This window comes from Stomoxys calcitrans, chromosome 1, assembly GCF_963082655.1.
Source record: "Stomoxys calcitrans chromosome 1, idStoCalc2.1, whole genome shotgun sequence".
Classification (NCBI taxonomy): domain Eukaryota; kingdom Metazoa; phylum Arthropoda; class Insecta; order Diptera; family Muscidae; genus Stomoxys; species Stomoxys calcitrans.
Genome location: NC_081552.1, coordinates 38,771,464 through 38,915,642, shown reverse-complemented (window position 1 = coordinate 38,915,642; position 144,179 = coordinate 38,771,464). Strand labels below are relative to the sequence as shown.

Genomic DNA, 144,179 nt, shown 5'->3' with positions numbered 1-144,179 from the left:
GTTATATATGGGAGCTATATCTAAATCTGGAATCTGGACTTTGACAAAATTTTGCACACATATGGGGACGTTAAATAAAACACCCCTGCCATATTTTGTAAAGGTCGGACAAAAATTGTGGATGCTACAGCCTTAAAACTCCAAATCGAATTAAAAAAACAAGTAAAAAGGCGTTAAGTTCGGCCGGGCCGAACTTTGGATACCCACCACCTCGGGTATATATGTAAACCACCTTTCATCAAAATTTGGTGAAAATTTCATACCTTATGTCCCATATCAGTTATATCAAAATTGGTTCCGATTTGGATCAAATTCTAATAAGTACACCTTTTATGGGGCCAAGACTTTAAATCGAGATATCGGTCTATATGGCAGCTACATCCAAATCTGGACCGATCTGTGCGATATTGCAGAAGTATGTCAAGGCCCTTAACCTAACTCACTGTCCCAAATTTCGGCGACATCGGACAATAAATGAGCATTTTAAGGGCCCAAAACCATAAATAAAGAAATCTGAACCGATCTGAGCCAAATTGAAGAAAGTTGCCGAAGGGGCTAACACAACTCATTGTCCCAAATTACTGCAAAATCGGAGGATCGGTCTATATGGCAGCTATATCCAAATCTGAACCGATCTGAGCCAAATTGACGGAGGATGTTAATGGACCTTACACAACTTACTGTCCCAAATTTCAGCAAAATCGGTTAATAAATGTGGCTTTTATGGGCCTTAGGCCCTTAATCGGAGGATCGGTCTATATAGCAGCTATATTCAAATATGGACCGATCTGAGCCAAATTGACGAAGGATGTCGAAGGGCCCAAAGCAACTCACTGTCTCAAATTTCAGCAAAATTGGATAATAAATGTGGCTTTTGTGGGCCTAAGACCATAAATCGGAGGATCGGTCTATATGGCAGCTATATCCAAATCTGAACCGATCTGAGCCATATTGAGGAGAATGTCGAAGGGCCTAAGACAACTCACTGCCCCAAATTTCAGCAAAATCGGATAAGAAATGTGGCTTTTATGCGCCTAAGACCCTATATTGGAGGATCGGCCTATATGACAGCTATATCCAAATCTGAACCGATCTGAGCCATATTGACGGAAGATGTCGAAGGGTCTAAGGCAACTCACTGTCTTAAATTTCAGCAAAATCGGATAATAAATGTGGCTTTTATGGGCCCAAGACCTTAAATCGGTGGATCGGTCTATATGGGGGCTATATCAAGATATAGTCCGATTTAGCCCATCTTCGAACTTAACCTGCTTATGGACAAAAAAAGAATCTGTGCAAAACTTCAGCTCAATATCTCTATTTTTAAAGACTGTAGCGTGATTTCAACAGACAGACGGACAGACGGACGGACATGTCTAGATCGTCTTAGATTTTTACGCTGATTAAGAATATATATACTTTGTAGGGTCGGAAATGGATTATTCGATGTGTTGCAAACGGAATGACAAAATGAATATACCCCCATCCTTCGGTGGTGGGTATAAAAAAAAAATAAAAATATATATATATGTATATATATATATATATATATATATATATGTATATATATATATATATATATATATATATATATACAGGGTGGCTGATGAAAGCCGCTACCAAAAAAAATGTAATAACTTTTTTTCTATTTAATAATAATAATTTAATAATTAATTTAATTAATTAATTAATTAATTTAATTAATAATAATTTAATAATTAATTTAATAATTTAATTTAACATGAATAAAAGAAAAATGTATTCCATACACCGAAAAAAAAATGTAGCAATATTCATCATTGTAGCAATATTCATCAGCCACCCTGTATATATAAAAGGTGTACTTATTAGAATTTGATCCAAATCGGAACCAATTTTGATATAACTGATATGGGACATAAGGTATGAAATTTTCACCAAATTTTGATGAAAGGTGGTTTACATATATACCCGAGGTGGTGGGTATCCAAAGTTCGGCCCGGCCGAACTTAACGCCTTTTTACTTGTTTTTTTAATTCGATTTGGAGTTTTAAGGCTGTAGCATCCACAATTTTTGTCCGACCTTTACAAAATATGGCAGGGGTGTTTTATTTAACGTCCCCATATGTGTGCAAAATTTTGTCAAAGTCCAGATTCCAGATTTAGATATAGCTCCCATATATAACTTTCATCCGATATGAAATTTTATTGCTAAAGCAGCCACAATTGTTGTCCGATCTTTACAAAATTTTGCACGAAGTGTTTTCTTTAAAGACTCAATACGACAGCAAAATTTCATGAAAATCGATTCAGATTTAGATATAGCACCCACATATTTTTTTTATCCGATATGGTATTTTAAGGCAGTAGAAGCCACTAGTCACGAGGTGTTTTATTTGACGTCTTGATACGTGTGAAAAATTTCATAAAATTCAGATTAGTTTTAGATATAGGTCACCTATATATCTTTCATCCGAAGCAGACTTTAGCATGTAGAAACCACTATTTGTCCGATTTTGCATGGGACGCTTTTTTATTAAACGCAAAATTTTATTAAAATCGGTCCTGATTTAGATATAGCTCCAATGTATGTATTTCATCCGATATGGACTTTTAAGGTAGTAAAAACCACAATTTTGGTCACATTTCTACAATTTAGGGTGTGAGATGTCCCAGTATGTGTCATCAAAATGATCACAGGTTACGATATAACTCCCATATAATCTCTTATTATCTTTATTCTAAGGACGCAAGAAGTCAAATCGGGAGATCGGTTTATATGGGAGTTATATCAGGTTATAGACTGATTTGGACCGTACTTGACACAGTTGTTGGAATTCATACCAGAGTTGTTGGAAGTCAGCCAAATCAGACAAAATTTGCTGCTTGTAAGGGCTCAATAAGCCAAATCGGGAGATCATTCTATAGACCAGTTTTACCCGTACGTGGCACAATTTTTGGAAGTCGTAACAGAACACCGAATGCAAGATTTCGGTTAAATCGGATAAAAAAATTGTGGCTTTTAAGGGCTCAGGAAGTCAAATCGGGAGATCGGTTTAAATGGGAGCTATATCTAAATCTGAACCGATATGACCCATTTGCAATCCTATTTTTATTTTTTTTTTTATACCCACCACCGAAGGATGGGAGCTATTTCTAAATCTGAACCGATTTTTATGAAATTTTGCACGCATATGAAGACGTCAAATAAGCACCCATTGCTAAATTTTGTACAGATGGGAACAACTTTGTGACTTCTACAGCTTCAAAAGCCCATATCGGATGAAAGATATATATGGGTGCTATATCTAAATCTGAACCGATTTTGTTCAAAATCAATAGCGTTCGTCCTTGAACCATAATTTGCAAAATTTCATAAAAATCGGACAATAAAAGCGACCTGTAACTTGATCACAATAAAATTACAATATTATAATACCCTGTACCACAGTGGTGGTGTAGAGTATAAAATTGAAAATTCGGAACAAATTTTAAATCGAATCTTCTGTGTATATAAAAATAAATTTGTGTTTGTTTGTTTGTATTATTTGGTATCATAATCTGAAGTGGGGTGCCTAGAAGGTCCGCCCACCCCCAAAACCCGCCAAACGGATTTATAGACCAATCACTACAATATGGGTATCAAATTAAAAGTATTTGAGAGTAGAAAGCGAATCTGATATCCAATTGTGGGACTAAGTGTTTCGTGGGTCACTTCAACCCCAAAAAAGCCCTTCAAATTGGACATATTTACCGACCATGGCAGTATGGATCTTAAATGAAAGGTCTTTGACAGTAAAGCACGAAATTGACTTCCACTTTTGAGACCAAGTCTCTGAGGATCCACCATACCCTTAAACAGGACTTTTACTTATTGCGGTTTAAATAATCGGGCGCAGCAGAGCAGGCGGGGCTCAGCTAGTGTATGTATAGATAAAACGGCTGAACCGATTTTTTTCAAATTTTCACAGATTGTGGGGAGTGGTCTGCAAGGAATAATAGGCTATATAATTTTTATACCCACCACCATAGGATGTGGTATACTTATTTAGTCATTCCGTTAGCAACACTTCGAAATATTGATCTGGGACCCCATAAAGTATATCTATTCTGGATCCTCTCGATATTCTGATTCGATCTAGCCACGTCCGTCCGTCTGTCGAAATCTCGATAGCGGTCGCACGCGTAAAGCTAGCCGCTTGAAATTTTGCACAGATATTTAATATTGATGTAGATCGTTGGGGATTGCAAATGGGCCATATCGGTTCAGATTTAAATATAGCTCCCATATAAACCGATCTCCCGATTTGACTTCTTGAGCCCCTTGAAGCAGCAATTTTTGTTCGATTTGGCTGACATTTTGCATGCAGTGTTCTGTTATGACTTCCAACAATTGTGCTATGTACGGTCCACATCAGTCTATAACCTGATGTAGCTCCCATATAAACCGATCTACTTATTTGACTTATTGAGCCCCTGGAAGCCGTAATTTTTGTCCGATTGAGCTGACATTTTGCACGTAGTGTTCTGTTATGACTTCCAACAACTGTTCAAAGTACGGTTCAAATCGGTCTATAACCTGATAAAGCTCCCACATAAACAAATCTCCCGATTTGACTTCTTGAACCCCTACAAGCCGTAATTTGTGTCTGATTTGGCTGAAATTTTGCATGTGTTGTTATGTAATGACCGCCAATAACTTTTCCAAGTACGGTATAAATCAGTCCATAAACTGATATAGTTTCCATGTAAACCGGTCTCTCGATCATCCTTGATCGGTTCCTAGTGGTATGTAAAATAAAATAAAATTATGTCCTTCAACTAAATTAATTTTGTATAAATTTATAGCAGAAACTATTCCCTAGATTCGGCCCGGCAGAACTAAGGACGCTTTTACTTATTTTATATTAGAGAGGGCAAACCCTCCCCCTTAAGCCAAGGTTAGGTTCGATTAGGTCGCCCACCAAAGGTGAGTTCACCGGGAGGCCAGTTAGACCAATAGTGGTACCCTAGAGTGAGAAAGAGAAGAAAAAGGAAAATATGAGACCTCATACTAGAAATTATACACGAATAAAAAGAAAAAAGACAACAGACAGGAAGAGTGGAGAAACCCGAGTGGAAGGTGGAGAACCGCCGGAGCCTGTGTCAACCCCCTTCGGAACCATCCTGTTCCCTCAAGAAACCTCGGGAGAGATACCAGAGGTACGTTCGCAAGTTCACCCAGATCACAGAAGAAACTGCTCCCCAGAAAGGAGAGCCTACGTCTCTGCAGACCCGAACAGGAACAAAGCAATAATAATAGTCTGCTCCTCGTCCTCATCGAGGGAACTCCTACAGAAGTCGTTGTGCGGTATCACCATGCGCGAAGCCATGCGGCCTATGGCACATTGTCCGGTTATGACCCCTGTCAAAGTACTTATCGACCTCTTATCGAACGCCAGCAATTCCCTCGACCTACTCCGATCGATGACCGGCCATAATAGCTTCGCAGTAAGGCGCACTCGTCCACCCTCTCATTGCCTGGAATCGCCTCATGCCCAGGAACCCATGTCAGCGTCACATCGTGGGTCCGGAGCCTATCCAGGGATTCCAAACAATCCGCCACGCATCTCGACCTCACCATTCTCGACCCCAAGGCCTTGAGCGCCGCCATACTGTCCACATAAATTCTGAGTTTCGAGGGCAGTAGGCCCCTTGCCAGAATTTCTCTTGCGGCTACTGCAATGGCGCAGACCTCTGTCTGAAAGACCGTAATCTGTCCTGCGGTCTCAGAGACATACTGATATCGAGTGCACCGCAATCCAGTCCCTGACTCCATCTTGGAGCCATCTGTGTAGTTCGAGGTCTTATCCTCCTCAAGTACACCATCCGCCCTCCATTCGTCCCTCTCAGGAAAACGATTCGCGAATGCCCTCACTCCAGTCGAAACTGATGCCAAGTAGCCGGAGATCCTCCTCAGTCCACCATCCGTATCCATAAGAACCAGAATCGAACTGTGGCCGCAACCATCCTCCTTCATCATGCCGAGCTCTCTCAGCCTAAGCGCGACCCTGGCGGCGCAGTTTCAAATATAGGCCCCAATGGGCTGCATTTTCAGCATCGCCTCCAGGCCTGCCTGCGGTGCGGATCTCAGCGCGCCTCTGATTCCGACGCAGGCCAGCTTCTGGACCTTCTCGAACTCCATCGTTCGCGTCCTCTTCCCTACGGCGTCACACCATACCAGTGCTCCATAGGCCAGTACTGATCTCATAATGGCCGTATACATCCAAAAAATCGAGAGCACTTTGCGCAACCTAGATGCCTCACTAGTGCTTTTCAATTCCCCAATTCGCCACAAGCGTTATATCTATAACCTGTTCCCTGATCCGGTTGTAGAAAGTACGGTAATTCTCCTTTTGCATACAACTAGGCCAGTACAAAAATTTAATCAAAAAGTGACTCACTTCTTTCATTGGTTTCTGTGCTTCCCCAGAGACTGTGGTCAGCATTGGTGTCACCCCCTAGCACAAGGTCATGCCCCTTCTCCTCGCACCAACAGACTTGGGCGCGGACTGTGTATATAGGGGGTTGCCCACATCGGGGTCTCTCCAAGGCCACTACCGTAAGGTCTTCACTGCTGAAATGAGAAATCGGAGTAAGGTTCAAATCCCATCTCGCAGCGTCGTCCAGTCGGGGATCTGATCAATCGGTACCAGCTCTATCTTCATACCAGGCCAAAGGCCACCAATGCAGGTCGAAAGAAAATCCAGAGCTTTCTTATTACCGCTTCCTATGACTTTGACGCCCTTCTGCCACTTAGCACAATCAAAAGCCACGAAGGACTCATCCTCGCCTTTTCCGATGGCTTCCGATAAAGCTCGGAGAATCTTCTATTCGACTAGTAACCATCTCTCAGTGGATAGATGATCTCCTTTTGCCATCAGGCGTCTGTGCATCGCCAGATCGCTGCCGTTTGTTTCCTGGATTGGGCTTGTTATTTGAGTGACATACTCTTGTCGAGAGGACACTCTTCTGACCACCCTTCCTGGCTCTAGCGGCAGGATCAACGAAAGGCCTCGACTTAACAGTTTTGCCTTTTTCTGGGCCCGGTATTTTGCACGCGGCGCTTCCGCCGGCGGTCTCGGTATAGTTTGTAGTGTATGACATACTCTTGTCGAGAGGACACTCTCCTGACCACCCTTCCTGGCTCTAGCGGCAGGATCAACGAAAGGCCTCGGCTCAACAGTTTTGCCTTTTTCTGGGCCTGGTATTTTGCGCGCGGCGCTTCCGCCGGCGGTGTCGGTATAGTTTGTAGCGTATATCGTCCGATGTAGCAGAGGGCAGCATACGTTCCACGACAGTAGTATTCATCATAGACTCGTACTTCCTGACGTGGAACCTATGCTTGCGCATCAAGCGCTTGTCACGGATTGTCAGAGTGGATGGCTCTAGACCCTCCATCTTCCTCAGATACCGTATCGAGCGCTTGTAGCCGTCTTCCCGTTTCTGCTCGTCCGTCTCCTGTACTTTCCACCTGGCCCCCTGCGAGGTTACCGCCACTCCACCAGGCTTCTGTCGATTCTGAGGAGATCATCTGGACGTCCTCTTCATCCGATTCATAAAGCTGGATCGCTCCAACTCCCGAGATTCCATCGCAGGAATCCTCGCAAGGGGGCAAGCCAATGTTGTCTTGCTGAGTCAGTATATTGTGCGTAGAGTTGCGGTATAGTGTTTGTTGTGTGCCTGTTTGCTGTGTATAACATGAGGTTGGGACCTGCAGATATTGCGTCCCTACCGAACCTGTTGGTTCAGGTGGATTCACGGTGCTGGACCGCAGACCACCTGCAGAGTTACTTGTTGTAATAGTGTCACTCATGTTTGTATTTTAATACCCTCACCATAAGATGGGGGGTATACTAATTTCGTCATTCTGATTGTAACTACTCGAAATATTCGTCTGAGACCCCATAAAGTATATATATTCTTGATCGTCGTGAAATTTTATGTCGATCTAGCCATGTCCGTCCGTCTGTCCGTCCGTCCGTCTGTCGAAAGCACGCAAACTTCCGAAGGAGTAAAGCTAGCCGCTTGAAATTTTGCACAAATACTTCTTATTAGTGTAGGTCGGTTGGTATTGTAAATGGGCCATATCGGTCCATGTTTTGATATAGCTGCCATATAAACCGATCTTGGGTAATGACTTCTTGACCCTCTAGAGTGCGCAATCCTTATCCGATTGGAATGAAATTTTGCAAGATGTGTTCTGTTATGATATCCAACAACTGTACCAAGTATTGTTCAAATCGGTCCATAACCTGATATAGCTGCCATATAAACCGATCTGGGGTCTTGACTTCTTGAGCCTCTATAGTGCGCAGTTCTTATCCGATTGGAATGAAATTTTGCACGACGTGTTTTGTTATTATATCCAACAACTGTGCCAAGTATGGTTCAAATCGGTCCATAACCTTATATAGCTGTTATATAAACCGATCTTGGGTCTTGACTTCTTGAGCCTCTAGAGTGTGCAATTCTTATCCAATTTGAATGAATTTTGGCACGTAGTATTTTGTTATGATATCCAACAACTGTGCCAAATAGTGTTCAAATCCGTTCATTACCTGATATAGCTGTCATATAAACAGATGTGGGGACTTGATTTCTTGAGCCTCTAGAGGGCGCAATTCCTATCCGATTTGGCTGAAATTTCACTAGACGTTTTTTATTGTTACTTTCAACAACTATGTCAAATAAAGTACAAGTCGGTTCATAACCTGATATAGCTGCCATATAAACCGATCTGGGATCTTGACTTCTTGAGCCTCTAGAGGTGGCAATTATTATCCGATTTGCCTGAAATTTTGTACGACAGATCCTCGCATGGCTATCAACATACGTGTTTATTATGGTCTGAATCTGTATATAGCCCGATACAGCTCCCATATAAATCGATCTCTCTATTTTACTTCTTGAGCCCACAAAGGGCTCAATTCATATTCGAATTGGCTAACATTTTACACAGGTCTCCAACATATAATTTAATTGTGGTCCAAACCGGACCATATCTTGATATCGCTCTAATAGCAGAGCAAATCTTTTCTTATATCCTTTTTTTGCCTAAGAAGAGATGCCGGGAAAAGAACTCGACAAATGCGATCCATGGTGGAGGGTATATAAGATTCGGCCCGGCCGAACTTAGCACGCTTTTACTTGTTATACCCTCCACCATAAGATGGGGGGTATACTAATTTCGTCATTCTGTTTGTAACTACTCGAAATATTCGTCTGAGACCCCATAAAGTATATATATTCTTGATCGTCATGAATTTTTATGTCGATCTAGCCATGTCCGTCCGTCTGTCCGTCCGTCCGTCCGTCCGTCCGTCCGTCCGTCTGTCTGTCGAAAGCACGCTAACTTCCGAAGGAGTAAAGCTAGCCGCTTGAAATTTTGCACAAATACTTCTTATTAGTGTAGGTCGGTTGGTATTGTAAATGGGCCATATCGGTCTATGTTTTGATATAGCTGCCATATAAACCGATCTTGGGTCTTGACTTCTTGAGCCTCTAGAGTGCGCAATTCTTATCCGATTGGGATGAAATTTTGCACGACGTGTTTTGTTATGATATCCAACAACTGTGCCAAGTATGGTTCAAATCGGTTCATAACCTGATATAGCTGCCATATAAACCGATCTGGGGTCTTGACTTCTTGAGCCTCTAGAGTGCGCAGTTCTTATCCGATTGGAATGAAATTTAGCACGACGTGTTCTGTTATGATATCCAACAACTGTACCAAGTATTGTTCAAATCGGTCCATAACCTGATATAGCTGCCATATAAACCGATCTTGGGTCTTGACTTCTTAACCCTCTAGAGTGCGCAATTCTTATCCGATTGGAATGAAATTTTGCACGACGTGTTTTGTTATGACATCCAACAACTGTGCCAAGTATGGTTTAAATCGGTCCATAAACTGATATAGCTGCTATATAAACCGATCTTGGGTCTTGACTTCTTGAGCCTCTAGAGGGCGCAATTCTTATCCAATTTGAATGAATTTTGGCACGTAGTATTTTGTTATGATATCCAACAACTGTGCCAAATATGGTTCAAATCGGTTCATAACCTGATATAGCTGTCATATTAACAGATCTGGGGACTTGACTTCTTGAGCTTCTAGAGGGCGCAATTCTTATCCGATTTGGCTGAAATTTCGCAAGACGTTTTTTATTATTACTTTCAACAACTGTGTCAAATAAAGTACAAGTCGGTTCATAACCTGATATAGCTGCCATATAAACCGATCTGGGATCTTGACTTCTTGAGCCTCTAGAGGTGGCAATTATTATCCGATTTGCCTGAAATTTTGTACGACAGATCCTCGCATGACTATCAACATACGTGTTTATTATGGTCTGAATCTGTATATAGCCCGATACAGCTCCCATATAAATCGATCTCTCTATTTTACTTCTTGAGCCCACAAAGGGCTCAATTCATATTCGAATTGGCTGAAATTTTACACAGGTCTCCAACATATAATTTAATTGTGGTCCAAACCGGACCATATCTTGATATCGCTCTAATAGCAGAGCAAATCTTTTCTTATATCCTTTTTATGCCTAAGAAGAGATGCCGGGAAAAGAACTCGACAAATGCGATCCATGGTGGAGGGTATATAAGATTCGGCCCGGCCGAACTTAGCACGCTTTTACTTGTTTTAAATAACTTTTAGTTCAGGTTGAAGTCATCGTATTCACCTGGGAAATCATGGCGCCGTTGGGCATTATGATTTCCCAGCTGAATGCACCGATCCTAGATTCAACCCTTAAGCCCCCGCTTCGCGACATGGTGGTTCCCCGCGCGGGGGCCCTTGCCCCAAAAATTCCATCCAAAGGTCAAGAAGGAGGTATAGGCTTTATAATTTTTTGATGTTGGAGAGGGGCGGATCCTGTTACCCAAAAATCAAAAGTGGACCTTTAGGGACAATATGGGTATCAAATGAAAGGTAGGAGTAGAATACGAATATGGTGTTAAAAATTGGGTTCAAGTATCCAATTGGGCACATAAATCAATGTAGGCCCCCATACCCCCAATGTTATAACGTTCAGTGTGATAGAAGGAGTTGCAAACCCTAACGTCAAGGTGGCTGCCATTTTTACCTTCTTTTCATAGACAAGTCCATACAACATGCAGCTGGGCAACACTTTTTTGTTTAAAAGTTTTACATGGTTTAATTACTAAGAACTGACGCCACCGCACCAAATATATAGACCGGCAAATTAGTTCTTTACCATAGAGAATTGTTTTATATGGCAATTTGATTTGATTTAAAAAAGACTAAATGATGACTATTTAATAGGTAATAATAGTTATAGAAAACTACTACATAATGATAAATGTTATAGACGCTAAGCCACTCCAAGCGAGAAGCACCATAAACAAAGGAAATCTTTAGACTCATAACGATATGTTCAAAAAAACTCTAATAGATGAGAGTAATGTAAAATTTTCAGTCGGTTTTATGAGATTGCGCAAGGATGCGAGGCGACATGGAACAGGGAACTTTTAAGTTATTTTATTAACTTTTTGAATTTTGAAGTCTATACCTTTCCTTTGTCGATGGCACCACTAACATTTAAATTAATGCCATCTATTTGCTGTTTTGAATTGGATCAAGTGAACAGCGAGAGGGCAGATTGGTCAAAATTGATCATACAGCATTTATCTTTATTACTAGCTGAACAGGGCCCGCTCCGCTGTGCCTTCTTTCACTCTCTTATTTTATCTGAGCCCTATACTGACATGGGTAGGAAATAAGTCCTGTTTTGGGGGTCGGCCTTTCAGATATTTCGCCCCAGTGTGGATATCATTTTCGTGCTCTGCTCCCAAATACCTTATATTGCTGTGGTCGGTAAATATATCCGCCATAGGGGTATTTTTGGGGGTGAAGTGGACGCCCATTTATCAGATTCGTGATCTAGTCTGAAATACCTTTCATTTGAGCCCCATATTGTCATTATTGGTTTATATTTCCATTTAGCAAGTTTTGGAGGTGGCGCGGCATCCTAAATATCCCAACCTAAATAAGGATACCAAATTTCTGGTTTTCGAGTTATTATAAACAAATTAAATTTCGCTTAAATCGCCCCACCCATCTCCGAGATCTGACGTTTTTGAAAATAAGGTACAGGGATGGTCCGCCCATTACAGTTTGGATAGATCTACTTCGTTCTCTTGGTTATGGTGGTGGATTAGAATTGCCAAACCCTTTGCCCCGAAAGTGGATATCAGATTTATACTCCACTCCCAAAAACCACATTTGAGCTACATATTGCCGTGGTCGGTATATATGTTTGGTTGGGGGGAAGTTTATGAGATGAGACGGCCCTGAAATACTTGGCCATAAAACAGATACCAGATTTGAGCCCTTTTTGCCATAATCCACAAATATGTCTAGTTTTATGTATGTAGGGTGGGGCGGCCAACCACGCACTTAGCCCTGAAAAAATATCAGCATAGTGCTCTACTCTCAAATTTCTTTTATTTGAACCCCAATTGCCATTGGTTTAGGGGGAGTTTATGGGATAAGACGATCCCCAAAAACTTGTCCTCAAAATTGGATATCAAATTCGTTTTCTACTTTCAAATACCTATTATTTATTGCCAAAGTAGGCAAATATGGCCGGCTTTAAGGGAGTTAAGAGGTCGGACGCTGAAATTATATCAGAATCGTGCTAGAGCAAATTTTGTTTGGCCCAATACTGTCAAACATTTTGAAGGCGATTATCAAGATATTCATGGCAACTCGTTCAGAAACACACTAATTAATTTTTATACCCACCACCAAATTAATTTATTTAGTCATTCTAATATTTATTTATTTAGTCATTCCGTTTGCAACACATCGAAATATCAATATCCGACCCTACAAAGTATATACATTTCGGATCGTCATAAAATTCTAAGACGATTTAACGATGTTCGTGTGTCTGTCCGTCCGTTTGTTGTAATCACTCTACAGCCTTCCAAACTTGAGATATTGAGCTGAAATTTGGCACAGATACGTCTTTTTACTGATGCAGGTTAAGTGCTTGAACGGGCTAAATCGGATAATATTTGGATATAGCTGCCATATAGACCGATCTGCCGATAAAGGGTCTGAAGCCCATAAAAGTTTTACTTTTCATCTGATTTCGCTGAAATTTGAATTAGAGAGTTGTTTTAAGCCTCCTGACATCCGACCTTAGTATAGTTCAGATCGGACTATATTTAGAAATAACTGCCCTAGATACTGATCTGCCGATAAAGGGTCTAAAGCCCATTAAAGCTTTTTTTATTACCCGATTTCTCTGAAATTTGAAATAGTGGATTGTTTCAAGCCTCCCGACATCCGAGCTTACTATGAATCAATTCAGACTATACAGATATTGCTATCATATAGACCGATCTTCTTATAAAGGTTCTTAATCCCATAAAAGGCGTTTTTCTTGCCAGATTTGCTGAAACTGTTACTTGTATATGAGTTCTCGGGACCTGAATAAAATATGATCAGACACCTACTTCTTCAATCTACTTTTAAATACCTTTCATTTGGTACCCATTTTGCCCAAAGTGGTGCAAGAGTCCTGTTGGGGTTTTGGAGTGTGATGGACGTCCCGAACACTTTGGGCCAAAATTGTATACCAAGTTCATACTTTTCTCTTCAATATCTTTCTTTTGATGCCCATATTGTCCCAATCGGTAAACATGTATATTCGGGTGGGTTTTAAGATGGGGCGTCCCAAGGTTATTTGGCCCCAAAATTTTATACAAATTTCGAGTTTTTGGGGCAAATTTCGAGTTTTTGCATATCACCAAATATATGCAAAATTTCGCTTAAATCGGTGCACCCATCTCCGACACCCATCCCCTTCGAATATCAACAAATTTAGTACCCAATTTTCACCGAGAACTCAAACTCTACCATTGTTGAAAATTTTGTGAGAATCGGTTCAGCCGTTTTTGAGTCTATACGGAACTGACAAACCATACTGCCATGGCCTGTAAATATTTCCGATTTGAGGGTGGGGTGACCCACGGAAAGTTAGTCCCACAATTGGATTCCAGGTTCGCTTTCTACTCTCAAATACCTTTAATTTGATACCCATATTGTAGTGATGGTCTACAAATCCGTTTGGCGGATTTTGGGGGTGGGCGGCTTTCTTAAGCACCCTACCTCAGATTCTGATACCAAATTTATGATTTTAGGTAAATGTAAGTGTGTCAACAAAATTTCGCTTAAACCACCCTATACATCTCCGAGATCTGGTATTTTTAAATTTTATTGTTAAGGCCCGCCTTAGAGGGGAAAAGTTAAAACATAATACCGCAAACAACCGCAACGATTTTGACCACTCTGCCCTCTTTCGGTTCATGTTGGTTTCTCAAAATTAGATCCATTTACTGTCTGTTTTCAAATGAATCAACTTAATCCATTTGAAAACAGCCAGTAGATGGTGCTAATTTGAAGAAACCAAAATGAACAGAAAGAGGGCAGAGGGGTCATGAACAGAAAGAGGGCAGAGTAGTCTATATCACAGTTAGATAGATAGATAGTCATCATTTAGCCTTTCTTAAATCAAATCAAATTGCCATATTAAACGATTCTTGTGATAAATAACTAATTTGCCAGTCTATATACTTGGTGCATTGGCGATAGTTCTTACTATTAAATCACGAAGAACTTTTGAACAAAAAAGTGTTGTCCAGCAGCACGTCGTTTGGTCTTGACTATCGATGAGCTAAAAATGGTTGCAATCGTAACGTTAAGATTTGCAATTCCTCCTATCACGCTGAACGTCATAATATTTGGGGTTTGGTTATTTGGTTATGCGCCACACACCATCTGCCACTTGAGCACATATATGAATGACGCACTCTGCTCAAAAATATCTATCATTTGATCCTCCATTGTTATAATTGGTCAAATAATCTCTTGGAGGCGATTTTTGGAGGTAAAGCGCCACCTTCTTGCATACAATGTTTCATGTCGTACTCGTAATCATCTCCCGAAAAACCTTTCATTTGAGTCTTATATAGCTATGGTCGAGTAAAATTCCTAATTGGAGGGCCTTTTAGGGGTGGAAATACTAAGATATAATTTTTTATGTCATACTAGCTGACCCGGGCTCGCTCCCCTGCGCCTTCTTTTACTTTTTATGCAACAAAAGTTTCCTTGAAATATTTTTTTTTCGACAATTAAAGAGCTGTTAGTGAAATACCATGCTACGAAAATAGTATATCGCTTGACTGACAGTTTAAAAATATCAGAGCCTTTATCTGAATCCCATATGATTTTTATTGGTCTTCCAATTTAAGTCTGGATGTAAGGTGTACTCCATTCTTAAAATACTTTATTTCAGCCCGATATTCTCATGATATCTGATTTAGGGGTGTCTTCGGGGGTGAGGTGGTCCCCCAGATACTTGGCCCTAAAGAATATCAGCATCCTGCTCTTCTCTCAAATACCATTTATTTAAACCCCATATTGCTATCGGTTTAAGGGGAGTATACAGGATGGGGCATCCCCCAAACAAATGGCCCCAATTGTAGCCACATTTTGGCCTGGTCGAAAAATTTTTTCCCTTTGGGGGTGTTTTGGGAAAGGGGTGATGCCCTTAAAACATGGTCCTACATTTGGATATCAAATTCGTATTCTACGCCCAAATACCTTTATTTCATATTGCAATGGTCAGTAAAAAATTGATGTTTGTGGGGTATTTTGGGAGAGGGGTAAACACCTAAAACAAGTAAAAAGGCGTGAAGTTCGGCCGGGCCGAACTTTGGATACCCACCACCTCGGATATATATGTGAACCACCTTTCCTCAAAATCCGGTCGAAAATTCATAATCGGTTTTTATGGCAGCTATATGCAAATCTTGATCGATCTAGACCAAATTGCAGAAATATGTGGAGGGGCTTAACTTAACTCTTTGTCCCAAATTTCGGCAGCATCGGACAATAAATGCGCTTTTTATGGCCCCAAAACCTAAAACCGAGAGATCGGTCTATATGCAGCTATATCCAAATCTGAACCGATCTGGGCGAAATTAACGAAGGATGTCGAAAGTCCTAACACAACTCACTGTCCCGAGTTTCAGCAAAATCGGATAATAAATGTGACTTTTATGGGCCTAAGACCCTAAATCGGAGGATCGGTCTATATGGCAGCTATATCCAAATCTAAAACGATCTGAGCCATATTGACGGAAGATGTCGAAGGGCCTAACACAGCCTACTGTCCCAAATTTCAGCAAAATCGGATAATAAATGTGGCTTTTATGGGCCTAAGACCCTAAATCGGCGGATCGGTCTATATGGGGGCTATATGAAGATATTGTCCGATATAGCCCATCTTCGAACTTAACCTGCTTATGGACAAAAAAAGACTCTGTGCAGCTAAATATCTCCATTTTTAAAGACTGTAGCGTGATTTCAACAGACAGACGGACAGACGGACGGACATGTCTAGATCGTCTTAGATTTTTACGCTGATCAAGAATATATATACTTTATAGGGTCGGAAATGGATATTTCGATGTGTTGCAAACGGAATGACAAAATGAATATAGCCCCATCCGTCGGTGGTGGGTATAAAAATGGCCCCGAAATTGGGTATCAATTTTTGCTCTACCACCCCAATACCTTTCATTTAAGCCCAACATTGACGTGGATATCAAATTCGTTTTCTAATCTCAAATACCATTTATTTAAACCCCTTATGTGAAAAGCCAGCAAATATGTCCGGTTTAGAGTATGGGCCCTAAAAACTATGAATATCGAGCTCCACTGTTTTGAAGACCCAAATTGTCTTGGTGAGCCAATACGTCCTATTTGCGGGTTGTTATGGTGGTGGGACGTGCCCTAGACAGTTGGTGATATATTGATTTGGTGATTTAGTGATATCATATATATTAATATATATATCATATATATATTGATATTTTTGGTCTACTCCCAATAACCTTTCATTTGAGCCCCATTTTTCTATAGTGGGCAAACATGACTAGTTTGTGGGGGTTTTTGGGGGATGGGGCGGCCACTCAGTGACGTGGATTTGCAAAAATATATTAGATTCGTGTTCTTTCCAAAAAACCTCTTATTTAAGCCTCATATTCGATTTTGGGGTGTTTTGGGGGTTGGGGTGGTCCCCCAAACACTTGGTCCGACAATAGGATATCAAATTCGTTTTGTAATCTTAAATACCGTTAATTGGAGTCCCATATTGCCATGGTCGGTAAATAAGTCCTATTTGGGGGTGTTTTAGGGGAGGGGGTGGACCCCCAGAAACTTGGTTCCACATTTGCATATGAGATTCATATTTTAGAAGCAAATACCTCTCATTTCAGTCCCATATTGCATGGTTGGTAAACATGTCCGATTTTGGGGTGTTTTGGAGTGGTCCCTCAAATTCGTTTCCTAATCTTAAATACCCTTTATTTGACTCCCATATTGTCGTGATTGGTGTATATATATATATATATATATATATATATATATATATATATATATATATATATATATATATATATATATTTGTAGGTTTTGGGGGTGGGGCGCCACCTTAGGTACCCCATCCGATATCAAACAAATAAAAAGGCATTAAGTTCGGCCGTGCCTAACTTTGGATACCCACTACCTCAGGTATATAGGTTAACCACCTTTCGCCAAAATCCGGTGAAAATGCATACCTTAAGCCCCATAGCAGCTATATCGAAATATGTTCCGATTTGGACCAATTGTTCAATTGTGTATAACAAAAAAATATTTATCTTTTTAGTAGCTAAATATATTTAACAAGTAAGAGCGTGCTAAGTTCGGCCGGGCCGAATCTTTTATACCCTCCACCATTGATCGCATTTGTCGAGTTCTATGCGCGGTATCTCTTTTTAGACAAACATAGAAAATTTAATAAGAACTGTTATCCTATTGGAGCTATATCAAGTTATAGTCCGATTCGGACCATAAATGAATGCTGATTGACATTGTAGAAGTCATTGTGTAATATTTCAGTTCATTTGGATAAGAATTGCGCCTTGTAGGGGCTCAAGAAGCAAAATCGGGAGATAGGTTTATAAAAGAGCTGTATCAAGCTATTGATCGATTCAGACCATACTAGACACGTATGTTGAAGGTCATGAGAGAAGCCCTTGTACAAAATTTTAGCCAAATCGGATGAGAATTGCGCCCTCTAGAGGTTCAAGAAGTCAAGATCCCAGATCGGTTTATATGGCAGCTATATTAGGTTCCATATCGATTTACGTCATACTTAGCACAGTTATTGGAAGTCATAACAAAACACCTCATGCAAAATTTCAGCCAAATCGGATGAGAATTGCAGGCTCAATTGGCTCAAGAAGTCAAAATCCAAGATCGGTTTATATGACAACTATACCAGATTATGAACCGATTTGAATCATACTGAGCACAGTTATTGAAAGTAATACCAAAACACTACGTGCAAAATTTCAGTTAAATCGGACGATAATTGCGCCCTCTAGAGGCTCAAGAAATCAAGACCCCAGATCGGTTTATATGACAGCTATATCAGGTTATGAACCGATTTGAACCAAACTTGACACAATTGTTGGATATCATAACAAAATACGTCGTGTAAAATTTCATTCCAATCAGATAAGAATTGCGCACTCTAGACGCTCAAGAAGTCAAGACCCAAGATCGGTTTATATGGCAGCTATATCAGGTTATGGACCGATTTGAACCATACTTGGCACAATTGTTTGATATCATACCAAAACACGTCGTGCAAAATTTCATTCAAATCGGATAAGAATTGCGCACACTAGAGGCTCAAGAAGTCAAGACCCAAGATCGGTTTATATGGCAGCTATATCAGGTTATGAACCGATTTGAACCATACTTGGCACAATTGTTGGATATCATACCAAAACACGTCGTGCAAAATTTCATTCAAATCGGATAAGAATTGCGCACTCTAGAGGCTCAAGAAGTCAAGACCCAAGATCGGTTTATATGGCAGCTATATCAGGTTATGAACCGATTTGAACCATACTGGGCACACTTGTTGGATATCATAACAAAATACGTCATGCAAAATTTCATTCGAATCGGATAAGAATTGCGCACTCTAGAGGCTCAAGAAGTCAAGACCCAAGATCGGTTTATATGGCAGCTATATCAAAACATGGACCGATATGGCCCATTTACAACGAAAACCGACCTACACTTATAAGAAGTATTTGTGCAAAATTTCAAGCGGCTAGCTTTACTCCTTCGGAAGTTATCGTGCTTTCAACAGACGGACGGACAGACGGACAGACATGTCTAGATCGACATAAAATTTCGCGACGATCAAGAATATATATACTTTATGGAGTCTCAGACGAATATTTCGAGTAGTTACAAACAGAATGACGAAATTAGTATACCCCCCATCCTATGGTGGAGGGTATAAAAATAAAGTGATCTGAACCATATACGACACGGATGTCGAAAAGCCTAACATAAGTCACTGTGTCAAATTTCAGTGAAATCGGATTATAAATGCCCCTTTTATGTGGCCAAGACTTTAAATCGAGATATCGGTCTATAATGCAGCTATATCCAAATCTGGACCGATCTGTGTCATATTACAGAAGTATTTCTAGGGGCTTTAACTCACTGTCCCAAATTTCGACGAAATCGGACAATAAATGCGTCTTTTATAAGCCCAAAGCCTTTAATCGAGAGATCGGTCTATATGGCAGCTCTATCCAAATCTTGACCGATCTGAACCAAATTGAAGGATGATGTCGGGTTACCTAACATAACTAACTCTCCCAAATTTCACCGAAATCGGATAATAAATGGGGCTTTTATGGGCCTAAGACTCTCAATCGGCGGATCGGTCTATATGGGGGCTATATGAAGATACAGTCCGATATAGCCCATCTTTGAACCTGCTTATTGACAAAAAAAATCTGTGCAAAATTTCAGCTCAATATCTTTATTTTTAAATACTGTAGCGTGATTTCAACAGACAGACGGACAGACGGACGGACATGACTAGATCGTCTTATATTTTTACGCTGATCAAAAAAATTTATATACATTATAGGGTCGGAAATGGATATTTCAATGTGTTGCAAATGACGGAATGACAAAATTAATATACCCCCATCCTTCGGTGGTGGGTATAAAAATGTAGTACCCTATTTTCACCACGGGATCATTATGCACCATTAGAAAATCGGTTCAGCCGTTTCTAAGTCTGTAAGTTTCTGAGTTTATAAGGAACACAGCGCTTTATTTTATCTGAGCCTTATACTGGCACGGTCAGGAAAAAAGTTCTGTTTGGTGGTGCTGGTACGGCCTTTCAGACATTTCGCCCCAAAGTGGATATCATATTGGTGCTATACTCCCAAATTTCTTAGATTTGAACCTTATATTGCTATGGTCGGTGAATATGTCCGGTATAAGGGTGTTTTTGTGGGGGTGAGGTGGACCTCCTGTATCTGATTCTTACTCTAGTCTCAAATACCTTTCATTTGTGCCTACTTTTGTCATTATTAGCCTAAATTTCCATTTGTATACCAAATTTCAGTTTTCGAGTTATTATAAGCAAACTAAAATTCGCTTAAATCGCCTCACCCATCTCCGCCATCAGGCGTTTTTGAAAATAGAGTGAGGGGAGGGTCCGCCCATTAAAGTTGGAATGTTAAATGTACTTCATTATTTTGCTTTTGGTGGTGGATTGGAGTAACAACTGTTAAATTCCTTTTATTCGAGCAACAATTGGTTTAGGGGAAGTTTATGCGGTGACACTACCATCAAATACTTGGCCGCAAAATTGCATATCAAATATATTTTCTACTGTCAAATACCTATCATTTGAGCCCCTTATTGCCATAGTAGGCAAACATGGGGCTCAATTTGTGTTTGTAGGTTTGTTTGTTTGTTTGTATGTTTGTGTGTTCCTTATAGACTCAGAAACGGCTGAACCGATTTTCTTGAAATTTTCACAAATGATCCCGTGGTGAAAATAGGGTACTAAATTTTTTGATATCTGAAGGGGGGCGGACCCTCCCCCTTACCCTAATTTTAAGAAATGCCAGATCTCGGATATGGGTGGTGCGATTTAAGCGAAATTTTGTGTGCTCTCATATAGTACCCTAAAATTAAAAATTTGATATCCAAATTTCGGATGGGGTACCTAGGGGGGCCGCCCCACCCTTAAACCTTCCAAATATATATTAAGACCAATCACGATAATATGGAATTTAAATGAAAGGTATTTAGGATAAGAAAACGTTTCTGATATCCATTTGTCGAACCAAGTGCTCGGGGGACCACCCCAACCCCAAAAAAAACCTAAATCGGACATATTTACCGACCATGGCAATATGGGACTCAAATGAAAGGTATTTGCGAGTAGAATATTCAAATGTGGGACCACGTTTCTGGGGGTCCACCCCTTTCCCAAAAACACCCCCCAAACAGAACTTATCTACTAACCATGGCAATGTGGGGCTTAAATAAAAGGTATTTGAGTGGAGAATTAGAATCTGATGTCCAAATATGGGACCAAGTGTTTGGGGGCCGCCTCTCCCCAAAAACATCCCCCAAAGGGGAAAAATTTACGACCATAGCCATATGGAGCTCAAATGAAAGGTCTTTGGGAGTAAAGCACGAATCTGATATCAATATTTGGGAAAGTGTCTATGGGGCCACCCCACCCCCACAACAATACCCAAATAGTAAGTATTTGCTATATTTTGTTTTTAGAGTGGAACACGAATCCGATATATATTTCCAAGGCTAACTCACTGAGTGGCCGTCCATCCCTCAAAACACCCTCCAAGCCGGTCAGGTTTGCCGACTATGGAAATATGGGGCTCAAATTAAAGGTATTTGGGAGTAGACCACGTAACTGATATCAAAATTAGGGACCAACTGTCTAGGGGACGTCCCACCACCATAACAACCCCCACATAGGACGAATTTGCCCACCAAGACTATTTGGGTCATAAAGAGAGTGGAACTAAATATTCATAGTTTTTAGGGCCAATACCCCAAACTGGACATATTTGCTGACTTTTGCAATAAGGAGTTTAAATGAGATTAGAAAACGAATTTGATATTCAATTTTGAGGGCAATGGCAATATGGGGTTCAAATAAATGATATGTAGATATATGAGAATAGAATACGTTGCTGATAAATTTCGGGCTTAGTGTTTGGGGGACCATCCCAATCGCCAAAACACCCCTAAATCGGGCATATTTACCCACCATGTCAATGTGGAGCTTAAATGAAAAGTATTGGGGGGTAGAGCAAGAATTGATACCCATTTTCGCAAGAATTGATACCCAAAATACCTCACAAACAGCAATTTTTTAGTAATCATCGCAATATGGGGCTCAAATAAAGGTATTTGGAAGTATAATACGAGTTTGATATCCAAATGTAGGACCATGTATTTAGGGCATCACCACTTTCCCAAAGCACCCCCAAAGGGAAAAAAATTTTCAAACATGCCAATATGTGGCTCAAATGAAAGGTATTTGAGATTAGAAAACGAATTTGATAACCTATTTTGGGGCCATGTGTTTGGAGGACGCCTCATTCTGTAAACTCCTCTTAAGCCAATGCCAATTGGCTTGGGGTTTAAATAAATGGTATTTGAGGGAAGAGAAAACACCACTAAATCAGACAACATGAGAATATCGGGCTGAAATTAAGTATTTTATAAATGGAGTACACTTTACATCCAAACTTAAATTCGTAGACCAAAAAAGATCATATGGGATTCAGATATAGGCACTTATATTGTTAAACTGTTAGTCAAGCGATATACTATTTTCGTAGCATGGGACTTTACTAAAAGATCTTCAATTGTCGAAAATAAATATTCCAAGAAAACTTTTGTTCCATATAAAGTAAAAGAAGGCGCAGCGGAGCGGGCCCGGGTCAGCTAGTAGCTCCCATATAATCCGATCCCCCGATTTGACTTCTTGAGCCCCTTGAAGCCGCAAAATTTGTCCGATTTGACAAAAATTTTGTAGATAATGTTCTTTTATGACTTCCAACAACTGCGCCAAGAACGGTTCAAATCGATCTATAACCTGATATAGCTCCCATATAAACCGATCTCCCGATTTGATTTATTGAGCTCATGAAAGCCACAATTCTTGTCCGATTTGGCTAATGCATATGATGTTCTGATATGACTTCCAAAAACTGTGCCAAGTACGGTCCCAATCGGTCTATTACCTGATATAGCTCCCATATAAACCGATTTGCTGATTTGACTTGAATCCTTACAAGCCTCAATTTTTGTCCGATTTTGCTGAAATTTCTATTTCAATTGGGGTCTTAGATGAATATTTCAAGGTGTTACAAACGAAGTGACTAGATTAGTATACCTTCATGCTATGGTAGTGGGTATAAAAAGAAAGTAATTGCATTCTGGCATATTTCTCTTTTATATATTAATCATGCATAAATCTAGACAGTTGTAAAAACTTCATAATCAGCAATGGTGAAATTATAATCGCCAAATAAGGTCTCATACGATGCATTTGGTCCATCGTATGAGTGAGGTAAATTGGAATATGATTCCTTATTCGTATTACAGTTATTGGCAATCATCAAATCAGCGCCAGCACCAAAAATAGGACCACAACTGAAAGGAAAATTCAGACAATCACTAATCAGAAATTCTGGTTCAGATATTTTGAGCAAAACCTACTCAGGATGATAGCATATGGCATAAGGTTTCTTGACAATATCAAATTTTAATGACTGCTCAGAGCCAACAGGATTCAAGGCAAACAAAAAGGCTCTATCCGAGGGTATATAGACACCTTTACGAGAGGTCTTGGCCCAGGCAACATCTGTAAACCCACCACTGATTTCACCATGGGAGCCCTAAAGTGAGAAAAAGAAGACATTTTTACTTAAATATGAATTAGATTATTCCCACATCAAAAAGCATACCAAACATATGACCATACAGGGAGCAGCACCATCACAATAATGATGGAAAGCATTAGAATTGTAGCCATGAGTGGAAGCCCGGTATAATAAACGCCAGGATTGTTTAGGAACACCATACCTTGAAAGATGGAAAAAATTATAAAATAATAATTGCGTAAATATTATTCTCCATATGGAGTCAAGCTTAATGACCATGAGAAATATGTTAGGATAAAGGACTAATGTCCATATTCACATAACTTAAAGCGTTTGACAGATTTCCTTTATAGAACTGCCAAATAAGCCTACTACAAAACTGTTTAAGTTTGAGAGTACAGTTGTTAATTTTTGGTATGATACTGAAAAGAAACTGTCATTTCAACAAATCCTTGGGCATGACACAAAAGCCCTAGGTAGACGTTTCGAAAGATGGCTAAGCTTCCTTATCAATACCAGTGATTATCTATGCCCACTAGTCGTGACTCCTAGCTTTGAAGCTAATTTTTGTTGCACACGTATCTACATAACAGGAAAATTTGCATATGTCTTAGAGTTTTCCATCCCATGACAATATTTTCATTTTATTATACCCACCACCGAAGGATGGGGGTATATTCATTTTGTCATTCCGTTTGCAACACATCGAAATATCCATTTCCGACCCTAGACATGTCCGTCCGTCTGTCTGTTGAAATCACGCTAGAGTCTTTGAAAATAGAGATATTGAGCTGAAATTTTGCACAGATTCTTTTTTTGTCCATAAGCAGGTTAAGTTCGAAGATGGGCTATATCGGACTATATCTTGATATAGCCCCCATATAGATCGATCCGCCGATTTAGGGTCTTAGGCCCATAAAAGCCACATTTATTATCCGATTTTGTTGAAATTTGGGGCAGTGAGTTGTGTTAGGCCATTTGACATTCTTCGTTAATTTGGCTCAGATCGGTCCAGATTTCGATATAGCTGCCATATAGACCGATCCTCCGATTTAAGGTCTAAGGTCCATAAAAGCCACATTTATTATCCGATTTCGCTGAAATTTGGGACAGTGAGTTGTGTTAGGCCCTTCGACATTCTTTGTCAATTTGGCCCAGATCGGTGCAGATTTGGATATAGCTGCCATATAGACCGATCCTCCGGTTAAGGGTCTTAGGCCCACAAAAGCCACATTTATTATCCGATTTTGATGAAATTCGGGACAGTGAATTATGTAAGGCCCATCGACATCCTTCGTTAATTTGGCTCAGATCGGTCCAGATTTGGATATAGCTGCCATATAGACCGATCGTCCGATTTAGGGTCTAAGGCCCATAAAAGCAACATTTATTATCCGATTTCGCTGAAATTTGGGACAGTGAGTTGTGTTAGGCCTTTCGACATTCTTTGTCAATTTGGCTCAGATCGGTCCAGATTTGGATATAGCTGCCATATAGATCGATCCGCCGATTTAGGGTCTTAGGCCCACAAAAGCCACATTTATTATCCGATTTTGATGAAATTCGGGACAGTGAATTATGTAAGGCCCATCAACATCCTTCGTCAATTTGGCTCAGATCGGTCCAGATTTGGATATAGCTGCCATATAGACCGATCCTCCGATTTATGGTGTAAGGCACATAAAAGCCACATTCATTGTCCGATTTTGCTGAAATTCGGGACAGTGAGTTATGTTAGGCCCTTTGACATATTTCTTCAATTTGGTCCAGATCGGTTCAGATTTGGATATAGCTGCCATATAGACCGATATCTAGGTTTTAGGTTTTGTGGCCATAAAAGACGCATTTATTGTCCGATGTCGCTGAAATTTGACACAGTGAGTTTGGTTAGGCTCTTTGACGTCCTTCTTCAATTTTGCCCAGATCGGTATAGATTTGCATTTAGCTGCCATATAGACCGATCCCTCGATTTAAGTTTTAGGGCCCATAAAAGAGGCATTTGGGACAGTGCTTTGTGTTAGGCTTTTCGACATTTTTATGCAACTTGGCCCAAATCGGTTCAGATTTGGATATAGATGCCATGTAGACCGATATCTCGATTTAAAGTCCTGGCCCCATAAAAGGCGCATTTATAATCCGATTTCACTGAAATTTGACACAGTGACTTATGTTCGGCTTTTCGATATCCGTGTCGTATATAGTTCAGATCGGTATGAGGTATATGAGTATAAGGTATGAAATTTTCACCGAATTTTGATGAAAGGTGGTTTACATATATACCCGAGGTGGTGGGTATCCAAAGTTCGGCCCGGCCGAACTTAATGCCTTTTTACTTGTTTTTTTATTTTTATAAAATTTTTATTTTTTTATAGCCACCAACCAGCGTAGGATATTCATTTATTTAGTCATTCCGTTTGCAACACATCGAAATATCACTTTCCGACCCTAAAAAGTATATATATTGGGTTGCCCAAAAATTAATTGCGGATTTTTTAAAAGAAAGTAAATGCATTTTTAATAAAACTTAGAATGAACTTTAATCAAATATACTTTTTTTACACTTTTTTCTAAAGCAAGCTAAATGTAACAGCTGATAACTGACAGAAGAAAGAATGCAATTACAGAGTCACAAGCTGTGAAAAAATTTATCAACGCCGACTATATGAAAAATCCCCAATTACTTTTTGGGCAACCCAATATTTCGGATCAGCGTAAAATCCTAAGACGATTCAACGTTGTCCGTGTGTAATCACTCAACAGCCTACAAAAGTTGCGATATTGAGCTGAAATTTGGTACAGATACGTCTTTTTGATGTACGCTGGTTAAGTTCTTGAACGGGCCAAATCGGACTATATTTGGATATAGCTGCTATATAGCATCCAATTTCATCCGATTTTGCTGAAATTTGAAAAAGTGAGTTGTTAAAGGCTTCCCAAATATGGTTCAGATCGGACTATATTTAGATATAGCTGTCATATAGACCGATCTGCCAATAAAGGGTCTGAGGAACATAAAAGCTTTATTTATTACCCGATTTCGCTGAAATTTGAAACAGTGCATTATTTTAAGCCTTCCGACATCTGACTTAAATATGAATTAGGGTCTGAAGTCCATTTAAGCTTTAATTTTTATCCGATTTCTCTGAAATTTGGAACAGTGAGTGCTTCTAGGCCTCCCAACATCTAACCCAAATATGGTTCAGATTGAACATTATTTAGATATAGCTGTCATATAGACCGATCTGTCGATAAAGGGCCTTAAGCCCCCTAAAAGCTTTATTTATTTCCAGATTTCGCTGAAATTTGAAACGGTGCGTTATTTTAAGCCTCCCGACATCCGACTTAAATATGGATCAAATCGGACTATATTTGGATACTAGCTGACTCGGGCCCGCTCCGCTGCGCCTTCTTTTACTTTATATGGAACAAAAGTTTCCTTGGAATATTTATTTTCGACAATTGAAGATCTTTTAGTGAAGTACCATGCTACAAAAATAGTATACCGCCTGACTAACAGTTTAACAATATTAGTGCCTTTATCTGAATCCCATATGATCTTTATTGGTCTACGAATTTATGTTTGGATGTAAGGTGTACTCCATTCCTAAAATACTTCATTTCAGCCCGATATTCTCATGATGTCTGATTTAGTGATGTTTTAGGGGGAGAGGTGGTCCTCCAGATACTTGGCCCTGAGAAAATATCAGCATAGTGCTCTTCTCTCAAATACCATTTATTTAAACCCCATATTGCCATTGGCTTAAGAGGAGTTTACAGGATGAGGCGGCCCCCAAACACATGAGGCGGCCCCAAATTCGTTTTCTAATCTCCAATACCTTTCATTTGAGCCACATATTGGCATGTTTGATAATTTTTTTCCCTTTGGGGGTGTTTTGGGAAAGGGGTGATGCCCTAAATACATGGTCCTACATTTGGATATCAAATTCTTATTCTACTCCCAAATACCTTTATTTGAGCCCCATGTTGCGATGGTTACTAAAAAATTGCTGTTTGTGAGGTATTTTGGGTATCTATTCTTGCGAGAATGGGTATCAATTCTTGCTCTACCCCCAATACCTTTCATTTAAGCTCCACATTGACATGGTGGGTAAATATGCCCGATTTAGGGGTGTTTTGGCGATTGGGATGGTCCCATATATCTATATATCATTTATTTGAACCCCATATTGCCATTGCCCTCAAAATTTAATACCAAATTCGTTTTCTAATCTCATTTAAACTCCTTATTGCATAAGTCAGCAAATATGTCCGGTTTAGAGTATTGGCCCTAAAAACTATGAATATTTAGTTCCACTCTCTTTAAGACCCAAATTGTCTTGGTGAGCAAATACGTCCTATTTGGGGGTTGTTATGGTGGTGGGACGTCCGCTAGACAGTTGGTCCCTAATGTTGATATCAGATACGTGGTCTACTCCCACATACCGTTAATTTGAGCCCCATATTTCCATAGTCGGCAAACATAACCGATTTGGGGGATGTTTTGGGGGATGGGCGGCCACTCAGTGAGTGAAATACTTACTATTTGGGTGGTGTTGTGGGGGTGAGGTAACCCCATAGACATTTTTCCCGAATATTGATATCAAATTCGTGCTTTACTTCCAAAGACGTTTCATTTAAGCTCCACATTGCTATGGTCGTAAATTTGTCCTCTTTGGCCCTTTGGGGAATATTTTTGGGGAGAGGTGGCCCCCCCCAAACACTTGGTCCCATATTTGGATATCAGATTCGTTTTCTACATTCAAATACCTTTAATTTAAGTCCCATATTGCCATGGTTAAAAGATAATTTCTGTTTGGGGTGGGTTTTGGAAAAGGGGTGGACCCCCAGAAACGTCCCACATTTGGATATCAGATTCGTATTCTACAGATATCAAAAAATGTAGTACCCTTTTTTCACCACGCGATCATTATGCACCATCTGTGAAAATTTCAAAAAAATCGGTTCAGCCGTTTCTGAGTCTATAAGGAATAAAACAAACATACAAACAAACACAAATTGATTTTTATACCCACCACCGAAGGATGGGGGTATATTCATTTTGTCATTCCGTTTGCAACACATCGAAATATCCATTCTCCACCCAATAAAGTATATATATTCTTGATCAGCTTAAAAATCTAAGACGATCTATCCATGTCCGTCCGTCTGTCGGTTGAAATCACGCTACAGTCTTCAAAAATTGAGTTATTGAGCTGGAATTTTGCACAGATTCTTTTTTTGTCCATAAGCAGGTTAACTTCGAAGATGGGCTAGCTGCTATGGGGTCATAAATTATGCATTTTTCACCGGATTCTGACGAAAGGTGGTTAAAATATATACCCAAGGTGGTGGGTATCCAAAGTTCGGTCCGGCCGAACTTAACGCCTTTTTACTTGTTTTTTATTATTATTCTTCTTCTTACCAATTATTTAAAACACTTTGCAAATGGAGTTTCTCATTTCTCAATATCTGCGAACCCGGAAACATATTCATCATTAACCTGGGCTGCAATCTTTTATCCGTTTCAGTTTTATTCGACGTCGAACCCGAAAAACTCATGCCATTTCCTCCTAGGCTATTAAAACCACTTCCAACATTGGAATTTGAATTCAACCCTGCACCAACACCACCTCCTCCGCTTACGCCACCGCCACCGGTAGCATAAGTGCCACTTTTGTTGTTGGAATTTTGTAAAGCAGCATAACGATATCTTTCCAGTGATAATTCCATGGGTACAGCACCTGTTGGTTCAACTTCCTCAGCAAAAACTTGACTATCTATAAGCAAAAGTCGTACATGGCACATGACACCCTGTAAATGTTGACACACACGTGCTCGTTCCTCTTCAGTCCAGTGAGCGGTAGGCTGCGTAACACCAGCATGATTTTTAGCCCAAGCCAACACGCAACGCCAGACATCCTCTTCTTCCAAACAAAACTGGCAATAAAAGGGGATATTAAAAACTACCCAGTGTATTAATATACTGTGTTTACTTACATAATCTGAGGATATTAGCTTAATTAAGGCTTCCTTTTTTAAATTCAAAAACGCATTTGTTTTCACACACTCCCTGGCATTTTCCCCTATGTAGATAATGCAACGTTCCATAAATGAGGCAGCACATTTTGCACCTGAAAACACAGAAGAAATTATGTCAATGGAAACAAACATCATTAAAGCTCACCAACATTTTACATAACATAATTTTAGGCGAATTGTATATCGTTTTTATTTTAATGGAAAAGTATTGTTTTGAGCGACTTTCAAACCAGCAACATTGTTAGCCGAATTCATGTAGCATAGCTTTAGGCGAATATCTTTTTATTCCTGCACACAGAAAAAAAACAATTAAATTAAAAATTTAATTGAAAACGATATTGTTATCAATTAAACAATTAATTGATTGAATCATTTTTTTAATTTAATATAATTTTTGTTTTCAATTACAGTCGTGATTGAAATTTTTGTCATTTTTAATTAAAAATATAGTTGCTTCAATTAATTTTTTAATTGAACCTAAAAATCACAATCGAGAGTGAAAATATTGTATTTTTCAATTAGAAAATTGATTGATTTAAGGACTTTTTAATCGAATCTTACAATGAGCGTGTGTCGAATGATAGCAATCTCTTATGGTGAGATGTAAAAATGACGTAGGGGGTTGTTTTTTACACTGGTGAGAAAAAAAGTCATTTTGCTATACTAACCGACCATTTTTCTAACACTGACAAATTTTGATGTTTGTCAAAAATCAATTCAAAATTCAAGATATGCGCGCAACATAATAATACAGGAAAAAATAAGTTATGCCGCACGCAAGTGGGTTACCAAAACGCAAATGAATTTACAATTACTAACATGGGACTTTAATCAATGGAACGCATGACATAATTATCAGGTAGTGTACCGTAAACAGCTGAGTACAGTTTTTTCTCGCGAAGTGCACTATCTTTCAACGAGTTTTGGCTGTGTGTGTGTGTGTATTATAATTAACAACGAAAAATGACGCGAACTAGTAATATACCAAAAATCAGAGTTGCACTAAATACTGGTTTTCACAGCTAGTGCACTCAATATTTTGTTGTTGGGCAAATACCACTACCTGTAAAAAAATATGTCTTGAATGAAACTTAAAAATTTGCTATGCTGTCAAAAATCTTGCTAGCCCCTGGGCTACTCAAAAATTATTCACCACTCTTAACGCCATGTATTTACTACCCCTACAACTTTGCTACCATTCTACACACAGCCTATATTTTCAAATGTGGTGTAAGTAAATTCAATTAAATTTTCCCCTACACATGAAAAAATAAAAATCGTTTTCAATCACAAAATTAATTGAATCAATTAATTTTTTAATTGAAACTGCTTCAATCACGAAAATGACAATATCCATCACAGATTTTAAAAGGGTTGATTGAAAAAAATTTCAACTAAAAAATTGCATATTCAATTAAAAAAATTATTGACATTTCCAATTAATTGTTTAATTGATTCAATTAAATAATGATTGAATATTGAATCGAAAACAATGGTGCGCCCTATACAGCGCGTTTTAATTCTATATTTCGAAAATTTCAAAGATTTTTTAATTGGTTCATTTAAAAAATTAATTGAACCAATTAAAAAATCTTTGAAATTTTCGAAATATAGAATTAAAACGCGCTGTATAGGGCGCACCATTGTTTTCGATTCAATATGGTTCACATATGTAAAACTTCTGGGACACGAAGTTGAGATTTATGTTTGGAGCCATGATCACTCCTTAGAAACAATAGACCCCCAGGCGTTTTTCCAAAAATGCAACGGAAAATATTGTTTCCTGAATTTAAAAAAAAAAGAGAAAGAGTAGTGGGTTTGGTTTAGGTCTTGCTACCGACATAGGCTAACAGTATTTAATTTTCTTCATAACAGTAACTTTATGAATTACATGCATTGGGGAAAAAGCCCGTTAATAACCGTACATATAATGAAAGTCGAAACAAAACTCTATGAGCAAAATGTTTGCCAAATCGGATAATAATTACGCCTTCTAGAGGATCAATAAGTCAAATCGGGTGATCGGTTTATATGGGAGCTAATCAGGAGCAGGATCAGTATATCGATGGAGGCCGCCGTAGCGCAGACGTTAGCATGTCTGTCTATGACACTGATCGCCTGCGTTTGAATCCTGGCGAGGACAACAGAAAACAAGTAAAAGCGTGCTAAGTTTGGGCCGAATCTTGCAAACCCACCATCATAGATTCTGCTAAAATCTTATACAAAATAAATTTAGTTGAAGGGCAACATTTTAGGGTTTTTTGGACCGTACTTGGCACATTTGTTGGAAGTTAAAACAACGAATGTGCCCTGCATGAAAATTTTCAGCCAAATCGGACAAACATTTCGGCTTTAAAGGACTCAAGAAGTCAAATCAAGAGATCGGTTTATATGGGAGCTTTATAAGGTTACAGACCGATTTAGACTGCACACACAGTTGTTGGAAGTTTTGATAGAACACCGCATGCAAAATTTCAGAAGTCAAATCGGGAGATCGGTTTGTATATCAGCTTATCGACCGATTCGAACCGTACTTGACACAGTGGTTTGAAGTCATAATAGAACACTACATGCTAAATTTCAGCCATATCGGATAAAAATTGCGGCTTGTAAGCGCTGAAGAAGTCAAATCGGGAGATCGGTTTATGTGGGAGCTATTACGACTTGTAAGGGCTCAAGAAATCAAATCGGGAGATCGGTTTATGTGAGAGCTATATCAGGTTATAGACCGATTCGAACCGTACTTGACACAGTTGTTTGAAGTTATAACAGGAAACTACATGCAAAATTTCAGCCAAATCAGACAAAAATTGCTGCTTCCGGTTTATATAGGACATATATATCAGGATTTGGACCGATTCGAACGGTACTTAGCATATTTATTGGACGTCTTAACAGAACACCACATGCAAAATTTCAGCCAGATTGAAAATTGCGGTTTCCAGGAGCCAAAGAAGTCAAATCGGGAGATCGGTTTATATGGGAGCCAGGGACGTAGCCAGGATTTTATATTGGGGGGGCCCACCCCACACTTTTTCAAAATCGAAAATTGCCAATATTCTTGTTATTTTGAAATTGGTAAAGATATCTCAATTTTTTTATACCCTCCACCATAGGATGGGGGTATACTAATTTCGTCATTCTGTTTGAAACTACTCGAAATATTCGTCTGAGACCCCATAAAGTATATATATTCTTGATCGTCGCGACATTTTATGTCGATCTAGCCATGTCCGTCCGTCCGTCTGTCGAAAGCACGCTAACTTCCGAAGGAGTAAAGCTAGCCGCTTGAAATTTTGCCCAAATACTTCTTTTTAGTGTATGTCGGTTGGTATTAAATGGGCCATATCGGTCCATATTTTGATATAGCTGCCATATAAACCGATCTGGGATCTTGACTTCTTGAGCCCTAGAGCCGATTTGCCTGAAATTTTGTACGACGGATTCTCTCATGACCATCAACATACGTTTTTATTATGGTCTGAATCGGTCTATAGCCCGATAGAACTCCCATATATATCGATGTCTCTATTTTACTTCTTGAGCCCCCAAAGGGTGGAATTCTTATTCGAATTAACTGACATTTTACACAGGTCTCCAACATATAATTTAATTGTGGTCCAAACCGGACCATATCTTGACATCGCTCTAATAACAGAGCAAATCTTTTCTTATATCCTTTTTTTGCCTAAGAAGAGATGCCGGGAAAAGAACTCGACAAGTGCGATCCATGGTGGAGAGTATATAAGATTCGACCTGGCCGAACTTAGCACGCTTTTACTTGTTTTTTTATACCCACCACCGACGGACGGGGGTATATTCATTTTGTCATTTCGTTTGCAGCACCTCGAAATATCCATTTCCGACCCTATAAAGCATATAAATTCTTGATCAGCGTAAAAATTTAAGACGATCTAGACATGTCCGTCCGTCTGTCTGTTGAAATCACGCTACAGTCTTCAAAAATAGAGATATTGAGCTGAAACTTTGCACAGATTCTTTTTTTGTCCATAAGCAGGTTAAGTTCGAAGATGGGCTATATTGGACTATATCTTGATATAGCCCCCATATAGACCGATCCGCCGATTTAGGGTCTTAGGCCCATAAAAGCCACATTTATTATCCGATTTTGCTGAAATTTGGGACAGGGGGTTGTGTTAGGCCCTTTAACATTCTCCGTCAATTTGGCTCAGATTGGTCCAGATTTGGATATAGCTGCCATATAGACCGATCCTCCGATTTAGGGTCTTAGGCCCATAAAAGCCACATTTATTGTCCAATTTCGCTGAAATTTGGGACAAAGAGTTGTGTTAGGCCCTCCGACATCCTCCGTCAATATGGTTTAGATCGGTTCAGATTTGGATATAGCTGCCATATAGACCGATCCTCCGATTTAGGGTCACAGGCCCATAAAAGCTGCATTTATTATCCGATTTTGCTGAAATTTGGGACAGTGCGCTGTCTTAGGACCTCCGACATCCTCCGTCAGTATGGCTTAGATCGGTCCAGATTTGGATATAGCTGCCATATACACCGATCTTCCGATTTGGGGTCTTAGGCCCATAAAACACGCATTTATTGTCCGATGTCGCCGAAATTTGGGACAGTGAGTTAAGTTAAGCCCCTTGACATACTTCTGCCCCTGGACATAAGTTATGAGTTTTGCACCAGATTTTGACGAAAGGTGGTTTACATATATACCCGAGGTGGTGGGTATCCAAAGTGCGGCCCGGCCGAACTTAACGCCTTTTTACTTGTTTTTAATTGTGGTAGATAGTGGGAGCAGGAACTGATATCGGCGGTGACATTTGGACATAAAGTTAGAACTGAATTTTGCACTGATTGCCAACACAGTGCAAATATCTTTGGCTTCGAGCGCTAGACAACGGCAACGGCTCCTGCTGTTGCTCCGTGTGCCCAGGTTCGTATTAACGACGAAAAATACCTCAGAATAGAGCTGCCTTAGAAAAATTATAGCTCGAGTTAGGAAGGTGGTATGGTAATGAAGTTTGGATTGGTGTAAAGTAGACGACTCAAACCAGTTACAACAATTTTTCCCGTAATGATTAGGGTGATAATTGGCTTATCAAAAGACGGCAATTTTTTATATCCCAAAAATCAAACGAAAAAATTTCTCAAAACTCTTAGAAATGAGATTTCTAGAATCCGTTTTAATGTCTTGTTGCATTTGATGGTTTAAAAAAAAATTATGGCAATAATCCTACTTCTTTTGATAGCAGTTTCTATTTTATGCCAAAATCATTATATGCAGCTTTTTCGTTAAATGGTTATAAATTATTAAGACAATGATTTTTAGTTGTACGTCAATGTAAATTATCTAAATCATGAATATACTAGCATATGCCGGGTCGCTTCGCTGTCCTCGATGGTACACCCAATATCAAGGCGTAACTGTATTGCAATTTTAATATCTCTAGCCTTATCCGTAAAGAAAGAACATTTTGAAAGTTTTTGTGCCTAAATGTACGAATTAAAAAAAAGCTCTAGTAGTCCGATAATTGCTGTCAAGGTATAACTGTATCACAATTTTGAAATCTTTAACTCAATCCGTAAAAAAAGTACCATCGTTTACGTTTTAGTACCTAAATGTACAAATTTCAAAACAATCTTCTTGTCGTCCGGTACATACCGGTACGATATCGTACCAATTACAGGACTTAAGTTATTTTTATTCCACTTCTGGTACGATTTCAACATTTCATATTTGGTACAACTTATCGTATATTTGTCAAGACATCGATAATTTTTATGAAATGGTTTCCATTATTATTTTTCATATTTTTTCTATCTATCCCCTTTATTTCGCAACAACAATCATTTACGCCATATTTAGAAGTTCTAGCTCTACCTGTTCGCCCTATGCAAAGTTCACCTATTCCGTACCTTTTTTATACCCACCTCCGACGGATGGGGATATATTCATTTTGTCATTCCGTTTGCAACACATCGAAATATCCATTTCCGACCCTATAAAGTATATATATTCTTGATCAGCGTAAAAATCTAAAACGATCTAGACATGTCCGTCCGTCTGTCTGTTGAAATCACGCTACAGTCTTCAAAAATAGAGATATTGAGCTGAAATTTTGCACAGATTCTTTTTTTATCCATAAGCAGGTTAAGTTCGAGGATGGGCTATATCGGACTATATCTTGATATAGCCCCCATATAGACCGATCCTCCGATTAAGGGTCTTAGGCCCATAAAAGCCACATTTATTATCCGATTTTGCTGAAATTTAGAAAAGTAAGTTGTCTTAGGCCCTTCAACATCCTTCGTCTATATGGCTCAGATCGGTTCAGATTTGGATATAGCTGTCATATAGACCGATCCTCCGATTAAGGGTCTTAGGCCCATAAAAGCCACATTTATTATCCGATTTTGCTGAAATTTAGAAAAGTAAGTTGTCTAAGGCCCTTCGACATCCTCTGTCCATATGGCTTAGATCGGTTCAGATTTGGATATAGCTGCCATATAGACAGATCCGCCGATTTAGGGTCTTCGGCCAATAAAAGCCACATTTATTATCCGATTTTGCTGAAATTTGGAAAAGTAAGTTGTCTTAGGCCCTTCGACATCCTCCGTCCATATGGCTCAGATCGGTTCAGATTTGGATATAGCTGCCATATAGACCGATCCTCCGATTTAGGGTCATAGGCCCATAAAAGCCACATTTATTATCTGATTTTGCTGAAATTTGGGACAGTATGTTGTCTTAGGCCTCTCTACATCCTCCGTCAATACGGCTCAGATCGCTTCAGATTTGGATATAGCTGCCATTTAGACCGATCCTCCGATTTAGGGTCATAGGCCCATAAAAAGCTACATTTATTTTCCGATTTTGCTGAAATTTGGGGCAGTACGTTGTCTTAAGCCCCTCGACATTCTCCGTCAATATGGCTTAGATCGGTTCAGATTGGAGTATAGCTGCCATATAGAGCGATCCTCCAATTTAGGGTCTTAGGCCCATAACAGCCACATTTATTACCCAATTTTACGGAAATTTGGGACAGTGAGTTGTGTTATCCCCTTCAACATCCTCCGTCAATTTGGCTCAGATCAGCACTGAAATTTGACACACTGACTTATGTTATGCTTTTCGACATCCGTGTCGTATATAGTTCAAATCGGTTTATTATTAGATATAGCTACTAAAAAGACCAATATTTTGTTATATACAATTGAACAATGACTTTTACTTATTAGTATTTGGTCCAAATCGGAGCATATATTGATATAGCTATATATATATATATATATATAGGTATGAGTTTTGCACCGGATTTTGACGAAAGATGGTTTCCATATATATCCGAGGTGGTGGGTATCCAAAGTTCGGCCCAGCCGAACTTAACGCCTTTTTACTTGTTTGTTTTTAAATCCCCAAAAACTCTTTTGGCACCCCTACCCGACTCTCGAAATTATTTGGAAAACCCCCACGGAGGAGTTTTTTATATACGTGTGCAATCGGACCTTTGCCCAATCAACGCACCTCAAGTTCCAGGATGTAAATATCTGTGTACCTAACATAGAAATTAATTGGAATTTTCAAAAAATTTCAATTATTTTTTAACTGGGTCGACTAAAAAATTAATTGAAGATATCCAAAATTATAATTATATTTAAAATTGAATCAATTAAATCATTAATTTATATTTTTAAAAATTTCAATCATTTTTATACCCATCACCATCGGATGGGGGTAAACGAATCTAGTCATTTCGTTTGTAACACCTCGAAATATTGATCTGCAGCCCCATAAAGTAGATATATTCTGGATCCTCTCGAAATTCTGATTCGATCAAGCCATGTCCGTCCGTCTGTCGAAATCACGATAGCGGTCGAACGCGTGAAGCAAGCCGCTCGAAATTTTGCACAGATACTAAATATTGATGTAATTCGTTGTAGATTGCAAATGGGCCATTTTGGTTCAGATTTGGATATAGCTCCCACATAAACCGATCTCCTGATTTGTCTTCTTGAGCCCCTGGAAGCCACAATTTTCATCCGATTTGGCTTAAGTTTTGTACACAGCATTCTGTTATGACCTCCAACAACTGTGACAAGTATGGTTCAAATCGGTAAATATCCTGGTATAACTCCCATATAAACCGATCTCCCGATTTGACTTCTTGAGCAGCTGCAAGCCACAATTTTCATCCGATTTGGCCTAAATTTTGCCCATGGTGTTGTCTTATGATTTTCAACAGCTGTGTTAAGTGCGGTTCAAATCGGTCCATAACCTGATATAACTCCCATATAAACCGATCTCCCGATTAGACTTCTTGAGCCCCTGGAAGCCACAATTTTCATCCGATTTGTTGTCCAATCGTCACGAAATTTTGTACATGTCACTTTTTTGGTCCAAGGACGAACGCTTTTGATTTTGGTAAAAATCGGTTCAGATTTAGATATAGCTCCCATTTATATGTATCGCCGGATTTGCACTCAAATGGCCGTAGTAACTGCAATTTTCAACCGATCTGGCGTTCAGATTTGGATATAGCCCTCATACGGCCGTAGTAACAACATTTTTCGACTAATCTGCTTAAAATTTGGCACGCATTGTTTTGTTACTTATCTAAACATATATTCGAAACTTCGCTAAATTCGCTCAGATTTGGATATAGCTCCTATATATATTTACACTTATAAACACAATTTTTAACCGATCTGCACAAAATTTGGATTGTTTTGTTACTGATTTTAACAAATCTGCAAGATTTCTTCAAAATCGGGTCAAATTTGGATGTAGCATCCATACATATTTATCGGTCAGTATCGCTCAACCACTACTCAGTAGCGATATCATTCTGCCCATCTTCCAGACTTCTGGTACTATACACTGTTCAAAGACTGGTTGAGGACAGTCGTGAAGTACTAAACTCCAGGTTGATCCAGATTCTCCAGCATCAATGTCGAGATTCCGTCGGGGCCCCACGCCTTGGATGACTTGGTGCCAATGATGATATTTTCATTTCGTCTACGGCAAATTGTGAGGCTCGGGGACCAGGGATACGTCGAATGGCTCTCCTCTTAGACTTCTCACTCTCGAGATGCTCAATAAATTGACCTGGCGCATCCCTTCGGTACAGTAACAGGTACGTCGCCAAAAGTGATTTAGGTCTTGTCATCCCTTCTATCGGGGTTCGAGAGTGACATAGGAGTGTGTACACTATATTGCTACAAGTGTTCCAGCCGCCACTTATGTTAGTTGACTACCCTGTTTACTTCCAGATTCAGCTCGCTCGACAATTGTACAGGCCTGCACTTTGATGTGTTAGGACGAATATCCACCTTGTCGAGGGACTTGCCTGTTATTTCGATGAATGGAACCCAAAGTTTTTCGGTACCAAATCTCAACCACATTGTTGAATTAGTACCCCAGCAGTTCAATGTAAAGTCGACAAGCATGACCATTATGATAAACAATAGACCCTCTTCACCACCTATTACAATTTGTGATGGTCATGTTGTATTTTGGGATGGATCTTCAAAATCTAGAGAGGCTATGGGAAAACACACACCAACTATGACAAATTCTTGTCTAATCCTCTGGGCATACAAATTATGTAACTGTATGAGTGGGCCATCACTGCTGGGCGTGTTCTTCGTTATCGCTAGAAACTTAGCTGGGTGCTACCAGACTGCAACAAAGAGGTTCGATCTGTGTGGTGTTCAGTGATGCCACGAGAAGCTTAGCCGCGTGCTACCGAGCGCGTCCACAGGTTGCGGATAGTGGAATGCTCCATACGAAGTAGCTGCAACTTCAGTCGCGGACAATCGGCGGTATCGAGTGGAGAGTCTTAATGAGAGTCCGGGTGGCCCATGATGCTCGATATTATAAGGCGGTTTATGTGCGCCTTTAAATAACCAATGGCCAACCTGTTCCCGTGCCGATCGGGCCTTTGTACCTGAATCTCTACACTGATGCTGAAGAATCTGGATTTACCTGGAGTTGAATACATTACTACTATCCTCAACCTGTCTTTGAACACACTTATAGTTCCCGATGTCTGGAAAATAGGCAGAGTGATCCGGCTACTGAAGCCTGGAAAGGACCCGAGTTTGGGGGAGTCGTACAGACAGACCGATCTCCCTTCTCTCACCAGTAGCAAAAATGCTTGAGGCATTACTCCTCCTGAGTCTCGTAGGAGACTCAGTCAAATCCGAAGACTACATAGCACAAGAACTGCTTTGCATGCCATCAACGCACACATTTGCCGTGGCTTCAATCAGTCCAGGCCATGGACTTATCGAAAGCATTCGACACGGTCGGCCATGCCAAACTATTTGAGGACTTCGCCAACACGTCCCTCCAGCCAGGCCTGAAACGCTGGGTCACGAATTATCTGTGTGGTCGCCAGGCATTTGTGGAATTAAAGGATAAGAAGTCAACGCACCGTAGAGTGAAACAGGGAGTACCCCAAGGCGGGGTGATATCTCCGGCACTATTTAACCTCTACCTATCCTCTATTCCACCCCCTCCAGACGGCATAGAGATCGTATCATACTTGCCTCATATTTCGCTGCAAAAAATCTGAAGATATCTGCCACCAAATCTTCAGCCACATTGTTCACTATAAATGCCGAGCTGACTGTGATGGTCGATGGAGAAATGATTCCAGCCACCAAGTGTCCCAAAATACTTTTCGTCACATTTGACAGCTCTTACACATTCTTCCCACATGCCACAGCAATTTGCTATAGTCAAAAGTAGAAATAAGGTCCTCAAATCACTTGCCGGCAGCACTTGGGGTGCAGACAAAGAAACCTTGTTAACCACGTACAAAGCAATTGGCCGGTCAGTGGTAAGTTATGCAGCGCCAGGGTGATCTCGTCAGCTCTGTGACACGCAGTGGAATAATTTTCAGATCTGTCAGAATGCCGCCCTCCGACCTGTGACAGGCTATCCCCTAAGTTATCATGTGGACCACATCCATCAGGAGACAACTAGCTGTCTAAGCAATACCTTTTGGACTGTTATCGCAGAGACCATCCAAATCATCATCTTGTGGATAGATATCCACCGCCCAGAAGCCTTAAGGTAGATCTACATGAACCAGAGCGTGTTCAGCGATCAGAGAGAGGGTTCAGCGCTACAAGAGAGAACCTCTAGATCAAGCGGGTCTAGACAACATTCATGCAGACACGATGGAGGTGCGGTAAATAGATACTAGGTGAATGTAGTCCTCGGAGAACGATCGCCTCCCATTGCTCCTGAAGAAATTGACCTCCCCCGGCAAACCAGAGTAGTTCTGGCTCAATTACGTTCCGGCAGATGCAGCCGCCTCAATTCCTACAGAGCAAGGATTGATGCAGACGTGTGACCATACGATACACGGCACCTGTTTAACTGCCCAGCCACACCCACTCGACTCAGACTCAGATCCCTCTGGACGCACCCATCTTAGTCGCAGAGTTTTTGGATCTTGACACTCAACAGAATCAAGCAGAAAGATAGAACACAACAAACTGCTACAAAAACAACATAAATGCACCTTTTTATGGACCTAAAACCTTAAAACGAGAAATCGGTCTATATGGCAGCTACATTTAAATCTGAACCGATCTGGGTCAAATTTAACAAGAATATCGAGGGGCCTAACATAACTCCCTGTCGCAAATTTCATCGAAATCGGACAATAAATCGCCTTTTATGGGCCCAAGACCTTAAATCGGGAGATCGGTATATATGGCATCTTTATCCAAATCTGGACCGATCCGGGCCAAATTTACCAAGGATGTCGAGCGGCGTAACATAACTCACTGTCCCGAATTTCAGCAAAATCGGGCAATAAATGTGGCTTCTATGGGCCCAAGGACTCCATATAGCAGCTATATCTAAATCTAGACCGATCTGGGCCGTTTTGAACAAGGATGTCGGGAGGTCTTACACAACTCACTGTCCTAAATTTCAGTGAAATCGAATAATAAAAGTAGATTTAATTGGCCTTAAAAAGAAAATTTTAAGTTAGGTATTCCGCGCTATTTACAAAACCCTTGTTTTCCATGCCACTCCCCTTAGTTGGTTCATGTCTGGTATAGTGTCCCCACCTAAATGCCGGCATCTGTTAGACGCGAAAGCCGGGCAATGACAAAGGGATTGCTCCAACGAATCATCATCTTCCCCGCATACCCTACACATGCTATCACTTGCCACACCGATTTTACATAAGTGAGCTCATAGTCAAACAAACTATAAATGTCCCACAAATGTTGGACATAATGTAGGCGGGCCGTAGGATTGAAATGGGATCTGACGGCGGCGCTGTCTTCGTTGTTGTTGTAGCCACATTTTCATGTGGAGGTGGCGATCCTCGTCAAGCTCCTGTACGTGAGCAAGCTCGTTCCGGTCCAAAGGACCAATCGCCGCAGGAACAGTGTGGCCATTGGTTATTTAAAGGCGCCAATAACTCCCTCGTTCCGGTCCAAAGGACCAATCGCCGCAGGAACAGTGTGGCCATTGGTTATTTAAAGGCGCCAATAACTCGCCTTGTCATATCGAGCATCATATGCCTTATGTACTTAGTATTAGTCTTCAAGCAAAACCAAAGAATCCAAGCACCAGGCAACCCGGCACGGGTTAGCTGTGAGCACCACACAGGCAGAGGTCCGATCTGTGTGGTGCTCATCACTGTCACGAAAAGCTTAGCTGAGAGCTACCGGGCGCGTTCATAGATTGCGGATGGTGGAATGCGCCATACGCAGTAGCTGCAACGGCAGCTGCGGACAATCAGGAGTATTGAGCGGAGAGTCAGTGAAAGGCCTGGCGGCTCTTGCATAAATACTGAGTGCCTAAGACGCTCGATATGACAAGGCAAGTTATTGGCGCCTTTAAATTAATAACTAATAGCCAACCTGTTTCAGCGGCGATCGGTCCTTTGGACCGGAACGAACTTGCACACCTACATGAGCTTGACGAGGATTGCCACCTCCACATGCAAATGTGGCTACGACAACAAATCCGTATCTTTGTTTGCAGTACATAAGGCTACTAAAAAACAAAAAATATCAGTTCCAGTTGTAATATATAACTATACAATCTCCATATACCTTGATACACTTTTATGTCGACGACTCCCTAAAGAGTTTGAATTTTTTTAGGACAAATATGAAAATCACTGCCAAATCTACCAGCTCAAATTCGGTTAAGACTTCGTAAACTTAGACTTACATTAATAGGTACATTCTTTTAAAAACGACACGAACATCTTCCTTCAGGCGACAGAAACTAAGGCAGATTTCTAAAAACTTTTCCTATATTTGTTGTAGATTTCATTGCCACAGCAACTGAAATTGAAGCCTCCTTTATGGTCCATAGAATTCATTTCGCTTTATTGTTTTGTTTCTATATAATAAAATTTGAGGTATAAATGCATGTTCTTCCTTCACTTTTTGTAGAAAGTCAATGCAGCATCTAAATAGAAGTCTTGGGGATTATCATTAAATTGAAGTAAATGGAAATAAAAGGACACAATTTCAGTTATAAAATTTCATACGTATAAATTATAAAACTTAAACTACAAGGGTTCAACAACGAAACCCTTCGGCACAGCTAGCTCTTAATGGACAACTGGTTAGAGTGAATGCGTGTGTGTGCTATTGTTGAGCTATCCACTGCCGCCTTTGCTGCTGATTACTGCTCTCCACAGACTTAACCTCAATCTTTTGAGGGGCTAACGTTTTGTATGAGGGTAATATTATCTCCTTTCAACATAATGCGTCCCAAGTTTTTACGCGTTCTGGTCTTCACCCAAACCTCCTCGGCATCATCCAGCACAAGATTCATGTACTCATCAAAGCCAACGATATGACCCTCTATGCGCAGATTGACATTTTCATACAGCCACACTTGGACGCGGGAACGATTTTGCAGATAACGAAAAATCAAGTTGATGGGCTGCACCATCACCTTCTGTACTTTGGTGTTGCCTTTGAAGGACATTTTGGCAGCAGTTTTAGCAAGCTTTTATGGAAAAGCAAATTAATTTCAATGAAATTTCCACACCTTTATGTGGAAACGATTATGCCCGGCGTTTTGTTGTCTTGTGAGCTGTCAAACGTGTTTGATGATGCCAGAGGGTTGCCAACGGTTTAGTGATGCCACAGGGTTTGTACACATTTTACTAAGGTTAACAAAAAAATCCCCCTATGAGCGTGTGTCGAATGATAGCAATCTCCTATGGTGAGATGTAAAAATTATTTGTACACTGGTGAGAAAAAAATTTCATTTTGTTCTGCCAATCGACCATTTTTTCTAACACTGACAAATTTTAACGTTTGTCAAAAATCAAAAGTAAACAATATGTGCGCGCCACATAATAATACAGGAAAAAGCCAGAAAATAATTATTTGCGTAATGAATATATTTCGAAAATATTTTCCATTACTGCTAGCAGTTATATTGCAAATTCGAACGTTCCAATATAGAGATGTTTACATGAGAATGATGAACGAAACTCATGCCTGGTAAACAAACTATTGACGCCGTTATGGAAAAATCACTAAACAGCGGCGCCATCATTTTAATAAACTACAAACACAAAACTGTACTTTTATCCACTATTCTTAAATAACAACTTTTTAGTTGCCAATGATATATTAAAACAATAATTTTACTTATTTTATGCCAAATAAGTCGTTTAAATTTAGTGACGTCTGCCCACAATGTAGACGGCTAAGTTATGCCTCACGCAAGTCAACGCTCATTTTAACGATAGCTGTATGTGTGTGTGTTATCTATTCAGTTGCGATCCATGTGAGCCTTGTGAGTATTGCCCCAAATGTAAAATACGACCAGCAATCATGTTATGCTCATTAGCAAAAACACTTATGGTGATTTCGATTGTGATTTTTGTGATTTTTTCGACATGTTGCACTGAGATCGAAATTTTGTGTTCGATTCTCCAAAAAAGTGTAACCCCACCACCGGGTAAATGTTCGTTTGTAATGGTGTTGCCCACTGAAAGTGAAAAAATGCTGCATTTTCTACACCGTGGCTAGGCTAGGATGGAGAATGCCGCACTTTAAATCAGCTGCTATCATCTCATGTGCATGCCACCGTTCAAGCAAATTTTGGTTGAAAAGAAGAAGAAGAAAACAATTTGTAGAATGTTTGGCAAAATATTAAAAAGAAATACATAAAAAAAGGAAAAAGTAATCGCGTTTTATTTAGCTAACGGCATATTAGATGCATTGCTACATTTTACAGCATTATTTGGTTGAAATTACAATATACGGGCATATTAACATGTTCGATTGAAAATGTAAAAAGTGTAAAACTATGAGAGGGATAAGGCAGCATTCCCAAAATGTTCTCCCGTATAAGTGCAACATTAGTGTAACATTTTTTTTCAGAATCGAAATCACCATTAGTTGCTCAACGAATCATAAAATGGCATTTCATGTTTTGGTGGTTGAGAATCGTGAGCGTCATCGGTAGTTGAGAAGCGTCAACAACGATTGTTGGTATAATATGTGAGTGTCATTCACTTCATGTCTATCGTGTAAACTCATATAGCAGCAAACCACTTTAAGGTTTGCTGCTATTCCCTGGTATAGATGCTCGTAAGCAGCCATATTAATATACCCTATTTGGGTATATATATTGGGATGCCAAAAAAGTAATTGCGGATTTTTTAAAAGAAAGTAAATGCATTTTTAATAAAACTTAGAATTAACTTTAACCAAATATACTTTTTTTACACTTTTTTTCTAAAGCAAGCTAAAAGTAACAGCTGATAACTGACAGAAGAAAGAATGCAATTACCGAGTCACAAGCTGTGAAAAAATTTGTCAACGCCGCCTATATGAAAAATCCGCAATTACTTTTTGGGCAACCCATTAGCTGTAATATATACCGATTTATGGGTTTAAACCCATTTATTACCCGATTTCGTTCCAAGTCCGGTCGGTGTGCAATGAAACACCTCTTTGGGGAGAAGTTTTTACATGGTTGTCATGCCATTTGTTGTTCAAGTGGCATAGTTCCTAACAAATGTCGCCACCATTAGGAGGGGATAACTACCGCAGAAAATTTTTTCTGATGTTCATGTTAGGATTCGAACCATGGCGTTCAAAATCATTGGCGAACATGCTAACCTCTGCGTTACGGTGGCCTCCATCGCTTTTCTAAGGCTTCTTAAACGTTGTATTTCTGTATTAAAAAGCTCCTTCCAAGAGTAAAGGGAACTATTATATCTTGTAAAATCATCAACATTTAATTCTATTGCATGTCAATACGGATTTAATAATGTGGTGTCACACGAACAACTGTTAGCAGCAGGCCAGGTTTGACGGTATTAAGACGTCAGATTTTTGTTTCCATTCTCTTTGTTGTTATCTGCTTTCTCGCATATTCTCTGCTCATTTTGGCACACGTATACACACATGCCTACAAATTTCTTCGTGTGTATTGGCAAAACGTCGATCAGCTTGATGACAAGATGACGGATTGCTCCATATGATTTGTGGTTGTTGTAATTGTCTCGCCATGATTACACGTGAGTTTTTGTTACTATCACATATTTTGCCCGCCATACTTTATAATACAATATTTTCACATCTGGCATTACTGCTGTTTGACGGGTGTTTGTGACTTAACATTTCTTTGTTAGATGTCGCCAGGGTGTCATAGAGTAAAAAAGGAAATTTTGTGCAATGTGGGAAATTTTCTTCAAATTACCCTCATTCACATTTATTTGTTGTGAATGTATCCATATATTGTGAATGACTAAGTAGGCTATGATATGCGGTGATTGTCTTGACTAACAACAATTGTGCTGTTTTGTTAAGCACAGACAAAAATGCGTAGTTTTGTTTTTTTAATAAAATATAGTAATATTTACTAATAACAGATGGCGATACATAAGATTGAATTAGGAAATAATTAAAGTAAACTAGCTGAACAGCGCCCGCTTCGCTGCGCCTTCTCTTACTTTATATGGAACAGAATTATTCTTTGAATATTTATTTTCGACAATTAAAGAGCTTTTAGTCCAATACCTTGCTACGAAAATAGTATGTGTATATCGCTTGACTAACAGTATAACAATATAAATGCCTTTATCTGAATCCCTTATGATCTTTATTGGCCTCTGAATTCGCTCGACAGTTTTAGGGTCATCTAAGTTTCGATGTTAGATGTACTCCATTCTTAAAAGACTTTTTTTTAACACAATATTCTCATGGGGAATTTGGAAGTGGGAAGGCCCCCAGGGTGGTGGCTGGAGGGATTAGGGTGTGGTCGTGAAAGGGGTTATGAATTTCGTGCTCTACCCCCAAATGCCTTTCATTTGAGTCCTATATAGCCACGATCGGTAAATACGTATCTCCGATTTAGCGGTTTTTTATACCCCCCACCGAAGGATCGGACTATATATTGATATAGCCCCCATATAGACCGGTCCGCCGGTGTAGGGTCTTAGGCCCATAGAAGCCACATTTATTATCCGATTTTGCTGAAATTTGGGACAGTAAGTTGTGTAAGGCCCTTCGACATCCTTCGTTCATTTGGCCCGGATCGGTCCAGATTTGGTTATAGCTGCCATATGGACCGATCCTCCGATTTAGAGTCTTAAGCCCATAAAAGCCACATTTATTATCCGATTTTGCTAAAATTTGGGATAGTTAGTTGTCTTAGGCCCTTCAACATCTTTCTCCAATTTAGCCTTAATCGGACCTGGTTTGGATATAGCTGCCATATAGACCGACTTGATTTAAAGTTGCGAGCCCATAAAAGGCTCATTTATTGTCCGATGTCGCCGAAATTTGGGACAGCGAGTTAAGTTAAGACCCTTGACATACTTCTGCAGTACGGCACAGATCGGTCCAGATTTCGATATAGCTGTCATATAGACCGATCTCTCGATTTACGGTTTTGAGCCCATAAAAGGCGCATTTATTGTCCGATGTCGCCGAATTTTCGGACTGTGAGTTGTGTTAGGACCTTCGACATTCTTCTTCAATTTGGCTCAGATCGGTCCAGATTTGGATACATCTCTCGATGTAATGTTTTGGGCCCATTAAAGGCGCATTTATTGTCCGATGTTGCCGAAATTTGGGACAGAGGGTTAAGTTAAGCCCCTCCATATATTTCTGAAATTTGGTCTAGATCGATCAAGATTTGCATATAGCTGCCATATAGACCGATATCTCGATTTAAAGTCTGGGCCCCATAAAAAACGCATTTATAATCCGATATCACTGAAATTTGAAACAGTGACTTATGTTAGGCTTTTCGACACCTAGTATGTTGTATATGGTTCAGATCGGTTTATTTTTAAAAAAAAGACCAATATTATGTTATACACAGTTGAACAATGACTTGTACTCATTTGTATTTGGTCCAAATCGAAACATATTTCATTATAACTGCTATGGGACATAAGGTATGCAATTTTCACCGGGTTTTGATGAGGGGTGATTTACATATATACCCGAGGTGGTGCGTATCCAAAGTTCAGCCCGGCCGAACTTAACGCCTTGTTAAATGGATATTATGTTAAGTTTAAATTTATTTATATTAAAAACACTCATTCAGTTCCACTTTTTAATTACTAAATTTGTTTAATGCAAAAAACCGATATCAGTATGTGATTATCTATGAATAGTATTGCAGTAATATGCAGTATGGCAGACAAACGATGTGCTTAAACCATTAAAGCTAAGTAAAGTGGGTTTAACATAAACAATGAAATACTTAATGGCAATAAATTTGGCGAACATAGCAAGGCCTACTTCGTTTTTGTTGTACTAAACGACGCATAATGTCAATTGAATTCGATTTACACTTGTCTGCAAAAAAAAAAAAAAAAATATGTTTCATGAAGTCATTACATTGCTTTACAAATTGTAATGATCAGATGAGCGGCGAACTTTGAAAAATGAGTTTTATGTTCTGAAGGAAAAAATAAAACTCCTAAAAAGAGTTTTATTTCTGAAGGATAAATAAAAATCTCTTTTTAAGAGTTTTTAACCAACATTTTATTTTACGTTGAAATATAACTGTTTTACATGAGTTTTTTTTAAGTCACAAAAAACGATTAAAAAAAAAACTTTTTCGATAGCACTAAACCGTAACGGTCCCTGCAATATTGCAATTGTCCGCAACTACGTCCTATTGGGTTGCCCAAAAAGTAATTGCGGATTTTTCATATAGTCGGCGTTGACAAATTTTTTCACAGCTTGTGACTCTGTAATTGCATTCTTTCTTCTGTCAGTTATCAGCTGTTACTTTTAGCTTGCTTTAGAAAAAAAGTGTAAAAAAAGTATATTTGATTAAAGTTCATTCTAAGTTTTATTAAAAATGCATTTACTTTCTTTTAAAAAATCCGCATTTACTTTTTGGACAACCCAATATTTTGGTGGTGTAATGCGGGTGAGGTGGCCCCATTGACACTTTTCCCGAATATTGATATCAGATCCGTGCTTAACTCTCAAAGGCCTTTCATTTGAGCCTCATATTGCTATGGCCGTAGATTTGTCCTGTTTGGGGGTGTTTTTGGGAAAGAGTGGCCCCCCAAACACTTCGTCGCACATTTGAATACCAAATTCGTATTTAACTCTCAAATACCTTTTATTTAAGACCCATATTGCCATGGTCAGAAAGTAAGTCCTGTTTGGGGGGTGTTTTGGTCCCACATATGGATATCAGATTCGTATTCTACTCGCAAATACCTTTCATTTGAGTCCCATATGGTCATGGTCGGTATATATGTCCAATTTAGGGGTGTTTTGCGGGTTGGGGTGGTCCCCCAAAAGACTTGCTCCAACATTTGAGTCCCATACTGCCCTGATAGGTCTTTCCATATATGTGGTAGGTTTTGGGGGTGGGGCGGTGCCCCTAGGTACCCCATCCGAAATTGGGATACCGAATTTTTGTTTTTAGGTTGCTATAAGAGAGCACACAAATTTCGCTTAAATTGCACCACTTATCTCCAAGATCTGGCATTTCTAAAAATTAGGGTAAGGGGGAGGGTCTGATCCCCCAGATATGAAACAGATATGAAAAATGTAGTACCCTATTTTCACCACGGAATCACTATGCACCATCTGTGAAAATTTCAAGAAAACCGGTTCAGCCCATTTTAAAGTCTTAAACAAACAAACAAACAAACAAACAAACAAACAAACAAACAAACAAACAAACAAACAAACAAACAAACAAACAAACAAACAAACAAACAAACAAACAAACAAACAAACAAACAAACAAACAAAGAAACAAAGAAACAAAGAAACAAACAAACAAACAAACAAACAAACAAACAAACAAACAAACAAACAAACAAACAAACAAACAAACAAACAAACAAACAAACAAACAAACAAACAAACAAACAAACAAACAAACAAACAAACAAACAAACAAACAAACAAACAAACAAACAAACAAACAAACAAACAAACAAACAAACAAACAAACAAACAAACAAACAAACAAACAAACAAACAAACAAACAAACAAACAAACAAACAAACAAACAAACAAACAAACAAACAAACAAACAAACAAACAAACAAACAAACAAACAAACAAACAAACAAACAAACAAACAAACAAACAAACAAACAAACAAACAAACAAACAAACAAACAAACAAACAAACAAACAAACAAACAAACAAACAAACAAACAAACAAACAAACAAACAAACAAACAAACAAACAAACAAACAAACAAACAAACAAACAAACAAACAAACAAACAACAAGTAAAAAGGCGTTAAGTTCGGCCGGGCCGAACTTTGGATACCCACCACCTCGGGTATATATGTATACCATCTTTCATCAAAATTCGGTGAAAATTTCATACCTTATACTCATATACCTCATACCGATCTGAACTATATACGACACGGATGTCGAAAAGCCGAACATAAGTCACTGTGTCAAATTTCAGTGAAATCGGATTATAAATGCGCCTTTTATGGGGCCAGGACTTTAAATCGAGATATCGGTCTACATGGCAGCTATATCCAAATCTGGCCTAACACAACTCACTGTCCCAAATTTCAGCAAAATCGGATAATGAATGTGGCTTTTATGGGCCTTACACCATAAATCGGAGGATCGATCTATATGGCAGCTATATCCAAATCTGGACCGATCTGAGCCAAATTAACAAAGGATGTCGATGGCCCTTACATAATTCACTGTCCCGAATTTCATCAAAATCGGATAATAAATGTGGCTTTTGTGGGCCTAAGACCCTTAACCGGAGGATCGGTCTATATGGCAGCTATATCCAAATCTGAACCGATCTGAGCCAAATTACAAAGGATGTCAAAGGGCCTAACATAACTCACTGTCCCAAATTTCAGCGAAACCGGATAATAAATGTGGCTTTTATGGGCCTTAGACCCTAAATCGGAGGATCGGTCTATATGGGGGCTATATCAAGATATAGTCCGATATAGCCCATCTTCGAACTTAACCTGCTTATGAACAAAAGAAGAATCTGTGCAAAATTTCAGCTCAATATCTCTATTTTTAAAGACTGTAGCGTGATGTCAACAGACAGACGGATAGACGGACGGACATGTCTAGATCGTCTTAGATTTTTACGCTGATCAAGAATATATATACTTTATAGGGTCGGAAATGGATATTTCGATGTGTTGCAAACGGAATGACAAAGTGAATATACCCCCATCCTTCGGTGGTGGGTATAAAAATGTAGGAAGTGTTTTGGTATCACTTTCAACAACTGTGCTAAGTTTGGTTTAAATCGCTTCATAACTTGGTATAGCTGCCACATAAACCGATCTTGGATCTTGACTTCTTGAGAGCGTGCAATTCTCATCCGATTTGGCTGAAATTTAGCTTGAGATGTTTTGTTATGACTTCCAACCGCTGTGCATAGTATGGCACAAATCGGTACATAACCTGATATAGGTGCCATATAAACCGATCTGATTTCTTCAGCCTCTAGACGGCGCAATTCTCATCCAATTCGGCTGAAATTTTGTACAACGGCTTCTCTCATGACCTTCAAAATACGTGCCTAATATGGTCTGAATCGATCTATAGCTTGATACAGCTCCCATATAAACCGATCTGCCGTTTTTTGCTTCTTGAGCCCCTACAAGTCGCAATTCTTATCCGAATGGACTTGAATATTACACATTGACTTGTACAATGTTCAGCATTCAATTCATTTATGGTCCAAATCGGACTATAACGTGATATAGCTTCAATAGCACAACAGTTCTTATTCATTATTCTTTGTTTGCCCAAAAAGAGATACCGTGCAAAGAACTCGCCAAATGCTATCCATTGTGGAGGGTATATAAGATTCGTCCCGGCCAAACTTAACACGCTCTTACTTGTTTATTTTAAGTTAATGTTATGGTACCAGCAAAATTTCGCTTAAATCGCCCACCCACCTACCTCCGAAATCTGTTGTTTTTGAAAATTATTGTTAAGGCCCGTCTTAGAGTGGAAAATTTAAAAAATTTTACCGCAAACAACCGCAACGAAGATAAATGCTGTATGATCAATTTTGACCATTATGATTGATCGACTGTTTGGGGGTGAGGTGGTCCGCTAGATATTTGAGCAGAATGAACCCCATATTGTCATGATTGGTGTATACAGCCGTTTGATGGAAGGAGTGTATAGGAGGTGTGTGCGCCATACTCTGTCTGCCACATGAGCACATATTTGAATGACGCACTCTACTCAAAAATATCTATCATTTGATCCCCCATTGTTTTAATTGATCAAATAATCTATTGGAGGCGATTTTTGGAGGTAAAGCGTCACATAGATTCTTGGACACAAAGTTTAATGTCATATTCGTAATCAACTGCCGAATACCTTTCATTTGAGTCCCATATTGATATGTACGTCCAATATATTTGTTTGGGGAACTTTGGGGTTGAAGTGACCCTTGCGTTCCATGGACCCATCTTTCAATACCATATTCGCATTCTACTCTCCAATACCTTTCATTTGATACCCATTTTGTCCCGATTGGTCAACCTTGATTTTGGGTGGTGTTTTTGGGGTACCGGGGGGGGGGGTCCGCCCCATCCAATATCAACAAATTATATAGCCTATTCCTCCTTCCATATTCGTAATCTTCTCTCGAATACCTTTCATTCGAGTCCCATATTTTGGGGGGTTCTTGGGTTGGGGAGGATTTATCAAAATATTATCTAGCCTATTGCTCCTTCCGGACCACTGCCGACAATCTGTGAACATTTAAAAGAAATCGGTTAAGCCATTTTTGAGTCTATACGGAACAAACAAATTTACAAACCCACAAACAAACAAACAAGCAAACAAAGAAACATACAAATACACAATCAAACACAAATTCATTTTATATATATGGAAGATAGAAGAACAAGTAAAACAGGCGTTAAGTTCGGCCAGGCCGAACTTTGGATACCCACCATCTCGGGTATATATGTAAACCACATTTCGTCAAAATCCGGTGAAAAATGCATGCCTTATGCCCCATTGCAGCTATATCGAAATATGTTCCGATTTGGACCAAATACTGATAACTACAAGTCATTGTTCAATTGTGCATAACAAAGTATTGGTCGTTTTAGTAGCCATATCTAAAAGTAAACCGATCTGAACCATATACGCCACGGATGTCGAAAAGTCAACATAAGTCACTGTGTCAAATTTCGGTGAAAAAGTGTTGTAAATGCGCCTTTTATGGATCCAAGACTTCAAATCGAGATATCGGTCTATATAACAACTATATGAAAATCTGAACCAAAGAGACTAACACAACTCACTGTACCAAATTTCGGCGAAATCGGACAATAAATGCGCCTTTTATGGGCCAAAACCTTAAATCAAGAGATCGGTCTATATGGTAGATATGTCCAAATCTAGACCGATCTGAGCCAAATTGAAGAAGAATGTCGAAGGGCCTAACACAACTCCCTGTCCCAAATTTCTGTGACATCGAACAATAAGTGCGCCTTTTATGGGCACAAAACCTTAAATCGAGAGATCGGTCTATATATGGCAGCTATATCCAAATCTGGACCGATCTTTGCCATATTTCAGAAGAATGTCGAAGGGCTTAACTAAACTCACTGTCCCAAATTTCGTCGACTTCAGACAATAAATGCGCCTTTTATGGTCCCACAACCTTAAATCGAGAGATCGGTCTATATGGCAGCTATATCCGAATCTGGACCGATCTGGACTAAACTGAAGAAGAATTTCGAAGGGCCCATACAACTCACTGTGCGAAATTTTGGCAAAATCGGACAACAAATGCACCTTTTATGGGCCCAAAACCTTAAATCAGGAGAGATCGGTCTATATGGTAGCTATATCCAAATCTGGAGCGATCTGGACCAAACTGAAGAAGAATGCCGAAGGGCCTATACAACTCACTGTCTCAAATTTCAGCAAAATCGGATAATAAATGTGGCTTTTATGGGCCTATAACCCTAAATCGTCGGAACGGTCTAAATGGCAGCTATATTCAAATCTGACACAACTCACTTTTCACAAATTTCGGCGACTTTGGGCAATAAGTGCGCCTTTTATGGGCACAAAACCTTAAATCGAGAGATCGGTCTATATGGGAGCTATATCCAAATCTGGACCGATCTGTGCCATATTTCAGAAGAATGTCGAAGGGCTTAACTCAACTCACTGTCCCAAATTTCGTCGACTTCAGACAATAAATGCGCCTTTTTATGGCCCAAAATCTTAAATCGAGAGATCGGTCTATATGACAGCTATATCTAAATCTGAACCGATCTGGGCCAACTTAGCGAAGAAGGTCGATGGGCCTAACACAACTCACTGTGTCAAATTTTGGCAAAATCAGACAATAAATGTACCTTTTATGGTGTCCAAAACCTTAAATCGAGATATCGGTCTATATGGCAGCTATATCCAAATCTGGACAGATCTGGACCAAACTGAAGAAGGATGTCGAAGGGCCTAAGACACTCACTGTCCCAGATTTCAGCAAAATCGAATAATAAATGTGGCTTTTATGGGCCTAAGACCCTAAATCGGCGGATCGGTCTATATGGGGGCTATATCAAGATATAGTCCGATATAGCCCATCTTCGAACTTAACCTGCCTATGGACAAAAAAAAACCTGTGCAAAGTTTCAGCTCAATATCTCAATTTTTAAAGACTGTAGCGTGATTTCAACAGACAGACGGACGGACATGGCTAGATCGTCTTAGATTTTTACACTGATCAAGAATATGCTGGTTTATGCTTTGTATGGTCGGAAATGGATATTTCGATGTGTTGCAAAGGGAATGACAAAATGAATATACCCCCATCATTCGGTGGTGGGTATAAAAATTATACCAATAGATAGTTGACGCGTATGCCAAAATTAATGAAATATTGAAAATAGGGAACGACAACGTCAATCTAATATTAGGATTAACTGACTTACCCGCTTTCTCATGTATCTCCATTACTGCTGTCAAAAATGTACACGCATTGTCAACAGACAGAGTTGCAATGACATGATCCTCACAAGCCGCTCTCAATTCACAGCAACCCATGTCCTGGGCCAATGTCATCATTTCAAATACCCGAGAATCCTGTAATAATATCTGAAACAAGCGAATGAAGACAAACGATGGCCAATATCACAGTCAAGTTAATTGTTTGATTTTGCATTTACCTTTGCTGTGTACACGTATAGAATGAATTGTTTGAAAACTTCGGGATGTACATGTGGCAGACGGACAGAACTGGGTGTACCAGGTGCTGCAGCTGGTGATACCGTACACCCCGGTATGCGACAGAGTTCTCCACGCTTATTGGTTTTGAAACTTTTGCAACTAAGAAAAAAGAAACAAATGTCATGAAAAAATCAAAAAACAAATAACAATAAACATTTTTTTTGTAACCAAAAATCTAAAAACTACAAATAAATTTTTTTAAAATAAAAACAAGTAAGAGCGTGTTATGTTCGGCCGGGCCGAATCTTTTATACCCTCCACCATGGATCGCATTTGTCGAGTTCTTTGCGCGGTATCTCTCTTTAGGCAAACAAAGAATATTGGAAAAGAAGCATATTCGGGAGATCGCTTAATATGGGATCTGTATCAGGCTATAGATCGATTAAGACCATATTGGACACAAATGTTGAAGGCCGTTGTACAAAATTGCAGCCAAATCGGATAAGAATTGCGCCCTTTTGAGGCTTTAAAAGTCAAGAAAGGTTTATATGACAGGTATATCAGGTTTTGTATCGATTTAACCATATATATCTTCAAGTTAAATTTCAGCCAAATCGGATAAGAATTGCGCCCTCTAATGGTTCTAGAAGTCAAGATCCAAGATCTGTTTATATGTCAGCTATATCAGGTTACAGACCGATTTGATCCATATTTGGCACAGTTGTTGGAAGTCATAACAAACAACTTCATGCCAAAATTCAGCCAAATCGGATGAGAATTGCGGCCTATATTGACTCAAGAAATCAAGATCCAAGATCGGTTTGTATGGCAGCTATATCAAGTTATAAACCGATTTAAACCGTACTTAGCACAGTTGTTGGAAGTGATACCAAAACACCACGTGCAAAATCTCAGCCAAATCGGATAAGAATGGTGCGCTCTAGATGCTCAAGAAGTCAAGACCTAAGATCGGTTTATATGGCAGCTATATCAAAACATGAACCGATTTGGCCCATTTACAATTCCAACCGATCTACACTAATAAGAAGTATTAGTGAAAAATTTCAAGCGGCTAGCTTTACTCCTTTGAAAGTTACCGTGCTTTCGACAGATGGACGGACATGGCTAGATCGACTTAAAATGTCATGACGATCAAGAGTATATATACTTTATGAGGTCTAATATGCATATTTCGAGGTGTTACAAACGGAATGACGAAATTAGTATACTCCCCATCCTATGGTGGAGGGTATAAAAATTAAAATTGTAGCTTCAAAAATTCTTGTTTTAACCGTCGTTTTGTTGTTTCGCTCCGCAAGAATTTTCCTGTAACTCGTAATAGATCATTATTCTTGGAAGAAACATTTAAGTCACTGCGATAGAAGTATCCATTAGGACGTTGATGATCTGCGCCTGTTTCCAGTGGAGCGGCAGATCTAGAGCCAGGGAGTAGGCTTAGAATGGACTCCAAAGACCCAACAGCTGCGGTGGTGGTATCAGGGCGTAGCATGTTGTCTGCTACTGAAACCTCGACTGGTGGAGCGGCTGCTTCCGGCTCCACAGCCTACAGACGATTGGTCAGCAGGGGCTTTTGACGAAGACACCTGATTCTAGTCTTAAGGACAAGACTGAACCTATTCTTTCTTCGTATGTCTATAATTTGCCTAGGCCACCGGCCTTCCCCGACAAACCAACACGCTCTTTAAGATGTTGGAATAATAAAAGACACATTGCGCTCAGGTTTATTGAGAGGCTTGGTGCGAATGATCCTAAGACTCTCACTAATAGGGAGAGAGACTCCCTAAATTGGGCTCGGGGATTCCCTGCACAGGTTACCACAAAGACTACACGTCTATATTCGGAAACTGCACCGCAGTCAGCCAAAAGGCTGCGATCACCTGGAGGGCATCCCATGCCTAAAAGAATTAGGGCGAACAATAGTAAGATGGATTCAAGAACCTTTGCTAATGTCGCTAGGGACAGTTTGGTGATGGCAGTTGTCGACTAGGGAGAAGAACAGGGCTGCATACCTAGGAATAATTGGAGTGGGATAATCAATGGGCTGTCATCAGTATACTCCGATATCCTTGCGGAATTTCCTGAATCTCCTCCAGTTTGTGACGATGCAGGCTGGTATCGGAGCCGATACAGACTAATTTTCTTCGGGAATCAACGCTCAATTGAAACGTATCGTTGTGCGCTAAAAAAGATTGGCGAGTTCTGGCCAGGTGCATCACTAGATTATTCCTTTCTCGACCAATGGCTCATGCTTGGATACCAAGGTTTCCCTCAGATCCTGAATCGACAATTGTAAGACTAAGGGAATGTAATCCCAATCTTTCAACCAACGACTAGAAGATTGGTAGATTGGATGTGGCTGATGGTGACCGAAGATATTCGTACTAAACTGCAGCTGTCTCGCAGACCTCAACAAGTCTGAAGGGGTTGTGTACTACGGATTCAACAAGTTGAAACTGAAGGTCTATATAAGCGGTGGGGTTGGGGAATCAGGAGATGACCCAGCAGTTGTTGCTGAACTCTTGCCTGAGGAACTATCGACCACATCGCTAAAGGCTGGTGGATTGCAGGAGACTGAAAATCCCCTGCCACAATCGAGATAGGTGGGGATGGTATCGAAATTGGACCCGACAAGCCTTGTGTGGGTGGGTCACTCAGTTGGACTGGGCTCAAGGTGTGCGCCAGCGGGGTATTACGGAACTTAAAAAGTACAAAAAGCAGCATCTAAGGAAGAATCGTTCACACCGCAAGTGTCCAGAGTCCTGACGAAGAGTGGCTCCATTGTTTTCTCACCTGCCCCTGGATGCGTACGGAAGCTCATAATGACAAGATCTAAGGAATCTTGCGAGGATGAACTCCTGCTGGAATCAGAAGACGAGGCTAATACAACAGTGGTGGAAGTTCTGAATCCTGACTGTGATTGGGTTTCAACAGATAAATCTCCACCATTGTAAGGCTGCTTCGGCGGCACTAAAGGTCCTCCTGATGGCAAGGGAATTTGACGTGGTTCTTATACAAGAAGCATGGGTGTGTGGAGGAATGGCTCGTGGACCAAAAATTCCGGTATTTAAACTACTCAAGGGTACGGGGAATGGGAGACACAGAGCCTGTATTGTTGCAAAGAATAATCTAAATGTTTTCCTTCTTCCGTCGCTAAGCACTGAAGATTTAGTAATAGCCAGCCAGTAGTGGCTGGCCTCCCTACGATTCAGAGATTTCGCCTTCCGACCTCAAGTCGCTGGTTGAAGTCGCTTCTGTAGGGAAGAAGAGCCTCAGTGTAGGAAGTGATGCTAATGCACATCACCCGATATGGGGAAGTTCGGATGTCAACGAAAGGGGTGAGCTGCTTATCGAATACATTATAAGTTGGAAGCTGGCGATTTCTAGTAAAGGGTACTAAATATTACCTTTGTATCGGAAGAATATGCGACTGGAATGTGTTGCATGACCACAACTTCTCTGATCATCGTTTTATTAGTTTCAGTTTTGGATAAAATACTGCAGAAGTGGTTCCTCGGATAAACAGAAGAAAGGTGGATTGGGATAAATTTTGGCACAAATTCTGCACGTCTATCCCTTCTAGTCCAGAAAAGAAAAAGTGGATATAGACATAGTGGTCAAGCGGATCACGAAGGCCCTGAATGACTCGTTTGTGTCAGCATGTCCTAGTGTCAAACCAAGGGGCAAACAGAGACCGCCATGGTGGACCTCACAGCTGGTTGGTCTAAGGAAGGACTGCAGAAAACTCTTCAATAGAGCGAAAGCCACAATAGCACCACATGATTGGGACATCTGTAAGGCTGAGCTAAGAAAATATAAAGGCGAGCTGAGAAAGGCTCAGAACAAATCCTGGGCAGAATTCTGCAGCTCCGTGGAGGATACATCTGAGACCTCTAGGATAAGGATGATTTTGTCGTCGAGTCCTATTACGGTGGGGTAACACTAGAACTACTCGTTGATGCACATTTTCCGAGAAATTCTCCAGCCAACCTATTAGGGAAATTGTGGCTGAGCCGAAAATCCTTTGGGTGATAAGAAGTTTTGACTCCTTTATGTCGCCAGGCCCTGATGATGTACCACCGGTTGAATTACAAGCTGTGTCGGATAGACTGGTTCCTGGCTTAGGGAGATATACTCTGCTTGTATCAGCATGTCATATATACATGTGGAATGGAGGGACACGAAACTCATTTGCATTCCGAAAGCAGGAAAACCCTACCACACGAAGGCGAAAGATTTTCGTCCGATTAGTCTGTCATCCTTTACACTGAAGCCTCTAGAAAGGTTGATAGAAACATATCTTAGGGCAAAAATTTCTGGAGAACGCGGCAGCAGCATGCATATAATAAAGGCAAATCCACTGAAATAGCCCTTCACGACCTAGTCGGCTACTTAGAGGGTTCTCTCGCTGGCAAGGAATATACAATGGAAGCATTTCTTGACATTGAAGGTGCTTTCAATAATGTAAAACCGACTTACAATAAAAAAAAACCTTTGGAGTTTTTTGGCACCAACTCTACCGTAAGAAAGTTTATTAATAACTTACTTACTAAAAGATGCATTACGGCAGGCTTAGGAAGAGGCAAGGCGTGAAAGTGGTCGCGTATGCTGATGACGTAGCAGTTGCTGTTGTGGGAAGTTTCCCAGCACTCTAAGAGATATACTTCAGGAAGCTCCACATGCAAGAGCAAAGTGGGCTACCGAAAATAGTCTAGGTATAAATCCATGCAAGATAAAAGTAGTTCTTTTCAGCAGGAGATACAAGTTCCATTTACAGAAAGCGCAAAATACCTAAGTATTTTGTTGGATAGGAAATTTAACTTCAAATCCAACATTTTGGAAAGGGCAAGAAAGGCAAGTCTTGCCCTATACACCTGCAAGAGAACCATTGGCAAAAGTTGGGGGTTTAGACCGCGTGTCATGCATGGGTATATACTGCAGTTGGCAGACCTATAATGCTATATGGTGTTGTGGTCTGGTGGACGGCGCTTCAAAAGTCATCCTACTGCTCAGTACTTAACCGGATCCAAAGGATGGCTTGTTTGTGCATCACAGCCGCACTGAGGACGACATCATCTGATGCACTGAGTTTAATGCTACATCTTATGCCTCTGGACATTGTGGCTAGACAAATTGCAGCGATCACTGCCGTGAGGTTTAGGGAGCTTTCTCATTGGTCATGTGGGGGCTACTGACACTGTGTTATTCTTGATACAATATCCGATGCTGCAGGCGGTGTGGATAACACCCTACCTGAGCCGCTTTTTGATAAAAAGTACTGTACCACTATTCCTGATAGAAACGATTGGAACTACGATATCCCTGGTAATGGTAGTTACATGGACTTCTATACGGATAGTTCCAAACTAGACGACCAGGTGGGCTTTGGTGTGTACTCTAAAGATCTAGAACTGGTCATATCGAAAAGGTTACCCGACCACTGCAGTGGTCTGTATCAAGCGGAAATCCTTGCAATTAAGGAAGTGGTGGAATGGCTAAGATATAATGTCATAACGACGATTGGCATAAATACCTTCTCAGACAGCCAGGCAGCCACTAAATCCCTGGAGAACATATTTCTGAATACAAAAACCGCCCTCGGATGTCGCAGATCTCTCAACGAGATGGCTGAACAGTTAAAAAATCACCTGTTCTGGGAACTGGGCCACAGAGATATCCCAGGGAATTGTAAAGCGGACGAGCTTGCGAGACTAGGAACTACCCTACACATTCCAGGGATACTGGAATCTGTGGGTATGCCTCTAGCGACATGTAAGCTAAGTTTTCAGGACCAGGCCCGAAGGACAACGAATGATAGATGGTCACAAAGAGGAAGCTGTGAGCATTCCAAAACTATGAGGCCTTATCTAGATTTGAAGAGGTCTACCGCTTTGCTGTCACTGCCTAGAACAGACGTCTGATGGCAGTTATTGTGTCCGTCATGACTGGTCACTGTCTAATCGGAAAACATGCTGACGAAGAAGAAGAGAAGAACACCGCACTGGTACTCAGAAGCAGTTCCACCTTAGGTTCTAATTTCTTTGAGAACCTGGCCGATTTAGCGGATGTGAACATTCGCAAGTTGTTCGGCTTTTTAAAGCGATCTAAATGGTTCAACGGTAGGAACTAGAAGGCATCTTCCTTCTTCCGTTCCTGTGGCATCACAATGGACAAAAACGTCTAAGTGAGTCTGATGGCAGATTGCCACTTTAACCTAACCTAACCTAGCTTCATAAAATATTTGTAAAATATATATTCCTATAGAGAAATGTGTCAAAGTATTTTAAGTAAATTTTGTAATTTTTTTTAAAAGAAAATTTTTTGTTAAATTTTGCCATATCTTCGTTTGTGGTCCGATTTCCAAAATTGCAGGATCAAAAATCCCTTCAGAAAGCCTGCTTGAGGTATACAATATCTCGTCTTGTATCGGGGATATTCGACTTTTATTTAATTTTGTTTTTGCAATTTGGACCGAGATCTTCTTCGTATTTTAAAGTTTCCGATGGCATTTATGGTTCGATTTTTATTATACCCACCACCGAAGGATTGGGGTATATTCATTTTGTCATTCTGTTTGCAACACATCGAAATATCCATTTCCGACCCTATAAAGTATATATATGTAATCTTGATCAGCGTAAAAATCTAAGACGATCTAGACATGCCCGTCCGTCTGTCCGTCTGTCTGTTGAAATCACGCTACAGTTGCAAAGATTCTTTTTTTGTCCATAAGCAGCTTAAGTTCGAAGATGGGCTATATCGGATTATATCTTGATATAGCCCCCATATAGACCGACCCGCCGATTTAGGGTCTTAGGCCCATAAAAGCATCATTTATTATCCGATTTTGTTGAAATTTGGGGTAGTGAGTTATGTTAGGCCATTTGACATCCTTCGTCAATTTGGCTCAGATCGGTCCAGATTTGGATATAGTTGCCATATAGACCGATCCTCAGATTTAGGGTCTCAGGCCCTTAAAAACCACATTTATTATCCGATTTCGCTGAAATTTGGGACAGTGAGTTATCTTAGGCCTTTCAACTTCCTTCGTTAAATTGGCCCAGTTCGGTTCAGATTTGAATATAGCTGCCATATAGACCGATCCTCCGGTTAAGGGTCTTAGGCCCACAAAAGCCACATTTATTATCCGATTTTGATGAAATACGGGACAGTGAATTGTGCTAGGCCCTTTGACATATTTCTTCAATTTGGTTTAGATCGGTTCAGATTCAGATATAGCTGCCATATAGACCGATTTCTTGATTTATGGTTTTGGGCCCATAAAATGCTCATTTATTGTCTGATGTCGCCTAAGTTTGGAACAGTGAGTTAAGTTATCGCACAGATCGGTCCAGATTTGGATATAGCCGCCATATAGACCGATATCTAGGTTTTAGGTTTTGGGGCCATAAAAGACGCATTTATTGTCCGATGTCGCTGAAATTTAACACAGTGAGTTTGGTTAGGCTCTTCGACGTCCTTCTTCAATTTTGCCCTGATCGGTCCAGATTTGCATATAGCTACCATATAGACCGATCTCTCGATTTAAGGTTTAGGGCCCATAAAAGAGGCATTTATTGTCCGATTTCGCCGAAATTTGTGACAGTGCTTTGTGTTAGGCTTTTCGACATGTTTGTGCAACTTGGCCCAAATCGGTCCAGATTTGGATATAGCTGCCATGTAGACCGATATCTCGATTTAAAGTCTTGACCCCGTAAAAGGCGCATTTATAATCCGATTTCACTGAAATTTGACACAGTGACTTATGTTCGGCTTTTCGACATCGTGTCGTATATAGTTCAGATCGGTATGAGGTATATGAGTACTTGGCAGTGTTGTTATAAGTCATAACATAAGGTTTTGGGCCAAATTTCATTCAAATCATGTGAAAAGGGTTGAAGAAGTCAAAACCGGGTATTGAAATTTATGGGGGCTTCTCCTGTTTATAGACCGATTCAGATCGTAAAGATGCTGGACGTCATAACACAAATTTCAATCAGATCGGATGAAAATTTAGACTTCTAGGGGCTCGAGAAGTCAAATCCGGGAAGTTGTGTGTTCCTTATAGACTCAAAAACGGCTGAACCAATTTCCATGAAATTTTCACAGATGGTGCATAATGACCCATGTTGAAAATAAGGTACTACATTTTTTGATATATGAGGACCACCCCAACCCCCAAAACACCCTAAATCGGACATATTTAACGACCATGGCAGTATGGGACTCAAATGAAAGGTATTTGAGTGTTGAATACGAATGTGATATGCAAATGTGTGACCAAATTTCTGAGGGTCGATCCCTTGCCCAAAACACCCCTCAAACTGGACTTTTTTACTGATTATGGCAATGTGGGGCTGACATGAAAGTTATTTAAGGGTAGAATACGAATCTGATATCCAAATGTGGGACCATGTGTTTAGGGGCCGCCCAACATTCGGGACGAACTGCCTAGGGGACGTCCTACCCCCATAATAACCCCCAAATGCGATGTATTTGCTCACCATGACAATTTTGGTATTAAAGGGAGTGGATCTCGATATTGAGAGTATTTGCTGACTTTTGCAATAAGGGGTTCAATGAAAGGTATTTGAGATAAGAAATCGAATTTGAGTTCAAATAAATAATATTTGAGAGCAGAGAACGATGCTGATATATTTTCAAGGGTAAGTGTTTGGGGACCACCCCACTCCCCAAAACACCCCTAAACCGAACCTATTGTGGGGCTCAAATGAAATGTATTGGGGAGAAGAGTACGAGATTGATACCCACTTTTGGGACCAATTTTCTGGGGGTCTACCCCTTCCCCAAAACACCCCACAAACAGCAATTATTTGCTGACCATCGCAATATGGGGCTCGAATAAAGGTGTTTGGGAGTAGAAAACGAATCTGATATCCAAATACGGAACCATGTATTTGGGGCACTGCCCCTTTTCTAAAAACCCCCCAAAGAGTGCAAATTTTGGAACTAAGTGTTTGAGGACGCCTCATCCCATAAACTCCCCCCTAAACCAATGACAATATGGGGTTTAAATAAATGGTTTTTGAGCACGATGCTGATATTTTTTTCAGGGTCAAGTGTCTAGAGGACCAACTCACCCCCGAAAACACCTCTAAATCGGACATCGTTACAATATCGGGCTGAAATAAAGACTTTTAAGAAAAGATTAAATCAAATACCCAAACGTTAATGACTCTAAACCCTCCGAGCGAATTTATAGACTAATAAATATCATAAAGCATTCAGATTAAGGCATTCTTATACTGTTAATCACGCAATATATATATATTGGGTTGCCCAAAAAGTAATTGCGGATTTTTTAAAAGAAAGTAAATGCATTTTTCATAAAACTTAGAATGAACTTTAATCAAATATACTTTTTTTACACTTTTTTTTCTAAAGCAAGCTAAAAGTAACAGCTGATTACTGACAGAAGAAAGAATACAATTACAGAATCACAAGCCGTTGAAAAAATTTGTCAACGCCGACTATATGAAAAATCCGCAATTACTTTTTGGGCAACCCAATACTATTTTCGTAGCATGGTGTATCACTAAAAGCTCTTTAATTGTCGAAAATACATATTCAAAGGATAATTTTGTTCCATATAAAGTAAAAGAAGGCGCAGCGAAGCGGGCCCGGTTCAACTAGATTTATATAAACGTTACTGACCAAAGAAAATAGCTCGTATGACCATTCCAACTTGTAGCTTAAACTTTAAATCTGTTATGCCATAAAATCCTTCATTACTTCCAGGAAATAACATGTATGTAGCAAAGATATATTGGTTTTAAGGACACATTAAATGATTCGGTCAATAAAATTCCGGCTACAACACTCTCCTCGTCTGCTGTCTGCGCAAACACTGCTATTATTACAATAATAACAAAAACAAGTAAAAGCGTGCTAAGTTTGGCCGGGCCGAATCTTATATACCCTCCACCATGGATCGCATTTGTCGAGTTCTTTTCCCGGCATGTCTTCTTAGGCAAAAAAAGGATATAAGAAAAGATTTGCTCTGCTATTAAAGCGATATCAAGATATGGTCCGGTTTGGACCACAATTAAATTATATGTTGGAGACCTGTGTAAAATGTCAGCCAATTCGAATAAGAATTGCGCCCTTTGTGGGCTCAAGAAGTCAAATAGAGAGATCGATTCATATGGGAGCTGCATCGGCCTATAGACCGATTAAGACCATAATAAACACGTATGTTAATGGTCATGAGAGAATCCGTCGTACAAAATTTCAGGCAAATCGGTTAATAATTGCGACCTCTAGAGGCTCAAGAAGTCAAGATCCCAGATCGGTTTATATGGCAGCTATATCAGGTTATGAACCGACTTGTACTTTGTTTGTCATAGTTGTTGAAAGTAACAATAAAAAACGTCTTGCAAAATTTCAGCCAAATCGGATAGAAATTGAGCCCTCTAGAAGCTCAAGAAGTCAAGTCCCCAGATCTGTTTATATGACAGCTATATCAGGTTATGAACCGATTTGAACCATACTTATCACAGTTGTTGGATATCATAACAAAATACTACGTGCCAAAATTCATTCAAATTGGATAAGAATTGCGCCCTCTAGAGGCTCAAGAAGTCAAGACCCAAGATCGGTTTATATGGCAGCTATATAAGGTTATAGACCGATTTGAAACATACTTGGCACAGTTGTTGGATATCAAAACAAAACACGTCGTGCAAAATTTCATCCCAATCGGATAAGAATTGCGCACTCTAGAGGCTCAAGAAGTCAAGACCCAGGATCGGTTTATATGGCAGCTATATCAAAACATGGACCGATATTGCCCATTTACAATACCAACCGACCTACACTAATAAGAAGTATTTGTGCAAAATTTCAAGCGGCTAGCTATACTCCTTCGGAAGTTAGCGTGCCTTCGACAGACAGACGGACGGACGGACGGACGGACATGGCTAGATCGACATAAAATTTCACGACGATCAAGAATATATATACTTTATGGGGTCTCAGACGAATATTTCGAGTAGTTACAAACAGAATGACGAAATTAGTATACCCCCCATCTTATGGTGTAGGGTATAATGATTCTGCCGCTGTAATGGTAATTATGAAATAAACTGCAACAACAAATATAAAATTTTATCTGATCTTTCACAGCTTGTAATCATTTCAATACACAGAGTTGTTAAATGTTTGTCTGTAAGTGTTATGCTCATACATAAGTGTGCATGCAATTAATTCCTATTAATAAACAAGTAAAAGCGTGTGAAGTTCGGCAGGGCCGAATCTTATATACCCACCACCAGCATTTGTTAAGTTCTTTCCCCGGTATCGCTTTATAGGCAAACAAAGGATAATGGATAAGAATTGCTTTGCTATTGGAGCTATGTTAGGTTATAAACCGATTCGGGCCATATTTGGCTTGGATGTTTAGGACAAAAGTAGATTCCATTGTTCAAAAATATGTCAACCAAATCGGATAAGAATTGCGCCCTAGAGGGACTTAAGAAGTAATATAGGGAGATCGGTTTGCATGGGAGCTGTATCAGGTTATGGACGATTCAGACTATATATGGCATGTTTATTAGAGGTCATATAATGACTGTGCCAAATTTTAGCAAAATCGAAAAAGAATTACGCACTCTAGAGGCTTAAAGAGTAAAATCGAGAGATCGGTTTATATGTGAGCTATAGACCGGTCCAGACCATATTTGGCACGTTTGTTAGAGGTCATAGATACAGCAAAACAGGATAAGAATTACACTTTCTAAAGGCTCAAGTAAAATCGGGAGGTCGGTTTATATTGGAGCTAGAAAAGGTTTTGGGCTGATTTAAACCATACATGGCACGTTGAAGGTAATTGGAAGATTCCTTGTGCGAAATTTCAACAAAATCTGACAAGAATTGATCCCTCTAGAGGCTCAAGAAATAAAATGTGGGGATCGGTTTATATGGGAACTATATCAGGTTTAAGACCCATTCGAGCCATACTTGGTACATCCATTGAATATTATAGATGACGCCATAGTACAAAATTTTGAGCTAATCACGTGAGAATCGGGCTCTCTAGAGGCTCAAGAAATACATTTGGAAGCCGGTTTATATGGGAGCTTTATCAGGTTTTGAACCATACATAGCACGCAAGTTGGAGGTCATTGGAGAAGTCATCAGCAAAATCGGATAAGAATTGCGCCCTGCAGAGGCTCAAGAAGTAATATCTGAGAGCTCGGTTTATATGGGGGCTATATCTAAATATGTACCAATATGGCCCATTTACAATCCCAATGGGTCTACACTAATAGCAAGTATTCGTGCAGAATTTCAAGCGCTTAGCTTTATTTACGAGGATAATCCAGAGACCGGTTTATATGGGAGCTATATCAGGTTATAGTCTGATTGGAACCGTACTTGGCACAGTTGTTGGAAGTCACAACAGAACACTCTGTGCAAATTTAACCAAATCGGACAAAAATTGAGGCTCCCAAGGGCTCAAGAAGTCAAATCGGGAGATCTGTTTATATGGGAGCTATATCAGGTTATAGACCGAGTACTTCACACAGTTGTTGGATGTTATAACAGAACACTATGTGCAAATTTTTAGCCAAATCAGGTAAAAATTGCGGTTTCCAGGGGCTCAAGAAATCAAATCCGGAGATCGGTTTATATGGAATCCGAGGACGTAGCATTTATTATCCCATTTTGCTGAAATTTGGGACAGTGAGTTGTGTTAGGCCCTTCGACATTCTTCGTCAATTTGGCCCAAATCGGTCCAAAGTTGGATATAGCTGTCATATAGACCGATCTCTCGATTTAATATTTTGGGCCCATAAAGGCGCATTTATTGTCCGATGTTGCCGAAGTCTGCAATTTGGTCCAGATCGATCAAGATTTGCATATAGCTGCCTTATAAACCTATCTAGAATCTTGACTTCTTGAGCCACTAGAGGACGCAATTCTTATCCGATTTGACTGAAATTTTGCATGAGGTGTGTTTTGTTATGATTTCCAACAATTGTGCCAAGTACGGGTGAAATCGATGCATAACCTGATATAGCTGTCATATAAACCGATCTGGGGTCTTTACTTCTTGAGCCTTTAGAGGGCGCAAATCCTATCCGATTCCGCTGAAATTTTGCACGACGTGTTTCGTCATTACTTTCAACAACTGTGCAAAGTATGGTTCAAATCGATCCATTGTTGTTGTAGGAAGTCATGACGAAACATTTCTTGCAAAATTTCAGCCAATTCGGATAGGAATTGCGCCCTCTACAGGCCCAAGAAGTCAAGACCCCGGATCGGTTTATATGACAGCTATATCATGCTATGGTTGGTTGGAGGCCACCGTAGCGTAGAGGTTTAGCATGTCCGCCTATGATGCTGAACGCCTGGGTTCAAATCCTAACGATACCATCAGAAAAAAAATGTCAGCGGTGGTTTTCCCTCCTAATGCTGGCAACATTTGTGAAGTACTACGCCATGTAAAACTTCTCTCCAAAGAGGTGTCGCACTGCGGCACGCCGTTCGGACACGGCTATAAAAGGGAGGCCCCTTATCATTGAGCTTAATCTTGAATTGGACTGCACTCATTGATATGTGAGAAGTTTGCCCCTGTTCCATAGTGGAATGTTCATGGGCAAAATTTGCATACAAGGTTGTGGACCGTTTTCAACCATACTAAGCACAGTTGTTGAAAATCATGAAAAAAATTTCAGCCAAATCGGATAAAAATTGCGCCCATTAGCGGCTCAAGAAGTCAAGATCCAAGATCGGTAGCAATATCAAAGATCCAAGATCGGTCAAGATCCAAGATCGGTAGCAATATATATCGGCAGCAATATCAAAACATGGAACAATATGGTCCATTAACAATCCCAACCGACCTTCACCTATAAGAAGTATTTGTGCAAAATTTCAAGCGGCTAGCATTACTCCTTCGAAAGTTTGCGTGCTTTCGACAGACAGACGGACGGACGGACATGGTTAGATCGACATAAAATGTCATGACGATCAAGAATATATATACTTTATGGGGTCTGAGACGAATATTTGGAGGAGTTACAAACAGAATGACGAAATTAGTATACCCCCATCCTACAACAAATTAAAATACAAAATGAAAGTTTTTCTATGTAAAGATAAAACTTGAAAGACATTTTTATACCTACCACCGAAGGATGGGGGTATATTCATTTTGTCATTCCGTTTGCAACACATCGAAATATACATTTCCGACTCTATAAAGTATATGTACTCTTGATCAGCGTAAAAATCTGAGACGATCTAGACATGTCCGTCCGTCTGTCTGTTGAAATCACGCCACAGTTTTTAAAATAGAGATATTAAGCTGAAACTTTGCACAGATTATTTTTTTGTCCATAAGCATAAGTTCGAAGATGGGCTATATCGGACTATATTTTGATATAGCCCCCATATAGACCGATCCGCCGATTTAGGGTCTTAGGTCCATAAAAGCCACTTTTATTATCCCATTTTGACGAAATTTGGGATAGAGAGTTATGTTAGGTCCTTCGACATCCTTCATTAATTTGGACTAGATCGGTTCAGATTTGGTTATAGTTGTCATATAGACCGATCCTCCGTAGGGTCTTAGGCCCATAAAAGCCACATTAATTATCCGATTTTGCCAAAATTTAGGACAGTGAGTTGTTGTAGTTCCTTCGACATCCTTCTCTGATTTGGCTCAAATCGGTCCAGATTTGGATATAGCTGTCAAATAGACCGATCCTCCGATTTAGGGTCTTAGGCCCATAAAAGCCACATTTATTGTCCGATTTTGCTGAAATTCGGGACAGTGAGTTGCGTAAGGCCCTTCGATATTCTTCTTCATATAGACCGATTTCTCGATTTATGGTTTTGGGCCCACAAAAGGCGCATTTATTGTCCAATGTCGCCGAAATTTGGGACAGTGAGTTTAGTTAGGCTCTTAGACATTCTTCTTGCATTTGGCCCAGATCGGTCCAGAATTGGATATAGCTGCCATGTAGGCCGATATCTAGATTTAAAGTCTTGGCCCCATAAAAGGCGCATTTATAATTCGATTTCACTGAAATTTGACACAAATGCAAAAAGCGGCAGGCTTAACGCGTTCCACCGCTATTGTGATTTCAACAGACGGACGAACAGGTCTAGATCAACTCAGAAAGTCGAGACGATCATTAATATATATATATATATATATATATATATATATATACTTTATGGGGTCTTAGCCATATATTTCGAGGTGTTACAAACGGAATGACTAGTATACCCCCATCCAATGCTGGTTGGTATAAAAAGAACCAAAGAAGGAAATAAATTAACACACAAACACACTCTTTTACTCACGCTCATTCACAACCATTGTCAACATAAACATTAATGATTCATGGGAATTTCAGAGCGCGGTTTTTATGTTCACACAACACTCAAGTTGTATTTACACCTTTATATATTTTTATACCCACCACAAAAGGATGCGAGCATATTTATTTTGTCATTCCGTTTGTAACATATCGAAATATCCATTTCCGACCCTATAAAATATATACATTATTGATCATCGTAAAAATCTAAGACAATCTAGCCATGTCCGTCTGTCTGTTGAAATCACGCTTCATTCTTTAAAAATGAACTGAAACTTTGCATAGGTTCTTTCTTTGTCTGTTTGTTTGCAGGTTAAGTTTGAAGATGGGCTATATTGGACTATATCTTGATATGACCCCCATATAGACCCATCTGCCGATATAAACTCTTAGGCCCAAAAAAGCGACATTAATTATACGATTTTGATAAAATTTGAAACAGTGAGTTGTGTAAGGTCATTCGGTTTCCTTCTCTAAATTGTTACAGGTAGGTTTAGATTTGGATATAGCTGCCATATAGACCGATCTCTCGATTTAAGGTCTTGGGCCTATAAAAGGCGCATTTATTTTTCGATTTCGCTGAAATTTGGGACCGTGAGTTCTGTTATGCCCTTCTACATCTTTTTTCTATTTGGGCCAGACCGGTCCAGATTTGGGTATAGCTGTCATATAGTCCGATCTCTCGGATTAAGGTCTTGGGACCATAAATGACGCACTTTATGTCCGATTTCGCTGAAATTTGGGATAGTGAGTTGTGTTAGGTCCCTCGATATCCTTCTTGAAGCCGGTACAGATCGGTCCAGATTTGGATATAGCTGCCATATAGACCGATCTCTCGATTTAAGGTCTTGACCCCATAAAGGCGTATTTATTATCCGATTTTTCTGAAATTTGATAAAGTGACTTATGTTTGGCTTTTCGACATCCGTGCCCTATATAGTTCAGATCAGTCTATATTTGGGTTAAGCTGCTAAAAAGACCAAAAAGACTTGTATTTATTAGACCACTCAATGTCCGTGTCGAATTTGGTCCAAATCGGACCATATATATATTCGATATAGCTGCTATGGGTGCATAAATAATGCATTTTTTTACGGGATTATGACGAAAGGTGTTTTACATAAGTACCCGAGTTGGTGGGTATCCAAAGTTCGGCCCGGCCGAACCTAATGCCTTTTTACTTTTTGTTGTTATTAAGGAGCGGGCGAGAGAGAGAGAGAGACGCACAGAACCGGTAAAAAGAACCTCGCATAACAACTCAAAGGTACTGGCAGCGACAACAAAAGCAGAAGAGTCATAACAATAGGGGCACACACGTAAAACCTCCGAAGAATTTGCAAACATTTTTGTTTTGACAAACAACCCTAACACCATCGTCATTATAAACTCAGAGTAGTTCAGAAGAGAGCAGAGAAAAACGATGCCAGAAATTAAATCATCATAGCCATCAGCAGCATGAGAAGCTGCTGCAGAAATACAGGCAGGCAAAGGTTGGAGAGACTTGAGTATGTATGTATGCATATTTCTTACCGTTAAGTCGTTGTGTGGTTGGTTGTCTCATGGTTATGGTTTTATGTGCAGTCCTTTATATGAACGTGCCACACCATCGCCAATTACAACAATTAAAATCGTTTCAATAACAACAATGGCATGTAACCGCTATGTGTATCACCTTCGCAACTAAAAGGTGTGTATGACCAACTGTAATTACCAGAATAGCAATTGTTCGTACCACAAGAAGTAACTGTATCAAGAGGGACATTAACATGTTTTAAAACAAAAACTTGACAAGAGTTATATAGATATATATATATATATAGACCGATCTCTAGACTTAAAGTCTTGAGGCAATAAATTGGTCATTTTTAATCCGATTTCGATGAAATTTAACACATTGAGTTCTGGTAGATCCCTACCCATTTCTGTAAAGTGTGGTCCTGATGGGACGATATTTGGATATAACTGCACTATAGTCCGGCAGCACGATGTAGGGTATTAAGGCCATTAAAGATCCCTTTATTACCTGATTTCGATGAAAATTTAAATCGATGTGTACCACATTCCTGTCGAATGTGGTACACATCGGATCATATTTGGATATAGCTGCCGTATGGACCGATCTTCCGATATAGAGTATTGAACTCATAAGAGGAGCATTTTTCATTGGATTTCGATGAAATTTGGCACAGTGAGTTTTGGCAGGATGGGGGTATATTCATTTTGTCATTCCGTTTGCAACACATCGAAATATCCATTTCCGACCCTATAAAGTATATATATTCTTGATCAGCGTAAAAATCTAAGACGATCTAGCCATGTCCGTCCGTCTGTCCGTCTGTCTGTTGAAATCACGCTACAGTCTTTAAAAATTGAGATATTCAGCTGAAATTTTGCACAGATTCTTTTTTTGTCCATAAGCAGGTTAAGTTCGAAGATGGGCTATATCGGACTATATCTTGATATAGCCCCCATATAGACCGATCCTTCGATTTAGGGTCTTAGGCCCATAAAAGCCACATTTATTATCCGATTTTGCTGAAATTTGGGACAGTGAGTTGTACTAGACCCTTCGACATCCTTCGTCAATTTGGTTCAGATCGGTCCAAATTTGGATATAGCTGCCATATAAGTCACATTTTATATCCGATTTGGATGAAATTTGGGACAGTGAGTTGTGTTAGGCCCTTCAACATTCTTCGTCAATATGGCCCAGATCGGTCCAGATTTGGATATAGCTGCCATATAGACCGATCCGTCGAGTTAGGGTCTTAGGCCCATAAAAGCCACATTTATTATCCGATTTTGTTGAAATTTGGGGCAGTGAGTTGTGTTAGGCCCTTTGACATGCTTCGTCAATTTGACTCAGATTGGTCTAGATTTGGATATAGCTGCCATATAGACCGATCCTCCGAGTTAGGGTCTAAGGCCCATAAAAGCCACATTTATTATCCGATTTCGCTGAAATTTGGGACAGTGAGTTGTCTTAGGCCCTTCGACTTCCTTCGTTAAATTGGCCCAGATCGGTTCAGATTTGGATATAGCTGCCATATAGACCGATCCTCCGATTTATGGTGTAAGGCCCATAAAAGCCACATTCATTATCAGATTTTGCTGAAATTTGGAACAGTAAGTTGTGTTAGGCCCTTTGATATATTTCTTGAATTTGGTCCAGAACGGTTCGGATTTAGATATAGCTGCCATATAGACCGATTTCTTGATTTATGGTTCTGGGCCCATAAAATGCTCATTTATTGTCCGATGTCGCCGAAATTTGGAACAGTGAGTTAAGTTAAGCCCCTTGACATACTTCTGCAATATCGCACAGATCAGTCCAGATTTGGATATAGTTGCCATATAGACCGATATCTAGGTTTTAGAGTTTGGGGCCATAAAAGACGCATTTATTGTCCGATGTCGCTGAAATTTGACACAGTGAGTTTGGTTAGGCTCTTCGACGTCCGTCCCAGATCGGTCCAGATTTGCATATAGCTGCCATATAGACCGATCTCTCGATTTAAGGTTTAGGGCCAATAAAAGAGGCATTTATTGTCCGATTTCGCCGAAATTTGGAACAGTGCTTTGTGTTAGGCTTTTCGACATGTTTATGCAACTTGGCCCAAATCGGTCCAGATTTGGATAAAGCTGCCATGTAGACCGATATCTCGATTTAATGTTTTGGCCCATAAAAGGCGCATTTATAATCCGATTTCACTGAAATTTGACACATCCGTGTCGTATATAGTTCAGATCGGTATGAGGTATATGAGTATAAGGTATGAAATTTTCGCCGAATTTTGATGAAAGGTGGTTTACATATATACCCGAGGTGGTGGGTATCCAAAGTTCGGCCCGGCCGAACTTAACGCCTTTTTACTTGTTTAAAATGTCTTGCAGATGGGATCATATTTCGATATTGCTGCCATATAGACCGATCTGCCGATATAGAGTATTGAGTCTATAAAAGGAGCATTTTTCATCCGATTTCGATGAAATTTGAAACCAGTAAACTTTGGTACCTTCCTACACCTTTTTGTTGAATATCGTCCTGAACGAACCATATTATGATGCAACTGCTTTATAGACCGCTTTTCCGATAAAGAATATTGGCCCAATAAAAAAATAATTTTTCATCAGATTTTGGTGAAATTTGAAACATTGTTATTTGATTGACCTCTACACCTTTTTGTTGAATATCGTTTAGATCGGAACTTATCTGCAAAATTATAAATACCCAGCATTTGGGTGGGCATGTGGGTAAATACCTTTTGGGTATTAACTCATCGCCCAAATGAAAGAGCAGATGATTTGGCGGTGAAGCCCAGAGGACTGCCGTCAATAAACTTGGTTAACCCGAATCCTTTCGGGTCGACGCCGTCCGATTTGAGGGAGTGGACGACGAATGCGCATGCAACATTGTGGAACGGCGAAACGGTCGGAAGGACGGCGAAAATCCTAGGGGGCGATCGAGATCGTGAGAAGACGAGGCTATTACTGAAAGGAAGCAAGAAGGAGGTCAATATAACTATTGGTATCATAACGGGACACTTAGGACTACGCGCTCACTTATGTAAAATCGGTGCGGCAAGTGATAGCATGGGGCGGATTAATATCTGCGCCCTCTTTTGAACCTAATCTAACCTACCCATCGCCCATCTCTAATACTGCGAAATTTAATTCATTTGGAATACGTTAAAGGATACCACTGAAAACAAGTTTTTTTTTCCCACATGAGGTTATTAAATTGATGTCGAAAGATAGAAGTCTTTGTTCACTTGCGCTTTCAATGGGAGCTGTATGTAAATCAAGACTAGTTCGGTTATTAATAATCTCAACTGACTTATTTCGAAACGCTTGCTTTATCGATCGAAGGTTAGTGACAGAGGGTTGGGGTTTTGCAAATTGAAAATTTTACCCACGAACTTTCCACTAAGGAAGAGGGGTTTAATGATTTAAAATCTCATGAAGATTAAGAACATAAAAACTTTTTATGGCGTTAGACCAATATTTCGAGGTGCTACAGATGGAAAATGGCCCTCCTGGGTTCGAATCCTGGCAAGAACATCAGAAAAAAATTTTCAGCAGTGGTTATCCCCTCCTAATGCTAGCGACATTCTTGGGGAACTTTGCCATATAAAATCTTCTTCCCAAAGAGGTGTCGCAATGCGGCATGCCTTTCGGACTCGGCTATAAATAGGAGGTCCCTTATCATTGAGCTTAAACTTGAATCGAACAGCACTCTTTGATATGTGCGAAGTTTGCCCCTAGTTCCCTAGTGGAAGTTCATGGACAAATTTTGCAATTTTTACAGATGGAATAACGAAGTCAATAAGGACTTTATCCTGTGGTAGAGGATATACAAATTGTTCATGTTATGGATGGTGCATGTGCATGCGCATAAAATACTTCATTCACATCGGTCTTGTGTACTCCTTTTCCAATTGCTGATACAAAGTGTTCAGAATAGGATGGATAGGTAGCTCAGCAAAACAGTGAGTTTCCACGCCAACCAATTTGGGCCATTGTGTTACCTTAACGTAGTTGGAAAACTAAAAAACTGGTGAGTTCCTAAAAATGAAAGAAAGATAAGAAGGGGATGAGGGGCAAGAGTCTATCCGATGCTCGCACTTGTGTGTGTATAACATGGAGGAGTACTGCTCTTCACTCACTTACGTGCCTACTTGGTGTGTGTCAACCCGATGCATGTCGTGGCGATACATGATGGCATTGAGGATTTCATCGCACCATTCCATCTTGTCCTTGTCCTTGAGAAGATTTCTCAGAGATATGTTTGCAGACCCAGAGATGAACACATCAACTGCACGGTCGTGTTCCAATTCATCCCCATCAAGGCAGCTTCTCAATAAGACATAATCCACTACTTTCATGAGCGCCCCATAAGATCTATCGTACAGTGCCCGGTATTGTCCCTTGTCATAGTGTTGCTAGACAGAAATGTCTAGCATATATATACTGACAGGTTCCGGTTTCGAATTCGCAAAAAGCAAAACCCAAAAATTGTTTAGGCATTAAAATTTGTATGGGGCAAGGTTTAAAAAACTTAAGCCAAATAAATCTTTTGTTTTGCGTTTTCAAAAAGCAGAACAGGCCTGATAGAATTTTACCCACAGCCGCCTCAGTACTGGGCATATTTTCTCAAAAGTTGGAAGCTCGACAAATGGCACATTCGGGGTTGGTTCGTTCGCCGAGGACGAGCCTATCCAGTCATATTCCCGGGATATTTTTGTGCCCGAGAAAGGGGAAAAAAACCACCATACCCAAAGTGAAAGCGTTCTAAAAATACCCTTCCCATAGGAAAAGCGTATGAAAACCATCTTCCTTTAAGGAAACGCAAATCTTAATTAGAAGTCTCGTTTTGTTTCACATAGTAATAAAAAATCGGGAAGCTGAGTATCTGTTTAATCACTTGAAATTTGCTCGCTCCAACAGAGGAAAGAAAATAATCCGTCCCAGAATTGATTGTCTTAATTCCAAAAGACAATTTTTCATATCCGCCATACGTCACTGGAACCATCTTCTGCCCAATGTTCAACGCATAAGCAATATTATACCTTTTAGGAAAGAGCTATTTAAACATTTAAAATAAATTTATCAGTTATAATAAATTATACCCACCATAGAAGGATGGGGGTGTATTCGTTTTGTCATTCCGTTTGCAACACATCGAAATATCAATTTCCGAAAAAATAAAGTATATATATTCTTGATCGTCGTAAAAATCTAGGACCATCTAGCCATGTCCATCCGTCTGTTAGTCTGTCTGTTGAAATCACTCTACAGTCTTTAAAAATGGAGATATTGAGCTGAAACTTTGCACAGATTCTTTTTTTGTCCATAGGCAGTATAAATTCGAAGATGGACTATATCTTGATATAGACCGATTTTTCTGAAATTTGGGACAGTGAGTTGTGTTAGGTCACTCAAAACCATTCTTTAATTTGGCCTAGATCGATTTAGATTTGGATATAGCTGCCATATAGACCGATCTCTCGATTTAAGGTTGTGGGCCTATAAAAGGCGCATTTATTGTCCGGTTTCGCCGAAATTTGGGACAGTGAGTTGTGTTAGGTCCTTCGACATCCTTCTTCAATTAGGCCTAGATCGGTCCAGATTTCAATATAGCTGCCATCTTGATTTAAAGTCTTGAACCCATTAAAGGGTCATTTATAATCCGATTTCACTGAAATTTGACCCAGTGACTTATGTTAGGCTTTTAAAAATCCGTGTCGTATTTGGTTCAGATCGGTCTATATTGGATATGGCTATCAAAAAGACCAATATTTTGTTCTAGAAAATTGAGCAATGGCCGTGCCGAATTCGGTCCAAATCGGACCATATCTCGGTATAGCTGCTATGGGGGAATAAATTATAAATTTTTTACCGGATTATGACGACAGGTGATTTACATGTATACCCGAGGTGGTGGGTATCCAAAGTTCGGCCCTGCCGAACTTAACGCCTTTTTACTTGTTTAGTTCAATACTTTATAATATGTTCTATATTAAGTGACTTTTTGAACTATGTAATTTAGTCATTAATCAATACAAATATTATCGATCTTATATATAGAAATCAATTTGTGTTTGTTTGTAGGTTTGTTTGTATGTTTGTGTGTTCCTTATAAACTTATAGAAATGTTCACAGAAGGTGTATGTATAATGATCCCGTGGTGAAAATAGGGTACTACATTTTTTGATATCTGAAGGGGGAGCGGACCCTCCCCCTTACCCTAATTTTCGGAAACGCCAGATCTCGGAGATGGGGCGATTAAGCGAAATTTTGTGTGCTCTCATATAGTACCCTAAAAATAAAAAATTGGTATCCAAATTTCGGATGGGGCATCTAGGGGGGCCGCCCCACCCTAAAACCTACCAAACATATATTTAGACCAATCTCGACAATATGGGACTCAAATGAAAGATATTTAGGATAAGAAAACGTATCTGATATCCGATTGTCGGACCAAGTGTTAGGGGGACCACCTCAACCCCCAAAACACCCCTAAATCGGACATATTTACCGACCTTGGTTATATGGGACTCAAATGAAAGGTCTTTGGGAGTAAAACACGACTTTTGACTATTGCAGTATGAGGCTCAAATAAGAGGGTTTTTAGAGTAGAGCACGAATCCGATGTATATTTTTAAGGACAACTCACCCATGCCCCAAAACACTCCCCAAGCCGGTCATGTTTGCCGATTATGGAAAAATGGAGCTCAAATTTAAGGTACTTGGGAGTAGATCACGTATCTGATATCAACATTAGGGATCATCTGTCTAGGGGACGTCCCACTACCATAACAACCCCCAGATAGGACGTATTTGCTCACCAAGACAATTTGGGTCTTAAAGAGAGTGGAACTAAATATTTATAGTTTTTGGTGCCAATACCCCAAACCGGAAATATTTGCTGACTTCTGCAATGAGGAGTTTAAATGATATTAGAAAACAAATTTCATATCCAATTTTGAGGCCAATGGCAATATGAGGTTTAAATAAATGATATATATATATATATGAGAATAGAGCACGTTGGTGACATATTTTCCGGGCTTAGTGCTTGGGGGATCAACCCAATCCCCAAAACACCCCTAAATCGGGCATATTTACCGACCATGTCACTGAGGAGGTATTGGGAGGTAGAACAAGAATTGATACCCACTTTTGGGACCAATTTTCTGGCCACCACTTCCCTAAAATACCCCACAAACAGCAATTTTTTTCCTGACCACCGCAATATGGGGCTTAAATAAAGGTATTTGGGAGTAGAATACGAATTTGATATCCAAATGTAGGACCATGTATTTAGGGCATCACCCCTTTCCCAAAACACCCCCCATAGGGTAAACATTTTTCGACCATGCCAATATGTGGCTCAAATAAAAGGTATTTGAGATTAGAAAACGAATTTGATAACCTATTTTGGATGTGCTTGGGGGACGCCTCATCGTGTAAACTCCCCTAAACCAATGGTAATATGAGGTTTAAATAAATGGTATTTGAAAGAAGAGCAGGATGCTGATATTTTTTCAGGGCCAAGTGTCTGTGGGACCACCTCACCCCCGAGAACACCCCTAAATCAGATATCATGAGAATATCGGGCTGGAATAAAGTATTTTAAGAATGGAGTACACCTTACATCCAAACTTAAATTCGTAGACCAATGAAGATTATATGGCGATATACTATTTTCGTATTTCACTATAAGCTCTTTAATTGTCGAAAATAAATATTCCAAGGAAAATTTTGCTCCATATAAAATAAAAGAAGGCGCAGTGGAGCGGGCCCGGGTCAGCTAGTACATTATAAATGCCAACACTGTCACTTATAAGAGCATATCTTGTTGTGTTGGTATCACAAATAAAATAAATAAACTAAAAATCAAGAGAACTAAAACCATTCTTCCTCAAGGGAAATGATAATTAAACCATCCTTCATCAAAAGAGAGGGTACTGAAGCCATTCTGTTCCAAGGGAAAGGGTATTGAAATCACCCTTCGCTAAGGAAAAAAATACTAAAGGCATCCTTCCATAAGGGAAAGGGTTTTGAAAACATCCTTCCTCAGGAAATAGGGTACTCCATCCTTCCTCTAGGGAAAGTCTAGAAAACCACACTTTCGACCCTTCCTCGTGGGTAAGAATTCCAAATTTTGTCCATGAACATTCCACTTAGCAACATGGGCAAACTTCTCATGTATCAATGAGTGCAGTCCGATTCAAGTTGTTTAAGCGCAATGATAAAGGGACCGTTTTTAAAGCCGAGTCAGAAGGGCGTGCCGCAGTGCGACACCTCTTTGAAGAGAAATTTTTACATGGCATAGTACCTAAAAAACCAGGATTCAAAACCAGGCGTTCAGTGACATAAGCGGACATGCTAACCTCTGCGCTACGGTGGCCTCTAAAACCAGCTTACCGCAATGGAATATATACTTAAACCCTAAACCTTAACCCTTAAACTTTCCCTATTTAAAGGGAAAATTTACTTAAACTACCCAATTCAAAGGGAAAATGTACTAAAACTATCCTTTCCCATAGAAAAATATTCTTAAACTATCCTTTCCCATAGGAAAATATTCTTAAACTACCCTTTACCAAGGGAGAACATACGTAAAGTACCTTTCCCCTAGGGAAAGTATACTTAAACTACCCTTCCCTATGGGAAAGAGTATATAAACCACCCTTCACTACTTAAACCACCCTTTCCAAAGGGAAAGGGTACATTAACTAACCTTTTCTAGGGAAAGGTTGCATAAACTACTCTTACCTAGGGAAACTACCCTTTCTTAAGAGAAAGGGTACATAAACTACCCTTTCTTAAGAGAAAGGGTACTTAAACTACCCTTTCCTAAGGGAAGGGTATTTAAACCAATCTTTCCTAGGGAAAGGATACTAAAACTACCTTTTCTAGGGAAAGGGTACTAAAACTACCCTTTCCTTGGGAAAGGATACTAAAACTACCCTTCCCTGGGGAAAAGGGTACCAATACTACCCTTTCCTCAGGAAAGAGGTACTTAAACTACACTTTCCTAGGTGAAAGGGTACTTAAATTAACCTTTCGTAGGGGAAAGGGTACTTAAAATATCCTTTTCTAGGGGAAAGGGTACTTAAACTACCCGTTGCTGGGGATAATTAATTAATTCAATTACCTTTTCCTAGATGTAAGGGTACTTAAACTACTCTTTCCTAGGGGAAAGGGTACTTCAACTACGCTTTCCTAAAGAAAAGAGTGCTAAAACTACTCTTTCCTAGGGGAAAGGGTACTTAAACAACCCTTTCAATAGAGGCTACTAAAACCACTATTCACACAGGAAAATTGTGTTAAAAACCACCCCTCCAATGAGAAAAGGGTAATAAAGGCAACTTCTCTCTGGAAGATAGTTTTAAAAGAACGCTTCCCACCGGAAAAAGGTACAAAAAGAATCCTTCCATGAAAAGTCTACTAATAGCACTCTTTCCTTCGGGAAACGGTACTAAAACCACACTTTCCTTAGGGAAAGGGTACCAAAAATATCCTTCCGTTAGGGAATGGGCTAAAACTACCCTAAGGATAGGGCACTAAAACCACCCTTTCCACAGAGTAAAGTTAATCCTATGGATTAACTTTAACCCCCTCCCAAAAGGGAAAGGGATTTGAACTAACCTCCCCAAAAGGAAAGGGAATTTTAACACTCTCCCCAAAGGGAAAGGGTATTGAAACTACCCTCCCCAAAGGGAAAGGATTTTTAAGCTACCCTCCCCAAAGGGAAAGGGTATTTATACTACCCTCCCCCAAGGGAAATGGTTTTTAAACTACCCACCGAGAAAGATAATTCTAAAGATCGTATCTCGATTCGGTTTCGATTTCCAAGATTTTTTCAGCTTTACTTTCGCATTTATACCACCAAACTGTGGCGGTATCCGTCCTTCTTTTGCATGCTGTGCTTCTTCAGCCTAAATGGCACCTAGGCCGCACAGTTTCGAATATGGACATTAATAGATTACATAGTAAGCATCGCCTGGTGTGGGAATCACAATGCTCTCGTGATTTCGAAAAAACATTCTGTCGAAGAGATGTCTTGATCTATCACATCACTTCTTGGAGGGCCCACTTCATGGGCGTGCATACCTTTAGGTATGCTCTTTATGCCTCTTGAAGTTATTCGGTGTCATTTTTTCTCTGACGACGACGAGTTTTTTTCACTGTTTTGGTTAAAAACTATTACTGATAGGTTTACTTTTTGCCTTCATGTTTATAAAGACCATTCTTGACTTCTCTATATGCTGTTGGTATGTAGTATAATGCCCTGTCTCCAATAATGGCGGGACAATTCCAAAGGATTCCTATCTTGGTGTCGTGAGAATACTATCCGGTCCGATCGATTAAATCGGCTTCAAATTGCGAACTGACAACACCATCTTATATTTTTTGATCATGTCCCCGATGGTATCAACTGCAGAGGGAGTGGCAGGGTTGCCAGTATTTTCCCGTCAATTGTCCCCAAAAATCCCCAATTACAAGGGAAAATCCCCAAACAATTTCGACAGGTTTTAAATATATTCTAGCTGAACCCGGCCCGCTTCGCTGCGCTTCCTTTTACACCATATGAATTATAACTTTCTTTTCAATTACTCTTCTCTGCATTCACTAAGCTACGTACATATTTTGCGGCCATGTTTTTATAGATCTTTTAGAGTATTGTGAAAGCTTGTCCATGGGTAGGAGGGTTAAAAAAATAAAACCGAAACAAGTCAAAGGTTAGTTCCTTCTTTTTATTTATTCGAAGGACAGAGAACTTGTCAAAACAGTAGTGAAAGGCATATGATCAACTTTGAACACACTCTCCTGTACCTCTCTCTTTTTATATCCACCACCGTAGGATAGGGGGTATATTCATTAAGTCATTCCGTTTGCAACACATCGAAATATCAATTTCCGACCCTACAAAGTATATATATTTGGGATCGTTCTAAGACGACTTAACGATGTCCGTATGTCTGTCCGTCCATCTGTTGTAATCACTCTAGAGCTTTCAAAAATAGAGATTTTGAGCTAAAATATCCATATTTGGATATAACTGCTATATAGACCGATTTTCCGGTAAAGGAAAATAAAAACTTTATTTTTCATCCGATTTTGCTAAAATTTGAAACAGGAAGTAGCTTAAGAATTAACGACAACTGACCCAAATATGGTTCAGATCGAACTATATTTAGATATATCTACCATATAGACCGATATCCCATAAAAGCTTTATTTATTACCCGATTTCGCTGAAATTTATAACAGTGGATTATTTCAACCCTCCCGATTTTTGACTTGGATTAGTCCGTATACAGATATAGCTGTCATATAGACCGATTTCCCCATAAAGGGTCTGAAGCCCATAAAAGCTTCATTTTTTACAAGATTTCGCTGAAATGTAAAGCAGTAGGTTATTTTATGCCTCCTGACACCCGACCTAAATTTGGTTCAGATCGGACTATATTTAGATATAGCTGCCATATAGACCGATCTGCCGATAAGGGGTCTGAAGCCAATAAAAGCATTATTTATTAACCGATTTCGCTTAAATTTTAAACAGCGAGGTACTCTTAACCTCCTGACATCCGACCTATATTTGGTTTAGATCAGACTATATTTAGATATAGCTGCCATATAGACCGATCTGCCGATAAGGGATCTGAAGCCAATAAAAGCTTTATTTGTTACCCGATTTTGCTGAAATTTGAAACAGTGAGTAGGTTAAGAACCTAGATGTAGCTGCCATATAGAGCGATCTTCCGATAAGGGGGCTGAAGATTATAAAAGCTTTATTTATTACCCAATTTCGCTGAAATTTTAAACAGTGAGTTCTTCTGAGCCTTACGATATCCGACCTTAATATGGTTCAGATCGGTGTATAATTGGATATATCTGCCAAAAAGACCAATATTTTGTTCTACAAAGTTGAATAGTTACATACTCACTGTCCATGCCGAATTTGGGTGCTTAAGTTATCCAATTTTCACCGGATTGTGACGAAATGGGGTTTACATATAGACCCGAGGTGGTGGGTATCCAAATCTTGGCCCGGCCGAACTTAATGCCTTTTTACGCATTTTTTGTTCGGGTTTGCTTTCCTATTCAAATAATGTCTACTCCTCAATAGATGGCGCTGAATTTATTGTTGGTGATGCTCGCTGTTGATTCCCATCACATTGTCATCGTTTTGTCTATTTTTGAATTCAATCGAATTTCCACTTATGTCGGCTTATCTAATGTCACCGTTGCGCATGGGTAAGCATCTTCGGCTTACCCATGGCATAAATATAAAACAAGTAAAAAGGCGTTAAGCTCGGCCGGGCCGAACTTTGGATACCCACCACCTCGGGTATATATGTAAACCATCTTTCATCAAAATTCGGTGAAAATTTCATACCTTATACTCATATACCTCATACCGATTTGAACTATATACGACACGGATGTCGAAAAGCCGAACATAAGTCACTGTGTCAAATTTCAGTGAAATCGGATTATAAATGGGCCTTTTATGGGGCCAAGACTTTAAATCGAGATATCGGTCTACATGGCAGCTATATCCAAATCTGGACCGATTTGGGCCAAGTTGCATAAACATGTCGAAGAGCCTAACACTAAGCACTGTCCCAAATTTCGGCGAAATCGGACAATAAATGCCTCTTTTATGGAACCTAAACCTTAAATCGAGAGATCGGTCTATATGGCAGCTATATGCAAATCTGGACCGATCTCAGCAAAATTGAAGAAGGACGTCGAAGAGCCTAACCAAACTCACTGTGTCAAATTTCAGCGACATCGGACAATAAATGCGTCTTTTATGGCCCAAAACCTAAAACCTAGATATCGGTCTATTTGGCAGCTATATCCAAATCTGGACCGATCTGTGCGATATTGCAGAAGTATGTCAACGGGCTTAACTTAACTCACTGTTCCAAATTTCGGCGACATCGGACAATAAATGAGAATTTTATGGGCCCAAAACAATAAATCAAGAAATCGGTCTATATGGCAGCTATATCCAAATCTGAACCTATCTGGACCAAATTGAAGAAATATGTCAAAGGGCCTAACACAACTCACTGTCCTAAATTTCAGCAAAATCGGATAATGAATGTGGCTTTTATGGGCCTTACACCATAAATCGGAGGATCGATCTATATGGCAGCTATATCCAAATATGGACCGATCTGAGCCAAACTAACAAAGGATGTCGACGACCCTTATATAATTCACTGTCACGAATTTCATCAAAATCGGATAATAAATGTGGCTTTTGTGGGCCTAAGGCCCTTAACCGGATGATCGGTCTATATGGCAGCTATATCCAGCTATATCCAAATCTGAACCGATCTGGGCTAAATTGACAAAGGATGACGAAGGGCCTAACACAACTCACTGTCCCAAATTCAGCGAAACCGGATAATAAATGTGGCTTTTATGGGCCTTAGACCCTAAATCGGAGGATCGGTCTATATGGCAGCTATATTCAAATCTGGACCGATCTGAGCCAAATTGATGAAGGATGTCAAATGGTCTAACGCAACTCACTGCCCCAAATTTCAACAAAATCGGATAATAAATGTGTCTTTTATGGGCCTAAGACCCTAAATCGCAGGATCGGTCTATATGGCAGCTATATCCAAATCTGTACCGATCTGAGCCAAATTGACGAAGGATGTCGAAGGGCCTAACACAAATCCCTGTCCCGAATTTCAGCAAAATCGGATAATAAATGTGGCTTTTATGGGCTTTAGACCCTAAATCGCAGGATCGGTCTATATGGGGGCTATATCAAGATATAGTCCGATATAGCCCATCTTCAAACTTACCCTGCTTATGGACAAAAAAATACTCTGTGCAAAGTTTCAGCTCAATATCTCTATTTTTGAAGACTGTAGCGTGATTTCAACAGACAGACGGACAGACGGACTGACATGTCTAGATCGTCTTAGATTTTCACGCTGATCAAGAATATATATATTTATAGGGTCGGAAATAGGTATTTCGATGTGTTGCAAACGGAATGACAAAATGAATATACCCCCATCCTTCGGTGGTGGGTATAAAAATGAATATACCCCCATCCTTCGGTGGTGGGTATAAAAATGTTCAGCACTGGATATTCCTTCAATAATAGTTGCGACAATAATCATTATCCATTTAAGACTTCAGTAAAAAACTTGCGGCCTAGACCACTAGATTTGTTTTTTTATACCCTCCACCATAAGATGGGGGGTATACTAATTTCGTCATTCTGTTTGTTACTACTCGAAATATTCGTCTGAGACCCCATAAAGTATATATATTCTTGATCGTCGTAACATTTTATGTCGATCTAGCCATGTCCGTCCGTCCGTCCGTCTGTCTGTCGAAAGCACGCTAACTTCCGAAGGAGTAAAGCTAGCCACTTGAAATTTTGCAGAAATACTTCTCATTAATGTAGGTCGGTTGGTATTGTAAATGGGCCATATCGGTTCATGTATTGATATAGCTCTCATATAAACCGATCTTGGGTCTTGACTTCTTGAGCATCTAGAGGGCGCAATTCTTATCCCATTTAGATGAATTTTGGCACTAAGTGTTTTGTTATGATATCCAACAACTGTGCCAAGTATGGTTCAAATCGCTCCATAACCTGATATAGCTGCCATATAAACCGATCTTGGGTCTTGACTTCTTGAGCCTCTAGAGTGTGCAATTCTTGTCCGATTGGAATGAACTTTTGTAGGACGTGTTTTTTGTTACAATATCCAACAACTGTGTCAAGTATGGTTCAAATCGGTCTATAACCTGATATAGCTGTCATATAAACCGATCTTGGGTCTTGACTTCTAGAGCCTCTAGAGGGCGCAATTCTTATCCGATTGGAATGAAATTTTGTACGACGGATTCTCTCATGACCATTAACATACGTGTTTATTATAGTCTGAATCGGTCTATAGCCCGATTCAGCTCCCATATAAATCGATCTCTCTATTTTACTTCTTGAGCCCACAAAGAGCGCAATTCTTATTCGAATTGGCTGACATTTTACACAGGTCTCAACATATAATTTAATTGTGGTCCAAACCGGACCATATCTTGATATCGCTCTAATAGAAGAGCAAATCTTTTCTTATATCCTTTTTTTTGCCTAAGAAGAGATGCCGGGAAAAGAACTCGACAAATGCGATCCATGGTGGAGGGTATATAAGATTCGGCCAGCCCGAACTTATCACGCTTTTACTTGTTTTCTTTTTGTACCCTCCATCATAAATTAATTTCATCATTCCGTTTGTAAAGCATCGAAATATTCATCTGAGACCCAACAAAGTATATCTGCCATATAAACTGATTTTAGATCTTGACTTCTTTGGCCCCTAAACGCCTCAATTCTTATTCGATTTGTCTCAAATTTTTATAAGATGTTTTGCTATGACTTTCAACATCTGTGCTAAGTATGGTTCAAACTTGGTTAAAACTTCATATAGCTCCCATTGAAACCGATCTCCTAATTTGACTCTTTCAGCTTCTAGGGGGCGCAATTCTTAAGCGATTTGACTAAACATTATTTCAAGGACGTCTCCTATGACCTTCCAATAAGGTCTGAATCGGTCCATAACCTGATACAGCTTCCATATGAACCGATCTCTTGATTTTAATTCTTAAGCTACTATAGGGCTCAATTCTTATATAATTTATAATGAAATTTTGCACAATGGCATCTATTGTGGTCTCCAACAGCCAAACCAAGCATGGTCCGAAATTGTTGATAACCTGAAATAGCTCCAATAGCTTTGCAATTTTTATACCCTCCACCATAAGATGGGGGTATACTAATTTCGTCATTCTGATTGTAACTACTCGAAATATTCGTCTTAGACCCCATAAAGTATATATATTCTTGATCGTCGTGAAATTTTATGTCGATCTAGCCATGTCCGTCCGTCTGTCTGTCCGTCCGTCCGTCCGTCCGTCTGTCCGTCCGTCCGTCTGTCTGTCCGTCCGTCCGTCCGTCCGTCCGTCTGTCCGTCCGTCCGTCTGTCTGTCGAAAGCACGCTAACTTCCGAAGGAGTAAAGCTAGCCGCTTGAAATTTTGCACAAATACTTCTTATTAGTGTAGGTCGGTTGGTATTGTAAATGGGCAATATCGGTCCATGTTTTGATATAGATGCCATATAAACCGATCTTGGGTCTTGACTTCTCGAGCCTCTAGAGTGCGCAATTCTTATCCGATTGGGATGAAATTTTGCACGACGTGTTTTGTTATGATATCCAACAATTGTGCCAAGTATGGTTCAAATCGGTTCATAACCTGATATAGCTGCCATATAAACCGATCTTGGGTCTTGACTTCTTGAGCCTCTGGAGTGCGCAATTCTTACCCGATTGGAATGAAATTTTGCACGACGTGTTTCGTTATTATATCCAACAACTGTGCCAAGTATGGTTCAAATCGGTTCATAACCTGATATAGCTGCCATATAAACCGATCTTGGGTCTTGACTTCTTGAGCCTCTAGAGTGCGCAATTCTTATCCGATTGGAATGAAATTTTACACGATGTGTTTACTTATGATATCCAATAACTGTGTCAAGTATGGTTCAAATCGGTCCATAACCTTATATAGCTGTCATATAAACCGACCATGGGTCTTGACTTCTTGAACCTATAGAGGGCGCAATTCTTATCCAATTTGAATGAATTTTGGCACGTAGTATTTTGTTATGATATCCAACAACTGTGCCAAATATGGTTCAAATAGGTTCATAACCTGATATAGCTGTCATATAAACCGATCTGGGGTCTTGACTTCTTGAGCCTCTAGAGTGCGCAATTCTTATCCGATTGGAATGAAATTTTGCACGACGTGTTTCGTTATTATATCCAACGACTGTGCCAAGTATGGTTCAAATCGGTTCATAACCTGATATAGCTGCCATATAAACCGAACTGGGATCTTGACTTCTTGAGCCTCCTCGGTCTATAGCCCGATACAGCTCCCCTATAAATCGATCTCTCTATTTTACTTCTTGAGCCCACAAATAGCGCAATTCTTATTCGAATTGGCTGACATTTTACACAGGTCTCCAATATAAATATAATTTAATTGTGGTCCAAACCGGACCATATCTTAATATCGCTCTAATAGCAGAGCAAATCTTTTCTCATATCCTTTTGTTTTGCCTAAGAAGAGATGCCGGGAAAAGAACTCGACAAATGCGATCCATGGTGGAGGGTATATAAGATTCGGCCCGGCCGAACTTTGCACGCTTTTACTTGTTTAATATAAAATTCGTAGTCTACTCCTGAATACCTTTCATTTGAATCCCATATTGTTCCAATCGGTTCACTTTTATTTTGGGGTCGTACTTTTAGGGTAAGGAGGAGGGTCCGCCCCTACCGATGTCAATAAATTATATAGCCTATTGCTCCTTCCGGACCACTCCCCACAATCTGTGAAAATTTGAAAGAAATCAATCCAGCCGGTTTTGAGTCTAAACGGAACAAAAAAATTTACAAACCCACAAACAAACATACAAACAAACAAACAAACATACAAACAAACATACAAACAAACATACAAACAAACAAACACAAATTCAGTAAGGGTGTAGGGTATAATGATGTGAACGGATTGGAATTAACAACGCGCAAACAGCAATTAGAGCGATGGCGGGGATTTTTCAGCTCCGAAGGACCAACAACCGAGGACGTAAGCTCCGACCCCCTTAATCACTTGTGAGCCGAATCCCACGCAGGGATGTATCCACTGCCCCACCAACCTGTGATAAAATTGAGGCCGTTTTGGTCTAACTCAAAAACGGCAAATCAGCCGGTCCAGACAACGTACCTGCCGAACTGTTGCGGAATGAAACACTCCCCTTAGCTCCAGCGATTACCCCAATCATCAAATAGGCCTGTGATACAAATGTCATTCCCTCAGATTGGAAGAAAGGAGTCATGGTCACGATCCCAAAGAAGGATCACCTCACCCAATGGAAAAACTGGAGAGGGAAAACATATCTAAACGCAATAAATAAGGTAATGGCAAGCAGCTGCGTATTTCTTGACAGTATTTTGCGGAAGGAACAGGCGGGTTTTCGGACAGGACGTTCTTGTGCCGACCACATCAACTCCTTGCGAATAATCATTGGACAGTCGGCAGAAGTTCATACACACCTATACCTTTTATTCATCGACTTCCAATGCTGAAGTTTCAGTCCGTTTCAATGGAGAAGAGAGAGAGAGAGAGAGAGAGGGATCGAAAAAGGAGTGAAACAGGGGTGCATCTTATCACCGAGTTTTTTTTTTTTGATTCTACTTAATTCCGTCTTAGAGGTGATCAATGCTGAGACAACCTACGGCATTCGCTGGGGTATAAACGACTTCCTTGGCGACATCGACTACGCGGATGATATATTCCCCTTGCACATTGCTGTGAGCACATAAAATCACAATTGGAACGCTTTAATGAAAACGCGGACAAAGTAGGCCTAAAAATAAACATAGCTAAACATAGCTAAGACCAAATTGATGAGGATAGGAACGAAGAATCTGACACTTCTCACAACAAACGGCCATGTGATTGAAGATGCTGACAACTTTTCCTATCTCTAAGGACGGAGGATCAGAAGCAGACATTCGCGAAATTATCAACAAGACTCGAAGTGAATTCTTACATCGAAATTTCTGGCCAAACCGTATTTTAAATGAAGAATTGGAAATAAGATCGAACAATACCCCTGTCGATGTAGAAATTCGGAAAAGAAAATGGACTTGGTTGGGTCATATCTTTCACCGACCGCGCGATGATATACCGAAAAATGTCCAAGACTAGAATACGCAAGGACAGCGAAAGAGGGCACGCCCGATAACCACATGGATCTGGATCCGCTGCACGAAAGGGGAGTTGGAATCAACCCATATATCGTGGAATCCAACCAAGGCTTTGGCCAACAATAGATTTGATGGAGAGAGCTTGTTGATGTCCCATGTTCACACTGAACTTTTTACTATATATGGTAATATATTATTAATATTTATATTATCTAAATGTTTATCCAAAATGACTGCCCAAACATCCTCAATTTTTGCGCTGAATCCCCGTCTAAGTCCGAATCCCCCTAAGTCAAAAATTTAGTCACCATTTTCGAAAATAAATCCCAAATTTGGGGAAAAATGTCCAATACTGGCAACACTGATTGTTGTCTATCTGGTAAATGTGTTTCTATCCGAACATCCATTGTTTCATTTATTTATTCTGGGTGAAAATCCTATCCAACCATCTGCGAACTGGTATCCTTAGAAAACACTTGCACAAGTGCTCTCTACCTTCCAAATCACCTCCCCTATTTGAAACTGTCCAGAGCCCCTCGACTTTCGTTCCAGCTCCTTGCGTGTTCTCTTTTTATACCCTCCACCATAAGATGGGGGGTATACTAATTTCGTCATTCTGTTTGTAACTACTCGAAATATTCGTCTGAGACCCCATAAAGTATATATATTCTTAATCGTCGCGACATTTAATGTCGATCTAGCCATGTCCGTCCGTCTGTCCGTCTGTCCGTCCGTCCGTCCGTCCGTCTGTCTGTCGAAAGCACGCTAACTTCCGAAGGAGTAAAGCTTGCCGCTTCAAATTTTCCACAAATACTTCTTATTAGTGTAGGTCGGTTGGTATTGCAAATGGGCCATATCGGTCCATGTTTTGATATAGATGCCATATAAACCGATCTTGGGTCTTGACTTCTTGAGCCTCCATAGTGCGCAAATCTTTTCCGATAGGAATGCAATTTTGCACGACATGTTTTGTTATGATATCCAACAACTGTGCCAAGTATGATTCACATTGGTTCATAACCTGATATAGCTGGCATATAAACCGATCTTGGGTCTTGACTTCTTGAGCCTCTAGAGTGCGTAATTCTTATCCGATTTGAATGAAATTTTGCACGACGTGTTTTGCTATGATATCCAATAACTGAGCCAAGTATGGTTCACATCGGTCCATAACCTGATATAGCTGGCATATAAACCGATCTTGGGTCTTGACTTCTTGAGCCTCTAGAGTGAGCAATTCTTATCCGATTGGAATGAAATTTTACACGATGTGTTTACTTATGATATCCAATAACTGTGTCAAGTATGGTTCAAATCGGTCCATAACCTTATATAGCTGTCATATAAACCGACCATGGGTCTTGACTTCTTGAGCCTCTAGAGGGCGCAATTCTTATCCAATTTGAATGAATTTTGGCACGTAGTATTTTGTTATGATATGCAATAACTGTGCCAACTATGGTTCAAATCGGTTCATAACCTGATATAGCTGTCATATAAACCGATCTGGGGACTTGACTTCTTGAGCTTCTAGAGGGCGCAATTCATATCCGATTGGAATGAAATTTCGCAAGACTTTTTTTTATTGTTACTTTCAACAACTGTGTCAAATAAGGTACATGTCGGTTCATAACCTGATATAGCTGCCATATAAACCGATCTGGGATCTTGACTTCTTGAGCCTCTAGAGGTCGCAATTATTATCCGATTTGCCTGAAATTTTATACGACGGATTCTCTCATGACCATTAACAAACGTGTTTATTATGGTCTGAATCGGTCTATAGGCCGATACAGCTCCCATATAAATCAATCTCTCTATTTTACTTCTCGAGCCCCCAAAGGGCGCAATTCATATTCGAATTGGCTGACATTTTACACAGGTCTCCAACATATAATTTAATTGTGGTCCAAACCGGACCATATCTTGATATCGCTCTAAGAGCAGAGCAAATCTTTTCTTATATAATTTTTTTTGCCTAAAAAGAGATACCGGGAAAGGAACTCGACAAATGCGATCCATGGTTTAGGGTATATAAGATTCGGCCCGGCCGAACTTAGCACGCTTTTACTTGTTCGTATTTAAAAGCTTTTTATCGCCTTCTTAAGAACCATCAGTTGCGGTAACCATGATTTTAGAAAATCTTTCGTAGCGCAATGAGTGGCAAGATCCACTACGGTTTACCTACTCACGAAGAAGAACGGAAGACTAGGTGCTAAAGCACCCGTGCGTCGTCTATATGAGTTGGCACGACGCCCTTACCATTCCCTAGCACTTCTTGTATGGGTGTACGATAGTGTCAGCTGTGTAATGTTCTATTACTGCAGTTTCCCTATGAAGATGCCGAAGATTTAAGGTGCAGATTCGCAAACTATGGTCCTCAAAACATTTCCAGGTGGTGTCAACTTTGATATCCTTTATTCACAATATATTTGATTGATCAAATGCCTTTTAATCATGTCATTTAATGCCCTTCCGCCATATAATAAATTTCCTTTACAAACATTAATGAACACATTTTATGGCGCATAAAAAAAAGTATTTATGGTCGCTTCATTAATCTCAAAAACCTTGTCCCTATTCGCTTATTGTCCTCATTTCATTGAACAAATTATCACTTACCGTGTCATCATAATAATGCGATGGGCATATATACGTTCCTCCTCACGTCCGCAAATGAAGACCACATCGCAGCTATCTTGATCTTCGGAAAGACGTTGCAAATCATCAATGAGTTGCGGCAGGCCGGTTGCAGACTGCGCATCGCATATTGAGGTGGGGCAGGGCGGTGGAACACGAGTGCCCATAATCTGCTTTTGTTGTGGTTGCAGCAAATAATGTGGTTAGAAGAGAAAATATCTTGGTTGGTTTAAGGTTTGTTTCTTAAGTCTTTTGTTAATTTCTGAATGCCTCGATCGAGTTTGTTGTCTTTTAACATATGATCGAATCAAGTTTGTTGCTTAAGTCTTTTGTTATACTAAACAACTCTCGGCTTACACGTGCTTGCTGCTCTTGTTAAAGTGTAGTGATTATTGAAATTCCAAAATAGTTCTTTTGTTTATTCTATCTGATTTACGGAGCTTCTATATAGGTTTGTTTATCAACAAAAAACTCTCGCTTTCACGTTTTGTTTATATTTATGTTACATAAACACATGTTAGTACTCTCTCTCTCTCTCTGGTATGCCACTTACTACTTAACTCTTACTCTACTTTTTAGCTGAGGAAGCTGTTAAAGAAGACTTTAAAAAATTCCATGCCACTTAGATTCTATTCCTCTCTAAATCTCTCTCTCTCTCTCTCTCTTTCTTTCGCTCCTGCTCTCTTTAAATTTTGAAAACACTTAAAAATTTATTTTCGGGTAAACAAACAACTCTTCCTCTTGAACATATGAAAAAAGAACAACAACTAACAACACACACAGAAACAACAACAGCACGCGGCGCTTTTTTCCACATCAAAACCTGAAACCAGTTTCAGTCAATTGTTGAAAAGAAAACTAAAAGCCACTCAACTCTTCTTAGTTATTTTTTGTTAAACTTCAACCATTAAATGACGGAGATAAAAAACTTTTCTTTTGTGTTATTTAATTAAGCAACTATGAATTTATTCGTAACACAAATCTTTCATAGTATTTTTATTATTATTAATATCATTCAGTTGATTTAAAAATTTATAAAAAGGTTTTTAACTACTTTTGTTGCAAGGAATTGTTTTGCTTAAAATGTATCCAACTATGAAGTTTATGATAACTCTTCACTTCCACTCGCTCTCGCGTTTCCTATTCGACTGACTGGCGGACGTTGTGTGCTGCTCTTGTCTTGCCTGCTGTGGCTTTTCAACTTGGTAAGCTATTGGGCGCTGGAGCGATGCTAATGATTGTGGCCTGATGTTTAAGCGTTTGTCTACAGGTGAAGATGATGATCATCATGATGATGTTGATTTTATTGTGTTTGGTTTGGTTTGATTATAAGAAATGTTGTATTTTTATACCCACCACCGAAGGATGGGGGTATATACATTTTGTCATTCCGTTTGCAACACATCGAAATATCCATTTCCGACCCTATAAAGTATATATATTCTTGATCAGCGTAAAAATCTAAGACGATCTAGACATGTCCGTCCGTCTGTCCGTCTGTCTGTTGAAATCACGCTACAGTCTTCAAAAATATAGATATTGAGCTAAAATGTTGCACAGAGTATTTTTTTGTCCATAAGCAGGTTAAGTTCGAAGATGAGCTATATCGGACTATATCTTGATATAGCCCCCATATAGACCGATCCTCCGATTTAGGGTCTTAGGCCCATAAAAGCCACATTTATTATCCGATTTTGCTGAGATTTGGGACAGTGAGTTGTGTTAGGCCCTTCGACATCCTTCGTCAATTTGGCCCAGATCGGTCCAGATTTGGATAGAGCTGCCATATAGACCGATCCTCGGATTTAGGATCTTAGGCCCCTAAAAGCCACATTTATTATCCGATTTTGCTGAAATTCGGGACAGTGAGTTGTATTAGGCCCTTCGACATCCTCCGTCAATATGGCTCAGATCGGTTTAGATTTTGATATAGCTGCCATATAGACCGATCCTCCGATTTATGGTCTTAGGCCCCTAAAAGCCACATTTATTATCCGATTTTGCTGAAATTCGGGACAGTGAGTTGTGTTAGGCCCTTCGACATCCTTCGTCAATATGGCTCAGATCGGTTCAGATTTGGATATAGCTGCCATATAGACCGATCCTCCAATTTAGGGTCTTAGGCCCAAAAAAGCCACATTTATTATCCGATTTTGCTGAAATTCGGGACAGTGAGTTGTCTTAGGCCCTTCGACATCTTCCGTCAATATGGCTCAGATCGGTTTAGATTTTGATATAGATGCCATATAGACTGATCCTCCGATTTAGGGTCTTAGTTTCATAAAAGCCACATTTATTATCCGATTTTGCTGAAATTTGGTACAGTGAGTTGTGTTAGGCCCTTAAACATCCTCCGTCAATTTGGCCTAGATCGGTTTAGATTTGGATATAGCTGCCATATAGACCGTTCCTCCAATTTAGGGTCATAGGCCCATAAAAGCTACATTTATTACCCGATTTTGCTGAAATTTGGGACAGTAAGTTGTCTTAGGCCCTTCGACGTCCTCCGTCAATACGGCTCAGATCGGTTCAGATTTGGATATAGCTGCCATATAGACCGATCTCTCGGTGTTAGGTTTTGGGGCCATAAAAAGCGCATGTATTGTCCGATGTTGCCGAAATTTGGGACAAAGAGTTAAGATCATGATTTGCATATAGCTGCCATCTCTCGATTTAAAGTCTTGGCCCCATAAGAGGCGCATTTTTAATCCGATTGCACTGAAATTTGACACACTGACTTATGTAATGCTTTTCGACATCCGTGTGGTATATAATTCAGATCGGTTTATTTTTAGATATAACTACTAAAAAGACCAATATTTTGTTATATACAATTGAACAATAACTTTTACTTATTAGTATCTGGTCCAAATCGGAACATAGCTGCTATGAGGCATAAGGTATGAATTTTGCACCGGATTTTGAGGAAAGGTGGTTCCCATATATATCCAAGGTGGTGGGTATCCAAAGTTCGGCCCGGCCGAACTTAACGCCTTTTTACTTGTTTTATATCTAATTTAAAGCTGAAATGAAGCCTACTTTTGGGTTTACTTTATATGAGTGGAGTGTAGGTTAATTGAATTAAAAAGCAGAAACAGCGGTTTAGACATTAAATGGACATGTCAAAATCGCTGCTTTTGCAACTCGGCGAAAAAGTCGAGTTTCAAATACACTTAAGAAAGCAGCGGTAGTTCAGGATCTTAGACTTAAGCCGAGGTTAAAGGCAAAATTTCAAAGCAACTAACAAAAAAAAAAATGTTTTTCCTCACCGGTATTAGTGGCAAAGAAGCTCCTTAAGACTGGAAGAGTAACGTGCTGAATGACTACGAACATACTAATGACGTTTCCTATGCTTTGGAGAGCGTTCAATAGGAATGTGATGGGCCTGCTAGAAAGATCATGATGAAATGAGCACATGTGCCATGAAGAACTATCCTGCATCTGCCTACCAGAAGAGAAAAAACAGGCAAATCGTCTACCAGACTCATCCAGCTATAGAAATTTTATACCAAAGGTGTGGTGAACAATCTACATGAAAATATGAGCAGAATAAAGTGGATTGATCTAATAGGAAGATCATGGTATTATGAGTTAGATGTGGCATGAAGGGCCATCTACCAGACTCATCCAGCTACAAAAAATGATGCCAAAGGTCATGTGAAAATTCTACATGAAAACACGAATAGAAGTAAAGTGGTACACTCTCTTAAGCAATCGATAACAATAGAACATAAAGCAAATATCATGTCAATCAGCTATATAATATGTCCATAAACGAGCTAAATATTGAATTTGGCCAAGGACTGTGGGCGACCCAAGGCCTCTGAGACGACATTAAGTCCCGGACAGAAAAGTGGGGCATAAAGTCTACTAACGTCAGTGGTAGAAGAATAGTGCAAATGGAAGCATGTAATGGATTAGTTGTAGCAAATAGCGGACGTTCCTACATACATTCGCTCTATTGTGAAGGTACAATGCCCTGTACAATGCATGTATCTGAGAGGATTAAAAACTGGGCAGTACCGAAGACACGAACAACAAGTGATAAGCATTACATCGAGTTCTTTCCCAGGGAAAATGGCACTTAAACCATCCTATAAAAAGGGAAAAGGGCCAACGCAGCGCAGTGGTTAGCATGTCTGCATAAAGGTACTACCCTTTCACAAGGGAATAGGGCACTAATACCTTTATTTTCCAAGGGAAAGGGCCCTAATGCTACCTTACTCCGTAGGAAAAGGTAAAAAACACCATTTTCCAAGGGAAATGGCAATAAACCACCCTTTACCAAGGGAAAGGGCACTAAAACGAACCTTTCCCAAGGGAAAGGGCACTAAAAAAGAGCACTACAACCACCCTTTCCCAAAAGAAAGGTTACTAAACCTATCTTTCCCCAAGGAAAAATTTCTACGCACATTCGAACGTTCCTACATACATTCGCCCTGTTGTGAAGGTACAATATCCCGTACAACGCATGTATCTGAGAGGATCAAAAACTGGGCAGTACTGAAGACATACACTGCAAGTGATTAACATTACATACAGTTCTCTCTCAGGCCCATAGTTAAATAGAAAGGGTGCTAAAACTACCCTTCCCCAAGGAAATGGGTACTAAAACTACACTACCCCAAAGAAATGGGCACAAAAGCTATACTTCCCCAAGGAAAAGGACACCAAAACTATACTACGTTATGTTCGGTCGGGCCGAACTTTGAATACTCACCACTTCGGGTATATATATAAGCCACCTTTCGTCAAAATCCGGTGAAAAATGCATACCTTATGTCCCATAGCAGCTATATCGGAATATGTTCCGATTTGGACCAAATACTAATAAGTACAGGTCATTGTTCAATTGTGTATAACAAAATATTGGTCTTTTTAGTAACTATATCTAAAAACAAGTAAAAACGTGCTAAGTTCGCCCGGGCCGAATCTTACATACCCTCCACCATTACATACCCTCCACCATAACCTCATTCCAATCGGATAAGAATTGCGCACTCCAGAGGCTCAAGAAGTCAAGACCCAAGATCGGTTTATATGGCAGCTATATCAGGTTATGGACCGATTGGAACCATACTTGGCACAGTTCTTGGATATCATAACAAAACACGTCGTGCAAAATTTCATTCCAATCGAATACGAATTGTGCCCTCTAGAGGCTCAAGAAGTCAAGACCCAAGATCGGTTTATATGGCAGCTATATCAAAACATGGACCGATATGGCCCATTTACAATACCAACCGACCCACACTAATAGGAAGTATTTGTGCAAAATTTCAAGCGGCTAGCTTTACTCCTTCGGAAGTTAGCGTGCTTTCGACAGACAGACGGACGGACATAGCTAGATCGACATAAATTGTCGCGACGATCAAGAATATATATACTTTATGGGGTCTCAGACGAATATTTCGAGTAGTTACAAACAGAATGACGATATTAGTATACCCCCCATCTTATGGTGGAGGGTATAAAAACCGATCTGAACCTTATACGACAAGGATGTCTAAAGGCTTAACATAAGTCACTGTGTCAAATTTCAGTGAAATCGGACAATAAATGCGACTTTTTGGCCCCAAGACCTTAAATCAAAAAATCGGTCTATATGGCAGCTATATCCAAATCTTGACCGATTGAAGAAGAATGTCGAAGGGCCTAACACAACTCACTGTCCCAAATTTCAGCGACATCGGACAATGAATGCGGCTTTTGTGGGCCCAAAAACCTTAATTCAAGAGATCGGTCTATATGACAGCTATATGCAAATCTTGAACGATCTAGTTCAAATTGTAGAAATATGGCGAAGGGCTTAACTTAACTCACTGTCCCAAGTTTTGGAGACATCCGTCAATAAATGCGCCTTTTAAGGGACTAAAACCTTAAATCGAGAGACCGGCTTATATGACAGCTACATCCAAATCTGAACCGATCTGTGCCAAATTGCAGAAGTACGTCGAGGGGCTTAACACAACTCACTGTCCCAAATTTCGGCGACATCGGATAATAAATGCTTATTTTAGGGTCCCTAAACCTCAAATCGAGAGATCGGTCTATATGCAGCTATATCCGAATCTGGACCGATCTGAGCCAAATTGAAGAAGGGTGTCGAAGGGTCTAACACAACTCCCTGTCGCAAATTTTTGGCAAAATCGGGCAATAAATGCGTCTTTTTTGGGCCTAAGACCCTAAATCGGCGGATCGGTCTATATGGCAGCTGTATCCAAATCTGCACCGATCTGGGCCAAATTGGAGATGGATGTCGAGTTGCCTAACGCAAATCACTTTCACAAATTTCAGCAAAATCGGATAGTAAATGTGCAGATATGGACTTAGGACCCTAAGCCGGCGGATCGGTCTATATGGGGCCTATATCAAGATATAGTCCGATATAGCCCATCTTCGGACTTAACCTGCTTATGGATAAAAAAGAAAGAATCTCTGCAAAGTTTCAGCTCAATATCTCAATTTTTAAAGACTGTAGCGTGATTTCAACAGACGGCCAGACGGACAGATTTTTACGTTGATCAAGAATATATATACATTACTAGCTGAACAGGGCCCGCTTCGCTGCGCCTTCTTTTACTTTATATGGAACAAAATTATCCTTTGAATATTTATTTTCGACAATTAAAGAGCTTTTAGTGAAATACCATGCTACGAAAATAGTATCTGTATATATATCGCTTGGCTAACAGTTAAACAATTTAAATGCCTTTATCTGAATAACTTTACCGATTTATGAATTCGATCAGCGGGTTTAAGGTCATTTGAGTTTGGATTTTAGTTGGACCCCATTCTTAAGAGATATTTATTGAGCCCGAAATTCTCATGGGGATTATGGGAGTAAGAAGGTTTAGGGAGTGGTGTGGACCCCCAGAAACGTGGTCCCGTACGTGGGTATGAATTTCGTGATCTACTCCCAAATACCTTTCATTTGAGTCCCATATTGCCTTGACCCGTAAATATGTATGTCCGATTTATGGGTGTTTTCGGGTGAGTTGGTCCCCAGACACTTGGCCGTGAAAAAAATCTTCGCATCGTGCTATTATCTCAAATACCATTTATTTTAACCCCATATTGCCATTGGTTAGAGGGAAGTTTATGGGATGAAGCGTACCCCAATCACTTGGCCCCAAAATTGGTTATCATATTTGTTTTGTAATCTCAAATACCATTTGGTGGGTGAATGTGTACTCTTGGGGAAGGGGCGGTCCTCCAAATACAATGTCCCACATTTGAATATCAAATTCGTATTCCGCTTCCAAATACCTTTACTTGAGCCCCATATTACGATGTGGGGTGTTTTTGGGAAGGGGTAGACCCCCAGAAAATTTGTCGCTAAAATTGGTATTAATTTCGAGCTCTACTCCCCAATACTTTTCATTGGAGTCGCACTTTGCCTGGTCGGTAAATATGTCCGATTTAGGTGTGAAAATAAATTAGCCCTGAAAATAAATCAACATCGTGCTCTACTCTCACTTTTATTTATTTGAACCCAATATTACCAATGGACTCAAAGTTGGATATCAAATTCGATTTCTAATCTCAAATTATTATTGCAAAGCTCAGCAAACATGTCCGCTTTGTGGAGAACTACACTCTCTTTAAGACCCAAATTGCCATGGTGAGCAAATATGTCCTATTTGGGGGTTGTTATGGGGTGGGACGTCCCCTAGACAGTTGGTCCCGAATGTTGATATCAGATTCGTGGTCTACTCTAAAATACCATTTATTTTAACCCCATATTGCCATTGGTTAGAGGGAAGTTTATGGGATGAAGCGTACCCCAATCACTTGGCCCCAAAATTGGTTATCATATTTGTTTTGTAATCTCAAATACCATTTGGTGGGTGAATGTGTACTCTTGGGGAAGGGGCGGTCCTCCAAATACAATGTCCCACATTTGAATATCAAATTCGTATTCCGCTTCCAAATACCTTTACTTGAGCCCCATATTACGATGTGGGGTGTTTTTGGGAAGGGGTAGACCCCCAGAAAATTTGTCGCTAAAATTGGTATTAATTTCGAGCTCTACTCCCCAATACTTTTCATTGGAGTCGCACTTTGCCTGGTCGGTAAATATGTCCGATTTAGGTGTGAAAATAAATTAGCCCTGAAAATAAATCAACATCGTGCTCTACTCTCACTTTTATTTATTTGAACCCAATATTACCAATGGACTCAAAGTTGGATATCAAATTCGATTTCTAATCTCAAATTATTATTGCAAAGCTCAGCAAACATGTCCGCTTTGTGGAGAACTACACTCTCTTTAAGACCCAAATTGCCATGGTGAGCAAATATGTCCTATTTGGGGGTTGTTATGGGGTGGGACGTCCCCTAGACAGTTGGTCCCGAATGTTGATATCAGATTCGTGGTCTACTCTAAAATACCTTTCATTTGCGCCCCATATCTGCATAGTCGGCAAACATGTCCGTTTGGGGGGTGTTCTGGGGGATGGGGCGGTCATTCAGTGACTTTCTATGAAAATATATATCAGTTTCGTATCCTACTCTAAAGTACCTCTTATTGGAGCCCCATATTGCAATGGTCAGCAAATATTTCCTGTATGGGTGGTGTTTTGGGGTGGGTTTGGCCCATAGAAACTTTTTTCCGAATATTGATATCAGATTCGTGGGGTACTTCCAAAGACCTTTCATTTGAGCTCCATATTGCTATGCTCGTAAATGTGTGCTCTTGGGGGGATGTTTTTGGAGAGGGGCGGCCCCAAAACACTTGGTTCCACATTTGGATATCATATTCGTATTCTATACTAAAATACCTTCTATTTAAGCCCTATATTGCGATGGTCAGTTCTGTATACTCGCAAACACCTTTCATTTGAGTCCCATATTGCCATGGTCGGTAAATATGTCCGATTTAGGGGTGTTTTGGGGTTTGGGGTGGCCCCCCAGCACTTGGTTCGACAATTGGATATCAGATACGTTTTCTTTCATTTGAGTCCCATATTGTCGTGATTGGTCCCCCTTCAGATATCAAAAAATGTAGTACCCTATTTTCACCACGAGTCATTATGCACCATTTGTGAAAATTTCAAGAAAATCGGTTCAGCCGTTTCTGAGTCTATAAGGAACACACAAACAAACAAACAAACACAAATTGATTTTTATATATAAGATATACGAGGTGGTGAGTATCCAAAGTTTGGCCCGGCAGAACTAGGTTATTTAAAAATTTTCAGATATTTTGGTTATTGCAATCATTTTGCAAAATTTGCATCCATCACATTGCCATCATTTTGTCTATTTTTGAATTCAATCGAATTTGCACTTTTGTCGGCCTATCTAATGTCACCGTTGCGCATGGGTAACCATCATAGGCTTACCCATGCCAAAAATATCAGAAAAAATTTTAAGCACTGCATATTTCTTCAATAATAGTTGCGACAATCATAATCCATTTAAGAATTCAGTACAAAAACTTACGGCCTATACCACTAAATTTGTTTTTTTCTTTTTTGTACCCTCCATCATTCATTCCGTCATTCCGTTTGTAAAACATCGAAATATTCATCAGAGACCCAACAAAATATATATATGTATATTTTTGATCGTCTTGAGATTTAAAATCGATTTAGCCATGTCGGTCCGTCCATCTGTCTATATCACACTAGCTTTCAAAGGGATAAAGCTAGGCGCATGAAATTTTGCACAAATACTTCCTATTAGTGTAGGTCAGTTTGAATTGTAAATGGGTCATATTGGTCTATGTTTTGATATAGCTGCCATATTAACCGATCTTGGATCTTGACCTCTTGAGCCCCTAAACGCCGCAATTCTTATCCGATTTGTCTCAAATGTTGTATAAGATATTTTGTTATGACTTCCAACATCTGTGCTTAGTATGTTTCAAACCGGTTTAATACTTGATATAGCTCCCATATAAACCGGTCTCCTAATTTGACTCTTTGAGCCTCTAGAGGGCGTGATTCTTATGCGATTTGGCTAAACATTATTTTAATGACTTCTCCTCAACCCTCCACATACGTGTCAAATATGGTCTGAATGGGTCTTTAACGTAATATAGCTTCCATATGAACTGATCTCCCGATTTCAATTCTTGAGCCACTATAGGGCTCAATTATTATTCACTTTTGGCTGAAATTTTTCACAATTACTTTTACTCCAACAGCATAACCAAGCATGGTCCGAATCGGTTGATAACTTGAAATAGCTCCAATAGGTTGCAATTTTTATCCATTATCCTTTGTTTGCCTATAAAGAAATATCGGTCAAAAAAATTACAAATGAGATCCATGCCCTCTACCATGGATATGTAAGATTCGACCCGGCCGAACTTTCACGCTTTTACTTGTTGCCACTCGATTTTTTCGCCAAGTCATTGAAAACAGCTGTTTTCAATGACTTGGCGACTTGGGCTCGAGTATAAAAAAGGCTTCTTACTTTTGAGCTAAATTTTCAATCAATCCTGCTCCACTGCGCTTTCACTTTCAAAACGTAGAAAAATGTCACCTCTGTTACGTAACCTACTCTCCAATAGCTCTGATTCTGTGTACGTTCGTTGAGCCTTCCCCTCTAACAGTTAAGCACAAGCATGGATATTCGCACTCTACTAAATAAATTTTTATCTATGGGGAAATCTGTGGGAAATTTAAACAAGTAAAAACGTGCTAAGTTCGGCCGGGCCGAATCTTATATACCCTCCACCATGGATCGCATTTGTCGAGTTCTTTTCCCGGCATCTCTTCTTAGGCAAAAAAGGATATAAGAAAAGAGTTGCTCTGCTATTAAAACGATATCAAGATATGGTCCGGTTCGGACCACAATTAAATTATATGTTGGAGACCTGTGTAAAATTGCAGCCAATTCGTATAAGAATTGCGCCCATTGGGGCTCACGAAGTAAAATAGAGAGAACGATTTATATGGGATCTGTATCGGGCTATAGACCGATTCAGACCATAATAAACACGTTTGTTGATGGTCATGAGAGGACCCGTCGTACAAAATTTCATTCAAATCGGATAAGAATTGTGCCCTCTAGAGGCTCAAGAGGTCAAGACCCAAGATCGGTTTATATGGCAGCTATATCAGGTTATGAACCGATTTAAACTATACTTGGCACAGTTGTTGGGTATCATAACAAAACACGTCGTGCGAAATTTCATTTCAATCGGTTAATAATTGCGCACTCTAGAGGCTCAAGAAGTCAAGACCCAAGATCGGTTTATATGGCAGCTATATCAGTGTATGAACCGATTTAAACAATACTTGGCACAGTTGTTGGATATAATAACAAAACACGTCGTGCAAAATTTCATTCTGATCGGATAAGAATTGCGCACGCTAGAGGCTCAAGAAGTCAAGACCCAAGATCGGTTTATATGGCAGCTATATCAGGTTATGGACCGATTTGAACTATACTTGGCGCAGTTGTTGGATATCATAACAAAACACGTCGTGCAAAATTTCATTCCAATCGGATAAGAATTACGCACTCTAGAGGCTCAAGAAGTCAAGACCCAAGATCGGTTTATATGGCAGCTATATCAAAACATGGACCGATATGGCCCATTTACAATACCAACCGACCTACACTAATAAGAAGTATTTGTGCAAAATTTCAAGCGGCTAGCTTTACTCCTTCGGAAGTTAGCGTGCTTTCGACAGACAGACGGACGGACGGACGGACGGACGGACAGACGGACGGACATGGCTAGATCGACATAAAATGTCACGACGATCAAGAATATATATACTTTATGGGGTCTCATACGAATATTTCGAGTAGTTACAAACAGAATGACGAAATTAGTATACCCCCCATCTTATGGTGGAGGGTATAAAAATAATACCGCAATCAAACGCAACGAAATGCCTATATAAAATTTTTCTTTATTTTAAGGACCGATAGGTTAGCATAACACACATAAATGCTGAATGATCAGTTTTTACCACTCTGCCCTCTATCTGTTCGTGGTTGATCCATTTGCAAATAGATGCCGTTTTTCTAAATGTAAGCGCTGCTTATATAAGAGAAAGGTTTGAACTTTAATACCCAAAATGTTAATATAATAACTTAAAAGTTCTTCGTTCCATGTCGACCCGGATCCTTGCGCAATCACATATAAACGACCGAGAATTTGACATTTCTCCCATCTGTTAGAGCTTTTTTGCTACTCGCTTGGAGCGGCTTAGCGCCTATAACATTGATTATCATGTGTTAGTTGTCTATAACTGACTATATGGCTACCTCTTGAATAGTCATAATTTAGCCTTTTTAAATCAAATTGCCATATTAAATGATTCTCAGTGGAAAAGAACTAATTTGCCGGTCTTTATATTGGGTGCGGTGCCGACAGTTCTTAGTAATAAAACCGTGTAAAACTTTTAATCATGAAAGTATCGCCCAGCAGCACGTTGTTTGGATTTGTCCGGGGAAAGAAGGCTTCTTGTCGATGAGCTAAAAATGGCGGCGACCATGACGGTTTGCAACTGCTCCTATCACACTGAACGTCATAACTTTGGAGGTATGGCGGTAGTGTCCTATTACGCTATTATACATGATCGAATGTTTTGGGGTGAGGTGGTCCGCTAGATATATGAGCAGAATAAAGATTTCATATTCGCAGTCCACAAACTTATACTTTGAATTGAACCCCATATTGTCATAATTGGTGTATACAGCCGTTTGGTGGGGGCGTAGGACAATTGTGCGCCTCACTTGAACACAAATTTGAATAACGCACTCCACTTAAAAATATCTATTACTTGATCCCCCATTGTTTAAATAGGTCAAATAAACTATTGGAGGCGACTTTAGGAAGTAAAGCACCAACTAGATTCTTGGACACAAAAGTTAATGTCATATTCGTAACCGGCTATCAAATACATTTAATTTGAGGCTCATCTAGTTATGATCGAATTATATTCTTATTTGGGAGTGGGGCGATCCCCAATTAAAGGGTGATTTTTTTGAGGTTAGGATTTTCATGCATTAGTATTTGACAGATCACGTGGGATTTCAGACATGGTGTCAAAGAGAAAGATGCTCAGTATGCTTTGACATTTCATCATGAATAGACTTACTAACGAGCAACGCTTGCAAATCATTGAATTTTATTACCAAAATCAGTGTTCGGTTCGAAATGTGTTCATTCACCGTTCAGCGATGAGGCTCATTTCTGGTTGAATGGCTACGTAAATAAGCAAAATTGCCGCATTTGGAGTGAAGAGCAACCAGAAGCCGTTCAAGAACTGCCCATACATCCCGAAAAATGCACTGTTTGGTGTGGTTTGTACGCTGGTGGAATCATTGGACCGTATTTTTTCAAAGATGCTGTTGGACGCAACGTTACGGTGAATGAACACATTTCGAACCGAACACTGATTTTGGTAATAAAATTCAATGATTTGCAAGCGTTGCTCGTTAGTAAGTCTATTCATGATGAAATGTCAAAGCATACTGAGCATCTTTCTCTTTGACACCATGTCTGAAATCCCACGTGATCTGTCAAATACTAATGCATGAAAATCCTAACCTCAAAAAAATCACCCTTTACATGGACCTCATTCTTTTGTCATATTCGTAGTCTAGTCCCGAATACATTTCATTTGAGTCCCATATTGATATTTACGTCCAATATGTTTGTTTGGGCGAGTTTTTGGGAATGGACGACTCCTCGCATACTTGATCCCAATTCGTTTTGTACTCCCCAATACATTTCATTTGGTACCCATATTGTCCCTGTCGGTTCACTTTTTTTAAGTGGTGTTTTTGGGGTAATGGGTGAGGGTCCGCCCCCTTCCAATATCGACAAACTAAAAAGCCCTTTCCTCCTTCCTGACCATTTTAGTAATCTACTCCCGAATACCTTTCATTCGAGTCCCATATTGTGATTATCGTCTAATAAACCTGTTTTAGGGGGTTTTGAGGTCGTGGCGGCTCCCCAGTTGCTTGGATCCAATTATTAATATGAAATTCGTAGTCTACTCCTGAATACCTTTCATTTGAATCCCATATTGTTCCGATTGGTTTACTTTTATTTTGGGGTGGTACTTTTAGGACAAGGGGGAGGGTCCGCCCCCCAACCGATATCAATAAATTATATAGCCTATTGCTCCTTCCGGATTTTTCCCCAAAATCTGTGAACATTTGAAAGAAATCGGTTCAGCCGTTTTTGAGTCTATACGGAACAAACAAATTTACAAACCCACAAACAAACAAACACAAATTAATGTTTATATATTTAGACTAGGGTAACCCCCAAGAAACTTGGACCAACATTTGGACATCAGTTTCGTATTCTACTCGCAAATACCTTTCATTTGAGTCCCATATTGCCATAGTTAATAAATATGTCCGTTTTATGGGTGTTTTGGGGGTTGGGGTGGTCCCCTAACACTTGATCCCACATTTGGGTATCACATTCGTATTCTACTCGCAAATACCTTTCATTTGGGTCCAACATTGTTGTGATTGTTCTATAAATATATTTGTTAGGTTTTGGGGGTGAGGCGGTCCCCCTAGGTACCCCATCCAGTACCTCATCTTAATTTCGCTAAAATCGCACCACCCATCACCATGATCTGGCGTTTCTGAAAATTAGGGTAAGGGGGAAGGTCCGCCCCCCTTCAGATATCAAAAAACTTAGAATTGTATATTTAATATAAAGGTCGTTGGAAATTGGAAATGGGCCATATCGGTTCATATTAAGATAAAGCTCCAATATTAACCGATCTCCCGATTTGACTTTTTGAGCCCCTGGAAGCCACAAAATTCGCCCGATTTGCCTGAAATTGTGCGCGCAGTGTTCTCTTATGACTTTCAACAACTGTGCCAATTACGGTCTAAATCGGTTTATACTTCGATACAGCTCTCATATAAACCGATCTTCCGATTTGACTTCTTGAGCTCTTACAACCCGCATTTTATGTCCAATTTAGGTACAATTTTGCACATAGTGCTTTGTTATGACTTTCAACAACTGTGTCAAGTACGGTTCAAATCGGTCTATAGTTTATATAAAGTTTTACCAGAATCCATGGTGGTGGGTTCCCAAGATTCGGCCCGGCCGAACTTAAGCCGCATTTACTTGTTATATACAAGAATAGCTGAACCCGGCCCGCTTTGCTGCGCCCGATAATGCTATGTTGGAAAAAAATATATTTTTAGTGGAAATTTATGCCTAGTTTCAGTTGAAAATGTATTCCAATTTTCTGTGGAGTTTTCTACTCTGAAATACCTCTTCTTTTAACCCCAATAAGTAAAAGTCCTGTTTAAGGTTGAGGTGGATCCCCAGAGAGTTGGTCTCAAAAGTGGAAGTCAATTTCGTGCCCTACTGCCAAAGAACTTTCATTTAAGATCCATACTGCCATGGTCGGTAAAATATGTCCGATTTGAGGGGTTTTTTGGGGTTTGGGTGACCCACGAAATACTTAGTCCACAATTGGATATCAGATTCGCTTTCTACTCTGAAACCTTTAATTTGATACCCATATTGTAGTGATTGGTCTATAAATCCGTTTGGCGGGTTTTGGGGTAGGGCGGCCCTCCTAGGCATCCCACCTCAGATTCTGATACCAATTTTTGATTTAAGGTAAATGTAAGTGTGCAACGAAATTTCACTTAAATCGCCCTACCATCTCCGGGATCTGGTGTTTTTGAAAATTATTGTTAAGGCCCGTCTTAGAGTGGGAAAGTCAAACAAGTAAAAAGGCATTAAGTTCGGCTGGGTCGAACTTTGGATACCCACCACCTCGGGTATATATGTAAAACCCCTTTCGTCACAATCCGGTGAAAATTGGATAACTTATGCACCCAGATCGTTCTATATGGCACTTATAACCAAATCTGGACCAATATGGAACACACTAACCAAGGATATAATTATCAACCAATTTTATTATAACTCCACTACTATATTCATAGTTATATCTTAATAGGGGCTGGTCTCGATCATATTTTATTCAGGTCCCGAAAATACATATACAAGTAACATTTTCACACAATAAATCTGCTTTTTATGGGATTAAGCCCCTTATTTGAAAGATCAATCTATATGACAGCTATATCTATATAGTCTGATCTGACACACATTTGGGTCGGATGTCGGAGGCTTGAAGCAACTCGCTATATAAAATGTCACGAAATCGGGTAATAAATAAAGCTTTTGTGAGCTTCAGACCTTCTTCGGCATATCGGTCTACAGGACAGCTATATCTAAATATAGTTCGATCATTACATGTTTGGGTCAGATGGCAGGTGGCTTAAAACAACTCACTCATTCAAAATTCAGCGAAATTTTGTAAAAAAAATGCAGGTTTTATGGGTTCCAGACTCTAAAACGGCAGATCAGTCTATATGGCAGCTATATTTAAATATATTTCGATCCCGGGAGGCTCCAAACGACTCACTGTTTCAAATTTCAGCGAAATCGGGTAATAAATAAAGCTGTTATGGGCTTCAGACCCATTATCGGTAGATCGGTCAATATGGCAGCTATATCTAAATATAGTCTGATCTGAACCATATTTAGGTCGGGAGGCCCAAAACTATTCACTGTTTCAAATTTCAGCGAAATCGGATAAAAAATAAAGCTTTTATGGGCTTCGGACCCCTTATCGGGAGAATGGTCTATATGGCAGCTATATCCAAATATAGTCCGATCTAAACCATGTTTAGGTCAGATGTTGAGAGGTTTAAAATTATCCACTGTTTCAAATTTCAGCGGAATCGGGTAATAAATAAAGCTTTTATGGGCTTCAGACCCTTAATCGGCAGATCGGTCTATATGGCTGCTATATCTAAATATACATATATATATATATCTATATATACATACATATATATATCTATATATAAATAAAGTTCGATCTAAACCATATTTGGGTCAGATGTCACTGTTTCACAATTCAGCAAAATTGGGCATTAGACCCTTTATAGGCAGATCGGATTTGGCCCGTTCAAAAACTTAACCAGGGTGCAGCAAAAAGACGTATCTGTGTCAAATTTCAGCTAAATATCTCAATTTTTGAGGGCTGTAGAGTGATTACAACAGACGGACGGACAGACAAACGGGCATCGCTGAATCGTCTTAGAATTTTACGACGATCCGAAATATATACACTTTGTAGGGTCAGAAATTGATATTTAGATGTGTTGCAAACGGAATGACTAAATGAATATAATTATCCTATGGTGGTGGGTATAAAAATAATACCGCAAACAACCATACGATGTTGTAACCAAGATTAATGCTGCATGATCGGTTTGACCACTCTGCCCTCTTTCTGTTCATATTGGTATCTTCAAATTATCGCCATTTACTGGCTGTTTTCAATTGGATCAGCTAAATCCTTTGGAAAACAGTCTTTGAAAGCCGCCAGTAGATGGCGCTAATTTAAATGTTAGTGCTACTACTCGTTAGGAGTGGCTTAACGCCTATAACATTGATCATCATGTGGTAGTTGTCTATAAATGACCTATTAAATAGTCATTATTTAGTCTTTTTTATACCCTCCACCATAAGATGGGGGGTATACTAATTTCGTCATTCTGTTTGTAACTACTCGAAATATTCGTCTGAGACCCCATAAAGTATATATATTCTTGATCGTCGTGACATTTTATGTCGATCTAGCCATGTCCGTCCGTCTGTCCGTCCGTCCGTCCGTCCGTCTGTCTGTCGAAAGCACGCTAACTTCCGAAGGAGTAAAGCTAGCCGCTTGAAATTTTGCACAAATACTTCTTATTAGTGTAGGTCGGTTGGTATTGTAAATGGGCCATATCGGTCCATGTTTTGACATAGCTGCCATATAAACCGATCTTGGGTCTTGACTTCTTGAGCCTCTAGAGTGCGCATTTCTTATCCGATTGGGATGAAATTTTGCACGACGTGTTTTGTTATGATATCCAACAACTGTGCCGAGTACGGTTCAAATCGGTCCATAACCTGATATAGCTGCCATATAAACCGATCTTGGGTCTTGACTTCTTGAGCCTCTAGCGTGCGCAATTCTTATCCGATCTGAATGAATTTTTGCACGAATTATTTCGTTATGATATCCAACAACTGTGCCAAGTATGGTTCAAATCGGTTTATAACCTGATATAGCTACCATATAAACCGATCTGGGATCTTGACTTCTTGAGCCTCTAGAGTGCGCAATTCTTATCCGATTGAAATGAAATTTTGCACGAAGTGTTTTGCTATGATATCCAACAACTGTGCCAAGTATGGTTGAAATCGGTCCATAACCTGATATAGCTGCCATATAAACCGATCTTGGGTCTTGACTTCTTCAGCCTCTAGAGTACGCAATTCTTATCCGATTGGAATGGAATTTTGCACGACGTGTTTTGTTATGATACCCAACAACTGTGCCAAGTATGGTTTAAATCGGTTCATAACCTGATATAGCTGCCATATAAACCGATCTTGGGTCTTCACTTCTTGAGCCTCTAGAGGGCACAATTCTTATCCGATTTGAATGAATTTTTCACGAAGTATTTCGTTATGATATCCAACAACTGTGCCAAGTATGGTTGAAATCGGTCCATAACCTGATATAGCTGTCATATAAACAGAACTGGGGATTTGACTTCTTGAGATTCTAGAGGGCGCAGTTCCTATCCGATTTGGCTGAAATTTTGCATGACGTATTTTATTTTTACTTTCAACAACTGTGTCAAATAAGGTTCAAATCGGTTCATAACCTGATATAGCTGCCATATAAACCGATATGGGATCTTGACCCCTAGAGGTCGCAATTATTATCCGATATGCCTGAAATTTTGTACGATGGATCCTCTCATGACCATCGACAAACGTGTTTATTATGGTCTGAATCGGTCTATAGCCCGATACAGATCCCATATAAATCGTTCTCTCTATTTTACTTCGTGAGCCCCAATGGGCGCAATTCTTATACGAATTGGCTGAAATTTTACACAGGTCTCCAACATATAATTTAATTGTGGTCCGAACCGGACCATATCTTGATATCGTTTTAATAGCAGAGCAACTCTTTTCTTATATCCTTTTTTGCCTAGAAGAGATGCCGGGAAAAGAACTCGACAAATGCGATCCATGGTGGAGGGTATATAAGATTCGGCCCGGCCGAACTTAGCACGCTTTTACTTGTTTAAAGCTTTCAATCTATTTTGTTTTTGTACAAAATTATTTCTGGATATATAAACTGTCCTAATCTATTTAAGTTTAATCTCTTTTAATTTGCACCCTCGTAAATTAAGGGAATTTGAAGTATTTAACGTTTCGACCCACAGGACTAATTATGGTATGAAAGAACCCATTGTAAGATCACATAGAGAGTTCAACAACATATCTAAATGAACAAATCTGGATTTCTCAATTAATATTAATGATTTTAAAAGTATTTTAGAATTAATTTATTATTAGGCAATAGTCTGTAAGGAATTGTATTTCCATCGACTGAAATAAATAAATCAAATAAAATTGCCGTATCAAACGATTTTCTGTGGTAAAGAACTAATTTTCCAGTCTATATATTAGGTGCGGTGGCGATTGTTGTTACGATTAAACCATGTTCAACTTTTAAACAAAAAAGTGTTGCCGAGCAGCACGTCGTTTGGTCTTGTCTATCGATGAGCCAAAAATGGTTGCAATCTCAACGGTAAGCTTTGCAACTCCTCGTATCAAGCTGAATGTCATAATTTTTGGGAAATTGCGGCCTACATTTATTTGTGTCCCCATACATTAATAAAATCACACAGTGCCCTGTTAGGTCATTATGATTTATCGACTGTTTCATGGTGAGGTGGTCCGCTAGATATTTGAGCATAATGAAGATATCAGATTCGCAGTCCTCAACCTTATACCATTAATTTAACCCCATAATGTCATGATTGGTGCATACAGCCGTTTGGTGGATGATATCTATATGAGGGTTGTGCTCCACACTCCATCTGCCACTTGAGTGCATATTTGAATGACGCACTCTACTTAAAAATGTCTATCATTTGATCCCCCATTGTTTTAATTGTCCAAATAGTCTATTGAAGGCGATTTTTGGAAGTAAAGCGCCACGTATATTCTTGGACACAAAGTCTATTGTCATATTCGTAATCAACTCCCAAATACCTTTCATTTGAGTCTTATATAGTTATGATCGAGTAAAACCTCCCTCTTGAGATATCAACAAATTAGCTCTATTGCTCCTTCCAGACCACTCCCCACCATTTGTGAAAATTTTAAAGAAATCGGTTTAGCCGTTTTTGAGTCTATATGTTACAAAGAAATTTACAAACCCACAAACAAACAAACACAAATTAATTTTTATATATTTAGACTAGCTGAACCCGACCCGCTTCGCGGCGCTTCCTTTTACACCATAAGAATTATAACATTCTTTTCATTTCACTAAGTTACATATATATTTTGCGGCCATATTTTTATAGAACTTTTAGACTATTATGGAAGCTTGCCCCAGTGTAGGAAGCTTGTTCCAGGGTAAAATATTTATTTTATTTATTCGTAGAACAGACATCTTGTCAAAATAGTAGTGAAAAGTGTATGAGCAACTTTGAGCACACTCTCCTGTAACTCTCGTGCTCTTTTTCTTTGTTCAGGTTTGCTTGGCTATTCAAATAATTTCTATCCCCCAATAGATGGCGCTGAAGTGTTTGTTGGTGATGCTCGATCTTGATTCCCATCGCATTGTCATAATTTTGTATATTTTTGAATTCAATCGAATTTCCACTCTTGTGGGCCTTTTTAATGTCACCGTTGCATATGGGTAAGCCGAAGATGCTTATCTTCGGCTAACTCATAGCATAAATATCAGAAAACAAGTAAAAGCGTGCTAAGTTCGGCCGGGCCGAATCTTATATACCCTCCACCATGGATCGCATTTGTCGAGTTCTTTTCCCGGCATCTCTTCTTAGGCAAAACAGTTTATAAAAAAAGATTTGCTCTGCTATTAGAGCGATATGGTCCGGTTTGGACCACAATGAAATTATATGTTGGAGACCTATGTAATATGTCAGCCAATTCGAATAAGAATTGCGCCCTTTGGGGGCTCAAGAAGTAAAATAGAGAGATCGATTTATATGGGAGCCGTAACGGGCTATAGACCGATTCAGACCATAATAAATACGTATGTTGATGGTCATGAGAGAATCCGTCGTACAAAATTTCAGGCAAATCGGATAAGAATTGCGCCCTCTAGAGGCTCATGAAGTCAAGACCCAAGATCGGTTTATATGACAGCTATATCAGGTTATGAACCGACTTGTACTTTATTTGACATAGTTGTTGAAAGTAACAATAAAAAACGTCTTGCGAAATTACAGCCAAATCGGATAGAAATTGAGCCCTCTAGAAGCTTAAGAAGTCAAGTCCCCAGATTTGTTTATATGACAGCTATATCAGGTTATGAACCGATTTGAACCATATTGGGCACAGTTGTTGGATATCATAACAAAATACTACGTGCCAAAATTCATTCAAATTGGATAAGAATTGCGCCCTCTAGAGGCTCAAGAAGTCAAGACCCAAGTTCGGTTTATATGACAGCTATATAAGGTTATGGACCGATTTGAACCATACTTGGCACAATTGTTGGATATCGTAACAAAACACGTCGTGCAAAATTTCACTCCAATCGGATAAGAATTGCGCACTCTAGAGGCTCAAGAAGTCAAGACCAAGATCGGTTTATATGGCAGCTATATCAAAACATGGACCGATATGGCCCATTTACAATGCCAACCGACCTACACTAATAAGAAGTATTTGTACAAAATATCAAGCGGCTAGCTTTACTCCTTCGGAAGTTGGCGTGCTTTCGACAGGCAGACGGACGGACGGATGGACAGACGGACGGACAGACGGACGGGCATGGATAGATCGACATAAAATGACACGACGATCAAGAATATATATACTTTATGGGGTCTCAGACGAATATTTCAAGTAGTTACAAACAGAATGACGAAATTAGTATACCCCCAATCCTATGGTGGAGGGTATAAAAATAAACCGATCTGAACCATATACAATTTAGATGTCGAAAAGCCTAACATAAGTCACTGTTTCAAATTTCAGTTATATCGGATTATAAATGCGCTTTTTATGGGGCCAATTCTTTAAATCGAGATATCGGTCTATATGTCAGCTATATGCAAATCTTAATCGATCTGGACCAAATTGCAGAAATATGTAGTAGGGCTTAACTTAACTCTTAAAACAAACAAACAAACAAACAAACAAACAAACAAACAAACAAACAAACAAACAAACAAACAAACAAACAAACAAACAAACAAACAAACAAACAAACAAACAAACAAACAAACAAACAAACAAACAAACAAACAAACAAACAAACAAACAAACAAACAAACAAACAAACAAACAAACAAACAAACAAACAAACAAACAAACAAACAAACAAACAAACAAACAAACAAACAAACAAACAAACAAACAAACAAACAAACAAACAAACAAACAAACAAACAAACAAACAAACAAACAAACAAACAAACAAACAAACAAACAAACAAACAAACAAACAAACAAACAAACAAACAAACAAACAAACAAACAAACAAACAAACAAACAAACAAACAAACAAACAAACAAACAAACAAACAAACAAACAAACAAACAAACAAACAAACAAACAAACAAACAAACAAACAAACAAACAAACAAACAAACAAACAAACAAACAAACAAACAAACAAACAAACAAACAAACAAACAAACAAACAAACAAACAAACAAACAAACAAACAAACAAACAAACAAACAAACAAACAAACAAACAAACAAACAAACAAACAAACAAACAAACAAACAAACAAACAAACAAACAAACAAACAAACAAACAAACAAACAAACAAACAAACAAACAAACAAACAAACAAACAAACAAACAAACAAACAAACAAACAAACAAACAAACAAACAAACAAACAAACAAACAAACAAACAAACAAACAAACAAACAAACAAACAAACAAACAAACAAACAAACAAACAAACAAACAAACAAACAAACAAACAAACAAACAAACAAACAAACAAACAAACAAACAAACAAACAAACAAACAAACAAACAAACAAACAAACAAACAAACAAACAAACAAACAAACAAACAAACAAACAAACAAACAAACAAACAAACAAACAAACAAACAAACAAACAAACAAACAAACAAACAAACAAACAAACAAACAAACAAACAAACAAACAAACAAACAAACAAACAAACAAACAAACAAACAAACAAACAAACAAACAAACAAACAAACAAACAAACAAACAAACAAACAAACAAACAAACAAACAAACAAACAAACAAACAAACAAACAAACAAACAAACAAACAAACAAACAAACAAACAAACAAACAAACAAACAAACAAACAAACGAACGAACAAACGAACAAACAAATAAACAAACACAAATTAATTTTTAATATATAAGATAGAGCCACTGTAAGCGCATTTATTGACCAATCTTGTCAAAATTGTACACAACGTTTTCCTCAACGACTTTTGACAATCCTTACTGGTTCTTGATTTAAGGTTGATTGTCAGAAATACTAGACTTTCTAGAAACTCATACTAGTTTGTAATCGTTGGCTCAGATGATCTGACCATACATTTGGGAGAGAATTATTTTTTCACACGTATGTGGAAGAGACTTCCGCCTCCATCCTGATGGTTTTCCCTCTTCCCCCTCCGAGTCTTATCAATCTTCTCCAACACACCCACATATATAGGGGTCATCTCCTGCCTATTGATTGATAAATTGTTTGGTTCTCTGAATTCTGTGCCATATATCCCATTCCTTCACCATTACTAAGCTAACTAAATTTCCCATAAACATTCCATTAAGGGGGCCCCGATTAAAGTTTAAGCTCCATGATAAGGGATCTCCTTCTTTATGCTGAGTCTGAACGGCGCGCCGCATAGCGACACACTTGGTAGAGAAGATTTTGCATAACAGGATACCTCAAAAATGTAGCCAGCATTAGGAAGGGCATAACAACCGCTGACAATTTTTCTAGTGTCCTTGATTGAAACCAGGCGTTCGGCGCTACGGTGGCCACCATTCTTTTACCACTCACTTCTTTAAACAAAGAACTTATTAACCCATGAACCAAGCTTCCATTCATCCATGGGGTCTGAATAAGGACGCCAAGGCAGGTTTACATGGTAAGGATTTGTCTGCAGAAACCGAATCATATTCAGTGTTTAAATTTTCCACCTTGAATGATAGTTCCTCAGAAAAGTATTCAGCAACCACTGCTGAGTGCCCAACCCCTCCGCTTCTATACTTCTGTAGCCTCACCTTGTTTATTCCGTAGGACACAACTTGGATTTGTTGCGATCTTCAAGACAGCCGAAGTTTAGTACGAATACCGCATGTCTCCTTTTTAGTTCGATTCTTTTTTTATATGCTTTCCCAGCTGCTGCTATTAAAATACCCCCTGAGTTCGCTTCTTTACCGCTAGAGCATATCTGAAGCCTTATCCAACCGAATGACCCATTTATACTTGTATAGGCCATGTTGGAGCCTTCCCCATATCTTTTCATCGAGTTAGAGGGATTTTCGGTTTCCCCAAAGCACATCGTCGTCTGACCTGTCCTATTGAAGGCTTGGGAGCCTTCCACTCCGCTTTTGATTTAGCTAGAAAAAGCTCCGTTTTCTGTACTCCGACAGACGTCAGGGATGTGGATGATAGTTCCTCAGACAAGTTTTGAGCTACGGAGTACCCAACTCCACTGCTTCTATACATCTTTACTCTCACTTTGATGAGGTTTTCGTGGCTGTAAAAGTTAAGTAAAATTATCGAATGTCCTTGGTTCCCAATCCAATCTAACAATCTTCCAGTAAGTGGTTGAAATTTAGCACCTGCAGCCTTCTAAGTCTTCTAGTATGAGTTCAGGATCTAAACGATTTTTGGTATCCATGTGTGTGTCATTCGGCGAGCCGGGAAATCTTCCTTCTTGATCAAATCAAGTGCTGCTGCAGGCCTAAAATCACCTTTCTTTTTTTTGGACGCTATGGTATTATTTGTAAAAATTTTGGAAACCCGTCTTTAGCAAATTTATTAATCAACGACTGACTTTTATGCATATCTTAAGTTGAAGCTTTCTTCTCAGCCAAAACTTGGTAGTCTGATTTATTAAGCTTTTCATCTGGAGAACAGTTATAAGTCCTTTATCATATGTCAAATTATATTGGCACACACTCTTAAACAAATCATAAAAACTTCGGGAGATGAGAAAAAAATATTCTTAGATTTCAATTAATATACATGAGCCAACAAATATCCTTGAGTGTCATCATAAATATGAAATACGTGTTTTTTTCAAGTTAATTCTTGCAAATCGAATATAAATGGCTATGTAGCTGTTGATGGCATTTAATAGTTATGACGGCATGTCTTATGTCATAACCAGTCACCCAACAACAGCCAACAATGATACACAACAGTGTGTGGGTAAGGTACTGAGTCCTTTAGCGCCCTGTCCAACGGCCCTGTTTTTGTTCATATGGCATTGTAGCAAATCCTCAATGAATCCTTTTGTTTTATTATAGTTTTGATGTTACTGTTGTTGTTGGCATTGTCTTTTTCTTTTCTTTTTTTTTATTTTTATATGATAATTGATAAAATATTTCAATCTTATTGTAACACTTGACAATAAAATTGTCAAGTTTGTCTTGTTATTGTAGTTGCGACAGTAGTAGTAGTAGTAGTAATGTGCGTAAGAGTGTGATAACACATTAATATTTGTGGGTGTGTTGTATATGTATGCATATCTGTGTGTTTGTTTATTTGTAGTTGTAGTATTGAAGCTTTTAACAAACAGAAATTCATAGCATCACATATTCCCACACAGGCACACACTTACACACCCACACTTCAGTGACAGACAAATAGAGGAACAGCCAGTACACATAAACACATCCCTTACAAAACAAAAAAAAAAACAGAAAACTTTTGTTCCCGCTGTCTACACCAACTGTAGTACAGGGACTGAGCTGAGCCAAGGCAATAACCACAATCACAACAACAATACCAGAATCATTATTTCCATAAAAACCATCACCACCATTATCCTGCTCATCATAACCGCGTGGCGGTCGACCGACGCACTGTGTTACCTCTTAGTGTATTCGTTGGACCAAAAAAATTTCACTCATAGGAAAAAGTTTGCTGAAAATAGCAAACACTGTCTGCTTAATATAAGTAGTTAATTTTTCTGCCATTGCAGTAGTTCTGCTATTACAGCAGTAGTCCCGCAATTTCAGACCAGCAAACTTACTACTGAGAAGTCTGTTGTTTGCTGACGATGTTAGAAGAGCAAATCAAATATTAATGTAAATGTGTGTCTCAGTGGAAGTTTATAATAGCCACTGAATGTATTTTTATACCCACCACCGAAGGATGGGGTTATATTCATTTTGTCATTCCGTTTGCAACACATCGAAATATCCATTTCCGACCCTATAGTATGTATATTCTTCATCAGCGTAAAAATCTAAGACGATCTAGACATATCCGTCCGACTGTCCTTCTTTGACTTGAGCCACATATTGGCATGGTCGAAAATTTTTTTCCCTTTTGTGGGTGTTTTTTGAAAGGGGTGATGCCCTAAATACATAGTCCCAAATTTGGATATCAAATTCGTATTCTACTCCCAAATACCAAATACCTTTATTTTTAGCCCCATATTTCCATAGTCGACAAATATGACCGGCATGGGGGGTGCTTTGGGGCCGGCCACTTAGTGTGTTGGCCTTGAAAATATATATCGGATTCGTGTTCCACTTTAAAAACCCTCTTAAAGGGCCTCATATTGCAATAGTCAGCAAATACTTGCGATTTGGCTGGTGTTGTGGGGGTGGGGTGGCCCCATAGACACTTTTCCCGAATATTGATATCAAATTTGTGCTTTACTCCCAAAGACCTTTCATTTGAGCCCATTGAGTCCCATATTTTCATGGTCGGTAAATATGCCCGATTTAGGCGTGTTTTGGGGCTTGGGGTGGTCCCCCAAGCACTTGGTCCGACAGTTAGATATCATGTACGTTTTTTTTATCCTAAATACCTTTCATTTGAGTCCCATATTGTCGTAATTAGTCTAACTATATGTTTGATAGTCTAAATATATGTTTGACATCCGAAATTTGGATACCAAATTTTTATTTTTAGGGTACTAAAGGGTGATATTTTTGAGGTTAGGATTTTCATGCATTAGTATTTGACAGATCACGTGGGATTTCAGACATGGTGTCAAAGAGAAAGATGCTCAGTATGCTTTGACATTTCATCATGAATAGACTTACTAACGAGCAACGCTTGCAAATCATTGAATTTTATTACCAAAATCAGTGTTCGGTTCGAAATGTGTTCAAATTTCGACAAATTTTGTTCAGCGATGAGGCTCATTTCTGGTTGAATGGCTACGTAAATAAGCAAAATTGCCGCATTTGGAGTGAAAAGCAACCAGAAGCCGTTCAAGAACTGCCCATGCATCCCGAAAAATGCACTGTTTGGTGTGGTTTGTACGCTGGTGGAATCATTGGACCGTATTTTTTCAAAGATGCTGTTGGACGCAACGTTACGGTGAATGAACACATTTCGAACCGAACACTGATTTTGGTAGTAAAATTCAATGATTTGCAAGCGTTGCTCGTTAGTAAGTCTATTCATGATGAAATGTCAAAGCATACTGAGCATCTTTCTCTTTGACACCATGTCTGAAATCCCACGTGATCTGTCAAATACTAATGCATGAAAATCCTAACCTCAAAAAAATCACCCTTTATATGAGAGCACGCAAAATTTCGCTTAAATCGCACCCCCCATCTCCGAGATCTGGCGTTTCTGAAAATTATGGTAAGGGGGACGGTCCGCCCCCCTTCAGATATCAAAAAATGGAGTACACTATTTTCACCACGGGATCATTATGCATCATCTGTGAAAATTTCAAGAAAACCGGTTTAGCCGTTTCTGAGTCTATAAGGAACACACAAACAAACCTACATACAAACACAAATTGATTTTTATACCCTCCACCACAGGAGGGGGTATACTAATTTCGTCATTCGAAATATTAGTTTTAGACCCCATAAAGTATATGTATTCTTGAACGCCATGACATTTTAAGTCGAACTAGCCATGTCCGTCCGTCTGTCCGCCAGTCCGTCCGTTCGTCCGTCTGTCTGTCGAAAGCACGCTCACTTTCGAAGGAGTAAAGCTATCCGCTTGAATGTTTGCACAAATACTTCTAATTAGTGTAGGTCGGTTGCGATTGTAAATGGGCTATATCGGTCCACGTTTTGATATAGCTGCCATATAAACCGATCTTGGGTCTTGATTTCTTGAGCCTCTAGAGTGCGCAATTCTTATCCGATTGGGATGAAATTTTGCACGACGTGTTCTGTTATGATATCCAACAACTGTGCCAAGTATGGTTCAAATCGGTTTATAACCTGATATAGCTGCCATATAAACCGATCTTGGGTCTTGACTTCTTGAGCCTCTGGAGTGCGCAATTCTTATCCGATTGGAATGAAATTTCGCACGACGTGTTTTGTTGTGATATCCAACAACTGTGCCAAGTATGGTTCAAATCGGTTCATAACCTGATATAGCTGCCATATAAACCGATCTGGGATCTTGACTTCTTGAGCCGTTAGAGGGCACAATCCTGTGTTTAATTATGACTTCCAATAGCTGTGCTGAGTATGGTTCAAATCGGCGCATAACCTGATATAGCTGCCATATAAACCGATCTGGGGTCTTGACTTTTTAAGCCACTAGTGAATGCAATTATTATCCGATTTGGCTGAAATTTTGCATGAGGTGTTTTGTTATGGCTTTTAACAACTGTGCTAAGAATAGTTCAAATCGGTCCAATACCTGATATAGCTGCCATATAAACCGATCTGGGGTCTTGACTACTTGAGGCTCTGAAGGGAGCAATTCCTATCCGATTTGGCTGATATATTGCATGACGTGTTTTGTTATGACTTCCAATAACTCTGTTAAGAATGCTTCAAATCGGTCCATAACCTGATATAGCTGCCATATAAACCGATCTGGGGTTTTGACTTTTTGAGCCTCTAGAGGACGCAATTATTAACCGATTTAGCTGAAATTTCGTACGTATGGCTTCTCTCATGACTTTTAACATACGTGTCGGAAATGGCATGAATCGGTTTACAGCCTAATGCAGCTCCCCTATAAACCGATCTCCCTATTTTACTTCTTCAGCCCCTAAAGTGCGCAATTCTTACTCGATTTGGCTGAAATTTTACACAATGACTTCTACTATGGTCTCCAATATTCAGTTCAATTATGGTCCGAAAGGAACCATAACTTGATATTGTTCTAATAACATAGCAATTTTTTTCTTTTATCCTTTGTTTGCTTAAAAAGAGATATCGTGGCAAGAGCTCGACAAATGCGATCCATGGTGGAGGGTATATAAGATTCGGCCTGGTCGAACTTAGCACGCTTTTACTTGTTATATATAAGACTGAACCCGGCTCCCTTCGCTGCGCTTCCTTTTACACCATATGAATTATAACTTTCTTTTCAAGTACTCTTCTTTGCATTTGCAAAGTTATGTATATATTTTGCGGCCATGTTTTGTAGAACTTTTAGACTATTGTGGAAGCTTTTCCCAGGGTAGGAGGGCTAAAAAAATAAAACCGGAAACAGTCGAAGGTTAGTTCCTATATCTTATTTATTTGAAGGACAGACATCATGTCAAAACAGTAGCGAAAAGCATATGATCAACTTTGAACACACTCTCCTGTAGCTCTCGCTCTCTTTTTCTTGTTCGGGTTTGGTTGGCTATTGAAATAATTTCTATATCCCAATAGATGGCGCTGAATTTGTTGTTGGTGATGCTCACTGTGAATTCCCATCACATCGCCATCATTTTGTCTATTTTTGAATTCAATAGAATTTCCACTTTTGTCGGCCTATCTAATGCGACCGTTGCGCATGGGTAACCATCATAGGCTTACCCATGCCAAAAATATCAGAAAAAATTTGGAGCACTGGATATTCCTTCAATAATAGTTGCGACAATAATCATTATCTATTTAAGAATTCAGTACAAAGACTTACGGCCTATACCATTAAATTAGTTTTTTCCTTTTTGGTCCCCTTCATCATAAACTAATTTCGTCATTCCGTTTGTAAAACATCGAAATATTCATCTGAGACCCAACAAAATATATATATTTTTCATCGTCTTGACATTCTAAGTCGATTTACTATGACGGTCCGTCCATCTGCCGATATCACGCTAACTTTCGAAGGGATAAAGCTAGGCGCATAAAATTTTGCACAAATACTTCCTATTAGTGTGGGTCAGTTGGAATTGTAAATGGGTCATATTGGTCTATGTTTTGATATAGCTGCCATATAAACTGATTTTGGATCTTGACCTCTTGAGCCCTTAAACGCCGCAATTCTTATCCGATTTGTCTCAATTGTAGTATAAGATATTTTGTTAAGACTTCCAACATCTGTGCTAAATATGTTTCAAACCGGTTTAAAACTTGAAATAGCTCCCATATAAACCGATCTCCTAATTTGACTCTTTGAGCCTCTAGAGGGCGCAATTCTTATGCGATTTGGCTAAACATTATTTTAATGACTTCTCCTACAACCCTCAAATATGGTCTGAACCGATCTCCCGATTTTAATTCTTGAGGCACTATAGGGCTCAATTCTTATTCACTTTTGGCTGACATTTTGCACAATTACTCTTACTCCAACAACAAAACCAAGCATGGTCCGAATCGGTTGATAACTTGAAATAGCTCCAATAGGTTTGCAATTTTTATCCATTATCCTTTGTTTGCCTATAAAGGCAAAATAATTACAAATAATTACAAGATCCATGCCTTCTACCATGGACATGTAAGATTCAGCCCGAACTTTTCACGTTTTTACTAGTTGTCACTCGATTCGTTCGAAATAAATGGTAGTCTGATTGCGCAAGGTCAAGGCTATATGGTGGATGCATCAAAAGTTCCCAGCCAAGCTCACTCAGTTTTTGGCGAGTGACCAAAGATGTGTGCGGTCTAGCGTTGTCCTGGTGGAATATGACACCTTTACGATTGACCAATTCTGGTCGCTTCTCCTTGATGGCTGTATTCAATTTGTCCAATTGTTGACAGTAAACATCCGAATTAATCGTTTGGTTCCTTGGAAGCAGCTCAAAATATACCACACCCTTCCAATCCCACCAAACAGACAGCATAACCTTCTTTTGGTGGATATCAGCCTTTGAAGTGGTTTGAGCTGGTTCACCATGCTTGGACTATGATCGTTTTCGACTAACGTTGATGTAAACAATCCATTTTTCATCTCCAGTTATGATTCGTTTTTAAAACGGATCGAATTCATTGCGTTTAAGGTGCATATCACAAGCATTGATTCGGTTTGTTTAATGAATTTCTTTCAATACATGTGGTACCCATATTAAAATTGACGCCAAACAAACAAATGTAAACAAAATTTCGCGCACTTTTTTTCTAAAGCAAGCTAAAGTAACAGCTGATAACTGACAGAAGAAACAATGCAATTACAAAGTCACAAGCCGTTGAACCGATCTGAACCATATACAACATAGATGTCGAAAAGCCTAACATAAGTCACTGATTCAAATTTCAGTGATTTCGGATTATAAATGCGCTTTTTATGGGGCCAATTCTTTAAATCGAGATATCGGTCTATATGGCAGCTATATGCAAATCTTGATCGATCTAGACTAAATTGCAGAAATATGTGGAGGGGCTAAACTTAACTCTCTGTTCCAAATTTCGGCAACATCGGGCATTAAATGCGCCTTTTATGGCCCCAAAACCTAAAACCGAGAGATCGGTCTATAAGGCAGCTATATCCACATTTGGACCGATCTGTGCCATATTGCAGAAGTATATCAAGGGTCTTAACTTAACTCACTGTCTCAAATTTCGGCGACATCGGACAATAAATGCGCCTTTTTTGGGCCCAAAACCTAAAGTCGAGGGATCGGTCTATATGGCAGCTATATTCAAACCTGGTCCGATTAAGGCCAAATTGAAGAAAGATGTTGAAGGGCCTAAGACAGCTCACTGTCCCAAATTTTAGCAAAATCTGATAAAAAATGTGGCGTTTATGGGCTAAAGACCCTAAATCGGAGGATCGGTCTATATGGCAGCTATAATCAAATCTGGACCGATCCGGGCCAAATTATCGAAGGATGTCGAAGGGTCTAACACAACTCACTGTCCCAAATTTAAACAAAATCGGATAAAAAATGTGGCTTTTATGGGCCTAAGACGCTAAATCGGCAGATATCCAAATATGGACCGATCCGGGCCAAATTAACGAAGGATGTCGGAGGACCTAACACAACTCATTGTCCCAAATTTCAGCAAAATCGGATAATAAATGTGGTTTTGTTGGCCTAAGATCTTAAATCGGCGGATCGGTCTATATGGGGGCTATATCAAGATATAGTCTGATATAGCCCATCTTCGAACTTAGCCAGTTATGGACAAAAAAAGAATCTGTGCAAAGTTTCAGCTCAATATCTCAATTTTTAAAGACTGTAGCGTGATTTCAACAGACAGACGGACAAACGGACGGACATGTCTAGATCGTCTTAGATTTTTACGCTGATCAAGAATATATATACTTTATAGGGTCGGAAATGGATATTTCGATGTGTTGCAAACGGAATGACAAAATGAATATACCCCCATCCTTCGGTGGTGGGTATAAAAAAATCTGTGCAAAGTTTCAGTTCAACATTTAAATTTTTAAAGACTGTAGCGTGATTTCAACAGACAGACGGACGGACATGGCTAGATCGTCTTAGATTTTTACGGTGATCAAGAATATATATACCTTATAAGATCGGAAATGGATCTTATTGGAACGGAATGACAAAATTATCCATTCTGCTTATATAAACAAAAATTTTAATTTTTAGTGAAAAAATATGTTTGCTAAAAAACCTTCGTACGAAAATATCGATTAGTTGAAGAGCGACCTCAAATACCTCAAAAATATATTTGTTTTAAATCTCCTTACATGAGGGGTGTTTCGTTTTTTAAATTAGTAAAAAATTTCATAACAATTTTCATTTTCGATTTTTGCATTTTTGTCCACCGGGGCAACACTGTGCGGCGGCCTTCTCGTGGCATCAACATCAACACCATTATCACAACAGTCTATCACAATGTCACACATGTGTCGTGCTGCAAAAACCCAAAACTAAGGACACACACCTGGTTTTGTTGTCCTTTCTCTTGTATTGTATTACGGTTTTTGGTGCTTTGGTTCTGCACTCACAAACGGGAGTATCATTACATTTCCATTATGGATGTATGAATGGCCGTATGTCTGTCTGAATTTCTGTCCGTTCGGTTAGTTTGGGTTATGCGTTCGTTCGTTAACCGTATTCCCGTCAAAAAATATGTGAAGGTAAGCTGTCATATCCATCATATACTACATTCAAACAAGGATTCATTCATCCACATATCCATCCATGCGACCGAACAATTCATCCATCTATCCAACCAAACATCGTCGGTAACAAAAGAAGTGTTGAATATTTCTCAAAGTTACCAAATAACGCATCACCATCATCGTCGTCAACACGCCATCATATGTTTGTGTAAAATGCAAATTTAAACGAATTTCAATCATACAATCATCACCAGATACTGAATGCACATTGGGATGGGATGGATGGGATGGGAATGAAAGAATCGTAACTAGGCCGGTAAGTATTTTGACGGACAGGCAAACAAAACAGGGCCATATCGTATTAGAGAGTGATTGTAAAGGTTAGCTCACACGAGGTTTTGTCAAGTTCACATTGGTACATCTGTAAAACTAGAAATGATAGCTACATGAAGCATTTGCTTCTAAGTTTATTTATGAAGATAGTTATTTTTGATCGAGTTCAAACGTAATAGTGTGATTACGTAGTATATTGCTGGAAATTCACAAACGGCTATAGTTGGCGATCTCAAACACTTCAAAATGAACAAAATGTGTGTGTATCGCACCAAAAGTCGTTATAATAATACTGGCCGCGTTGCCAAACTCAATGTTTGTGGCCACAAAAAGAACTGCTACAACACTTGAAATGGTTCAGCGAGTGAAGTCTAGAATTCAACGAATTTCACACAACAACTGAAATGGTTCAGCGAGTAAAGGCAATCAAAACGATAGGTTAGGTAGAAAAGAGGATGGAGTTTGACCGTGAAGATAGGTTTGACCGTGCTGAACTTTGGATACCATGGATATATTAATCATCCTATTTTATTATGACTCCACTACCATAAATATAAACCGATCTGAACTATATTTGAGGCTTAAAACAACTCACTGTTGTACATTTCAACGACAATGGGTAATAAATGTGTCTTTTGCGGTCTTCAGACCCTCAACTGGCAGATCGGTGTATATGGCACCTATATCGAAATACAGTTCGATCTGAACCATATTTAGGTCTGATATCGGGAGGCTTAAAACAACTCCATGTTTCAAATTTCAGCGAAATCGGGTCGATAGACCCTTTATCGGCAGATTGGTCTATATAGCAGCTATATCTAAATATGGTCCTATTGGGTCAGTTCAAGAACTTAACTTGTGTGCAGCAAAAAGACGTATTTGTGCCAAATTTCTGCTCAATATCTCACTTTTTGAAGACTGTAGAGTGATTACAATAGACGCACGGACATATGGACAGATATATATCCTTTGTAGGGTGGGAAATAGATATTTCTTTGTGTTACAAACGGAATCACTTAATGAATATACCCTCAATCCTATGATGGTGGGTATAAAAAGGAAACCTAAATTATGAATTCCATGCTACTTACATAATCCTTAATTGTTTTCAATGCCACTACCCTTAGTCGGTTCATGTCTGTTATTGTGTCCCCACCTTAGTGCTGGTATCTGTTAGCCGCCAAAGCTGGGCAATGACATAGGAAATGCTCCAACGTCTTATTATCTGCTCCTCATGCCCTACACATGCCATCACTTGCTGCACCGATTTTACACAAGTAAGCTCATAGTCCTATACCGAAAGCCATATTGACCTCCTTTTTACTCCCTTTCAGTAATAACCTCGTCTTCTCACAATCTGGATCTCCCCATAGGATTTTCGCCGTCCTACCGACCATATCCCTATTCCACAGGGTTACATGCGCAAATAGATAATGATTTGAAAATATCCTGGAAAGGATGCAACATATATTCAAAAATAAGTTCAAGAAAAAGCCTTACAAGTTCTAAAAGCAGGCAATCCTATACCAAAAGAAAAAAGGTAAAAAGGCATAAGGTTCGGCCGGGCCGAACTTTGGATACCCACAACCTCGAATATATATATATTAATCACTCTTCGTCATAATACGGTGAAAAATGCATCATTTTTGTAGCCATAGCAGCTATATCTAAGTGCAGTCCGATCTCCATCATATTTAGGAAGGCTATGTAATGACCTAACACAACCCATTGTACCAAATTCATCGGTTTGTTTGTTCCTTATAGACTCAGAAACGGCTGAACCGATTTTCTTGAAGTTTTCATTGATGGTGCATCATGATCCCATGGTGAAAATAGGGTATTACATTTTTTGATATCTGCAGGGGGAGCGGACCCTCCCCCTTATCCTAATTTTTAGAAACGCCAGATCTCGGAGATGGGTGGTACGATTAAAGTTGCTTTCTTTTGTGTACTTTCTTATAGCAACCTACAGACAAAAATTTGGTATCCAAATTTCGGATGGGGTACCTAGGGGGGCCGCCCCACCCCAAAACCTACCAAATATATATACACACCAATCGCGATAATATAGGACTTAAAGGAAAGGTATTTAAGATTAGAAAACGTATCTGATATCCAATTGTCGGACCAAGTGTTTGGGGGACCATCCCAATCCCCGAAACCCTCCTAAATCGGACATATTTACCGACCATGGCAATATGGGACTAAAATGAAAGGTATGTGCGAGTAAAATACGAATCTGATATTTAAATTTGGTACAAAGTTTCTGGGGGTCCACCCCTTCCCCAAACAGGACATATTTACTGACCGTTGCAATATGGGGCTTAAATAAAAGGTATTTGAGTGTATAATACGAATCTGATATCCAGATGTGGGGCCAAGTGTTTGAGGGACCACCGAGAACATCCCCCAAAGAAGACAAATTTACGACCATAGCATTATGGGGCTCAAATGAAAGGTCTTTGGAAATAAAGAACGAATCTGATATTAATGTTCGGGAAAAGTGTCTATGGGGTCACCCCACCCCCTTTACACCACCCAAATAGGAAGTATTGGGTTGCCCAAAAAGTAATTGCGGATTTTTTAAAAGAAAGTAAATGCATTTTTAATAAAACTTTGAATGAACTTTAATCAAATATACTTTTTTTACACTTTTTTTCTAAAGCAAGCAAAAAGTAACAGCTGATAACTGACAGAAGAAAGAATGCAATTACAGAGTCACAAGCTGTGAAAAAATTTTTCAACGCCGACTATATGAAAAATCCGCAATTACTTTTTGGGCAACCCAATATTTGCTGACCATTGCAATATTGGGCTCAAAAAAGAGGTATTTTAGAGTAAAACACGAATTTGATATATATTTTCAAAGCCAAATCACTGAGTGGCCGCCCCATCCCCTAAAAACACCTCCAAACCGGTCATGTTTGCCGACTATGGAAAAATTGAGCTCAAATGAATGGCATTTGGGAGTAGACCATGAAACTGTCGAAAATATTTCAAGGAAAATTTTGTTCCATATTAAGTAAAAGAAGTCGCAGCGGAGCGGGCCCGGTCCAGCTAGTATCCAAATATAACCCGATTTCGACCATATTTGGTACGGATGTTGAAGGGCCAAACGAACTCATTGTGCTAAATTTCATCGAAATCAATTACTGAATTCACCTTTTATGGGCCTAAAACATTAAATCGGAAGATCGGTATATGACAACTGTATCCAAATCTGGACCGATCCGTGCCGTATTGAACAGGAATGTCGTGGAGCATTACGCAGCTCGCTGCACGAAAATTCAGTGAAAGCCGGCAATAAATGCGCCTTTTATGGGCCCAAGACCTTAAATCGAGATATTGGTCTATGTGGCAGCTATATGTAAATCTGGACCGATCGGAGCCAAATTTAACACGGATGTCGAGGAGCCTCACATATTACCAGTCCCAAATTTCATCGAAATCAGACAATAAATGCGCGTTTTATGTTCCTAAAACCTTAAATCGAAAGATCGATCTATATGGCAGCTATATCTTAATTTGAACCGAACTCGGCTGTATTAAACAAGTACGTTGAACCGATTTAGATCATACATGACCGATTTAGTTGTTGGAAGTCATAATAAAACACCTCATGCAAAATTTGAGCCAAATCGGATAAGAATTGCGCCCCGTAGAAGCTCAAGAAGTCTAATCGGGAGATCGGTTTATACGGCGGCTATGTTAGGTTACAGACAGATTTGGATTATACTTGGCACACTTGTTGGAAGTCATGCCAAAACAATATGTGGAAATTTTCAATCAATATGGATAAAAATTGCGGCTTCCAGGGGCTCAAGTAGTCTAATCGGGAGAACGGTTTATATGGCAGATATATCAAGTTATAGACCGATTTAAACCATACTTGATACAGTGGTTGGAAGCCAAATTGAAAAAAATAAATTAAAAATTAAAAATTGAGCCCTCTAGAAGCTCAAATAATCTAGTCCCAAGATCGGCAGCTAAATCGACTTACATAAATATTAAGTATCTGTGCAACATTTCACGCTGCTAGTATTACGCGTTCGACCGCTATCGTGATTTTGACAGGCGGACGGACGGAGGGACATGGTTAGATCGACTCAGAACGTCGAGACGATCAAGAATATATATACTTATTGGGGTCGTAGACGAAGATTTCGGTTGCTACAAAGGGAATGACGAAATAAGTATGTTTTGGGGAAGGAGTGGACCCCCAGAAACTTTATTCCAAATTTGGATATCAGATTCGACCATATTGCCATGGTCGGTAAATATGTCCGATTTAGGAGGGTTTTGGGGGTTGGGGTGTTTCCCCACAATTGGATATCCGATATGTTTTCTAACTGAGGCCCAACTAAGTATATGTGTATATTTTTGATCGTCTTGACATTCTAAGTCGATTTAGCCATGTCGGTCCGTCCATCTGTCCAAAAGCACGCTAACTTTCGAAGGGATAAAGCTAGGCGCATGAAATTTTGCACAAATATTTCCTATTAGTGTAGGTCAGTTGGGATTTTAAATGGGTCATATTGGTCAATGTGTTGATATAGCTGACATATAAACCAATTTTGGATCTTGACTTCTTGAGCCCCTAAACGCCACAATTCTTATTCGATTTGTTTCAAATTTGTATAAGATATTTTGTTATGACTTTCAACACATGTGCTAAGTATGGTTCAAACAGGTTTAAAACTTGATTTAGCTCCCATATAAACCGATCTCCTGATTTGACTCTTTGAGCCTCTAGGAGGCGCAATTCTTATGCGATTTGGCTAAACATTATTTCAATGACCTTCCACATACGTGCCAAATATGGTCTGAATCGGTCCATAACCTGATATATAGTAGCTCCCATATGAACCGATATATCGATTTTAATTCTTAAGTCACTATAGGGCCCAATTCTTATCCAATTTTTGCTGACATTTTGTACAATGACATCTACTATGGTCTCCAACAGCCAAACCAAGCATGATCCGAATTGGTTGAGAACCTGAAATAGCTCCAATAGCTTTGTAATTTTTATCCATTATCCTTTGTTTGCCTATAAAGAGATATCAGCAAAAAAAATTACAACTGAGATCCATGGCCACTTTGGATCGACTATAAAAAGGAGGCTTCTTTCTTTGAGCTAAAGTTTCAATCAAAGCCGCTCCACTGAGCTTTCGCTTTGAAGACGTAGAAAAATTTCACCTCTGTAACGTAACCTACTGTCCAATAGCTCTGATTCCGTGTACGTTCGTTGAGCCTCCCCTCTTAACACAAATTTGGATATTCGCACTCTACTAAATAAATTTTTAATCTATGGCAAAAATAGCAATTTAAACTACCTGAAAAACGTATTGTTAAGGCCCGTATTATGGTAGGAAATTTGAAAAAAATACAGCAAACAACCGTAACGAAATTCCTTTATTTTTATGCCCACCACCGAAGGATGGGGGTATATTCATTTTGTCATTCCGTTTGCAACACATCGAAATATCCATTTCCGACCCTATAAAGTATATATATTCTTGATCAACGTAAAAATCTAAGAAGATCTAGACATGTCCGTCCATCTGCCTGTTGAAATCACGCTACAGTCTTTAAAAATTGAGATATTGAGCTGAAACTTTCCACAGATTCTTTTTTTTTGTCCATAAGCAGCCTAAGTTCAAAGATAGGCTATATCGGACTAAATATTGATATAGCCCCCATATAGACCGATCCCTCGATTTAGGGTCTCAGGCCCATTAAAGCCACAATTTGCATCTGATTTTGTTGAAATTTGGGACAGTGAGTTGTGATAGGCCCTTCGACATCCTTCGTCAATTTGGCTCAGATCGGTCCAGATTTGGATATAGCTGCCATATAGACCGGACCTCCTATTTATGGTCTAAGGCCCATAAAAGCCACATTTATTATCTGATTTTCCTAAAATTCAGGACAGTGAGTTGTGTTAGATCCTTCGACATCTTTGGTCAATTTGATGTTCGATGTTGCCGAAATTTGGGACAGTGAGTTAAGTTAAGCCCCTTGACATACTTCTGCAATATGACACAGATCGGTTGAGATTTGGATATAGCTGCCATATAGAACGATATCTCGATTTTAGGTTTTGGAGTCATAAAAGACGCATTTATTGTCCGATGTCTCTGAAATTTTGAACAGTGAGTAAAGTTAAAACCCTCGACATACTTATGCAATATCGCACAGATCGGTCCTGATTTGAATATAGCTGCCATATAGACCGATCTCTCGATTTAAGGTTTTGGGCCCGTAAGAGGGGCATTTATTGTCCGATTTCGCCGAAATTTGGGACAGTGCTTTGTATTAGGCTCTTTGACATTTTTCTGCAACTTGGGCCAAATCGGTTCAGATTTGGATTTAGCTGCCATGTAGACCGATATCTCGATTTAAAGTCTTGGTCCCATAAAAGGCGCATTGATAATCTGATTTCACTGAAATTTGACACAGTGACTTTTGTTAGGCTTTTCGACATCCGTGTCGTATGTGGTTCAGATCATTTTTCTGCAACTTGGCCCAAATCGGTTCAGATTTGGATTTAGCTGCCATGTAGACCGATATCTCGATTTAAAGTCTTGGTCCCATAAAAGGCGCATTGATAATCTGATTTCACTGAAATTTGACACAGTGACTTTTGTTAGGCTTTTCGACATCCGTGTCGTATGTGGTTCAGATCGGTTTATTTTAAGATATAGCTACTGTACTTATTAGTATTTGGTCCAAATCGGAACATATTTTGATATAACTGCTATGGGACATAAGGTATGAAATTTTCACCGAATTGTGATGAAAGGTGGTTTACATATATATCCGAGGTGGTGGGTATCTAAAGTTCGGCCCGGCCGAACTTAACGCCTTTTTACTTGTTTTCTATTTTACGAACCGATAGTTTGCCATAACAAAAATAAATGCTGCATGATAAATTTTTACCACTCTGCCCTCTCTCTGTTTGTGGTGGCGTCTCCATTCAGATGATCCATTTGCAAACAGAATAGATGACTCTTATTTAACTGTTAGTGCTGCCATTGATAAGGGAAAGGTTTAGACTTCAATACCCAAAATGTTAATAAAATAACTTAAAACTTCTCCGTTCCATGTCGCTCTGGATCCTTGCGCAATCACATATAAACGACTGAGAATTTGACTTTTATCCCATCTGTTAGAGTTTTTTTAAACATATTTATGATCAATATGTTGAAGCTTGCGCTTTTATGAACATATTGTTATGAGTCTATAGATTTCCTTTGTTTATGCTGCTACTCGCTTGGAGCGGCTTAGCGCCTATACCATTGATCATCATGTTGTAGTTGTCTAAAACTGACTATATGGCTGTTGAATAGTCATAATTTAGTATTTTTTTAAATCAAATCAAATTGTCATATTTAACGATTCTCAGTGGTAAAGAACTAATTTTCCGTTGTTTATATTAGGTGCGGCGGCGACAGTTCTTTGTAATTAAGCCATGTAAAACTTTTGAACATGAAAGTGTTGCCTAGCAGCATGTTGTTTGGTCTTGTTCAGGAAATGAAGGCTCCTTATCGATAAGCTAAAAATGGCGGCCACTTTGTCGTTAAGTTTTGCAACTGCTCCTATCATACTGAACGTCAAAACTTTGGGGGTATGGCGACTGTAGGTCATTATAATTGATCAACTGTTTTGGAATGAGGTGGTCCGATAGATATATGAGCAGAATAAATATATCATATTCGCAGTCCACAACCTTAAAATTTTAATTTAACTCCACATTGTCATAATTGGTGTACACAGCAGTTTGGTGGGGGCGTCTATAGGAGAATTATGCGCCTCACTCCATCTGCCACTCAAGCACAAGTTTGAATGCCTCACTCCACTTAAAAACAACTATCACTTGATCCCCCATTGCTGTAATGGGTGAAATCAATTGGAGGTGACTTTAGTAGGTAAAGCACCACCTACATTCTTGGATACAAAGTTTAATGTCATATTTGTAATCTGCTACCAAATACAATTTGAGGCCCATCTAGCTATGATCGAGTTATATTCCTATTTAAGGGTGGGGCGACCCCCAGTTACTTGGACCTCATTTTTTATGTCATATTCGTAGTCTAGTCCCGAATATCTTTCATTTGAGTTACATATTGATATTTACGTCCAATATGTTTTTTTGAGGGAGTTTGTGGGGTTGGACGACCCTAATATGAAATTTTTAATATGAAATTCGTAGTCTACTCCTGAATACCTTTCATTTGAATCCCATACTGTTCCGATCGGTTCACTTTTATTTTGGGGTCGTACTTTTAGAGTAAGGGGAAGGGTCCGCCCCCTACCGATATCAGTAAATTATATAGCCTATTGCTCCTTCTGGACCACTCCCCACAATCTGTGAAAATTTTAAAGAAATCGGTTCAGCCGGAACAAACAAACAAACACAAATACATTTTTAGATATAAACATACATAATTGGAATGAATTGAATTCAAAATTGGATGTTTTTTAAATTTTTTTGTTTGGATATTATTTCACAATGAAATAATTGGGGGTTATTTCGTAGCGCCGAAAACTCACAATGTCGAATTTGCCTGTATACAAGTCACAACGACCGATAAAAAATCGGGCGTTATGACATCCTCTGAAGCTGACGTAAAGCCCATAAAAAATTTGGGCGTTATGTCCCTTTAGCGTTATGACCGGTCACCGACATCGGTTTATTCCATATTCGGACCATATTTCGATGTAGGTGCTATGTGTTACACTATTTTAAGGAGGCACTTAGTGCATTTTTACTTTTACTTTTTTCTATTATTCGTATATCCCAGGCTATCCTTAGTTTAATATTGGGTTGCCCAAAAAGTAATTGCGGATTTTTCATATAGTCGGCGTTGACAAATTTTTTCACAGCTTGTGACTCTGTAATTGCATTCTTTCTTCTGTCAGTTATCAGCTGTTACTTTTAGCTTGCTTTAGAAAAAAGTGTAAAAAAAGTATATTCTAAGTTTTATTAAAAATGCATTTATTTTCTTTTAAAAAATCCGCAATTACTTTTTGGGCAACCCAATAATTTCATTCGGAAAATTCATGCACTTCGTCCCATTGTGTTTTAAGCGACGGCCAAATATTTGGACTGGCTTTGAGACAGTGTCGATACCCTGTAGAACAAGGCAAATGTTTACAACTTCTGTTGCGAAAACTTACACAGAACTCTGACACAGAGGCCATTGCACAATCAAGCAAATATTCCAAAAAAAAATTAAGTGAAATTTTACAGTTTGTGCCATTCTTTTTCCAGGCTTTTTAAATTCTGGCACAAACGGTTATTGATGTGCGAATTTTTACATAAATACATATGGGATATTCCATGAAAAATCGACAACACATATTTATTTGTTACTAGATGGACCGGGCCCACTCCGCTGCGCCTTCTTTTACTTTATATGGAACAAAATCTTCCTTAGAATATTTGTTTTCGACAATTAAAGAGCTTTTATTGAAATACCATGCTACGAAAATAGTATATCGCTTGACAAACCGGATAACAATATAAGTGCTTTTATCTGGATCCCATATAATCTTTATTGGTCTACGAATTTAAGCTTGGATGTAAGGTGTACTCCATTTTTGAAATACTTTATTTCAAGCCCATATTCTCATGATGTCTTATTTAGGTGTGTTTTCGGGGTTGAGGTGGTCCCCCAGTCACTTGGCATTGAAAAATTCCATTTATTTAAACCCCATATTGCTATTGGTTTTGAGGGGAGTTTACAGGATGAGGCGACCCCCAAACACATGGCCCCAAGATGGGTTATCAAATTCGATTTCTAATCTCAAATACCTTTCATTTGAGCCACATATTGGCATGGTCGACAAATGTTTACCCTTTGGGGGGTGTTTTGGGGAAGGGTTGATGCCTAAAATACATGGTCCTACATTTGGATATCAAATTCGTATTCTACTCCCAAATACGTTTATTTGAGACCCATATTGCGATGGTCAGTAAAAAATTTCTGTTTGTGGGGTATTTTGGGAAAGGACCCCCAGAAATTGGTCCCGAAAGTGGGTATCAATTCTTTCTCTACCCCTCAATTCCTTTCATTTAAGTCCCATATTGACATAGTCGGTAAATATGCCCAATTTAGGGGTGTTTGGGGAGTGGGAAGGTCGCCCAAACAATAAGCCCGGAAAATATATCAACAACGAATATATTTCAACCTCATATTGCCATTGGCCTCAAAATTGAATATTAAATTCGATTTCTAATCTCAATAACCATTCACAAAAACCCCGTATTGAAAAAGTCAGCAAATATGTCCGGTTTGGGGTATGGGCCCTAAAAACTACGAATATCGAGCTCCACTGTCTTGAAGACCAAAATTGTCTTGGTGAGCAAATGCGTCCTATTTGGGGGTTGTTATGGTGGTGGGACGTCCCCTAGACAGTTGGTCCCGAATATTGATGTCAGATCAGATAGGGAACACACAAACAAACAAACAAACCTACAAACAAACACATATTGGTTTTTATATATAAGAAGAAAGATACCCACCACCGAAGGATGGGGATATATTTATTTTGTCATTCTGTTTGCAACACATCGAAATATCCATTTCCGACCCTATAAAGTATATATTCTTGATCAGCGTAAAAATCTAAGACGATCAGAAATGTCCGCCTCTCTGTCTGTTTAAATCACGCTACAGTCTTTAAAAATAGATATATTGAGCTGAAATTTTGCACAGATTTTTTTTTTGTCCATAAGCAGGTTAAGTTTGAACATGGGCTATATCGTGATATAGCCCCCATATAGACCTATCCGCCGATTTAGAGTCTTTGGCCCATAAAAGCCACATTGATTATCCGATTTTGCTGAATTTTGTGACAGTGAGTTGTGTAAAGCCACTCAACATCCTTCTTCACTTTTGCCCAGATCGGTCCAGATTTGGATATAGCTGCCATATAGACTGATCCGCCGATTTAGGATCTTAGGCCCATAAAAGGCGCATTTATTGCCAAAATTTGGAACAGTGAGTTGTGTTAGGCCCTTCTTTCCTTCTTTAATTTGGCCTATGCTAAGGTGTTGTAGAGGTTATGTGCAAAATTTCAAGCCCTAAGTGGTCCGGGCGCCTCTTGGCAGGCCCCGAAAATTGGTCTCCTTGACATTTGGAAAAATTATAGGGACTGCGCGATTTTCATTTGAGTCCGATTTTTATACCCTCCACCACAGAATGCGGGTACGCTAATTTCGTCATTCTGCTTGTAACTCCTCGAAATATTCGTCTAAGATATATATATATAAAGTATATATATTCTTGATCGAATGACATTTTAAGTCGATCAAGCCATGTCCGTCCTTCCGTCCGTCTGTTTGTCGAAAGCACGCTAACTTTCGAAGGAGTAAAGCTAGGCGCTTGAAATTTTGCATTAATACTTTTTATTAGTGTAGGTTAGTTGGGATTGTAAATGGGGCGGTCCATGTTTTGATATAGCTGCCATATACACCTATCTTTTGTATGTTTGTTTGTTTTTGTGGTTTGTAAATTTGTTTGTTCCGTATAGACTCCAAAACGCCTGAACCGATTTCTTCCATTTTTTGGGGGAGTGGTCCGGAAGGAGCAATAGGCTATATATATTATTGATATTGATTGGGGGGACCCTCCCCCTACCCTAAAAGTACGACCTCAAAATAAAAGTGAACCGATCGAGACATTATGGTATTCAAATAAAAGGTATTCAGGAGTAGACTACGAATTTCATATTTAAAATTGGATCCAAATAACTGGGGGCCGCCCAAACCCCAAAACCCCCTAAAATAGGTTTATTGGACGATAATGACAATATGAGACTCGAATGAATGGTATTTGGGGGTAGATTATGAAAATGGTCAGGAAGGAGGAAAAGGCTTTTTTGTTTATTTATATTGGTTATCGGTCCATAAAATAGGAATTTTGTTGCGGTTTTTTGCTGTATTATTTTTTAAATTTCCCACACTAAGAGCAATAAGTGTTTTTGGTAATGGCTTTCTTTGGCGAACGAATCGAGTGACAACAAGTGAAAGCGTGAAAAGTTCGTCCGGGCCGAATCTTCCATAACCTCAAACATGGATCGAATTTGTCATTTTTTTTTGCCCGATATCTCTTTATTGGCAAACAAAGGATAATGGATAAAAATTGCAAAGCTATTGGAGCTTGTTTGGCTGTTGGAGACAATGGTAGATGTCATTGTGCAAAATGTCAGCCAAAATTGGATATATCAGGTTATGGACCCATTCACACCGTATTTGGGAGGTCATAGGAGAAGTCGAAAAAACAATGTTTAGCCAAATCGCATAAGAATTGCGCCCTCTAGAGGCTCAAAGAGTCAGATTCGGATATCGGTTTATATGAGAGCTATTGTAAATTTGCAAATTTTGCCCATGAACATTCCACTAAGGTACAGGGGCAAACTTCGCACATATCAATGAGTGCTGTCCGATTCAAGTTATAGCCGAGTCCGAACGGCTTGCCGCAGTGCGACACCACTTTGGAGAGAAGTTTTACATGGCATAGTACCTCATAAATGTTGCCAGCATTAGGAGGGGAAAACCACCGCTGAAAACTTATCTGATGGTCTCGCCAGGATTCGAACCTAACCGTTCAGCGTCATAGGCGGAGATGCTAACCTCTGCGCTACGGTGGACTATATCAAGTTTAAAACAGGTTTGAACCATACTTAGCACAGATGTTGGAAGTCATAGCAAAATATCTTATAAAAAATTTGAGACAAATCGGATAAGAATTGCGACGTTTAAGGGCTCAAGAGGTCAACATCCAAAATCGGTTTACATGACAGCTATATCAAAACATAGACCATTATGTGCCATTTAAAATCCCTACTGACCTACACCAATAGGAAGTATTTGTGCAAAATTTCATGCGCCTAGCTTTTTCCCTTCGAAAGTTTGCGTGCTTTCGACAGATGGACGGACCGACATGGCTAAATCGACTTAGAATGTCACTTTGCACAATGACATCTACTATGGTCTCCAAAAGCCTAACCAAGGTACGCCACTTGGGCTCGACTATAAAAAGGAGGCTTCTTATCTTTGAGCAAAATTTTCAATCAAACCCAAATGTTACCTCTGTAGCGTAACCTACTCTCAAACAGCTCTGATTCTGTGTACGTTCGTTGAGCCTTCCCCTCTAACAGTTTAACACAAACTTGGATATTCGCACTCTACTAAATAAATTTTAATACCCACCACCGAAGGATGGGGGTAGTAAAGGGTGATTTTTTTGAGGTTAGGACTTTCATGCATTAGTATTTGACAGATCACGTGGGATTTCAGACATGGTGTCAAAGAGAAAGATGCTCAGTATGCTTTGACATTTCATCATGAATAGACTTACTAACGAGCAACGCTTGCAAATCATTGAATTTTATTACCAAAATCAGTGTTCGGTTCGAAATGTGTTCATTCACCGTTACGTTGCGTCCAACAGCATCTTTGAAAAAATACGGTCCAATGATTCCACCAGCGTACAAACCACACCAAACAGTGCATTTTTCGGGATGCATGGGCAGTTCTTGAACGGCTTCTGGTTGCTCTTCACTCCAAATGCGGCAATTTTGCTTATTTACGTAGCCATTCAACCAGAAATGAGCCTCATCGCTGAACGGTGAATGAACACATTTCGAACCGAACACTGATTTTGGTAATAAAATTCAATGATTTGCAAGCGTTGCTCGTTAGTAAGTCTATTCATGATGAAATGTCAAAGCATACTGAGCATCTTTCTCTTTGACACCATGTCTGAAATCCCACGTGATCTGTCAAATACTAATGCATGAAAATCCAAACCTCAAAAAAATCACCCTTTATATATATTCTTGATCAGCGTAAAAATCTAAGACGATCTTCCTTCAATTTGGCCCAATTTGGGACAGTGAGTTGTGTTAGGCCCTTCGACATTCTTCTTCAATTTGGCTCAGGTCGGTCCAGATTTGGATATAGCTGCCATATAGAGCGATCTCTCGATTTACGGTTTTGGGGCCATAAATGGCGCATTTATTGTCCAATTTCGCCGAAATTTTGGGCAGTGAGTTTTGTTAGGCTCTTCGAAATTTTTGTGAAACTTGGCCCAAATCGGTCCATATTTGGATATAGCTGCCATATAGACCGATATCTCCATTTAAAGTCTTGGCCCCATAAAAAGGGGCAATTGTAATTCGATTTCACGGTGACTTATGTTAGGCTTATCTACATCCGTGTCGTACATGGCTCAGATCGGTTTATTTTAGATGTGGCTACTAAAACGACCAATATTTTGTTATACACAATTGAACAATGACTTGTACTTATTGGTATTCGGTCCAAATCGGAACATTTTTCGATATAGCTGCTATGGGGCATAAAGTATGCATTTGTCACTGGATTTTGACGAAAGGTGGTTTACATATATACCCGAGGTGGTGAGTATGCAAAGTTCGGCCCGGCCGAACTTAACGTCTCTTTACTTGTTTTGTCTGTTTTCATTCTAGGTGACAAAATTCAACTTGGAAATAACAATGGATTTTTTAAACCATAAATAGTAAAAGCATACTATGTTCGGCCGAATCTTATATACCCTCCACCATGCATCGCATTTGCCGAGTTCTTTTCCCGATATCTCTTTTTAGGCAAACAAAGGATAAAAGAAGAGATTAGATTTAATGATTGGAGCTATATCAAGTTATTGAATTGAATGTTGGAGACCATAGTAGTAGCAGAAGTAATTGTGAAAAATTTTAGCCAATTCGAATAAGAATTGCACCCTTTAGGGGCTCAAGAAGTAAAATAAAGAGATCGGTTTATCTGGGAGCTGTATCAGACTATAGACCGATTCGGACCATATTTTACACGTATGTTGAAGGTCAAGGGAGGAGCCGTTGTACAAAATTTCAGCGACCTAATAATTGCGACTTTTAGAGGCTCAAGAAGTCAAGATCCCAGATCGGTTTATGTGGCAGCTATATCAGGTTATGGATTGATTTGAACCATATTAAACAAAACACCTCATGCTAAATTTCAGCCAAATCGGATAAGAATTGCGCCATCGACTGGCTCAAGAATTTAAGATTCAAGGTCGGTTTAAATGGCAGCTATATCAGGTTATTGACCGATTTAAAGCATACTTAGCAATAGTTGTTGGAAGCCACAACTTAACACATCGTGCAAAATTTCAGCCAAATCGTATAGGAATTGCGCCCCCAAGACGCTCAAGAAATCAAGACCCCAGTTAGGTTTATATGACAGCAATATCAGTTATAATAAAACACTTCATGCAAAATTTCAGCCAAATCAGACAAGAATTGTGTGCTCTAGTGGCTCGAGAAGTTAAAATCCAAGATCGGTTTATATGGCAGCTATATCAAAACATGGACCGATAGAGCCCATTTACAATCTCAACTGACCTGAAGTATTTGTGCAAAATTTCAAGCGGCTAGCTGTACTCTTTCGAAAGTTAGCGTGCTTCGATAGACAGACGGACGGACATGGTTAAATCGACTTAAAATGTCATGACGATTAAGGATATACATACTTCATGGTGTCTTAGACGAATATTTCGAGGAGTTATAAACAGAATGACGAAATTAGTATACCCCCATTCTATGGTGGAGGTTTTACCCCAAAATCGCAGCAGCCTTATTTGCAACCCGAGTGGTTTTCTTTTAATGATATGGACTTCTTTTCCTTAAAAATACAATATCCTTTTATTAAGTTGCAGCAGTCTTTAATCCATTTATATTTTTGTATTGAATTAAGAGACTATTATCGTTAATTTAAGTCTGCATATCCTTGGGCTTCACATGCAAAAAACCTTTATTTTAGTACAAGTTTTTTTATTTAAGTTTATAGATAATAAATACCCTTACAGACTAATAACATTATATTTACAAATGCATTAACCTAAGAATTTAAAAATAATATAATTTTCCTTTTTTAAATTTTCTCAATTCTCAGATGGATCTATTAAATCTTTCAGTTTATTAAATTGATAACATTTGTGCCGAAAAAGGATCATTATTGGCATAATTGGTTCTACAATAAGACATTTTCAAAAGTTCAAAATATCTGATAGGAACGTTAAAGAAAATTGACTCAAAAGAAAGCAAGAATCTATTGGACTATTAATTAATTTAGTCAAAAACGTAATGCTTAGTATGGTTGTACGACTTTTTAATGTAGGAAGCTTTTTAAGATTTAATCGGTATTCATACGAAGGTAATGAACTTTTGTCCCACCCATTTTGACGGAGACAAAGTAATAGAAATTGTTTTTGAAAATCAGAATGAATATTGTAGTACGGATCCCATACCACTGAACCGTACTCAAGATTACTTCTGACTAGCGAAGTAGGTTAGGTTAGGTTGAAAAGAGCAATCGGCTTGTTGTGCGTTCTAAAAACTATAAAGTAACCTGTAAAGAGAAAATTTTAAG

The 144,179-nt window shown here is 39.4% G+C and overlaps 2 protein-coding genes across 2 annotated transcripts; both read right to left on the bottom strand.

Annotated features, from left to right (window-relative positions):
• Positions 1–23,308: 23,308 nt before the first annotated feature.
• On the bottom strand, positions 23,309–94,093 carry LOC131998550 (uncharacterized). The gene is made up of 8 exons (XM_059370993.1): positions 93,909–94,093; positions 55,578–55,737; positions 55,344–55,506; positions 29,872–30,005; positions 29,297–29,811; positions 23,959–24,076; positions 23,711–23,889; positions 23,309–23,644 (listed from the first exon to the last, which is right to left on the bottom strand). Exons 1-8 carry the CDS (start codon positions 94,091–94,093, stop codon positions 23,467–23,469), a joined length of 1,632 nt encoding a protein of 543 aa, XP_059226976.1. The 3' UTR covers positions 23,309–23,466.
• Positions 43,245–44,016, bottom strand: LOC106094937 (probable small nuclear ribonucleoprotein E). The gene has a single exon (XM_013262177.2). It carries the CDS (start codon positions 43,880–43,882, stop codon positions 43,598–43,600), a length of 285 nt encoding a protein of 94 aa, XP_013117631.1. The 5' UTR covers positions 43,883–44,016; the 3' UTR covers positions 43,245–43,597.
• Positions 94,094–144,179: the final 50,086 nt, after the last annotated feature.

Excerpts from the sequence above, each read along its gene's own strand:
- LOC131998550 (XM_059370993.1), bottom strand. The coding sequence starts at position 94,093 with ATGGGCACTCGTGTTCCACCGCCCTGCCCCACCTCAATATGCGATGCG. Across the intron at positions 24,077-29,296 it reads CAAAGTGTTTTAAATAATTG|GTATGGTGTTCCTAAACAAT; the intron begins GTAAGAAGAAGA and ends CCATCTTTCAAG. Across the intron at positions 23,890-23,958 it reads CCTGTATGGTCATATGTTTG|GGCTCCCATGGTGAAATCAG; the intron begins GTATGCTTTTTG and ends TTCTCACTTTAG.
- LOC106094937 (XM_013262177.2), bottom strand. The coding sequence starts at position 43,882 with ATGTCCTTCAAAGGCAACACCAAAGTACAGAAGGTGATGGTGCAGCCC.